Genomic DNA, 121896 nt, shown 5'->3' with positions numbered 1-121896 from the left:
CATGTAGTCCCAAACAAGCGAAGACCGTGGTATCTCACCTGTGTGCGAAATAGCCACTGGCCCGCTAGCCCGTGACTAGTAAAAATCACGTCGGGATAGTAAATCTACACAGTCACTGGTCCGACTGGCTAGTGAATGTTCACGGAGTCATTTTGTAAATATAACACTCTCTTAGACTTGTTAAGCTATAATACTCTTTTTTCTAAATCAATCAAGATTATGACCTGATCATATTAGCAGCTTAGTGATGACGTATTTGAGCATAAACAAAATATTTCAGAAATTCAGACATGTGTTTGTTTTGGGTCTTTTGTTTGTTTTGTTTTTTTTCGATTTGTTTGTTGTTGTTGGTTTTTTGTTTGTTTGGTTGTTGGTTTTGTTTCGGTTTTTTTTGTTTTTTTGGGGGGGGATGTTTATGGTATGCTACTTTTTTGTAATGTTTTGCTTAGTTTCTACATTAAAATTCCAGGCTAGTGAATTATTTTGGGGGATAGTAACTTTCAGGCATAGCAAGCCCGACAGGCTAGCAAAATTTGGAAACTATTTCGCACACAGCAAAGTTACACCCTGTTCTAGTGGATAGAGCGGCTGATGCTTAGTTTACTCCCTACCCGCGGCACGCCAAAAATCATAAAAATGAAAAAAAGGACTAATCTGCTCGGATCCCAAACCGGTACAAACAGCCATATACACACGTTGTACAAGTGCAATACGTTTCAACGTGAAAAAAACCCCTTTTCAACTCGCCTAAATAAATCTGTAGTTCTTTATGATCATTATCACAGGTCAACAGTTCCAGCCGTCTTAGTTTTGTGGTTTGTCGTATTTTGCACAATCCATCAAAACCATACACACCCATTTAGAAGTTCCGACTGTGTCAGTATGATGAGCACTCCTCGTTATGGGGGTACACGTTTCTCGCTAGGCATATCTATGGTATCCAATTTATAAAATTTTGAGTCGTATCTGTGCACACAGCCAGTACAAGTAAACTAGACCTTTCACATAGAATGCAAGACAACACAAGCACAGAAGCTTGGGCCTAAATAAATAATTTGCATTAACATTTCATTAACTAAAGACTGTCAATAATTTTGGCATTTTATGACATTCGATGCATGGCATCTGGAATACCGCCCCGCGTATAAAATAGGTATTGGTATCCCCGGTTAACATCATGTGTCACAAAGTTCGTAGCGTTCGTAGTACTACTTAATTCGTAAACCTATGATAAACGATGTAGTTACGACAGCTCGTAATATTACGAACGTTTTGTGGATCGGGACCTTGTAGGGAACTAACGGGATCGGCGGCGGGGTGGGGGGGGGTGTGTGAGGTCATGTTCTTTGACTTGGTTGATACATGTTATAATATCCCAATTGCAAAGATGGGTTCTCATTATGTTGATCACTGGATTGTCTGGTTCAGAGTCGATTTTATAATGACCACCGACATATACCTGGAATATCGTTGAGCAGGGCTTAAACAACAAACAAGGCAATAGGGCCTACAAAACACAAAGTAGAACTGGTTCGATACCGCATGACCGATCCGCAATAGGATCCGTTAACGCAATTTCCCGTGCATCATGAACGGAACATTCACCGTTATTCGAAGACATAATTGACCGCTCTTGCAGGCTGGATACAATTGTCAATTTTAGTTTGGATATGTTTGGTGAGGAGCTAGTCAAGATTTCGTGTCGCCGGAATAGGGCGTGGTTCACATCACGCGCCATTCGTGACCAACTCGTGTTATTCCCGGACAAGCCGAATAGCGTTTACGGAAAGGGGCGAGTGTTGACGAATGGCGCAGAAGCAGACGATCACTAATCAACACTGAATGACAACTGGACATGTGGCACATAATGTGTATTCCGTCAGTGCTCAGGTGAGTGATACTTTCTTCATATCATATATATTATATGTCCATATTTCCCTTTTACTGATACCCATTTTCTAACTACTCTAAGCGGGTGAACTTCTTGGCGATGGTGCTTTGGGGAAGACCTATGGGTAATTGGATCGGATATACAGACATTATCGATTAGTTCAGTATTTACTGTTCGTCATTAAGTTTAAGATGGAGCGTGTATTTTGCCTATGTATGAAACATATCAGGTATATTTTAAAAGATGCATTCAACTCCACCATTTCGACATGACATATGCCTACGTTAACATGACGTCCATGCCCCTACAGCCACGTCTAACAAGAAATTTTACGGACGCTTCAGTGACTATTGGCGAACTACTGGGTGGTCAACTTCACTGAAGTTTTTGTTCTCAAAATTGTGCTGTATTTCATTTCAGTTGTAACTGTATTTTGTGCAGCACTGTAGTTGAACTACAAAGGGCTGAGTCTCTAATGTACTACTGGCCTCCACTACCGAACAGCTTTGGAAGTTTGTTCAAAGAATAAGCATCAGGTGCTTATTAGAGGAAATATGGTAGTGTCCTTGTATTTTCATGGTGCTTGTAATTGAGACAGTGACCTGTGGCACACTCAAAAGCTTCCCGTTTCCTGACTGTGAAATAACAGCAGAACATTTTTGAAGATTACATTTAATGAAAATCAAACATTTTGAGACAACTTCAAATACATCATATTATACAATTCTGTACAAATAACATTGTTTATAATAACAGGCAAAATATTACCTCAGGTTAAAAATTATGACATGAATTCAAGAATACATTAGACATAACTATTTTTCATAGATATCATATTTTAAAAAGAAAATCTGAATTTTTCTTGAATCTTTCTTCAATTAAAAAGGGTTTTCAAATTGACAGAATGTAAAATTGATCTTTAGGGATAAAATTTACTTTTTTAACATTTATTGATAGACATTTGTTTATTCAATGCAGCAATCATGTAACATATAAATGCTTTACTATGGCCTGAAAACAGAATCCAAGGTAACTATGGTTACATGATTCCGAGACAGAGTACCCATAGTTCCTTTTTAGGATCTGTATATATGTCTATACATGTTACGGGGTGCAAATTATACATGATCATGTATTAGAAAATTTGAAAAGGTTAAAAATTTATGACAAACACGTAATAGATATATTACATATCCACACAAACATGGAAACACTGTATGTTAGAAAATACAATATACTAAACATAACATTGTTTGATATAAAACTGTGTCAGACAAGAACCATTGTGAGTGATAGCATTTGTATTTCTGTTCATCAGTAGCTAATGTAGACGTACATCTTGTCTACAGCATATTATTGTTATAACAATTTAAGTAGATATAAGCTGTTCTGGGGTAGTTCATTGTGAGAAATTCATTAATCATTTTCCTCCTCCTACTCAATTTGACACGTCCCAATGCCATCGTTATCGTAACGTATACACGCATGCACACAAATTCAGGACCCTTCGATTTATCTTTGGACTGTTTGACCACTAGTAAAAAAAATGTAGTATGCAGATAAACAATTTAGCATGTCCACTTTCAAGTGGTGTTTATTATTTTCATTTAAACTAAGGCCAGACTAATTTCATTTCTTTTTTAACGTATCCTACGGATCTGCCGGTCATATTTTTTCAAGAATAAGAAGGATTTTTTTTGCCCCATATAAACTTCATAAATTGCCAAAAATAAAATACTTTAGTATTTAAAAGCAAAATTATTTTGACTAGTGATTTTTTTTTTCCCTCCTGCCTTTAGGTTTTCTGAGGACAAAAATCTGTAAAACAAGAAATAAAATTGGTCTGGCCTAAAGATGAATATTTATCTTTTCTGAATGTGTTTTACAAAAACGTCCAATAAAATGTTAGGTAGGTTGACCTGGAGTTAGTGAGACTCATGTCTTTCAGTAATGTAGGTATTGAGTGTCCGAGTCTAACAGTCATTTCCATACTGTCTGTCACAGCAGACTGTCTCCCAGACCCTTGAGAATATATTTTATTGGATTTGCCAAGTCTAGATGTTCTTGTTCTCCATCATTGATTTCATTTGTATATATATTTTTTTATTTTTTTTAAATAAGATAACTTTATTTCTGGGATTAAATGCCTGTCAGTCTGTCTGTCACTGATTCAACTTGACCGATAGGTACTCAGTTGCCTGTCATTCAGAAATGTTCATTCTGTCTGTCACAGGTTCGACGTCATGAAGGTCGACCTGTAATTTGTGTGATGCCTTGTCAGGCAGAAACATTCATTCTGTCTGTCACAGGTTCGACGTCATGAAGGTCGACCTGTAATTTGTGTGATGCCTTGTCAGGCAGAAACATTCATTCTGTCTGTCACAGGTTCGACGTCATGAAGGTCGACCTGTAATTTGTGTGATGCCTTGTCAGGCAGAAACATTCATTCTGTCTGTCACAGGTTCGACGTCATGAAGGTTGACCTGTAATTTGTGTGATGCCTTGTCAGGCAGAAACATTCATTCTGTCTGTCACAGGTTCGACGTCATGGTCGACCTGTAATTTGTGTGATGCCTTGTCATGCAGAAATGTTCATTCTGTCTGTCACAGGTTCGACGTCATGAAGGTCGACCTGTAATTCATGTGATGCCTTGTCAGGTACAAATGTTCATTCTGTCTATCACAGGTTCGATGTCATGAAGGTCGACCTGACATTTGTGTGATGCCTTGTCAGGTAGAAATATTCATTCTGTCAGTCACTGGTTCAACATCATGGACGTTGACCTGTAGTTAGTGAATCATCTTGTCCTACAAATTGGTGCAGTCCGTCACAGATTCAATATGATATACTCAGTTTTTCGTTTTCACAGTTTGTGCACTCACTCCAGTGTCTTCTAAAGATTTTCTTTAACTGAAGTCAATACTTTTGAAATTTGTGTGATCACCATCACAACTCACTCATTCACCCATCTCAAGTGAGTGCATAGGCCTTGTCATCGATGTTGTTAACAGATATATTCATTTCCAAATTGCATTTCCTCTAAACAGCACATATTTCCTGTTTAACAGTTCTATTACAGTATTCACCATTATAAGCCTTCTGGGTGCTTAGAAAACTGACAAAATGAGCAATTATTAAAATGCACTCAATTTAAATTTTGTTTTTAGTTAAAGGCTGGGTGAATTTTGAGGAACCTTTTGATGACAGCTACTAGACAATTATATACCACTTTTCTGCTGCTGTTTCCTGAAAGAGTATGTAATATAGACAGGTAAAGAATTTTCAGTCTTAGTGAAGGCTCATATGAGGATCACATTGGTCAAAAATTGGTCATGGATGCTTATTGAAGGCAGGGACTTAATACTGCAAATATGGTACTTAGTTTATGTATGTCATCGGGTCACAACATTCTGTATTATGATCCAGAATAGAAGGATCCTGAAAGAAGGATCAACTAATGATCACAAAATATTCCAGTTGTCATGGTAACCGATTGTTTGAACAATGAATGACTGTGCAACATGAACATCACCACATCTATGTGAAAGAGACAATGACAGGACTTCAAAACAGTAACGTTAAAAAAATATTGCACTCCATAAAAGTACCAAATGCATATTACGTGTTTCAACTGCCATGAATATCTCAAGCCCTCCAAACAATTTGTGTATCAGGCAACCTGACCAATCTAGTGTTTTTACCTGCCCGTCAAGAAATTTATGTTTCACATAATAATAAAATGGCATGTTCCCATATGTTATCATTGCTGTAGAGCTATAACTTTAAGAAACATTGGTATAAATTTTCCAAAATATTCATCCATGTTAAGCAGTTTTTAAAATATTCTAATAAGGTACCTACCAACCCATATCTATGTGCCATGTTGCCTGACACACAAGTATTGATATACTCATGGAAACAAATAAGGGAACACATGAAAGCAAAAGTGTTCCTATATTCTTTTCCAAGTTTCTTTGCATGTTTTGTATTGCATTCTGGGAGAAAAGCATAAAGGAACACATATCCTTTCATGTGTTGCTTTATTTGTTTCCTTGAGTATATGTTGGCCATATATGAAAGCATCATCCAGCAAGAGGTTAGTACAACTGTGTCATGGTGTAACATGGTCACATCTCCAAATACATGCTTTACAAGAACAGCACACCTTTTGTTGTCATGTATTGAACCTTGTGACATCACCTTTTTCCTTGGATAAGTTCCAAAGTGATTTTAATGGGGCTTTAAATCATATTGATAATTGATTTTATTACGAAAATGTATATGAAAATTTAAAGCAAAACATTTACAAGAACAGCACACCTTTTGTTGTCATGTATTGAACCTTGTGACGTCACCTTTTTCCTTGGGTAAGTTCCAAAGTGATTTTAATGGGGCTTTAAATCATATTGAAAATTGATTTTATTACGAAAATGTGTATGAAAGTTTAATGCAAAAAATTTCGAAAACATGTTTTCAACAATTGAATTTTTGAAATCTGTATACTGCTTGATTTGTAACATGATATTCATGGTGTTTTAGGTAAGCTCAAATCTCCCTGCAAACTCAAATTCTGTTCTTCCATCCAAACAGGTTAATTCCTTATGCATTTGTAACAACAAAGTTCTCATAATGCTATGAGTAATATGAAAAGTTGATGTGCCGTTCATGCCATTGACGGACACTGACACTAATATGAACAGCTCAAATTATGCCGCAGTTCCAGTAGAACCAACATGGTTGTCATGAGACATACACGTCTCTGCCAGTGCCATTCAATCATGGTACAAATCTCCATTCTAATGTACCTACTACTCTATAATAAAAATATAGAAAAATAGATGAAAATAATGGACTAAAAAAATAACAGCAAATCCAAGGTATTGAAAAGTTAGTTAAATGTTTCTTTCCTTCACTGTGTGGATATTTTTCAAATGTCATATGTATATATGTGTGTGTATCAGAGTTTGAATGAGTGGTTCCATGCAAGTGGTCTTGTGGACACCATGTCCATCTCTGGACTAAGAGTTCTGTGTTTAATTCCAAACTTCAATTTAAGGTGTTTATGTACACATGAGACATGCCTGCTATTTGTTCAATATGTTAGCCATTTTTTTCAATAATTTCACTATAATTAAATTGTTCAGAATTAATTAAGCTAATTCTATGATTGTTTGTCACTTTTCAGGATAGATCAATTCTATGGATTTTTTAAGATTTGTTTGGTCAATATGTCAAGGACAGTACGTAAAATAAGGGAATGAAAAATGTCAGGGTTCTGTTGAATGTATGTTTGTAACATGATTCTATTTTCAATATCAGTGGAGAAGAAATACCAGTGGTCCATTTCAGTGTTTATTGTAGTGTATGCTATACGGTAACTGAAGTTTGAGATTTGAGTAATGTAACATCAGATATAAAAAAACTCCAATTCTTGATGTAAATAATGATAATGTAACTACAACAAGAATGAAGGTAGTCATGGTTACTAAAACTTGAATAACATAACATGATTTGAAAATATTAGAGAAAAAGCAGTGAAAATAAATAACTTTCTCAATAGTGTCAATAATGTCATTTTCATTAACAAAATGACATGCTTACAGATTTGAAAAAGTATAGATATACATCTTTTAATTAATTACGTAAGCTTCTACATTCATGGCAGCTGGAGTTGTTTCTTACACTTAATGTATGATATCTGATATGCCATGTGCATTGAAATACTGTAGATTTGATACCAACATATATGACATATATGCCTTGTATGAAATATTTCATAAGCCAAAATGGAAATTTCATTGTTACTAATTTATACAACTCTACTGAATTTGACATTGTCAACCGTTAATGATATATATCCTTTTTCAAATGTGTCATGTTTTCTCAAAGTGAAAGGTTTATATCAAATTCCTTTGCCACAGAGTCTTAATGAAAGAAAGTCAACCAAAACATGAATGACAAAAATGAATATACAGATATTATGCCGGAGCTGTAGCCATTAACAGGATCCACCCATTACTACTGGTCATCTTGTACTACTGGTATACCAGGCTAGTCTACCACCGCTGTACATATCACAGTCTCTGGGATTCCAACGGGATTTGCCCGTCAAGCATCTGATCATGCCCTGTCTGTCAAATTCAGATCCCAATTCTTCCTTCTTTTGGTGCTGAAGTGCACATAACCATTGCTGAGACTTCTGGCCTCGATTTTCAGCTGTCCAACAGGTCTGGGTACTGAATAACCTCTGGAAATCTTTCTCTGGCAGACGTCAATGTCGGCCATCTTGAATCACCAAACTGCGCACTTGTGAGGGGGATTCATTTTAGAGTTCAAAGGGCAGCCGAAGGCTTCTGTGAAACTGTGTGAATTTTGTAATGTTCCTATCACCCTGTAGAGAATAAACGTTTCATTTAGACACATTTCATGCATGGAATAACTCTCATAAAGTACAGTTACAGAGCCTTCTGTGATCCTGTATGTAAAGTTTGATATATAAAAAGCAAATCTCATAAACTACAAATGGAAAAAGGGAACAATATTTGAGGTCAACATATAATGGATAGTGTTTTTGACATGTGATAAACCAATCTGATTAACTTGGTATCATCATCAGATAAATATGCAAATCAGGTCACCAAGCAGGAATAATCTCAAACTCCATGCATGGGTGTTATGTCTGCAATTGCTCAAATAACTCTTGACTTGTTCCAGAAAGTTTAGAAAGTTGAAAACTAATGTATGTCTGTAATATTATTTCTGTAGACAAACATGGCCTGAGATGGTGTGGGGCGTTATGGGATAAAAGACACTGTTTAATCAAAGTTTGTATTAACATGTGGGGGGATTGAAAGTGAGAAAGCTTCAAAGAGTGAAATTACATCAGAAACACCAATTATGTATGTTAAAAATGGTCATTAACTTCATGAGTTACAGTATTATAAATATCATGTTTTAGCGTTAACATAATGTTTTTCTTGATGATGTTATTAATACCGAAAGCTGATTGTCTCTGACCCTTTTATCAATAAGAGTTATTTCTAACTGAAATCTAAGGTTAATTCATCATTACAAATTTCTAGAATTCCTGCAATACCCATTCTCTTCCCACAGAGGTTACTCCTGTCATATCTTCCTACGTAACCTCTGTTCTAATATGGTGGTGTGAGCGTTCAAGACTCGTGATTGGAGGCAAGCAGATTTAGTTGTGCAATGAGCGACGTTGTTTCAAAAGTGATCATTCGCAAGGCCTCGGTAATTTCCGTATGCTTCGAGAAAACTACACTTCTTCCCCTGCGCGATGCGCAAACGTTTCTTCTAGATAGAACTCAGTCATGTTATGGTGGATCAGTGGCGTCTCCATCGCCCTAGTTGACAACGGACAAGCTAGCCTTTAAACGTCTTGTGTGTAACATCAACACAAGTCCCCGGCAGATGGGGGATATTTGTGGCCCCACATTTGCTTGTGTTAGTCAAGTTGAATCTAAGTCAGTGTAACACGTGTTCTGATTGGATAGAAAGAAGGGAGATAATTCATGTTGCGATCTTTTGCCGCTAGTGGATTTTACAAGAACCGGGAAATATGCCCGTATTAGAACAGAGGTTCTTAGGAAGATATGACAAGTAACCTCTGTGGGAAGAGAATGGCAATACCGAACTTTCTACGATTATGTAGATGTAAATTGAGCTCAGAAAGTCATTCACTGGTTTACAGGCTGTTGTCATGGAGTGTTGTATATTGTTGCGTTACCGGTATATACCAGCACGCTTTACAGGCTATCAAACAACTGCTAACTTCATACACTTGATGGAATCTAATGACAAAGATGTATCATATAAACTTGGACTGTATCTATCTAAAGTATTCACCATAAAATCATCTTCAAAAACTTAAACTTAATGCATGCAATATAATACGTTTGTAATTTATCATGTATTATGGGCCTATGGCCCTTTTACAAAATAAATTTGTCTGTCTGATTGTGGCATTAGGCAATGCCCAAACAAACGAGGACTTAGGTATCTCACCTGAACCTGCCCGGACTGTGCACTCCAGTACGTATCCTGTTGATGGCTGCCTCAGGCCTCATAGAGCCGCACCACACCTGGAACATGAAGTCGGTGTGCAGTCACTGAACAAGAGGAACTATAAGCATCACCTGAGCAGTTTTATTTCTTGAAATTTTAACCAATCACTGCAACCTATGTGAAACTAGACCCACTTCTCATGAAAAATTTCACCTTGGCACCATACTGTTTTATGGTCACTTTATCAACATCCTTCATCTTCTAAGCGACTCACTTGTTATGTTACAATGACGTTATAAGTCATTCCATCCTGTTTACTATACCATCTTCAGTGACATTATGAACCCACATCAACCTCAGACCAACTAACATGTCTACCATGCGCCATTACAGTCTTCTGAGTGACTCATCAGTCAACCATTCTTAATAGAGTGATGTTATCAATCCAGCTTGTCCTCTAAGCAACTCACCTGAGCAAAGTTGAGGAAGAAGAGCTGAAAGTGGTCCAGATGGGCCAACCCTGGCAGCCTCTTCTCCTCTTTCGGCTGGGCCTCTGCCCACTTCCTGTATGCCTGAAGTAAAGGATTGAGGGATAGTTAACATGGATTTTGCTATCATGGTCACCACCCACTTCTGCCTCAATTGAAGCAATGTGAGATAGTCACCACAAACCTACTTTTATGGTAACTGCCCACTTCCTGTATGCCTGAAGTGAAGCATTATGGGATCATCATCATAGACAACCTATTGTACTAACGTGACCGCTCATCTATTTTTGTGTTACGTAAAGCTGTGCTTGGTACTCATTTGATAAAGTACTTGAATGCTTAAAACTTAACACATTGCTTTAAGGTTTGGCTAACTTAATGCCAGCCATGTTTTACAGATGTTCTTGGCTATTAAATAATAACAAACAGTTTACGAAGTTCAAGGGCCCACAAAAATGGATCCAGGTGTAGGTGAAGCTTTACCAACTGTGGACCCTGGAGACATTGAGGAACTGTTAGACTTACTGTGTAGGCTTCCTTCAGTCCTCCATTGTCTGCGATGTTCTCCCCTTGAGTCTGAACACCATTTACCTGTGGAGTAAAGCATGGAGCCAGGTAAAAACTGACTAGATCCAGGTTAGATCTGGTATTCACCAACCTTGCTTGTCTTAGAGGCAACTAAAGTGAGAGGCAGATGTAAGATGGGATGTTTGGTTGTGCTGTTGTTGGGGATTGAATTCTAATAGTTTATTATAATGGCCAATATGTTTCATGTCTTTCAGTGGCATTTAGAAGTTGTACATTGATGTCCAAGATATTTTTATGGATTAAACTTCTTCTTAATTTCTCTCACAACGTTTCGAGACCATTCCAGGTCCCTTCATCAGGTGAAGTGGCAGTTAGGACTATGACGTCGTCAATATGCTTCATGTTAAAACCTGATGAACAAAACTACACTAGAATCTTATATGAAAGTATAATCATGCAAGCTTGCATGTTGAGCTGTGAGGAATAATTCAAACAGGCGATACCTACCTTCATGTTGACTTGTGGTACAGTAAAGTTTCCATACTGTTTGATGATACACTGAGCACGTTCTTTGAACTTCTCGATCACATGATCATCCCACCATTGGATCAGGTTGCCATCCTTGTCAAACTGACGACCTGCATATGGTGAACAGTCAGTAAAACATCAGCGGTGCATTGGTGAAATATCAGTAAAACATAATAAAACATCAGAAACACACCAATAATATGAGTAACTCATCAGTAACATCAATCAAACATAGACATATTAAACATCAGTAACAAGACAGGAATGATACTATATAGATGACAACTTCTTTATTATATTATGATGCAACGCTTCAGTAGAGAATCTTATACCATTGTCAAGCAAGAGAGACTTGGTATAGATTCTTATGCTGTTGTCGGGCAAGAAACTCTTGCTTGACAACCGTATTATAATCTATACTTAAAAGTCATCATTCTAAAAAATCTTAACATTTTTAAAATGTTTTTCTTCTAAAATGCCAATCAAACAAAACATCAGTAACAGATAAGCAGTAATATCCGTGAAAACAGTCATCCATGATTAATACAAGATAATGTTTTGACACTGTCATCATATATTAGCAGTAGTTATTACCAAGCATTTGATAAATATTCAAATTTGTTAAAACCTCTTTAACCCACAGATATTGCTGATTCATATGTATTTTCTTTTGAAAGTGCACAATGTTTCATTACTTTAATCAGAGTTTTCTGTTCATGTTCCTAACTAACAGATTGTGACAAGCTTTTAAGTCATACCATGTGTAACATCTTACCTCTGTCGTCAAAGCCATGCGTGATCTCGTGTCCAATCACCATACCAATGCCACCATAGTTAAGAGACCTGCAAGAGAATGTCACACAATAAATAAAACATATTTAAAAATAAGAATGAGTGTGTAAGTAAGTTTTACACCACTTTTAGCAATACAGCAGCAATGTTATTTAGTAGCGACACCAGATATGGGATCCACACATTGTCCCTCCCAATATGGAAAAATACCTATGTCTATCATATTGTTGCATAATGCAATTAACTCATCCCCGATCTTTTCCATTCATGTATTTACCCTGTCAATATGTCTGACCTAAACTGTTTTCTTTTGAAAATTGCCCGGAGAGCGGAAGGTCGCGGGTTCATTCCTCAGCCGTGTCATACCAAAAGACGTTAAAATGTGGTACTTGTTGGTGGTCGGCTCGGACTGGTCGGCTCAGAGTCAGTATAATGTGTCTGAGTGGGGTATTCATGCTTCACTGCGGCATGGTATCTCAGTGGGCTAGCACTATAAAACCAGCTTCAGTCTGGGCTAGTACAAGCAGCCGCATATACACATACACACGCATGCACGTCGTCATATGAGCGAAATATTCTCAAGCACGACGTTAAACCCAATTTCACCTCACCTCACCTCTTTTGAAAATTGGATTTGATAAGAAGTTACAATTAGTTTGACGATATTGAAGTCCAAAACACAGCTGTGATACATGCATCAAATACATCACCATCGAATAATCATTACTAGCTTGTTTCATTTTTAACCACTATCAAAAACATGTATACTTTCTTTTGCCTGGCAGATAGTTTAATGATCACTGTTAATTGAATTGTCACTGTTTTTGTAATAAAATGCAAGTATAGTGATTGAAAATAGGATATTGTAGAAAATATATAAGTGCAGATAGTTATTGGATGAAAAATTGAAATCTTGCTTGAGATCATTTAGTTACAGATCACAGTTTTAATGAAATATCAGCAGTGACATTGTGATGCATACTAATGCATACAACTTTATGAATAATAACTTCTTGTTTAATTTACAGAGTAACGTTTCGGTGTCGATTCAAGCTTCCTGCTTGAAAACTGTTTAAGAATGTACACCGAAACATCGCACTGTGCAATAAACAAGGAGTTGTGACCCATATAGTTGTAAGCTTTATTATTGTCTTGCCAACGTCTAGAATGCCATTCAAACAATGATTGAGATGCATAGCTATCACAATTACAGATATGAAAGACTCACTTCGGGTATCCTTTGCTGTAGAATGGTGGTTGAAGAATGCCAGCAGGGATCACTGTGAGAAGAAAATGACTCACATTTAACTTATCTCCTTCGTCTTAGTGAAAGTTTTTTGTTTGTTTAATGTAACAGAGCAATATTTCAGCAATGTGAAGGCTACCAACAATAAGCAAGTCTAGACCACGCAAATCTGGTTGACATTTTAAGCAACAATCCACATCACCAGATGACAAGTAATCAGTGTCGTCACAGAGCCTGACTACTTGAATATAATAATAATAATAATAAATGGATATTTCTTATCCGCCATAGTCCATCCAGAGCATGCTCAAAGGGCTACATATAAAAAGAGTCACTAGAGTTCAAGAGGAAGATATGACAATTAGCCAAAAATAACCGTGAGAATATTTCGCAGTTATAGGTTGTAGACTTTTTTGAAGAGGAAGGTTTTGAGTCCCGATTTGAATGCATCTAGGGATGAAGCATTTTTTATGGGAGTAGGAAGACTGTTCCATAGGGTTGGTGCTGCAAATATGAATGACCTATGGCCAAAGTGTTTGAGACGAACTTGGGGAACTGAGAGAAGATGTTGATTCTGAGATCGGAGAGAACGGGCAGGCATATATGTTGACAACATCTCAGAGAGGTATGGAGGAGCTTGAACCTTTGTGATACTTATTCTAACACAAACTATCCAAGGGGAGACAAGCATAAGTTTCTGCATCATCAGTTACCATCAGATGACATTACATCTCCCTTCCCACTGTCGACTTTATTTTCAAAATAAGATTCTGTTTTGACTCTTAAGTAGATAAAACCAACTCACTGATTTGATTTTTCGTTGAACTGTAGAATGCATTCACTACAACTGGAGTTGTGGACCATCTGATGAAGGAACAGAGTCACTCTTTAGTATTAGAGACATTAGAACATCAACAAAATGGAGGAACAGAGTCGCTCTTTAGTATTAGAGACATTAGAACATCAACAAAATGGAGGAACAGAGTCGCTCTTTAGTATTAGAGACATTAGAACATCAACAAAATGGAGGAACAAAGTCACTCTTTAGTATTAGAGACATTAGAACATCAACAAAATGGAGGAACAAAGTCACTCTTTAGTATTAGAGACATTAAAACATCAACAATATGGAGGAACAGAGTCACTCTTTAGTATTAGAGACATTAAAACATCAACAATATGGAGGAACAGAGTCACTCTTTAGTATTAGAGACATTAGAACATCAACAAAATGGAGGAACAAAGTCGCTCTTTAGTTCCAGAGACATTAAAACGTCAACAATACGGAGGAATGCAGTCACTTTTAGTACCATAAAAACATCAAGAAAATAGAGGAAGGCTTATCAAACGCTTTCCTGAAGGAAATGCAAGAAAGTAACACGCAAATGTAGCAACCATCTATTTTCAAGTCCAGTGATACATACACAAGACATTTGGTAGTGGTGTCAGTAAGTTCAAAGTAAATGCTTTAAGGTATTGTCAGAGTATCATGACCACTGCTGCTGGCATACTTGTTTCTGAAACCACAGCCTCAGTATCATGTATATCTCATTCATAGCCCTGGATATTTCTTTGAGGGGTTTATCAGTCATTTTTAACTCCAAGGTTTAACTGATCATTGTAAGATTGTAGTTTAATAAAATGTAGTAAGTCAATGAAAATATTTGGCTGAATTGAAAAGAGTGTGTATGACCACTTGTTTTACAGTCATCAGATCATTTGTTTCCTTAGACAACTAGTTATGGTATCATACCAGAAATGAGACTGCAGACTCCGTACATGGAATTTAGGGGTCTATGTAAAGGTTACCTGAGGCTCGGTAATCAGGATGCAAAATGAAATTTGGTACTCAGATTCAAGATTTAAAACATATAATGGTAAACATAAATATAATATAATATAATATAATATAATATATTTAAAACATTATAAATTTAACATTAAATCACACCATTTTCTCAATAATTTCCAAATTTATTTTGAGTACAGCAAACTATGATTTTAACAAACACACTTATTATGCACTGATCAAAATAATGAACTGTTTTTTGGGTCACTGCCATCAGCTATTTGTTTCAGTCGAAATGTGTAAAACAAACTAAACGTTTTGGGCCCTTTGAGTTTGTTATAATCATATTATTATTAGAGATTTAGGGATGAACTCTCAATGAGTGCAAAACTGGATGGTCTTTATGATTCTGGGGAGTAGGGAGTTGGCACCGTCAGAAATGCATTTATGTCACACAACAGCACCCAGATGTGACATAAATATGTTCTTACTGAGACTTGTCAACCGGTTCTCTGAGTTTTTTAATGTTGGTGAGTGCTCTGCTCTTGATGTTGGCCATCACATTCTCAAAGTAGCGGTCTTTGTAAAACTCCACCTGAAACAGACATAAGATGAAGAAAGGCAAATTAGTTTCAAAGGTCATTTTACAAGCATTAAGGGTTATTTTTCAAGGATAATATGCTACTGTTATTTGTTATAATAAATCCTTGGAATATGGCTAAGTGAGGATACAAGTGGTTAATGTATTTGCTCCACATGCTTAAGGCCTGGGTTGAATTCCTCACAATGTGTGAAATTCATTTCTGGTGTCCACTGCTGTGATAAAGCTGGAATATTTCTACAAGTGACGTAAAACCCTCATTCACATTTTGTATGAAGACAGAATGGACCCACAGTTCCCCATGCTTGTTTCCAGAGCATACTGTGTTTGAACAGGTCTTTGTTTAGTCATTGTACCCTGTGCTATCACTGGTAGGCCATTATGTCCATTCTCAAGTTTTAGGTGAATATAGAATGCAAAATTTGTGTCTGCTAGAACCCTGATTATTGACACTTACATCAGCGTATTCCTTGTCCAATGCTGGGTCCTTCAGGATGAACTCTGGGTAGCCAATCTTCTCAGCAATAGCATCCGCCTGTAATAGCAAGTTGTAACCCTAAACATACACTCCTCACCATGTTTAAGGATCCTCTATCAATCTCTCTCTAATCTCTCACTACTCTGCCCCATCATGTAGAAGGTTCTTGGAATACCCATTTCATTATAGAAACAGTGCAGCATAAAATGGAATAGTTCCTCAACAAGAAAATACATCCCCTATACCTATTCCATTTCAAGCAGTATACATTTCTTGAGCCCACTGTGGAAATCCCCTCTAACAAAGCTCATGTCCATGAGAGGATCCAAGGGCAGATTAGGCCTCAAGTATATTTTGCTTGTCTCCCTGTGGAAATGGTCAGAATCTGTCCCCTCTACCCTGCCCATCCCTCCACAGAGATTCATGGTCACAATCAGTTCCCACGACCCTGTGGTCACAATCAGTCCCCAAGACCCTGTGCCCATCCCAGCATAGAGATTTGTGTTCAGAGTAAGTACCATGTACACCTTGCTTGTCTCCCTTTGTCCCACTTTCTCACCTTTTCGCGAGCAACAACTCTAGTTGTTTCATCCATCCAGTCAGCTTCCTCCAGCACGTGGTAGAAGGAATAACGGATGTTATGGATCATCTCCAGGGCCTTGATAAGAAAATGAAACAATACATTGCAGGTGCTGGATAAACTAGAAATGAATAAATTGCAGGTACTGACTGACTGACTGAGTTTAGTTTTACGCCGCTTTTAGCAATATTCCAGCAATATCACGGCGGTGCAGGTACTGGATTAACTAGGAATTAATTAATTACAGGTGTTTGATAAACTAGGAATGTAGTATATATAGACTGCAGATACTGCATCAGGGCTCCAGATAATTTTTCATGATCAGGAGTACGTACTCCTTATTTATTCAATATAGGAGTACTGGAAAACCTTAAGAGTACATTTAGAGTACTGAATGGAAATTAATGGCGTATCAGTAATCTTGTGTTTCATTTCATATATGCACCACAACATTGCTACTCTTGTGTAAACAGGTCAATAGACAATAAAACAATACTTTTCAGATAAATACGTCAGTAAATGATTCTAAGACCGTACACCATTGCTGTGGTGCGTATCTGCTACGCTTTCTAAACTATTTCCTACCGTATCTTGCATATTTTTTATCCGACATACGCCGATACGACCCTTATCTGGAGCTCTGCTGCATAAACTAGAAATGAATGAATTGCAAATACTGAATATATGTGAATGAATTGCGAGTGCTTCCATAGCATTTGATTAGCTTAGCAAACATTATTTCTGCCTTCACGTTTCCATGTGTACCAAAACAATTAAAGGCCACTAACAAACTACTGTTTAGTTTTTGTGTACATGATTAGATAAGTTGCATCCACTCGGCACTCGAGAAACCTGTGTTTGCCGGTTTGCCCAAATGTTGTCTCAAGGTCTTCTAGAATCATATCTGGGATCATGGTTTTACCAAAATGGCTGACACCTTCGTTACTTCAGGCTTCCAACACCTGTCGTACTGAATACTGTTTCAACTTACTATACTTTTAGCATCTTCATCAAAATGTTTCTCTACAAACAACCTGCCGACAGCATTGCCCATGTTGTCATTGACGTAGGTGGCACAGTCACGCCATCTTGCTCTTTCTGTCTCTGAGCCCAGAATTTTCTGAAACAAGATACCATTTGCTTCAATAATATTTGTTTGTTTATTGTTTAATGCCACACTCAGCAATATTCCACCCATATGAAGGCGGTGTGTAAATAATAGAGTGTCATTGGCAGATCGAGTTGGGGGAGAGAGATTTCAGGGTGCTTCAACCCACCCCAACCCCAACCCCCAAACCACACACACACACACACACCCAATCCCACTTTAAAATTACTAAGGGAGGAAGGAGAAAGGTTCAGGGGGTTCGAAACCAAACACACACACACACACACACACACCCCAACATTTTTCTAATTAATGTTGTTGTTGTTTATAACTAATGCTGTCATGCAATGAAATGCACGCATGCAAGAAAGACACTGGAATTGTAATTAAACAATAAAAGTGGTTAACATTTTACAATGTGCATAGCTTTACGCTGTTGAGCGCATGTTTGTTCGTGAATATTTGTCAAATTTGATGGTTAGTTTACTTCATTTAAGTGTATTATACAAAAACAACAAAATTCCAATTAATCGAAAATATGTTTTTTACAATCTATAATCATTATTAATCCTTCTTTTGATCGATTTTCAATTATTTTCGATCATCGGAACATCACTAGTCTAGCCAATCCCAAACATGGACTACTGAAGACCAGTTCTAACCCGGATCTTCACAGGTACAACTAACAAGTAGACTGACTGACTGTATGGTTTTACGCCGTTTTTAGCAATATTCCAGCAATATCACGGCAGGGGACACCAGAAATGGGCTTCACAAATTATACCCATGTGGGGAATCGAACCCGGGGCCTTCGGCGTGACAAGCGAAAGCTTTAACCACTAGGCAACCCCACCGCCCACTAACAAGTAGAACAGAAACTGAGGATATAGTAGGATATAGCAGTGTCTGCTTCATGATATTGCTCGAATAGTGCTGTTGTACAACCCTTCTAACACATTCACTGAGAAGGTTCTAAAGCGGTGCCTGGACTTCTGCATTTGTCAAGCCTTTATTGGAATCAGTCTCGTATTTCGTATCAGTGAGTGATACCCGGAGACTTACCTTGTAGTAATCTTTGCGGACGTTCCTGTACTTGTCCGGCAGGTTGGTCACCCCGGTTCATCATGATACGCCACACCAGATAGTTGAATATCACTCTAAAACACAGCCATTACAACTCATTGTTCGTAGAATCATCCTGGTTGTGATTATGTAGGAATATACAGAGATGTGATTGATAATTTGAGTCTGTGGTTAAAGCTAAGTATTGGCTAAATGCACTCGTTTTTCTTTATTCCTTGCAAGCAAATGTTTTCATTTCATTATTCTTTAAGAATAATGGAACGAGTGTGTAAAAACCTGAATGGAACTGTCTTGGTAAAAATGTAGCAATGAATTAAAGGGAAAATGTTACATGTCAGTATTTCCATGGTTGCAATGTTTTAGCCAATCACAGTTAATCGTAGCAAAGAAATGTTCAGACCAATCATTGCACTAGAGGAAATATATTGTTTCAAAGGTACTGTTTCAGTCTTGTTATGGCTATAATGAGTTCCTGTTCATCATTGAAAAAGAAGTTGCTCAACACTGTTTATGAGTGTCATTGAACCAGATCAGCTCTTGTAGAAGGCTAAAAACTGTAATAACCCGTCACAGCACTCAGGAAAATATCTTCTCGTATCTTTACCGTTGTAGTCGTTTCTTATTGGAACATTGTTTCTAACACAGTAGATTATCTGCGGCTCACCTCTTGTCCCATCGGTGCAGAATCTTTACCATGTTCTCCAGGTAGTCAGGGGCGTACACTACAACCTCTTCTACGGTGTCGATGGCAATGTTGACGTGACCAAATATCACGGATAAGTATCTCAACCAGTCAAACTGAAATCCGGTAAACATTTATTACGTATGATTAAAGCAATTTAATTATAGGCTTTGAATCAGCTGCAATTTGGTAATATAGAATTGCATTTGCCAATCAAATTTGTGGGTTAAATCTGGGCACCAAAAATTTGGCCTCTAAATGAGGTTATTTCACAAGCAGCTTGTATCAAGATACCGGTAGATGCCGTGTCATCGAAGACAGGTTCCTATGTACAGAAATGTGTTTGTAGCACAAATCCATTCAAGCCACTTGCTATTTCATATATTATGCTCAGATAAAAAACTATGAGTCTTTTCTCAGGGTTTTCACATCATTGGAATTTACCTGAGCACATCCTTAGATTTGTCAGCATATGCACACCCTTTCAGGTTTGAGTGAAAAATATGTTTCATCACTTCAGGCTTTGCTCCCATTTCATGCTGTAATATAGTTGGAAATACTGTTAACAGCAAAATTAAGCCCTCCTCACTCACTCACTCTCTCAGAGGCCTACCCCAGGGACTCTCTGCTGTAGTTCAGCGATTGTCATCCTGTTGTACAACTGTTCGTTGTCTCGGCGCTGGTCCTGGGGGATTGTAATCTGAAAAAAATTGTCATTTCAAAAAGCATATGATACATTTGTCATTATAGATACACATGCACACACACACACACACACACACACATACTATATAGATGCAAGAATCTTGAACATTATGTTAAACCCATTTACCTCACCTCACCTCACCTCACCTCACCTCACCTCACCTCACCCTGCTATTGTATTATTGCTGTTCACAGTACAATCAACCCAAACTCATTCACTCACTAATAGAGTGATTCTTTCAAAAGATGCAAACACGAAATTATTTTCTGAAGTATCAGTTATGGAACTATGAGGGCTTTCACAAAAAAATCAGGGAAATGCTTGATCACTTAATTTGAATCTTGGAAAATAAATCTTGTTGCAATCAGTCTATCAAATATAAACAAATGAAATATATCCTCACTCCCTAATTTATCAGCAATCTGCAATCTAACTGTAAAAGTATACACCCAAAAATGACCAGATTCTTACATTAGCTAGTTCTGTTTCGAAGTCTATGATTTTGGAGATATCACTCTCAGCAACTGTCTCGTTAGCACCAAACATGATGGCCACATCTCGAGCATACTTCTCATATGCCAGAACAGACGGGTCGTCCCGACCTTTCAAGTAGTAGTCCCGAGACGGCATGCCAAGATCTGGTTGGTCCAGCTGAAACAGAATGGTGTATAACATGTATATGTCATATTACATATAGCATATAACACAGAGTGTTATTAGTGGCAGTTGAAATCATGATTTTACCATGACTTATGAATCTGAAATATACGGTTCCAATCCTGCTAGGGAAAACATTTGCACATTTAAGTTGATCTTTGACAATATTTTTCAATTGATTTCAAACACTAACATATCATCTGAATTTGAATGTTGATGTTAATATAGAGTTAGGAAAAAGTAAAACCGGGAAATAGGTCTTACTTACGAAAAGTAAAACCTGGGAGCAAACAAAAACCTCAAATGCGGTAATTCCGGGAAAATAAGCTATGTCTAATATATAGTGAGAAGCAGTCTTCAGGTTTATATTCCATTTGAATTACCTACAAGATTCAGTCTGCCAGGAAGACAGTCCAGTTATTGATCTGAGCTACAAGCTAATCTGATATGGGGTCCGTGAACCATAATACTGCATAAGACATAAACCCACCCACTCACTCATCCCTCTACCCACTCAACTAAACAAAAATGTCAAACCGAAACTTAACCACTCAGCCACCCACAGTGTCAAATTCGACACTCACTCACTCGATGATATCTTACCTGTAGGGGCGGTTGGGTAGCCTAGTGGTTAAAGCGTTCGCTCGTCACGCCGAAAACCCGGGTTCGATTCCCCACATGGGCACAATGTGTTAAGTCCATTTCTGGTGTTCCCTGCCGTGATATTGCTGGAATATTGCTAAAAGCGGCATAAAACTAAACTCACTCACTCACTCACTTACCTGTATGATATTGACTTGGGAGTTCTTGTCATCAGCACTGATCCACTGGTCTATGAGCACCTTGTTGTTGTACAGACGGAGCTTCAGGATCAGGTCCAGCATGTCATGGTCCTCCTCCTTCCACTCCGAGTCCAGCACCACCGGCCACCCTCCCAGCTCATTCAGCAGACTCTTCACCGGGCCCAAACCTTGAATATCTATCTGAGCTGAAACACAAGTAAAGGGGGAGACTACTCTCTTGGCTTCACCCATGAAAAATCATGACTTATCAATTTGAGCTGAAACACAAGGAAAGGGAGACTACTCTCTTGGCTTCACTATGCGAAATCCTGACTATATATCTGAGCTGAAACACAAATAAAGGGAGACTAATAATAAAAAATAATAATAATGAGAAGTCTTATCATGCGCTAATCTCCACGCAGCAAAGCAGGCTCAAAGCGCTAACACCCTGATTATTATTACCCCGGATAACCCAAGCTGCCTGTTAGGCGCTAGAAGGTTATAGTCACTTGACTTTATCCAACCGGGTACCCATTTTCTGCTGGGTGAACAGAGGCAATTTTTGAACAAACTCACTTGCCTAAGGTGAGACCACATGTATTACATGTGCTTTGTTGTGGGGCAGGACAGAAGTCCTAGAAACTGTCAGAAGTTAAGCTGCCAAACATGGTCACCCATCCAAGGATTGTCCGAGCTCGACGTTGCTTAACTTCAACTGATTCGTGACTTGCGCTCTGTGCACAGGATCACACGCCACCACTACTACTCTTTTGGCTTCAAGGGGCCCAAACCCTGAATATCTATCTGAGCTGAAATACAAGTAAAGGGAGACTACTCTCTCTGCTTAACCGGGTCCAAACCCTGAATATCTATCCGAGCTGCAATACAGGGCAAGGGGGACTACTCTGTCTCTGCTTCAAGGGGCCCGAACCCTGAATATCTATCTGAGCTGCAAACAGGGCAAGTTGGACTCAGTAACTCTCTGCTTCACTGGGCCAAAACCCTGAATATCTATTTGAACAGATACACACGTGAAGGGGTACTACTCTCTGCATCACCAGGCCCATAATGGTTGTCACCCCCTTCAATTTTTTTAATTGGAGAGAGGGTGTGTGGGGTTGGGGTGGGGAGGGGGGTGACAACCATTATTGGCATGAGTATATATTAGAGCTGAAACACATTGATATTTTAAGTGTTCATTCCTTTCTGTTGGGATACGATGACGCATCATCAAGTTTTAGTGACCTCTAAATGACATTAATGTGGTGCTAGAGGCAGATCACAGTATTCCCTGTATCAGGGGAAGACCCCAGTTTCAGGGAATGTAAGAGGCCAGCCTTGCATTGTGGCAGCGGATTTATTTCATGTCACTGAGATCTGTGTCATTATACATAATGGAGGCACCTACTTTCATTCACACAGGAGTCGTAGAGATATTTAGCTTTCCTTGTAGCTGCACTGTCCTTGTCTGTCACCGGTTCTTCCAGCAAACCTACAACATGGTCGCCATAGTAACTGAATGTGATCACCAACACAACTGAACATGATCACAATCGTAATTATCACCATTATTATTATTATTATTATTATTATTATAAGATACTTATATAGCGCACATATCCAGGCAACTAGTGCATGCTCAAGGCGCTGGTATTTTTCCCTCGATCATTGGATGTCAATCTCAACGGCACATCGTATTATCAATCTCAACTCCCTGGGGAGTATACAACTCTTGCAGCCACTAGGCGCACCGTAATAGAAAATCATAGCCATAGTTTCAGAACGTTGAGCAATAGTGATCGCCATGGTAACACAAGATGATCACTGTAGAAACAGACAATAACAATTCCTACTTTTATGTCAGTACATGTACATCAATCCATCAGTGACATGTGCCAACCGAATGATGTAAAAGTGTGTAACTCAACTATCTTGGTAGTTCTGGATAGCCTGGATTCTTTTTCGTCAATGACTTGCATGTTTTATTGTAAAATGAATGTGCTGTTAGGTTCAACCTGATTGGTTGAAAAATCATCACATGGGCATGGATCTGTAAACCTTTGTGACAGCTAATGCCATCACTTCCTAATGAAACTTCCAGGCATTGAATACTCGGTACCGAATACTCATTAACACATGCATATCTGAAAACAAATAATGTTTATCTCCTGTTTGTTGTTGTTTTTGTATCATATGATGAAGGGGATTGTCATGAAAGCACTAAACGCGAATAAGACCTGTTTCTTCGTCATGGAGAATACATGTAGAATTGGTAGAAGAGGCAATATAATATATCCATTTGTATATATTTACATCTAGGCATAAACATATCAGTTTTATGTGATGAATGTCTTGAGCTGCGATGAAGAATCAAAAACTAATTATCATGCATATTTCTGATGAATAGTAGAATCTATCTATAGAAGAATGCTATCTTCTCCACAACTATTGATATAACTAACAACACAAAATAACATCACAAATGTATCAAATACCTTTCAGCATTACTTGGATTTCATCTCTGAGTTTTGAAAAGGTATTAAAAGTTGCACGATCATCTGGTATGACATTAATATTGTTCCAGTTGCCGCAAGCGTATTGAAAAAAGTCTTCACAGGGATCAGCAGAAGCATCCATCGCATTAATCAAACGAGAAGCTGAAACAAATCAAGAGAAATATACACTAAAACACTCTGGAAATGTACAATCAGCTTGAACTCGGAATGACTGAAAGAGAAAGATTTTAGCAGTACATCTCAAAACGCACTGATTGACATTGTTGTGTTTGATTATCTATCGCCTTAGCACCTAGAACAACCTATATTCTTTTTTGTGACTTTTGCCAAATAATTATTAAAGTGAGGGTTTGTTTTCAAAATGTGTCAGTATAGTTTTCCAGGTGTGTCAAATTGTTCCATGTTCCTGTGCAACTTGGGTCAGGAAATATCTGGGAGTATTTTTTTCAAATTTTTAGAATTTTAAGCCAGTTCCCAGTAAAATGGGGAAAACCCCCAATTAGTTTGTTCATTGTTGGGTTTTCTTAGTAGTTTCTTTTACATTTTTTATTTCCATAAATTCAAAGATATATTAACATAACATATAGATCGGTTTTCTGTAACACTAATGATTAAATCCTTTTCCTACTGTTGGCCTTGTTATCAGAGAAATGACCAAATCAATAAAGATCACGTCACATAGCATAATTATAACTGAAATGGTTTTATTTGCAATTTTGGAGTTGTTGTTGATATGTATGTCTCCCTCCTGGTGTAGATAAAACCCCTTTGGTCACACCACATTTGCACCAACAATCCAATGTTTGTTTTTAGGGCATAGCAAGACCATGTCCATTATTGTACAGGTGTCCTTTGAGTGAGACTTAACCTTGTAATAACAATTTTGGAAGACATCTGGAACAGGCTTGGCCAGTTGTAAGGTTTCACCCGATTCAAAATACTGCTTCCTACAAGCATATATATTTTTAATGGATAAAATTTGATAGGCCACACTTATCCAGCCAGCCACACCCACCTAAAACACAACCACAGATCAACTCACTCACTCACTCACTCACTCACTCACTCACTCACTCACTCACTCACTCACTCACTCACTCACTCACTCACTCACTCACTCACTCTCACTCACTCACTCACCACTCACTCACTCACTCACTCACTCACTCACTCCACTCACTCCACTCAATTCAACTCAACTCAACTCAACTCAACTCAATATCTAAGAACAAAACTTACATGCTTTTACACAATCAGTTGATAGGCAAAGATCATTCATAGTCAGGTCAGGTGGTATCATTGGCTCTTCGACTTGGTTCCCTTTCTGGGCTGAATCCGACGGACGACCATCGGCACCCACTCCTTTCGTCTGCGGAGTATACCGCCATTTCTTGTGTTTCGCTGACTGTGGAGACAAGTCACCAGAGCTGCGAGAGCTGGCTGAATCATATCCTGAAGTAGACAAGCATGAACATTAACATTATAAACGATTGTCTTTTCGAACTCATAAATCAGTCATCAACGTGATTTCTCATAACAATTAACTGTAAGCTTGAACTGATAAATCAGGTGTGAGTATATGCAACAAAACACTTTCCACGCCCATAGGAAATCTCTAAAAGCAGAGTTGATTGTATAATTTTGACTATCACTATCAGTTATTGACGATATCAGGGGTTTGTGAAAAGCTGAGACTATCCTGCCCCATTGGTTGCACCCATTGTAAACAAATGCAAAGGTTTGTCAATTGCTCACCTAAAAAAATTCATGAACATATTCTACATGCCAAAAAAGGGAATTACACTGAACATCATTTTTGTCACAGATTCGTCAATTTCATGCACAAGCATCATTCAGTTATTGCTAAACTTTTTCAATATTTTAACTTACATTAAAAATATATTTTGCAGTAGTTTTTTAACTTTTGCCATACAGTTGCTGCCATCTGTATGTAACAATACTACCTGCCAGAGTGTCTGCTCTGAAGAGCCATAGAAGCATATCGCTACAATATCCACAAAACTGATTCTACCAAACCATCAACAGGAATGTCCACCAAAATGAATCTACAACACCATCAACAGGAATGTCCACCAAACGTATTCTACCAAACCATCAACTAAAATGTCCACCAAAATGAATCTACAACACCATCAACAGGAATGTCCACCAAACGTATTCTACCAAACCATCAACTAGAATGTCCACCTATATGAATTTACAACACCATCAACTGGAATGTCCACCAAACGTATTCTACCAAACCATCAACTAGAATGTCCACCAATATGAATTTACAACACCATCAACTGGAATGTCCACCAAACGTATTCTACCAAACCATCAACTAGAATGTCCACCAATATGAATTTACAACACCATCAACTGGAATGTCCACCAAAATGAATCTACAACACCATCAACTGAAATGTCCACCAAAATGATTCTACCAAACCATCAACTGGAATGTCCACCAAAATGAATCTACAACACCATCAACAGGAATGTCCACCAAACGTATTCTACCAAACCATCAACTAGAATGTCCACCAATATGAATTTACAACACCATCAACTGGAATGTCCACCAAACGTATTCTACCAAACCATCAACTAGAATGTCCACCAATATGAATTTACAACACCATCAACTGGAATGTCCACCAAACGTATTCTACCAAACCATCAACTAGAATGTCCACCAATATGAATTTACAACACCATCAACTGGAATGTCCACCAAACGTATTCTACCAAACCATCAACTAGAATGTCCACCAATATGAATTTACAACACCATCAACTGGAATGTCCACCAAAATGAATCTACAACACCATCAACTGAAATGTCCACCAAAATGATTCTACCAAACCATCAACTGGAATGTCCACCAAAATGATTCTACAACACCATCAACTGGAATGTCCACCAAAATGAATCTACAACACCATCAACTGAAATGTCCACCAAAATGATTCTAGCAAACCATCAACTGGAATGTCCACCAAAATGATTCTACAACACCATCAACTGAAATGTCCACCAAAATGAATCTACAACACCATCAACTGAAATGTCCACCAAAATGATTCTACCAAACCATCAACTGGAATGTCCACCAATATGAATCTACCAAACCATCAACTAGAATGTCCACAAAATGAATCTACAACACCATCAACTTTTATGTCCTCCAAAATGATTCTACAACACCATCAACTGGAATGTCCACCAATAATAATCTACCAAACCATCAACTAGAATGTCCACAAAATGAATCTACAACACCATCAACTTTTATGTCCTCCGAAATGATTCTACAACACCATCAACTGGAATGTCCACCAATAATAATCTACCAAACCATCAACTAGAATGTCCACCAATATGAATTTACAACATCATCAACTCTAATGTCCACCAAAATGATTCTACCAAACCATCAACTGGAATGTCCACCAATAATAGTCTACCAAACCATCAACTAGAATGTCCACAAAATGAATCTACAACACCATCAACTTTTATGTCCACCAAACTGATTCTACCAAAGCATCAACTTTTATGTCCACCAAACTGATTCAACCAAACCATCAACTAGAATGTCCACCAATATGAATTTACAACATCATCAACGCTAATGTCCACCAAAATGATTCTACATCACCATCAACTGGAATGTCCACCAATATGAATTTACAACATCATCAACTCTAATGACCATCTAACTGATTCTACCAAACCATCAACTAGAATGTCCACCAATATGAATTTACAACATCATCAACTCTAATGTCCATCTAACTGATTCTACCAAACCATCAACTAGAATGTCCACCTAACTGATTCTACAAAACCATCAATTGACTGTCTACCAAAATGATTCTACCAAACCATCAACTAGAATGTCCACCTAACTGATTCTACAAAACCATCAATTGACTGTCTACCAAAATGATTCCACCAAACCATCAACTAGAATGTCCACCTAACTGATTCTACAAAACCATCAATTGAATGTCTACCAAAATGATTCTACCAAACCATCAACTAGAATGTCCATCTCACTGATTCTACAAAACCATCAATTGACTGTCTACCAAAATGATTCTACCAAACCATCAACTAGAATGTCCACCTAACTGATTCTATCTAACCATCAATTGACTGTCTACCAAAATGAATCTACCAAACCATCAACTAGAATGTCCACCAAAATGATTCTACCAAACCATCAACTAGAATGTCCACCAAAATAATTCTACCAAACCATCAACTAGAATGTCCACCAAAATGATTCTACCAAATCATCAACTAGAATGTCCACCAAAATAATTCTACCAAACCATCAACTTTTATGTCCACCGAAATGATTCTACCAAACCATCAACTGGGAAATCTGCCAATATGAATCTACCAAACCATCAACTAGAATGTCCACCAAACTGATTCTACCAAACCATCAACAGGAATGTCCACCAAAATGATTCTACCCAACCATCAACTTTTATGTCCACCAAACTGATTCAACCCAACCATCAACTAGAATGTCCACCAAAATGAATCTACAACACCATCAATTTGAATGTCCACCAAACTGATTCTACCAAACCATCAACTTTTATGTCCACCAAAATGATTCTACCAAACCATCAACTGGATTGTCCACCAAACTGATTCAACCCAACCATCAACTTTTATGTCCACCAAACTGATTCAACCCAACCATCAACTTTTATGTCCACCAAAATGATTCTACCCAACCATCAACTTTTATGTCCACCAAACTGATTCAACCCAACCATCAACTAGAATGTCCACCAAAATGAATCTACAACACCATCAATTTGAATGTCCACCAAACTGATTCTACCAAACCATCAACTTTTATGTCTACCAAACTGATTCTACCAAACCATCAACAGGAATGTCCACCAAAATGATTCTACCAAACCATCAACTGGAATTAATGTCCACCAAAATGATTCTACCAAACCATCAACTGGAATTAATGTCCACCAAAATAAATCTACAACCAATCTGCTCCCAAACATGTTTGAAAACATATACCATCCTGTTAGAAATATATTTGTCAACTTGGTATAGTTGATGTTAATAAATAATGTAAAATGATTCACTGTAGGTACAAAAATTTATTGCATCTTTTAAAGTACTAACTTAAAATGTTGTGTTAAGTTAATATCCCAGCCTCCACGGAATATATTCCACTGAAATCAAATTAAGGACCACTAATTACACTAGTTAGGCTTCAATGAACCTCTCTTGCTCCCAAACTGTGCCAAACAAGGTCCACATACGAGTAAGGTGTCCGTAACATAAATCCATCCTTGTCCACAAACTGGGGTAATTACTTCCCAGAAAATCAGGTTTCACTGAACAAATGATAAAATGTAAACAATTCCCTGAACACAATGCAAGCTTAATCTGAAACCATGAAGCATACATTCTGTAGAGGTCAAGAGTTGATTTACTCAGAAACTTTTAAAAGGTCAGAGATTGCTTTATCAATAGACAGGAGTGATAATGACACTGATCCATATAAACCACGAGGACAAAAACTTCCTCAGCATACAGAGCACACAACTGTCTCTCATGGATCCCCGAAAAAAAAACACGCTCCAAGTTTGAGCTCCACAACGGCTGACATTTTGAAAGAAACCAATATCGGGGAAATCACATGTGGTTCTAATAAAAACAACTGAAGATGATCAATTTGTTATCATGTAGAAAAATGAAACAAGGAAATAAAGGTCATGTTTTCTTAGAAGATGAGTTGTTTGCTAGACAATGTAAGTTCTCTTCTCAAAACTCTTACTGTCAAGTGCAGTATCATGAGCCAAGAATCAGTAGTTAATATAATATTTTCTGTGCATTTGTAAATTTGTATAGAGTAAAAATTTGCTACCTAACATGTTAAGTCTGAAAACAATGTATAATGTTTAGACATTTGAGAAAATAAATATTTTATTTTTAACAATAAATTTTAAGACTTACTGCGGTAATTAATGTTAAATATTAAGAATTATGTCTTGTACTGACAATTAATACACATCATCTGATAGATTTACAGGTACTATGCAGTTGTTGAAGATGAAAGAAAAATCTTTTCAAGATCAGTGTTTACCATATGCAAGAGTGAACATACATATGTGGATAAATTCATACATTCTTACCTTGTAAAAGAAATCGGAGACAGTTCGTACCAAATTCTACAACTATGAAGCACAGAAACCAAATTTACCCAACTCCTTGTTAAACTACTGGTACCAATGACTAAAGGAAGTGCCGGCTGTCAGCTGGTTGTATCGGCCATGAAACACGATCATCGTACGTCATGCACACCTTAACACTATCAACACCAAAGGGTGTGTCGGTCCGAATACAAGCAGTCTATATTTTGTTTATGAATATCTCAATTTTTATTTCAGATATTTTTCAGATATTTCATTATGAAATATATGACTATCATACTTTCAGTGCAAATTACGTAACAAGGAACAAGATCTTGTAGAATTGTACTCCGACTTATTCATCTACTGCTGGTTAATGGGTTAAACCTTATGAAACAGTCCTACCGGTACTCAAGTAATGAGAACCAACCTGTTGTACCATACATACACCAATAAACTACCTGCACCCATTATATATTACACATTACCTGTGCAGAAACTAACATTACCAGAAAGATTTTAAAGATGGAGTGTAATAACTTCAATGTTTTTTAAACACATGCAGTTTTTCTGTTCTCAGAGCTGATTAGTTTGAGAGTTAAGACATCACAATACGTCATTATTAAGAACAATTCAATATGACATCATGCATTGTTCATGATGTCATAGATTGATAAGGATATACTTTATATCATTATGACTTCAGATGGTTAGCTCTGTAGGGGTAACAAGTCCATGTGAAACCGATCTGCCTCCTCCGAGTAGTGGATAGAGCATGTGGATGGAGAACAGAGCCTAGATTTTCGAAGCTCTCTTTGCGCTAAGATAGTCGTAAGTTAATGTTAATGTCTTGCACTTACGACTATCTTATCGCTAAGAGAGCTTCGAAAATCTAGGCCCAGGGACCCTGGCCATAGATACCAAAAGATGATGAAGATGGTATTTGCTACACTGCCTCGGCATGGCGTTACAGGGATGAAACCAGGACTGGTCGGGTTTATGTCATTATGTGTGTAATGTGTCCAAATTGGGTATCCATGTTTAACTGCGTGGTGGTATCTCCATGAACTAGCACTTTTAAGTCCACATAAGTTACATTGATATAAGCAGCCACACACACATGCTTGTCAATATAGGATTGACAAATGATGAACACAACATCACCCATCACCTCATCTCACCCTACCTCGGGTCACCTACCCCACCTTGTAAAGCTGTATTGGATCTGACAAATACAGCTTTGACATGCTTGAAAATAACTTGATTAGGGTGTGTGGTTGGCAAGCTGGCTAACACCAGGCTAGTGATCCAGCAGGCATGAGGTGCCGGGATCGAGCCCACCTGTGACCAGGTGTAAAAACCTTGGAGTCAACTTTGTGTGCAGACTCTTTCATTGTTGTCACAACCCCTAGTGTACAGTACACAACCCTGTGCACTAAAAAGAACCTACTAATCCATTTGTATATGGCCAGATGGTGGCCACATGAACACCTTGTTGCGGGTACAGCAACGTGCAGTAAACTTGGACAAATTATTGTGACTATGTGTCCCAGTCCACCCAGCTGTGAATGGGAACCTTGTAAGGATGTGAAAGCCGCAATAACTTGGTGCACCTTGTGGCAGCAAGAGTTGTATTCTCCCCAGGGAGTTGAGATTGATAATAAGATGTGCCGTTGAGATTGACATTCAATGATCAAGGGAAAAACAACAACTAGCGCCTTGAGTATGCACTAGTGCATGGATATGTGCGCTATATAAATATCCAATAATAAAATAAATAATAAAATTAGCCTGGTGGTTCTTAGACTGAAAATGCAGCTTGCATGATGCATCGATGTGTCTGTGGGTGCATTTATTGCAAGGACTACAGTAGATGATCTCACCTTATCCCCATATGTGCGTGGTATTGTCTAGCAAGAAAACAACATTAGCTTCAAACAGGTGATAGTGTGTGCGCTGGCTGGCTGCCAGCCTACCTGCCATTGAGCAATGGATTCAAGATTAATTGGCTGAAGGGATATCGGTAAAACATGATGCTGGTGATTCAGTGAGGGGTCACTGTTTGTCTAGTACTCTGTTGCATAGGATTCCAAAGTTGGTCATTTAAACTAAAATGATTTTGTATTGCATATGTAATCTTGATTTTTTTTATAATTGTGTTAGTTTTTGTGATTGTAATGAATCAAGTCGAACATATCAATTTGGACCACATTGTTGTTTTTTTTAATCCAGTAGTAGTCCTATTGTAGTTACACTTTCCATACTCCCCAGGGAGGTGAGATTGGAGTTTAAAGTTATACTGTTCCTTTGATGAAGGTTATAACTTTGAAGCACAAAGGGTTTCTGTGGCAGCCTGTTAAGCCTTTCATTTTTCACAAGTTCCTGTTTTATTCCCCAGCTGGGTCATTGTGTTAAGCTATTTCTGGTGTTCACTGCTGTGATATTGCTGGATTATTACAATAAGGGCCATCAAATCAAAACAGCTCACTTCCTCACTCACATACTCACTCATATTTGGACATCACTCATTCACTCACTCACTCACTCACTCACTCACTCACTCACTCACTCACTCACTCACTCACTCACTCACTCACTCACTCATTGACAAAGAAATTGCCAAAGAGGGATCCTTTACTGGAGGTCTGTATGTACAAAATTAAACCATTAAGTTGATATTTTTCTTGTGTCACTGTGAGTGAATATTGTTTTATGCCCGGTCAGCAATTTTGAAACTATATAATGTAAAATTTGGAGTTGCAAGGCAGATGGTTCAGTGTTTTAATTGTTTTAATAAATTATACTTTGCAATGCAGGTTAATATCAACAGAAATCAGAAGTTCCATATTATATTGTGCACAAGTGAAAGATTAATTTACATTCATTTAAAGAGAGCATGACACAGCCAGGGTTTGACTGAATGAGCAACCATGCATGTAGCTTGAGCATGATGACACACATCAGGTAGTGTCCATCAGATCCTCATTATTCAGCCCTTCCAGCAGGGTGTACTTACACCAACGGTACCAAGACGACAGACACTACAGACATGAGCAACCATTCATGTAGCTTGAGCATGATGACTCACATCAGGTAGTGTCCATCAGATCCTCATTATTCAGCCCTTCCAGGCAGGGTGTACTTACACCAACGGTACCAAGACGACACACTACAGACATGAGCAACCATTCATGTAGCTTGAGCATGATGACACACATCATGTAGTGTCCATCAGATCCTCATTATTCAGCCCTTCCAGGCAGGGTGTACTTACACCAACGGTACCAAGACGACAGATACTACAGACATGAGCAACCATTAATGTAGCTTGAGCATGATGACACACATCAGGTAGTGTCCAGGCAGAGTGTACTTACACCAATGGTACCAAGACAACTGACACTGCAGACATGAGCAAATATCTGTGACACACATCAGGCAGGACATTTTGCCCATCCAATCCCCTTTGGTCAGACCTTAAGTGCAGTATGTACTGTGGACCTGGTAGTATGTTAAATAGTGAGTGAATGACTTTAGTTTTATGCCACACTCAGCAACATTACAGCTACATAGTGGCGGTCTGTAAATAATTGAGTCTAGACCACACAATCAAGTGATCAACGTCATGAGCATCGATTTATGCAATTGGGATATGATGACATGTGTCAACCAAGTCAGCAAGCATGGATTGCTGAAGATCAATTCTAACCCGGATCTTCACGGGTCTAATAAATAGCTTAGTGGTGTATATTCCAGCTGAGTGCTGGCTGTGAGAAGCGCATGATGCTGACATTTCGTCAAGGCATTGATAGCCTGCTACATGTACGACCATGTGCCAGATTAATATATACATGTCTATTTTGGTTGTTATCCAGGTATTCATGATACCAGACACATAGTCTCAGATGTTTCTCTGGATAAAACAGAAATAGATATAGACAATGGGTGAAGATGACCGGGAAACTTGGATTTATTGCTATGGTGATGGATATTTGTATTTTTGTGCACATATCACTTTCAGAAATTTGTAAAGGTGGTATATAAGATTTAAATTTTGCCATTTTTTAATCCTTTTCATATTGACCAATCTATGTGGCATTTAAAAACCTATTTTTAATCTTTTTCCTATTGACCAAATCTATATAAGGTTTAAAAACCCAATTTTTAATCCTTTTCATTATGATAAAATTTTAAAATCTGACATTTGTTACCCATTCCTATGAATCGGTGGTAAACAAAAGTGCCCTTCCTCCTCAGCACTGATATGAATAATGGAATATAGAAGAAATGTCTGTGAATAACCTTTACCAACATGAACAACCAAGATGATATGCAAAAAAAACCAAGACCAATCAGATCTAATGACCATCAAATGGACCTGAAACGCACACCAAAGGCTAAAAGGTCAAAGAATGGCAGATTGCACAGCAATTTGTATGGCATTCTATTTTTATGTTAGTACAGACATGCTTTAGATCAGATCAGAGGAAGGCTGTTACTTGTGTTACAACTCTTGAAACATGTACAGTCTTTGTAGGTTGCATAGTCTAATTTGGAATTTCCAGCATGGAGAAGGGAAGTTTGGGAAAAAATAAAAGGTGATTTTGATTAATCACCTGTGAGGCTATGCCATATTAGGTAATTTTAAATCTACAGTCTTTGTGTTGTGATTTCTGTTTAGATATTATATTATTTATAAGGTGGGCATGGTTGAATTACTTTCATGATGTATTCTAGACCAGGGATGAGACCTTGGTTCAATTTCATGATTTATATTAATATTGGAAGTTATATGGAAGTGAATAGAACTGCATATACGGTAGGTGATTCTATATAATATATATACTATCCCAAAAAAGAAAAGCATAGGCCAGAAATCTGTTGCGAAAATATTGTATTTTCAAACATGTATAACTCGTCCACAAATAGACTTTAGAACATTAATTTTTACATCAGTTTAGAAGAAGGGCATGTCTATACAACCAAGTGGATAATTTTAGATAACGGAGACGATGAGCGTGATGGTGATAACGTAGCACGGTCCTGATGTCGGGTCTCCTGGTTCTCAGTCCAATCTCTCTCAACCTGTTTCGTACAGTTTGACCGGATATCCTCCGAAGTCCAGGCACCCTGGCTGCTGTGCTATCCCCCGTGGCAGTACGATCACGCAAATGTAGTACCCAGATGTACTGATGTTGGTCTACATTGGTGACTCAAGGTCTGCCTGTACGGGGACGGTCATTTATCATACCTGATTGGTTGTAACAAGCTGCAAGCCGTGATATCTTGCTCAGACTAACATTCAGACGTCTAGCAACAAACGATTGGTAATCTCAAGCATGTATTCTCATGCCATTGCCTTGTCTCCAGTACAGCAGAAGGGATACATCAATACAGGCAATGTATTTTGTTATTTTTGTTAAGGAATAATGGTTTAGAGTTTTTACAGGCGAACAATAGTAACCCTGACTTCCTTTGAGTAGTGTATTTCATTACACGCTGTGTACAGTGGAGTATCACTAGGGGAGCACATGCACAGTACTTACCATTTGTGGCGACGATGACAACAATGAGGACAACGATGATGACAGCGAGGATGAGACTTAGGATGAGGAAGAGCACCTCCATGCGAGTCCACCCTCCCAACCATGTTGGCTTCCACTTGCCAGACGCCTGGGGGGTGCTGTAACAGACGGACACATGCAGCAGACGTCATCTTTAGTAGGTAAACCAACTGCTTTAATATTTCAGGTAGCCTCACTGCAGCTTAAAAAACTCCGAACCGAAATGCTATTAGATGCAAGAGGTCTAAACTGCTTGGACGTGAGAATTTCAAACATGTAGGTTTTTATCCATTCCATACCAAAATGCTTTGAAACTGTGCATTTGATTTATTTTAAGATATTGCAAAATGTTTACAATAATTAGATTGTTTTTTGATATCAATACATGAGATAATCAACGGCAACAATGTCATCAAATTCAGTAAGCCCATTTGATTTAACGTTCTATTTTATTAGCTCATGTCAGTTAGCATTTTTAATTGTTTTAGCCCATGTCAGTAAATGTTTTATGGGACATTTTATGCTTTTTAGTTCATGTGAAATAATATTTTTTTAATATCAATGGACTGGGAAAAAATAATATATTTCTAAAGCTTTCATTTGAGTTTCAAGATGTTTGACATGAGAGACTGGTTGATGAAAGTATGACATGATATTCTCCATGCAAAAATTAGTTTCAACTGAGCTGTAAACCTAATTTGAGTGAACATTTGTAGGTCAAACTTAGACACATTCATCATTAATTTAAGATGACCTTTCATTTCTATGACAAACAGTTATACATCATCTAGGTTTTACTGCATGAGGCCCGAGCTGTATTGATGATACAGAGCTGGTAGAGAGCATGTCAACTTACCATAATTACTCAAATTATACATTTTCCTTTTCAATAAGACACAATTTATTTATTTTTTTCCTTCATTTTTTTAAAGTTGTCTCCCTTAGGTGTTCCAGTAACCAAAGATCATAATTGTTATCTGGTTCACTTTGAGTTTGTTTCTGCATTTGTCAGCTCTAAACCTGCACTCATCAGCTCATGGAGGTAGTGGGGTAGCCTAGTGGTTAAAGCGTTTGCTTGTCACGCCAAATACCCGGGTTAGAATCCCCACATGGGTACAATGTGTGAAGCCCATTTCTGGTGTCCCTTGCTGTGATATTGCTTGTATGTTGCTAAAAGTGGTGTTAAACTCAACTCACTTACTCACTCACTCATCAGCTCACAGGTTACAACAAAATGGTGAACTGCTTAATGGAAGCGCCATGTATGCCTTCCTCCCACATAAAATTTCATGCTCTGATAGAAATAAAATACTGTAGTAAGCAGCACTCACAAACATTTGGGGAAATATTGACATGTTTTAGTTTCAAATATTTTACTTTTAAAGCTTATTCATAAGACAAGTGTTATGCTCTCTAAATATGTTGTTTAACCAAGAATTTTATCATTTGTCAGTCTGTGGGTAGAACTTCTTTGAGTGGCATTTTAGAAGTTGGGAAGTACAATACAGAACAAACTTTATGGATAACTTCTTTTTATTCGTGAGTGTGATGTTTCGATGCAGATTCTTGTGCAATTGTCCTGCTTGAGTGAGTGAGTATGGTTTTACGCCGCCGCTTTTAGCAATATTCCAGCAATATCACAGCGGGGGACACCAGAAATGGGCTTCACACATTGTACCTTTGTGGGGAATCCAACCCGGGTCTTCAGCATGTCGAGCAGACGCTTTAACATTAGTGTACCCCATCGCCCCTCCTGCTTGACAACGGTACAAGAATCTGTATCGAAATGTCGCACTCACGAATAAAAAGAAGTTGTTATCCATAAAGTTTGTTCTATATCTGTGGGTAGAGCTGGGATTAATTTTAGTGAGTGAGTGAGTGAGTTAGGCAGCGGTCTGTATTAATCGAGTCTGAACCAGACAATTCAGTGATCAACAGCATGAGCATCGATCTATGCAAGTGTGATACAATGACATGTGTCAACCAAGACAGTGAGCCTGACTACCCAATCCCGTTTGTCACCTCTTACGACAAGCATGGGTTACTGAAGACCAATTCTAATCAGGATCTTCACAATTTGGGATTAATTTAATAATATTATATGGCCTCAATAAGAAAGTTATTTTGTCCTCAAAATCACTCACAAAAAGAGGTTCACTGGACAAACTCAGTGTTCTTAAAAATGTGTTGTAAAAAAGGTATTGTGGGTCCTTCTTTGAAAGAAAACATTACTCATTTGAAAAATGGAAAAAATTCTGTCTAAAACAAACCCACCAGGCATCATGGAGTACAGAGTTCCTGGTCTCTGATGAACTTCAAGCTCTTACAATGCTGTCTGAGATTGGGAGACAGGAGCCAGGGTCAAGTTGGAGAGGTCAATATTGATAGTGTCAATCCCCCTACTTGACATTTGGAAGATACTTACAAGTAACTGATTACCTGACATTGAGGAATAATCACCACACCACGTCAGAAAACGGAAGATTGATTGGATAGAGGTGTTCTTTATTCCACACTGTGATTAGCCTAATGTTTCTCATTAAAAGGGGGTTGGGTTTGGTTTTTTTAGAATGTGAAGAAATCATTCCATAGAGATTCTGTGCAGTCAGAGTATTAGTCATCAGCTAAATTTTTACATTTTTATTATCTACATTTTTATGAGCTTTATTTTCATTATCTACAGCAACGCGAAAACCTAAAATATGCAAATAATTTACAACACTTTCATATTACGTAGCACATCAGATTTTAAAACATTTGGAATCAGTTGACATTCATAGGGTATGGGAGGCCCAGTGGTTATCATTCAGCAGTAAAATATACTAAGCAGAGTTACCTCCCTTAGCCATGACAGGATCTGCTGATAATTTATTTGAAAGCCAGATTTGCTTAAATAGTAGTAGTCAACAGGAAAGCCAGGAGTGCTACATGTCTTTTGTTTGCCAACATTGTGAAGCCCTCAAAAAACAGGTATGATGCATAAACACAATACAGCTGAATCTGGATTCAAACACATGGTCATTGGTACCTGGCACACATGTAAGGGTAGGAACAGTTCGGACTGGGCCATCCACACACCCTCATGCATTCCAGTCTCCACCATTTTTTGTGTTGCCTTATGTAAAGGAGTGAGAGAGTATGGTTTAATGCCGCCTTCAGCACTATTCCAGCAATATCATAGCGCTTCACATTTGGGCTTCACATATTTTACCCATGTGGGAATCAAACCTTGGTCTTCGACATGATGAGTGAATGTTTTAACCATTAGGCTACCCGACCACCCACTTATGTAAAGCAGGAACAACTTCAAGCTCATAAAGTAGGTCATATTTGTTACCTTGTTGAACATGGAGACTAGAAGCAGGTACTTTGTTTTAAGCATCAATAATGTATGGAAGTAAAGCATGGGCTCTCATCGATCCTTGATCATGGTGTTACGGGCTCATTCAGTCATGCCATATTGCATACTAGTAGGCTTCATCCCTGCTTGAGTATGTACAAACTGCCGTCATATAGCTGAAATACTGCTGAGCGCCATGGTAAACAACAACCAACCAAACAAACAAACAAACAAATCACCCCTGCTCTTTGATTTGGGTGTACAAGCCATGGAGGTCTTTAGTGTGAGATTTAATACTTTTGATTAATGGGTTGTTTTGTTGGGTATATTGCGTATAAAGTTTAGTCTATGTTTTTTAAGTGGCAGTTTTATGTTGGTTGTTTGTTTTTTGAGCAATGGAACTGTATTCTGTAGTACATTAAGAGGGAGATGGTCCTAATAAACACTGTGGGTCCTTTTCACAACTGCATTAGAAACCAAATATTGTCACAAAAATAAATGAAGCAGTTACTCTGTCTGCCAATGGGCTGTGGAGTAGCCTAGTGGTTAAAGTGTTCGCTCATCATGCTGAAGACCCGGGTTTGATTCCCCACATGGGTACAATGTGTGAAGAAGTTTTCTGGTGTCCTGGATGTGATATTCCTGGAACATTGCTAAAAGCAGCGTAAAACTGAACTCACTCACTCACTGTCAGCCTAGACCTAGTGACCTAGTGACCTATTGACCTGTGACCTGGTGACCTACCCAGCATATGCCACCTGGGTCCTTCCTTCCTCTGCTGTAACGTAATTGGCCTGGCCATTCATCTGGGTGGGGGGAAACTGGGGGGACCCGTTGACACTGGCAGCCATGGAGTCCTGGCCTGTTGTTGGCAACAACTCAATACGTTCTGTAACAGAAATAGTACAATACAGTTATCATGGTGAGATTATTTGAAAATGTTCTGTAACACATGGTATACAGTGTAGGTGTCTTGGTGCCATTTCATATGTACTGTAATACACATGATATAATAAAGTTGCCCTGCCAAGATAGCATCAGTACTTTCCGTAACAAAATATACAATGCAGCTGCCATGGTGGCATCTACTTAATAAGTTCTGAAACATAAAGTAGAAAAAGAAGTTGCCGTGGTGACATCTACTTAATATGTTCTGCAAAACAAAGTAGAAAAAGAAGTTGCCATGGTGACATCTACTTAATATGTTCTGCAAAACAAAGTAGAAAAAGAAGTTGCCATGGTGACATCTACTTAATATGTTATGCAAAACAAAGTAGAAAAAGAAGTTGCCATGGTGACATCAGCTATTATGCTCCAAAACAAATTTTTCAAAATTGTTCTGTGAAAACTGAGCCCACCTCTATACTATAAACTAGTAAGACCTCAGTGTTATGCCCTGAGGAATCTTCTTTGCGTATAAATGGAACTGGTTATGGCATCTTGCGACTATTAAATAGAATAATGTTTTGTTCCACCATTTAGGAACAGCTTGGAGTCCTGTACACCTTTTGTTTGGGGTAAAGTAAAGAAAACAAATTCTGTGTAGTAAAGACCATCTAGTAATTTCAAAGTGCCACAAATTACTTGGCAGAGTTGTGGCCCTTTGCTGAAAAGGATCCTCATAGATAGTTTAAAACGTAGATTTTCGCCATGTATATTTCAATACACAAATGCACACTTACAATAGGCAATGTGATCTAAGAGTGATATAAATCTTAACAGTTATTAGTGATGCGTACCTTTACAAAATGTCCTAAATCGACAAGTGGTCTCCATAGTGCCTCAACTAAAATTGACCTGAAGCCGGACAGTGTTGTACACTGACCCAGCTTTCGAAGTAGACGGACTTGCCGATGCAATACATCAGGGAAGATGAATGGAGAATGTCACTCTCCACTAACTTGTCCACATAACTAGCCTTTCCTCGTTATCTGTCATCAGTTAGTAGGTGAGATGGGTGTTATTTCACTTGATATATAACAGTATGAATTTGTGTAACACACCTAATTTATTACTGCTCAAATGTGTTTAGACAATGATAGGATATTATTATCCTGGTCACTGGAGCAGTGTGTGCTTGGTATTTATTCTCATCTCCCTGGGGAACATACAACTTAAGCAGCCTCTGAGGCACAAGAACATTCACATCACAATATCCTCCTCCTACCGGGCACCCATTCACTGCTAGGTGAACAGAGGCATATTGGTTGGTTTGTGTTTAATACCACACTCAGCAATATTCCATATATATGGCGTCAGTCTGTAAATAATAAGTCTGAACCAGACAATCCAGTGATCAACAGCATGAGCATCGATCTACGCAATTGTCAACTAATGTGTCAACTAAGCCAGCAAGCCTGACCACTCGATCCCGTTAGTTGCCTCCTACAGCAAGCATGGTTGCTGAAGACCCGGAATTAATACCCAGATCTTCACGGGTTCACTAGCTGTAGAAGACTCCGCTAGCTCTACATGTCATGGGCGGATCCAGGAATTTTGAAAGGGAGGGTTCAGGGGGTTAAAAACACCTGAACCCCCCTTGGCTCTGCCAACGCAAAAAAAAATAATTTCAATGTGGTCTTAAGTCATTTTCAAAACGGGGAGTGGGGGTCGAACCCCCCTGAACCCATAATACTGTGAGAACATGTCACCCCATCTGACTATTCCCCATGACGAACTTCATTGCAGACAAACTTTATGGATAACAACTTCCTTTATTTTGTGAGTGCGTCAAACAAGAATGTCATAACCAAATAACAATATCGAAACATCACACTCACGAGATAAAGTTGTTATACATAAAGTTTGTCTATATTGTACTTCCTAACTTCTAAAATGCTACTTAAAGAAGTTTGCTATCTTCACCTGATTTGTGATCTAAGTGCTGTACTGTAACAATATCTTGGGACTCCAGGAATGACTTCACACAGTGTATTTATGGAGGGAGTCAAATCGCTGGTATTGGTTTCTATTACAAGGGGTAAGCGCAGTATTTGGAACAGTGTGGTACGTGATGAGTGTTAACTTCAACCAATCCAACATGTTCTCTGTGTTTCATTTAATGTGCATAACCCCTTGTAATAGAAACCAATAATAGCGATTTGAAACTATGATCGATTGTGAAACAACGTTTATCCTAAGTTGAATAAAATTCTGAGATTTAAATGTTCAGTTGGTAAGGTAAAATTATGAGGATTTGCAATCGTAATTTCACTATATTTGATTTACTTTTTGCTTAAAGTGAAATTCATTTGTACATTTTCACTGCAAACAGACGTTAGTGAACTGGGCTTTTAACCCTACTGCCCTAAGATACACAGTCCTGAAGCAGATAAGGACAAAACTTTATGGATATACAAATTCTTTATTTGGATGATGCGACGTTTCGATACAGATGCTTGTATCGTTGTCAAGCAAGTTGTCAAGGATACTTCTTTGACAATGATACAAGAATCTGTATCGAAACGTCGCATCATCCAAATAAAGAATTTGTACATCCATAAAATTTTGTCCTTATCTGATTCTCCAACTTCTAAACATGCCACTCAAAGAAGATGTCCTGAAGCAGTAGTGAAACTAGCTTATTTGGCAAGACTGTGAGTGAGTGTAGTTTTACACCGCTTTTAGCAATATAATGGCAGGAGACACCGGAATGGGTTTCACACAGTGTACCTATGTCACATGGTAACAAATGCTTTAACCACGATGCTACCCCAACATTACAAGACAATGAGGCTTAATAACCCATGGTCACATTGGGATTAGCTTCTGCCAGTAACTGCAAGTGTAATGAAGTAAAGTGTAGACATTAAGATGGCACAACTAGAATGTAGTTTAACCTTTTGGAATATATATAACATTGAACATGGTGGTTGTCCTGAATTGGATGAAAGGGCTAGACAAAGGCTATTTGACACAAAACCCACTTTTTCTGCTAAATCAGTCTTACTTGAAACTTTAAAGAAATCATAAAGACTGCCATTTGCTTGAAAAGCATTTCATTTTTAATACATGTGCGTATTTACCTTATCAATTATGTTTGGTTGTTTTAGGTACTAGTGTAGCTTGGAATAAGTAGCATTTTGGCAAACAAATACTGGCCCTCAAACTTTTACTGCTTTACTGCTTGTTTTAGTCAAGGAAATGATATATTATTTGTTATTCATAAAAGTAATTACCAGGCAATCATATAAAACTGACGTACAAAAGAAAGTATACACCCAGTATTTTGGGACTATGGTCTAAGAAACAACACAAACATAACTATTTTTAAAAGTGCACTATTTTAACTTCCATGATACAAACATTGTTGTGTATGTTTTTTGACAAAACACCCCAGATATCCCTTAGAGTATAGGACATGGGATATCATGTCGTTTGGAAAATAATCCCAAAGCACAAGGTGTATACTTTCTTTTGTACGTCAGTTTAGCATAGCTTTAAACCACAATTATCTATTTTCTGTGTCATTTCTGAGTTGGTGGATCTATATTTATTAATAAAAAATCTAATTGGTATTCATGACATTTATGAGTAAATAAAAACACTAACTATAACATCTACTTTATTGGACTGACGATGTTTCGATGTACATTCTTAAATCTACATTTAAATGTCACTAATGCAATAATCCAGAAGTTGCAGACCATAAAATTGTGCTTTTCCTTACTCACTCTGAAACTTCTGACTTGAAGGTGGTGTTATATTCCAAAACTTTTTTTTTCACTGTCACATTTGGACATGTACCCACTCACTGTTTCATGATGGCTTGTAATACAAATCATGGTTTTTTGGTACCTACTACTGGTATAGAAAACATAGACTATCAGTAATACTTACAGATCACAAACTAAATATTTCATCAATGGACTTAAATTTTAATTCAAAGAAAAATGCATTGCTATTACAGCATAGTTTCTTAAAGGACAGATGTTAGAGTTGTTAAGTTGTCTAGAATACCAATGAAAGAAGACTTTTATTGAATGTATTTTAATTATTTTTACCAATTTAACCCAAAAGATATTTAGGAAAAGACAAATGTTTATTTCAATGACTTATTATGGTTTAGTGGGGTAGACCAGTGGTTAGAGTGGTCACTCATCATGCTGAAGACCTGGGTTCAATTCCCCACATAAGTGTGAACCTATTTCTGGTGTCCCCGCTGTTATATTGCTAAAAGCGGCGCGTAAACTATGCTCCAACGCTCACTCACTCACTCACTCTTGTAATTGGTACAATGTCTGAAGCCCATTTCTAGTGCCCACATGGTGGCATTAAAGGCATATTGCTAAATGCAGACAAAACAACTCTACTACCACTACTTCCTAATTTGTAACTGTCTATTGAAGCATTCATATAATGCCTGACTACCATGGCATCAGTGTGCATAGTGGACAGTAAGACCCGCCGCTCCTCCCAGCCATCAGGGACATTTACTCGGCTAATGTAGAAGGAAGGGTCAATAAGCTAGTCTCTCTGTGTAAACATACAGAGAGTTGTTAGCCTGGCCCCAGGGGAGTACAGACCTTTTATAGTAGGCCCACATACGCCTTGTAATATTTATTGGGGATAAATATAGAAGAGAGTAGTGTTTCAATGTGAAATATGATTATTCTTGCAGAAGCTTTGCTGCATTTGTGTCTAAGTGCTTTTCATCTCCACGGAAACACCAGATTCCTTAGATTAAATTGCATCATCTGCAGAAGAAATTTGATGAATTCTGTGCTTCATTGTCGAGCTTGAAGATCTTTAGAATTAACATTCCTGAAACTTGAAATTGAACTGTATGATCTGGATCATTTTGTACATTTTCCACTGAAAATGTTTTTGCTACTTGGCAGTTTGTAGATGTGTTGGAATGGGATTATATCTTACGTGTGAATTGTTGCACATAGTGTACGGTTTCCTGCATATTGGTGTGCTTGTACCAGTCCAGATAGCCTTGCTCCAATTCTGTACTGAATGCTAGACCCATGGATGTAAAGTACATCTATCCTTGAAGAGGCAAGTCTAGATAAGTGGACCACTAGCCTTGCTCCAAGGCTGTACTGAATGCTAGACCCATGGATGTATAGTAATTTTATCCTTAAAGAGGCAAGTCTAGATAAGTGGACCACTATCCTTGCTCAAAGGCTGTAAGGAATGCTAAGCCCATGGATGTATAGTAATTCTATCTTTAAAGTGGCAAGTCTAGATAAGTGGACCACTAGCCTTGCTCCAAGGCTGTACTGAATGCTGAGCCCATGGATGTATAGTAATTCTATCCTTAAAGAGGCAAGTCTAGGTAAGTGGACCACTGGCCTTGCTCCAAGGCTGTACTGAATGCTAGGCCCATGGATGTATAGTAATTCTATCCTTTAAAGAGGCAAGTCTAGATAAGTGGACCACAAGTCTTGCTCAAAGGCTGTACTGAATGCTAACCCCTTGGATGTATAGTAATTCTATCCTTTAAAGAGGCAAGTTTAGATAAGTGGACCACTAGCCTTGCTGCAAGGCTGTACAGAATGCTAGGCCCATGGATGTATAGTAATTCTATCCTTAAAGAAGCAAGTCTAGATAAGTGGACCACAAGTCTTGCTCAAAGGCTGTACGGAATGCTAAGCCCATGGATGTATAGTAATTCTATCCTTTAAAGAGGCAAGTCTAGATAAGTGGACCACTAGCCTTGCTCCAAGGCTGTACAGAATGCTAGGCCCATGGATGTATAGTAATTCTATCCTTAAAGAGGCAAGTCTAGATAAATGGACCACTAGCCTTGCTCCAAGGCTGTACGGAATGCTTGGCCCATGGATGTATAGTAATTCTATCCTTAAAGAGGCAAGTCTAGATAAGTGGACCACTAGCCTTGCTCAAAGGCTGTAAGGAGTGCTAAGCCCATGGATGTATAGTAATTCTATCCTTAAAGTGGCAAGTCTAGATAAGTGGACCACTAGCCTTGCTCCAAGGCTGTACTGAATGCTAGGCCCATGGATGTATAGTAATTCTATCCTTAAAGAGGCAAGTCTAGATAAGTGGACCACTAGCCTTGCTCCAAGGCTGTACTGAATGCTAGGCCCATGGATGTATAGTAATTCTATCCTTAAAGAGGCAAGTCTAGATAAGTGGACCACTAGCCTTGCTCCAAGGCTGTACAGAATGCTAGACCAATGGATGTATAGTAATTCTATCCTTAAAGAGGCAAGTCTAGATAAGTGGACCACTAGCCTTGCTCCAAGGCTGTACTGAATGCTGAGCCCATGGATGTATAGTAATTCTATCCTTAAAGAGGCAAGTCTAGATAAGTGGACCACTAGCCTTGCTCCAAGGCTGTATGAAATGCTAGGCCCATGGATGTATAGTAATTCTATCCTTTAAAGAGGCAAGTTTAGATAAGTGGACCATTAGCCTTGCTCCAAGGCTGTATGGAATGCTAGGCCCATGGATGTATAGTAATTCTATCCTTAAAGAGGCAAGTCTAGATAAGTGGACCACTAGCCTTGCTCCAAGGCTGTACTGAATGCTGAGCCCATGGATGTAGTAATTCTATCCTTTAAAGAGGCAAGTCTAGATAAGTGGACCACTAGCCTTTCTCCAAGGCTGTACTAAATGCTGAGCCCATGGATGTATAGTAATTCTATCCTTTAAAGAGGCAAGTCTAGATAAGTGGACCACTAGCCTTGCTCCAAGGCTGTACTGAATGCTAGGCCCATGGATGTATAGTAATTCTATCCTTTAAAGAGGCAAGTCTAGATAAGTGGACCACTAGCCTTGCTCCAAGGCTGTACTGAATGCTAGGCCCATGGATGTATAGTAATTCTATCCTTTAAAGAGGCAAGTCTAGATAAGTGGACCACTAGCCTTGCTCCAAGGCTGTACTGAATGCTGAGCCCATGGATGTATAGTAATTCTATCCTTTAAAGAGGCAAGTCTAGATAAGTGGACCACTAGCCTTGCTCCAAGGCTGTACTGAATGCTAGGCCCATGGATGTATAGTAATTCTATCCTTTAAAGAGGCAAGTCTAGATAAGTGGACCACTAGCCTTGCTCCAAGGCTGTACTGAATGCTAAGCCCATGGATGTATAGTAATTCTATCCTTTAAAGAGGCAAGTCTAGATAAGTGGACCACTAGCCTTGCTCCAAGGCTGTACTGAATGCTAGGCCCATGGATGTATAGTAATTCTATCCTTTAAAGAGGCAAGTCTAGATAAGTGGACCACTAGCCTTGCTCCAAGGCTGTACTGAATGCTAGGCCCATGGATGTATAGTAATTCTATCCTTTAAAGAGGCAAGTCTAGATAAGTGGACCACTAGCCTTGCTCCAAGGCTGTACTGAATGCTGAGCCCATGGATGTATAGTAATTCTATCCTTTAAAGAGGCAAGTCTAGATAAGTGGACCACTAGCCTTGCTCCAAGGCTGTACTGAATGCTAGGCCCATGGATGTATAGTAATTCTATCCTTTAAAGAGGCAAGTTTAGATAAGTGGACCACTAGCCTTGCTCCAAGGCTGTACTGAATGCTGAGCCCATGGATGTATAGTAATTCTATCCTTAAAGAGGCAAGTCTAGGTAAGTGGACAGTACAGGACTTAGTGCAAGGACATCAGTCTGTTAAGAGGGATGTTTATATTTTCTAGAAATATCATTTAAACTATTAATTATTACCTTTGAGATTTGTACAAGTCTATAGTTCAGACTAGTATCAGTTTACTAGTTTTAGCGTTATATCATATCTGAAAGCCACCGATGTGTGAAGCACAGCTATCAAGTCTTGCAAAGTCAACACTGCAAGGGACTATTACATCACAATATTCATTGTAGTGAGTGAGTGAGTGAGTTGAGTTTTATGCCACTTTTAGCAATATTCCAGCAATAATATGGCAAGGGCACACCAGAAATGGGCTTCACACATTGTACCCATGTGGGGAATTGAACTTGGTTTTTTGGGGTGACAAGCCAATGCTTTAATCACAAGGCTACCTCATCATTGTAATGAAAAAGATTTAATGTGAGTTGGACATAGAAAGGTAGCAAATTTCAGACGCTCTGCTGTCTTTGTCACCAAAACATGTACATATCGTAATTAGAGAGTGTCTACTGATAATGATTGAAATAGTAGTGCCTGTGATGATTCATGCTTCGATCAAAACTGGGTGTACTGATTTGAAACCTGATTTTAATTCATGGAAGAATTGAATGTGAAAATGTTCTGCGGACTGTTATTTATTTCAGCTGGGAAGATTTAAAAATCACATTCTGGTGGCCATGTGGAGTGTATCATGGGTCAGCTATCTGAATCCATGTGCCCCATGTTCACTCATACACTCACCCTTTCACCCGCTCACTCATTATCTCTCATTCACTATGTAAGGAAATGTTTGTTTCCAAGATCCAGGGGAGATTTTTATTAACAAAATAGATTGCCAGATCTTACAGCAATTAATGCCATCTGAATTAGACTGAGAAAAGAAATCTTGAAACACTGAACTGTTTATTGGGTAAAATCAAGGTATAAGAAGGCCAGAAGATGGGACCGCACTTGTGTTCCCCTTGTTGCTGACCTAATTCCTTATGTTCATATGGGGCGGTGCGGAAGCCTATTGGTTAAAGTGTCCACTCGTCATGCCGAGGACCCAGGTTCGATTCCCCACATGGGTACAATGTGTGAAACCGATTTCTGGTGTCCCCTGCCGTGATATTGCTGGAATATTGCTAATATCGGCGTAAACTCACTCATTCACCTTATGTTCATGACAATTTGAAAAATCAACTTCTTTCAGAGACATTTAGAGTGAGTTTGGTTTTATACTGCTTAAGCATTATTACAGCATGAAATGACAGAAATGGGCTTCACACATTGTACCCATGTGGGGAATTGAACTTTGGTCTTCTGCATGACAAGCAAACACCTGAACTTCTTTTTTACATTTAGAAGAGAATTTGGTGTAACTTCAAACACACTGGTTCTGTGCATTACTTGCCTGAGAATGGTGTTCGAACCTGCACCAAGACATAGCACCTAATAGTCTGTCACACAGACCCTGAAACAAATATATCCAAGAAAGCCCACACGTCTAGAATGTGGCAAGTCTGGATTGCCACTAATTGAAGAGAGTTTGTGGGCTCCTTTTCATTATATTTTATGATTATGCCAGACCAATTTTATTTCTTGTTTTATGGATTTTTTTTATATAGGGCAAAATAACAATCAAAAAAAGTTTTTTTGGTAGGTTTACATTTTTGGCTAATAAGAACATGAGGGTTTTATTTTTGAGCTGGGAAAGTTAATTTTAATTCTTTTCTGATTCTTAAAAAAATACGACCGGCGGATCCGTAAAACAAGAAATAAAATTGGTCTGGCCTTAAATTTCATGAACATTCTTTTTTGTAAAATATGTTCATTTCAGAGACAAGATGTAAGTCTATGCTCCTAATTGTAATGAAGAAGTTGTTCATCCATTTATCTTATCCTTTCCTGGTAAAACAAGGGGAATTTTCAATCTCTCAGTGTTATATATATTGCCACATGGCTGCTCTTGGATCAAGCCGGGAATGGGATGAGCACTTGCAGGTGGCTTATGGGAATTAAGCATAAAACCGATTCACTCAAGTGTCATTACTATCGTGGCTTTGAGGATAGCTGATAACGCACTGCCATGATACATGCATTGCATTGTGGTAAATCAGGCTCATCATGTAGAGTGTCTTGCTACTTGTTATTATCATCAACAATACTTGCAGAAGGGGAGACAGATATAGATGTGTCCGTTTCTGCTAAATAGAATCAAATTGGATTATTCTTATCCAATAACACTGTATTTGTTTGCTCGTCTGATTGTCTGCATTTCACGTCTGCTGCTAGTATCATGATAGCAGTTGTTGTTTACATTGTAAGCCCAACAGAGCAGGTTCTACAGCAGCTTGTACCCTGCTGATGAGACAGAGGCATCCTTCACTCGTCAAGCTACAAACCACTTGTCTGGGTTGAAAACATTCAGATGGCTTTTTACCAAATGTGGTTGCATGCTCACCGGATCGTGATCAGAATATGTCCCCAGCGCCTTATACTCATCACACTGTCAGGACTCTTGACCAGAGTAGGTCCCTAGTACCCCGTGATGTCTCCCTTGGGGGAATCTTGACCAGAGTAGGTCCCTAGTACCCTGTGATGTCTCCCTTTGGGGACTCTTGACCAGAGTAGGTCCCTAGTACCCTGTGATGTCTCCCTTGGGGGAATCTTGACCAGAGTAGGTCCCTAGTACCCAGTGATATCTCCCTTGGGGGAATCTTGACCAGAGTAGGTCTAGTACCCTGTGATGTCTCCCTTTGGGGACTCTTGACCAGAGTAGGTCCCTAGTACCCTGTGATGTCTCCCTTGAAGGACTCTTGACCAGAGTAGGTCTAGTACCCCGTGATGTCTCCCTTTGGGGACTCTTGACCAGAGTAGGTCTAGTACCCTGTGATGTCTCCCTTGAAGGACTCTTGACCAGAGTAGGTCCCTAGTACCCTGTGATGTCTCCCTTGGGGGAATCTTGACCAGAGTAGGTCCCTAGTACCCAGTGATATCTCCCTTTGGGGAATCTTGACCAGAGTAGGTCTAGTACCCTGTGATGTCTCCCTTTGGGGACTCTTGACCAGAGTAGGTCCCTAGTACCCTGTGATGTCTCCCTTTGGGGACTCTTGACCAGAGTAGGTCTAGTACCCTGTGATGTCTCCCTTTGGGGACTCTTGACCAGAGTAGGTCTAGTACCCTGTGATATCTCCCTTGAAGGACTCTTGACCAGAGTAGGTCCCTAGTACCCTGTGATGTCTCCCTTTGGGGAATCTTGACCAGAGTAGGTCCCTAGTACCCTGTGATGTCTCCCTTGGGGGACTCTTGACCAGAGTAGGTCCCTAGTACCCTGTGATGTCTCCCTTGGGGGACTCTTGACCAGAGTAGGTCCCTAGTACCCTGTGATGTCTCCCTTGGGGGACTATTGACCAGAGTAGGTCTAGTACCCCATGATGTCTCCCTTTGGGGACTCTTGACCAGAGTAGGTCTAGTACCCTGTGATGTCTCCTTTGAAGGACTCTTGACCAGAGTAGGTCCCTAGTACCCCATGATGTCTCCCTTGGGGGACTCTTGACCAGAGTAGGTCCCTAGTACCCCGTGATGTCTCCCTTGGGGGAATCTTGACCAGTGTAGGTCCCTAGTACCCCGTGATGTCTCCCTTCGGGGAATCTTGACCAGAGTAGGTCCCTAGTACCCCGTGATGTCTCCCTTTGGGGACTCTTGACCAGAGTAGGTCCATAGTACCCTGTGATGTCTCCCTTGAAGGACTCTTGACCAGAGTAGGTCCCTAGTACCCTGTGCTATCTCCCTTGGGGGAATCTTGACCAGAGTAGGTCCCTAGTACCCTGTGATGTCTCCCTTGGGGGACTCTTGACCAGAGTAGGTCCCTAGTACCCCGTGATGTCTCCCTTGGGGGAATCTTGACCAGAGTAGGTCCCTAGTACCCTGTGATGTCTCCCTTGGGGGACTCTTGACCAGAGTAGGTCCCTAGTACCCCATGATGTCTCCCTTGGGGGAATCTTGACCAGAGTAGGTCCCTAGTACCCCATGATGTCTCCCTTGGGGGACTCTTGACCAGAGTAGGTCCCTAGTACCCCTAGTATCCTTAGTACCCTGTACTTGACATTGTACCCAATGATCATGGGCCATTGCTGATGCTATTAAACACTGGCTTGTTTGGTCAAGACTTCATGATACACTACCTGTCACGATAACATTATACTGACTGTAGCATGAGACAACTTTGTTTCTCACTCACTCAAACCTATTGGTGACAGATTTACTGAAGACAAAGGATTGGCCCAGTGGTGTAAGAATTGATTCGTTATGCAGAATACCTGGGTTCAATTCCTCACAGGGGAAGGACAGTGGAGAACCTAATGGTTAAAGCGTTGTTTGGCACAGCAGTTGCCTGTTCGATTCCTCACAGAGTGTAAAACCCAACTTATGTCCATGGGAATGAAAGTAGGGATCCCAAGTTGAAGTGTTGCTTGTCACGTCATGCCCAGCTTCCTTTCCCCACATGGGTAGAATGTGTGAAATACAGCTGGTGTCTCTTGCTGTGATATTGTTGGAATATTGCTAAAAACATCCTTAAAAACAGACTTGTTCATTCAGGCAGGCCATGTCCATGACTAAACCTGATCTGTAAGATGTTTACAGATAATATCACGGAGTAAGATTGACGGGGTGATGTAAGAACATAGCAAGCCAGTGACAGCCTGATCATGTGAGAAGGTCAAAGGATGACGCAAAAATACTACAGTAAAACCAACAGCTCAGTTTTATTGATAATTATCACCTTTAAGAGCATAAGAAGTTGAATATTTTACGTGAATGATGGTCTTTTAAAGATTTCCAGAATTTCTCTTTGCACATAGCTGGAACTGATGGATTGATAAGGTATTTGTTTTAGATTTTTAAATAGAATTTACTTTTGTGACATATATATCATATTTATGGTTAAGTATTTATCCAGTTGGGATGTTTGTTTATTTGACACTGTAGACATAAACAATGATGATGAAATTATTTTACTTCTTTGTTTGTTGAAAACTATGATGAAAGACATTTATTACAAATGGGGCTGTGGGTATGTGTGTGAGTTTCAAAATGTTATCTTAAAAGGTCACTCAGTCAGCTTGCCTTCTTCATTATGTGTGAGTGAGTGAGTGAGTATGGTTTAAGCTGCTTTTATCAATATTCCAGCAATACCACAGGAATTGGCTTCACACATTGTACCTATGTGGGGAATTGAACCCAGGTCTTCGGCGTGACGAGCTAATGCTTTAACCACTAGGCTACCCCACCACCCCTCTTCATTATGAAGTTAAACGTATTATGTGCACAGTGTTTGTGTGATGTACACTTTTCCTGTATTTTTCATATTTGAAGCGCAGAGGAATCATTTTCTTTTTTAAAAATCACTAATACATTTACACCTGTTCTTAGTAAGAAAACCGACTGAAAATGTTATCAAGGCTATAAAACGGTAAGATCCCGATCTAGTAATTAATTTGTTATAATTAATTTTTCATTTGTGTTCATTGTAATTGACTGTGTATTTCTTTATTTGATTGAGCTATGACTCGAAAACTGATGTGCAAACATTTGTAAGAACCCACTGTGTTATTGTTATTAAGGCTATAAAAACGGCAATATCCCAGTCTAGTAATTAATTTGTAATGGCCTATTATTGTTTGATATAACTGCCAATAAATTGGTAGCTCTTCTGGAACAGACCAACATCAAACGTATATCAACAAACATATATTACTCACATGAATATGTAGCATTCATTTTGATAGGTCAAGCAAAATAGATTCAGCAATTATCCTCTTAAATGCGTGTTCAAGAATGTGGAAATAAGTACTCAAGTTAAGTATACCTGTACACAGATATTGATTTGCTTTGTTATTGATTGTCCTTGCAACAGATGAACATAGTGCTTCGACCCTATACAACACAATAAATTAGCATTTGTCATTTAAGACTGAGATGACAGCTGATAAGCAGAGCATGAAATGTAAGACAGAGAACAGTGGTGAGATGCAAATTCATGGCAGAAGGGACATATTGCCGATAAATGGCTGAAAGAGTTCGTTATGGAGAAGTTCAGAAATGTAAAAACAAACCAAAAGTCATGATTTCTTACCTTCGTGTCAATAACACTGACAAAAATCAAGGAGAGTAATTATTTTTTGGTATGTTCATTTTTTTCCCTGACCTACTCTATAATGAAGCTCTTCAGCCAATATGGCAATATGTCCCTTTTGCTATGACTCTGCATCTGACCAATGATATCTTACCTTTAAATGTCAATAACATTGCGAAAAATCAAGGAGAGTAATTGTTGTTTTGGTATACCGGTATTTATTTTTACATTCCCGAACTACTCTGTAATGAATGCTATGATATCTTACCTTTGTATATATCAATAGCATTGACAAAAATCAACAAAAGTATTTGGTATGTAAAAAACATTTCAATTATTAATCAAGATGTCCTCATACTGCAGCAGCCTAAAACTCTATGAAATAGTCAGTACCTTTGTGATGAACTTCAACAGCCTCTGTTCTCTTGAACAAACACTACCCTAATCCTTCAGATTCAACAATGACAAACACAGTTTCTCATGTACCGGCGAGCAGCTTTATGAATATGCAAATACTGCAACTCTGACATTAACAAGCAACAGGATGTTTTGTGTTGGTCTGGAGCCGGATGTGCTTGTAATCGCGGAACAACACAAAGACATTATTTACACATTCTGGTATAAGTAGCGTCTTTATTCCTTCTGATGCAACAAAAGCGATGGGACGTCATTTTTTAGGTCTGTACAAACAGCTGGACAATACTGGCTATTGATAGGATGGCTTTGAAGAATATTTCTGTTCTTTTACAGGCTGAATGGGGGATCGTGGTAGTAGATATTTATTGCTTGGTGAAACTCACAAGGATATGGTGCTAACAAACCAGGAAGCATGATCATGGTGATCGGGGATTCAAACCTGTTATAGGTTTCTTACAAATACAGCTAACAGATACACCTAACAAACCAGGAAGCATGATCATGGTGATCGGGGATTCAAACCCGTCATAGGTTTCTAACAAACACACCTAACAAAAACACCTAATAGACACACCATTGCTCAGAAATTTGCATTGACTTAGACGACTTTATACATCATTTTGAAGGGGCGATGGGATAGCCTAATGGTAAAGCGTTCTCTCGTCACGCCGAAGACCCAGGTTCCATTCCCAACATGGGTACAATCTGTGAGGCCCATTTCTGGTGTCCCCCGCCGTGATATTGCTGGAATATTGCTAAATGTGCATAAAACCATACTCACTCACTCACTCACCATAGGCGGATCAAGGAATTTTCAAAGGGGGAGGTTCGAACCCCTTGAACCCTCCCTTTGGATCTGCCAATGCTCACTCACATCATTTTGAAGAAACTATCCATGAAGATCCGGGTTAGAATCGGTCTTCAGTGATCCATGTTTATCTTAAGAGACAATTAACGGGATCGTTGGACACAAGTCATTGTATCCCAGCTGTGTAGATCATGATGTTGATCACTGGATTGTCAGGTCCCGACTAAATTATTCATAGACCACCACCATATACCTGGAATATTGCTGAGTGCGGCATTAAACAACAAACAAAACATGGAAGAAACACATGATCTGCTTCAGTTTCTCAGTGCAGAGGCCATTGAATGATCTTCATGTACTAGCTGTGTTATAACTTGGCTGGCATATTCCAGCTATATGATGACAGTCTGTAAATAATTGGGACCAGAAAATCCGGTGATCAACAGCATGAGCATCAATCTACACAGTTAGGATCTTCTAAGTCAGTGAGCCTGACCACCTGATCCCGCTAGTCACCTCTTACAACAAGCATTGGTTGCTGAAGACTAGTTCTAACCCGGATATCCCTGGGTACTGTGTAATAAAGAGACAGAGATGAAGGGGTTGGGAGACAAGAAGCTATGCCTTACCTCCTGAAGAAAGGTGTCTAAACATGGGAGACACACTACCATGGTCCTCGATTCAGATGGGCAGGATTGTTACACTCTTTGCATATGTTTTTGCACTTTGCACCGACTAAACTACCAAAACAAAGTGATCTGTTTTGCTGTTTACCAACCTTCTATTTGGTTCAATTATTAGGGACTGATAATCTAATATTCTGGGAAGGAGTAGGACAGGGAATATTTTGTTACAAGGATGGACAGTTGTTTGTTCAACCTTTGTTTGTTTTGTTACAGCTTATTTATTCTGTACACCCAGAATGCCAGATTAACACTGATGCTGTTAATCAAAAATAAGGTAATGCATTTTACATTTATTTAATTGGGTGGTGGTGGGGTAGCCTATTGGTTAAAGCACTCACTCATCACGCCAAATACTCGGGTTCAATTCCCCACATGGGCACAATATGTGAAGCCCATTTCTGGTGTCCCCCGCCGTGATGTTGTTGGAATATTGCTAAAAGCGGTGTAAAACCCAACCCACTCACTCACTGACTTATTTAATTGGAACAAATTTAATTTTGTAGTTTTTTAAATATTAGTGAAATACATTAAGCTGTCTTTTCATAAACCGATTGCTAAAAAATATCTAGCAAACTGTAAAGTGAAAAAACCCACATGTGAATACTTGTTATTATGAATATAAAAAGATTCTACTTGTGTAAACAGATTCATTTTCACTTAAAAGGCTAAAAGCAACCACACTTTTGTAAATCAAATATATATATATATATATATATATATATATATATATATATATATATATATATATATATATATATCATATATTTCTATCTTTATTTACACATGAGGAAACAGATTCTATAAACCCTGAAAAATATAATCATAAAGATGTCGGAACCTGAATGCAGTCTTGTCACATTTTATGTGTGTGTTCCTCCATTGTATCTGACCTTGACAACTACCAATTTAAGATGTCATAACAAGACATCTTGTGTTTTTTGTGAAGTTAAATTCAAGAAAAAGTCTGTGCCTTGAGGATGACAGTTTAGAATTAATTTTATGAATTTGACATGTAATTTTGTATTGTCAAGCCCAGTGTATTCAGTACTCATTGTCTTGCATGAAACTGGTTATTATTTGAAGCATTGATAAGATGTATGTGATATGATGTGATAACATATGCCAGACTGAATGACAATAGGGTGTGGTCAGTGTATAAAACCATGTATATCATGTCCTGAGGATCGTGGCCTCAGGCTATGTATTGTTACTCTCTGTCATTGGCATTTGTGCAGCATGTCTGCAACAACCACAGACGCAACAACAAACTATACAGGGTTTTGACAAATGTGCTGGTCCACAGGACAAAGACAAGTAAAAGTTAATCAGGTCCAGTGATTTTAAAGTTGAGGTGGTGTAAAAGAATTCTTTTTATTCATGCTGATCAGTTCATAACTAATACTAGTAATACATTTATTTATTTCAATAATTGCCAGGGGCCCGTTCCACATAGCATTGTAGCGCTATGACTGTCGTAAGTCCATGTTGGAGTATGGGAGTTACGATCATCTTAGCACTATGATCGCTTTGTGGAATGGTACCCAAGTCCATTGTTTTGTTTACAAAAGTTCTAATTATATAGTGTTATATCAGTGTACAGTTTCATTTAGGTCAGAGCATTTATTCTAACACCTCTCTGCTTGAAGATCTGAGAGACCTGGACGTAGATTTTCGAAGCTCTCTTAGTGCTAAGATAGTCATAAGTTAATGTATGGCACTTACGACAATCTTAGCGCGCTAAGAGAGCTTTGAAAATCTAGGCCCTGCATAGCAGGTTGTTGAGGGGAACCCTTAGCAACTGTTACTGTTTATTCTGAATTAAGTCTGCATATGTCCTTTGGTCAATCAGAAGATTTTCAATATGACTTTTTACTTTCCCACCTAAATTTGCAATTTTTAGTCTTTGCGATAACAGAGGAAGCACAAAACACAAATACATCCATGATAGTTGATTTATGTGAGTGTATATAAGATAAGGCTCAGTAACAAAATGATGCTCACAACCATATAAGATTGTTTATTTATTTTTAAAGAAGTGTGGTGTGATATAGTGCCTTTAAATTCAGAAATCCCTGTTGTATCAATTTCGAGATATTTTTAAGGAATCAGATATGCTTTTCTAAATTATTGCTGAATTGTGGCAAGAATTAAGGAGCCTTCACTTGGAATGGCTTGTAAGAAGATTCATATGACATGACCTCATATCTTCAGACCATCACGTGGAGAAGTGTCATATTGTAAAAGATCTGATTTTAATGAGACTGCATAACTTGAAGATGGTATAATGTTGCAATTATACTTCACAGGAGGTTTTATATACGTTATTCATCCAAGAGAAGACTGAACTGTTATCTGCAATAGGGAAAGCCATGTTTGACTTACTTACAAACAATTTTGTTGTTTTGTTTAATGCTCCATTTAATATTCCATTAAAATTTTCCAGCTATATGACTGCAGTGTGAAAGCACAATCCAGTGATTGACAGGGTGGAAGTGCTGTAGGTCTTTGCAACAGCTTTGCGACATTGATAAAACTACAAGCACAGAAGAGTTACACTGACAACATGTAATGGAAGCAAGGAGAATCTGGGATTTGAACCCATGATCTGGCACTACTAAGGGAGGCAACTCTGTGAACAGACAACTGTTTAGATTCATGTATAAACACATCCTGCACACACCAAGGTTGTATGAAGCTTGATTGTCATTTGCATTCATTGAAGTGACACAACATAGTTTTCTGCCTGTGCATGGGGTGGTGGGGTAGCCTAGTGGTTAAAGCGTTCGCTCATCACACCAAAGACCTGGGTTTGATTCCCCACATGGGTATTATGTGTGAAGCCCATTTCTGGTGTCCCCCACCATGATATTGCTGGAATATTGCTAAAAACGGCATCAAACTAAACTCACTCACTCACTCACTCTGCCTGTGGATAATCCTCAAAATATATTTTTTCCAAAATACCGATTCCCCTAGAGGGGGTTCCAAATGTACTTGGGTGCGCCACATACTCACATACTCAAGTAATCATCTATATTTAAGTCACATGCAATGCATGGAAAGTGAGAAAGAAATGTTAACATTATTGACTGGTAGTGTAACCATGGAGTTATTTTTTAAACATTTATTAAACAATACATCACGTTACTAATTACAGGCACAGGTAGTCCAGTGATACTCGAGTCTGACCATAACAAACCCAGTCCTCCTACTCATTACGGGGTGGTGGGGTAGCCTAGTGGTTTAAGTGTTGGCTCGTCACGCCGAAGACCCGGGTTCGAATCCCCACATGGGTACATTGTGTGAAGCCCATTTCTGGTGCCCCCCGCCGTGATGTTGCTGGAATATTGCTAAAAGCGGCGTAAAACCAAACTCACTCACTCACTCACTCCTACCCATTACATTCAGACTTATACATGTTAACAAAGCAAGGAACTTGCTCTGAAGAACTGTAATTTTATTGTCAGACTTTTTTTTCTTTCTATATTTAACCAACAATCATGGATATAAACTAATACTGTTTCTCCAAACACCATAACTCCAGGCGTGGATGATCGGATCTAAAATTACCAAAACCTTTTCCAGCACCCAATTATACAACTGTGTGGGAGTGCTGCTTTCTTTACGTCCCGAATCCTGCTTCAAAACAAAAATATCCCAGTGGTTAGAAACCAGTTTTGCACAAGAAATCCATTAAGTGAATGAAGTGTAATAGACATTTTTCACTCCTTTCCCTGACTTCTTCTGAATAACTCATCAAAGCATATAAAAAGACATGAACTCTTTCTCCAAGCAGAAGATTATTTGGGATCTCTTCTCTTTGCTGGATATCCGCAGAACACAGGATTTTTTTTAATTGTCTAAATGTGCACGGAACTTTAACACAAATAATTTGCTGCTTCAATGGCATCAATAGACTTGATTCATCAAGGAATGAAAGATGACAGGTTTGTCCTGGTCTCATATAGAGGGATTGAGGGAATGAGCTGGCCGAACCGTCCAGGACAAGGTCGCAGTTGTATGCATTGATTCGATGTCTTCTGATGTCCTCCCACAAAATTTCAGTGACCTTTTCATAAGCGGAAATCTGTTGAGGATCACTATTTTGAGCTGTAATTGGGCAATTATGGAGTAGCATCTAAGAAGAATGATTGCATCAACAGCCGTGTTTGGTTTGGCATCCTCTGTTTTATAAAGCAGTGGAAGAAGTAGAGGAACACCTTGCTTAGAGGTCGTCCTTCTTGGAAGATAATGACATGATTCTTTGACCTAATGTGCAGAAAACAACCCATGGCCATGTTCCAAGAAGTGGTCTTAGCTCTAAGTTGAACATAACACAGGCTTATGAGTTGGTGCACAAAGTTCATGTTGATTTAAAGGCTGCCTATCAACATCAGTACACTTGGGTCACTTTGATTGTAACACAGGTTTTTGAGTATTTGTGTACCAAAATCACTTTGATTTTAATGCAGACTTGTGAGCATCTCACTCTGCCTTGCTTATTCTCTCTCCTCTCTATCTGTCTCATTCTGTCTCCTCTTTCCTTCCCTTTTTCTCTTTCCCTCCCTCCTCTCCCCTCACTCTCCCTCTTTCCTCTTTCTCTCCCTCTCTTTCTCTCTCCTCTCTCCCTCTTTCGCTCTCCCTCGTTCGCTCTCTTTCGCTCTCCTCTCTCTTTCTCTCCCCTCTTTCTCCGTCTCTCTCTTTTTCGCTTTTCTCTATCTCTCATCCCTCTCTCTTTCTCCCTCTCTCTCTCTTTCGAAGCTCTCCAATCTCTCTCTCCCTTCCCCCTCTCTCTCTCTCCCTTCCTCTCACACACACTAGTATGAATCCTTTGAATTGCCTCAGGATTCATGTTAATCTTTGCATCATGATGTAGCACAACTGGCTCTACCTTACTTCTGCACAGACCCTCTGTAGTTAAGATTCATGTTAATCTTTGCATCATGATGTAGCACAACTGGCTCTACCTTACTTCTGCACAGACCCTCGGTAGTTAAGATTCATGTTAATCTTTACATCATGATGTAGCACAACTGGCTCTACCTTACTTCTGAACAGACCCTCAGTAGTTAAGATTCAAGTTAATCTTTGCATCATGATGTAGCACAACTGGCTCTACCTTACTTCTGCACAGACCCTCTGTAGTTAAGATTCATGTTAATCTTTGCATCATGATGTAGCACAACTGGCTCTACCTTACTTCTGCACAGACCCTCTGTAGTTAAGAATTCATGGTTTGAATCCCCCGTTTAAGTATCCCTGATCTACCTCAGAACAAGATTAAGGTTAAGAGTGACACAACTAGGTCAACGTTACTTTGAGGAAAGCAACACGTGATCTGGTCTAAATCCAGTAATCACATGGTGTGAAACAGAGATCTTGTAGTACTGGTATATTACCTGATTGATAGACATCATATAATTTGAAACAGGACCTGAATTACTCAATTCAAACAGGTTACTGCCAACAGACTCTTGTCTCCCTATAAGGCTGCCAATGTGAAAAAAATCATTGTTATTGGAACCCTGAATACAATACTATAATTCCATTCTCCAGGGCCTCATTGATTGGTTCTCTCCGAACCAACATTTAAATTTATTTTCAGATATGCTGAACAAACGCCAGTGCATGAGAAACCTGTCAGGAATTTTTTAATATGTTCGTTCCGAGAATTGATGCTGTCTTTCAAAATCTAAATTTAATCTAATAATCAACATCACAATCGTCCCCTGAGGGTTCCAGGGTTTCTTTGGGGCTCTATGAATAGCGGGCTCCACTGACATGGCCAATTCACTGCAAGTGCAGGCTTCCATTGATAGGCACATTGGGATTACCACTGCGATTCTAATGCTCCGTCTAGACCATGGACTTATCTCATCAAAGCATCGATTATTCAATTACTGCAAGATTATTTCCTAACCATGATATTAGCTATGTTCCCCTCAGACGGAGTATTTGTAGTTTTAGCAGGTAATGACGATGATCTGATCAGAAGATGGAATTGCACAGTAGTTTAGTAGCTCAATGTTTGGCGGCTAGGACTCCTCACACATGCTGTAGGTGATTAAAAAAGCCCATTCTGGTGTTCTTATGTTCTTTATTCAGTGGGGCGGTGGGGTAGCCCAGTGGTTAAAGCGTTGGCTCGTCACGCCGAAGACCCGGTTTCGAATCCCCACATGGGTACAATGTGTGAAGCCCATTTCTGGTGTTCCCCGCCGTGATGTTGCTGGAATATTGCTAAAAGCGGCGTAAAACTAAACTCAGTCAGTCAGTCTTTATTCAGTATCTGTCTGATGTGGAAAAAGAAAAGTTCTTATCTTTATCTAGTATGTCAAGCATGAGGACATCAGCATTAACAAACACTGAAAGAGTGAGTCAGGTTTTACGCCACGTTGAGCAATGTTCAAGCAATATCGCGGCAGGGGACACCAGAAATGGGCTTCACACGTTGTTCCCATGTGGGGAATCAAACTCGAGGTTTTGGTGTGAATTATTTAGTAATTTTCAAGCAATAAAATAGCTTGGAGACCTCTATAACGTGGCCTCTACTCAATTTCCCTCTGTGGCCTATGAAATCAGTGATGTGTGACAGAGACAAGTGCCACAGAGGGAAGGCAACCTCTAGAAACAGTATCTACACTATATACCATTGTTAAGAACCTAACCCAATCTTCTGGACACTTTTAATGACTACGTTAGCTACCAAACGATTAACATTATGAGTGCTTTCTGATTCACTGTGTCTGACTACTCAGCAAATTAAGTTGCATTGTATGACAAGCTTGCGTTGTCTCAGTCCCTGGACATTAGTTTCCCTTCTATCCAGCTGTTTCTACGATGCCAAAGCCCTAAATGAAGTCTAAATTCTTGGGGGCGCGGTGGGCGAGCTGGCTAAGGTGCCAGGCTAGTGATCCAGCGAGCATGAGGTGATCGAGCCCACCTGCGACCGGGTGTAAAAACCTTGGAGTCATCTTTGTGTGCAGACACTTTCAGTGTTGTCACAACCCTTAGTGTACAGTACACAACCCTGTGCACTTAAAAGAACCCACGAATCCGTTGGTATATGACGAGATGGTGGCCACATGAATACGTGCAAACACCTAGTTGCGGGTACAGCAACGTGCAGTCCAGTCAGTCCCAGTCCACCCAGCTGTGAATGGGTACCTCGTACGGATGGGAAAGCCGCAATAACTCGGTGCGCCTAGTGGCTGCAAGAGTTGTATACTCCCAAGGGAGTTGAGATTGATATTACGATGAGGGAAAAACTACCAGCGCCTTGAGCATGCACTAGTGCGTGGATATGTGCGCTATATAAGTATCCAATAATAAAAATAAATAGGTTTTCCTCAGGCTCAGGAATCTCCCAACACACTGGAGCTCCTTGGGGTTACTTGGTTCTGTAAAAAAATATTTGTCAAAACTATATGTTTGTCAAGGATTGCTGATCGACCGAATATGTTGTATTGTATGACAAGCATTGGTTCCTGTGGACCAGCTGAAACCCAGGAATCCCATTTGACAAATATGTTAGAGGAGGCAGTTGTACGTAGCAGTGGTTGTGGTTTCAGCTTTGAAGTTCACATTGGTGAGTATGAACTGGTCTTCAGCAACCCACGCTTGTCGTAAGAGGTGACTAACAGGATTGGGTGGTCAGACGCGCTTTCACATGTCATTGTATCCCATCTGTGTAGATCAATACTCATGCTGTTGATCACTAGATTGTCTGGACTCGATTATCGAATGTTGTATTTATAAGAAAGTGATTTATAAGAGATTCGCTACAATAGCTTCATTTCAATAAGTGTTTTGATTTAAAGGTGACCTTGATATTCAAAGGTAGTGGTGAAGTTTTAAATTTCTATAATGGCAGTGGTATTTGTTTTACCTGGTAAAGAACGAATAAATTTCTGTTTTTTTTTGTACTCTTTTGACCATTGCATATGAAAGACTTGTGGTTAGTCTAAAGTGGAATACCAAATTCATGCTTATAAAACTTGTAGTTAATTAATACCTAGTGATTAAAAGTTGCCAAAAAGTTGTCTGCTTCACTCTCGCCTGCCAATGAAACCCCAGATAGGTTACGTAACTCTGTTGCCAGAGGCACTGCAGCAAACTGGACATGACGTTATGTGAGGAAGGATTTTCAGTTAGTTGTATATAAAATGTGTAACAAGCTTACATTTTGCTGATTTCTCAATGTATTCATTGAGTTACAAAATCAAAACAACTTACTAGTTGTAGTAAAATATGTATATGATTGATAACCAAAAGGATTTTGCATGAAACAACTTGTAACATAACGATTTCATCCTCGGAAGCGAGGTTGTGGTCGAAGTGACAATAATACTGTAAGTACTATTATTTGGACACCCACCTCACTTCCAAGAGAAAAATTGTTATGTTATAAACTATGTCATGCAAAATCCTATTGGTCATCAATCAAATACATATTTTACTACCAGTAGAAAGTAGTTTTGATTTTGTAACTCCCTGAAAACAAACTTAAATAGCATTTATTCGCAGACTGGCAGATGTTCGTAACGAGGCGCTGCCATTTTTAAGAATCATGATGTCACGGGCTAAAGACTGTTCGAGAATCAATGAGATTATGGTTTGTTTTCATCAATTTAAAGATCAAAACTACTTTCTACTCGTAGTTAAATATGTATTTGAATCATGACCAAAAGTACTTGCATGACACAACTTGTAACATAACAATTTCTTCCACGGAAGCAAGGTGGGGGTCGAAGTGACAATATTGCATGATAAATTTCTTGCAACATTCACGTGGTTAACGTCCACTCACTACTATGTAGATACTAAAGTACTGTCGGAAATGCTAGAAAAAGGCTTTTTGACATATATTTAAAATTCAGAGGTATTACAGTTATTTAAATAACAAATATCACTTCAAGAAACATCTACCTAATGTAGACCGAGGGAATAAATTTTGAGACATGCTCTGAAATGTGTTTTTACTGATGAAAATACCAAAAACTTAGAAAAATAAGGGGTAGTGGGACGTTATTTGATGCAAACATTAAGTGCCTGTGTTACGTCATCAGCATCCACTGTATCGACAGGTGAAATTGACACCTGAGCACGTACACGCTCGTGGGAGGGGTCATATCAATAGATGTTTTCTGCAAAATGTTGAATATGTGTACGCTTATGTGATCGGTTATATAAAGGATCATTTGTGTATGTGTGTTTGTTTTGAAATAAACATACGAATTACTGTACATTGGAAAGAATCCTATCACTTGTGTTATCTTATCGATTGATTGTAGAAATGTGCAACGTTTTAATAAATGTTTTGCATGTCAACAGTATATTTCATTGAAAAAATATGGATGTAATTCGGTCAGTTTAATCTAGTTGTGAACATTGGCCAAAGATTTAACGAAGTCACTGGTGTAGCTTCTTTAGAATATATATATTTTTCTTCTCATAAAGTTTGTAGACCGCCCGTCTAAGCACTCCCTTGTCAAAGTTGTCAAGGATGGTTTCACGTCCCAGTTTTGCATTTGAGACGGTCCCTGTCTTGTCTGATTTGTTTACAATATTGCAAACTTGTTGGTAAGACATGCCAACAGCTCTATAAGATCTGTAATAAACCCTTTCCAAACTAATGAAAGGTTTACCTCTGTCTTTTTTTAAGCAGAAAAAACTATAAACCTTTGCAACAATTGACTGCAAATCGTTGGCCATAGTGGACGCTGTGATAAAGATGTGCATTCATGACGGGAAACTTATTTATCAAGACTTAACATTTATATTAATATTTCTTCAATAAAGAAACGATAATTAAGTAGAGTAACACAAACATTCAACAGTTATTTGTTTAGGAAAAACGTTAATTCATATTTTTACACCACCTGTATGATTAGCATAAATGTAAAGACTATTTCAGATTTCTGTTGTTGAACTCTGAAAAAATCTTAAGTTGATGTTTTGGTACCAAATTCTCTCCTGTAAACTGCCCTTTAAATGCATGGGAAGGTTAAATCGATTGAAATAAAAATTAGGTAGACAATAGGCGAGTTGATATATTGACAACATAGGACATTTATCACCTTTATAAAGATATTAAGGCTAAAAAGCATTTTTCTAGCATTTCCGACAGTACTTTAGTCAATCTTCTTCCTGTAACCGTGATGAGCGAGGTTTGTCATCTTTTCCACTATTAGGTAAGAGTTCCGCCCATAACCCCCGCTTGAAATGTATTCTATTTATTAAGATTATTTTGAGGTTTTAGGGTTAGATTTATGGTTTTAGGGTTAGGGTTTGGGGTTTGGTTTAGGGTAAGGGTTAGTGTTAATTTTGTTTATAAAAAACATTTGTTCTTAGGCATAGAATGAAAAAACAACAGGGGTTACGGGTAGAAATCTTTCCCACTATCACTAGCGTCTGGCTCGAACAAATAAGGCTTAGCGATGGTTTCTTCATTGAAGATTGAATGGAAAGATTGTCGCTGTCTGAATTACTTCCGGACATGTCAGAGTCTGCTTTGTACTGAAATGCCAACCCACTGGATTAACCATATTTAAATCACTTAACATAAATGGTTTAACACCTGAGTAAATCGGGGAACAAATGCCAGACCTATCCAACAGGTAACCGTTATGACAACAAGCAATTTTGACAGAATCGTCTATGAAAACAAGTTGTAACTCGGAAGCTTGGCAAAGCAGGTGACAAGATTAAATGACAGTAGATTGTGAAAACATAAAACTTTCATTTTTCGCAACAATTGTCACGATTTCAGGTTTAGACAAACCTCTAAACAAGATAATTTACCCCCAAAAATGTACATGAATTCTTTTGCGCCCCTCACATGCATACCTCACATTATGTCATGGAGACTCACCCCACTGATTGGTTGAAATTTGGTTGAATTGTGCACTGTTGTCAAAAATGTCGTATCCCCTAGAGTATAAGTGATCTTTAATGGCAATGTTTATTTTTTGTTTATTGCATAGAGCAACATTTTGGTGTAGATCCTTACAACATTACCAATCACTTTAGCTTATGTATGGTTCGTTATTGACTCACCAACTTCTAGCATGCCAATAAAACAATTAGTATTCCATCACTATTGGTGATGTTTTAAAAGTCTTTTGTTGTAGCAGTGAAATTGCCGGTGATTCATTGCCCCAATATTGCCACTAACTGAACAGAAATACCATTGTCACAACAGACATTTGTATTTCTGTTCAGTTAGTGGCAATATTTTATATGTCAGGAGTGAGAACCATATTTCTGTTATTACTGCTGGCTTTGGTACTTATGGAACTAGTGGTGATGTTTCAGTAGTTATATCCTGTTACCCTTATTAGCGGCTATGGTATATATGGATGTTTCAGTAGTTATATTCCTGTTACCCTTATTGGCGGCTATGGTATATATGGATGTTTCAGTAGTTATATTCCTGTTACCCTTATTGGCTGCTATGGTATATATGGATGTTTCAGTAGGTATATTCTTGTTACCGTTATTGGTGGCTATGGTATATATGGAAATAGTGGTGATGTTTCAGTAGTTATATTCTTGTTACCGTTATTGGTGGCTATGGTATATATGGAACTAGTGGTGATGTTTCAGTAGTTATATTCCTGTTACCCTTATTGGCGGCTATGGTATATATGGATGTTTCAGTAGTTATATTCCTGTTACCCTTATTGGCGGCTATGGTATATATGGATGTTTCAGTAGGTATATTCTTGTTACCGTTATTGGTGGCTATGGTATATATGGAACTAGTGGTGATGTTTCAGTAGTTATATTCTTGTTACCGTTATTGGTGGCTATGGTATATATGGAACTAGTGGTGATGTTTCAGTAGTTATATTCTTGTTACCGTTATTGGCGGCTATGGTATATATGGAACTAGTGGTGATGTTTAAGTAGTTATATTCCTGTTACCATTATTGGCGGCTATGGTATATATGGATGTTTCAGTAGGTATATTCTTGTTACCGTTATTGGTGGCTATGGTATATATGGAACTAGTGGTGATGTTTCAGTAGTTATATTCTTGTTACCGTTATTGGTGGCTATGGTATATATGGAACTAGTGGTGATGTTTCAGTAGTTATATTCTTGTTACCGTTATTGGCGGCTATGGTATATATGGAACTATTGGTGATGTTTCAGTAGTTATATTCCTGTTACCCTTATTGGCGGCTATGGTATTACCATATGGATGTTTCAGTAGGTATATTCTTGTTACCGTTATTGGTGGCTATGGTATATATGGAACTAGTGGTGATGTTTCAGTAGTTATATTCTTGTTACCGTTATTGGTGGCTATGGTATATATGGAACTAGTGGTGATGTTTAAGTAGTTATATTCCTGTTACCATTATTGGCAGCTATGGTATATATGGATGTTTCAGTAGTTATATTCTTGTTACCGTTATTGGCGGCAATGGTAAATATTTGAACTAGTGGTGATGTTTCAGTAGTTACCATAGTTATTCCTGTTACCGTTATTATTAAATGTCTGTGACATGAACACACACAGTGTTTCAGGTTAATGTCTGTTTGTTGTGGATCACTGACATTTTCCAACAATCCCTCAAAGGCAATCCAGATTAGAATAAGTAACATAAATACAATTAATCATGCTGATTGACTGTCAGATATGTAGCCAGCAACTTTTAACACTGGCACATTAGTCAACATACATTCACAGACTTCCATCATCAAGGCAGGGACTCCGCTGGGAAATATAGAACCATTAGTGCTAATGTGATTGGCAGTCCAGCTGTTGCAGAACTGGAAAGGTAGCATATTGTTGGCCGTTGAATCAGATGTATGTCACATGTAATCATCCCCAGCACACATTCATGATACAAATCTCTACAGTAAACTTGATAATGTATGACAGTGTTTAATGTCCAGACATTAACCATACATATTAAATGTCCTGTACATTAGGTGGACATGAAAGAGCCTTATGTGTAGGTTAGTCCTTGAGGACAGGTTTCTAATCACTGACATCGCTGGTTAAGACTAATTAATGTTTTAATGAACCATTTCGGCTATTAGACACCAGGGGAGAATTGAACAATTGCTAATGTCCGAGGCATATAAAAGGTTTTAACATTATTTTGCTGAACACGTATTAAAAGATATTAAAGAATTTGGTGCTTTTATGCTGTATGTTTTACACTTTTGTATGTGAAATGTCCTGTAGGTTGTGAAAAGATAAAAAAAGACTTCAAAGAGTTATATGTAGCACACATATATAGCCATGCGTGCTGTGTTCAACAAACTTGTGCCATCCGGTTAAATTTGTAACATATCATCTACTTAATAATAGTGCTGGTATTGGCATACAACCTGCGATATAATATATCACGATACTAAAATCTTAGTCACGACAATATATTGCCAAAGTATTGTCCACTGAAGCTGCGATACGATACGAATCCCAATATAAGGGTGGCGATACAATACGTATCAGGGTACTAAGATCTTTAATTCTAACACCAACTATACAACACCTTAAGATCAAAACAAAACCAATTTTGTAGTATTTCGTCAAATTCAGCCCACGTTGTTCAATGTTCATTTGGAAACGAGATAATAAATTTATACACAGACTTTGTAAATGTTGACAACATGCGAGCGCTATGTCTGACACAGTTCTTGATGCAAGAATTTCCGAGAAAACGTCTACTTATGAAGGAAACATAAGTAAGCATATATTTTAATCCTCTAACAAAAGTAAGTCTTTTTTCTTGACAGATATCGCAATATTCAAAGTTAAACATCGATGTATCGTGGCACATTTGATGTATCATATCGGGATATACAACAATGTAAGACTTTGTACTGATTCACTGTATCGGCGGTCCATGGATCTATGCATCGATGCATATTGATGAATCGTCACACCACTACTTAATAATAATAATAAGTGCATTTATAATGCGCTAAACTCCATTCATTAGTGAATGCTCGTAGTGCTAACAATCAAAGCACAGCACAATCTGATTATTATTACCCTGGATGACCCAAGCTGACAGTGAGGCGCTAGAATTAATTGTCACATACTTGTTTGATCTGATTTAACTTAATGTATCCTTGTTTGACCCATTGTAACATTCCTGCAGTTTAAACCTTTTGTATTATATTACCATAATATGGTTTGACCTATTGTAATGACATTTAGCATTATTTGCTAAATGGGTTTATAGGCAGCATTTACGATTCAATTGCGCAGTTCTGACACTTCCCTGGCGAGTGTAATACACTCGTGTATGTAATTACAATTCTAATTATGTCATTTCTAATCAACTTCGTTTGGCACTGCAGCTAACATGGTATGCAGTGTATTTCATTAAGCATCTGTCTCAACCTCGGGTAAGAAGGCAGCATATTTCACTAATGTGGTTGTGGGCAGCATTTACAATTACTTATACACTTAGCCTACAGTAAGTGTAGCAACGCACGTGGCAGTGTATTATTTCCGCATTCCAGAATAGCAGCTACGTCACTTCGAGTGATGTTACATCCGCAGTCATACGTCCACGTCCGTTTCCTTTCTATTCTGCATGCTCTCCTGGCAGGTTATCCATTTTGCTTCATCGCAAAATAATTTCTTGGTTCTCGCGTAATTTTCGGTATCTTGAAAAATGCTGAATTAACTTAACATTTAATTTGCATCTGCTTTCGCTTTCCATCATTTCTTTCTGTATTCACTTAAATTACTGGGAGTATCGAGGTTTCAAAAATAACATATTCATGATCACTGATAGCAGTTTGGCATTGAGTCGCTGGTGACAATTCTGAAACGTTGCCGATGAATCTAGAATCGGTTGGGATGTTTTCGAGAACACACTTACACGAAGCGCCGTGAGAGCTATCCGCCATGTTGGATGGTGTTTGCAAGGACACGCGTTTAGCGTAGGCCGGTATTGAGGCGCCTATTACTTCACGTGTGTTTCATATTCAGCTTCGAAAAATGCATCACTGAATTCCCTATGCAATTGAGTATCAAATTGCAACCGGTCTTTGTCACCAATACCAACTGTCTAGAAAAAATGAAACGAAACATTTTGGAGCGAAAACGAGCGCAGTGCTCGAAAAGACTGAGCGTTTGAAATGTAAACAAAGATAATTTCCGATTCACACCGCGTAGCATTTTCTGAATTCTTCCAACATTCATCTATTCATTGCTTGCAATGGCTCAATGCCTTTGGAATAGGTATGGAAAGAGTATTGTAGAAAGAAATGGGAAATTAGGAATAGATACAATGCAATGATTCGTTAATTCATAAGAAATTGTCAAAGTTGGTGCAGCGTGAAGCTATGACTTGCGCATAATCACCCAGAACGACAACTGTAATTATCAGCATTTTTGGCGTCTTCTCTTACTTACAGTGAAAATGATAAAAACATAACAACATACCGATAGTCAGAGTCATTCTGATTACTTACATGTCATATTTATATACAAACAATCCCTGAATCAGTGAAAGGGTCCTCGCAGAATCCTCCGTATCCTTGTCAGCAAGGCCACCGTATTGTAAGAGATAGGTCATCTGTAGTGATGTCATATGTCCACATTGTTGTACATATTGGGAAATTTCTTTGAAGGTCGGTTGAACAAGAGTAAACACAATCACCTTAACCGACTTCCGATTACACCGTCAGCATAGTATATTTTGCGGAAAGCTCAGATATTTTTTCATGAAACTGACTTCAGTATCTACATTTGGCCTTGCTCGGTGTCATGCGTGCATGTAGGGTTTACTGTTTTATTCCTTGAAAGTTTGGATTGTTTGGGTGATGTTTACATAGGAGGTTGGCACATTTAGTGCAGTACACCATTTTCTAAATCTTTACACAAGTGTTCGAAGATGAAACGTAGCCATAGCTGCAATTACTTTAGTCCCTATGATGTACAATGTGTAATATTGGACTAATATTGCAGTTTCATATGGACAGGTTAATGAACGGCGATTTAATTCAACCTTATAAGTAAACTGATACTAATTAATGAAAATGACTTACATATGTTATGAAATGTATATGGACATATATTTAAAGGAATTTTCTTGTTCATTGCATATTTTTGTGTCGTTTTATATACAAAACAATGGCATATGTTGATTGGCCAGGTGCACGTTTGTCGGTAACATTTTTATTCACTATCATTGTTTTTATAATATATTCAGTTCATATTGGCATGACAGGATATCACTCTCTAACGACTTTTATAGGAAGATTGTTTGGAGATATATAAACCAAGTCATGTGTTGATTTGGACAAATCTTACATCCATATTCTAATATATAGTTCCATATATAAAGGCTATCTTTTTGCATCTTTCATTGCATACTTACTAAGAGAAATAGCTACATAATCATAAAGAAAGAAAATTCTTATCCTAACAAACTATTGGGGCGTTGCGAAATATTAATTTTTCATTCACGCAAATTAATGCCAAACAGGTGTGCGTGTTGCTCATAATAAGATACACAGTCAAACTGTCTAATTGTTGATATAGTCAGGACACTATTTAAAGGGAAAAATCAGTCACTTTATGTTTTATCTAAAGAGTGTTTAATTATGACATAGAAGCCGAGACCTTTATACAATTAATGGAAATTGGGTGAGATGTATGCTGATCAGCGTGCCAAGGTCGCCTTTTTCCGACATCGCAGGGCAGGTGCGTGAAGCAAGCAATTATGTCAACTAAAATGTGGTATTATTTTCAGCAATTTCATTACATTTGAAGATATGGCTAGTACTCTGGTAATAACGTTGAAAAATTAGTCAAAATACATCTATACACACAGGAGAATATGGGAATCTAGGAACTAACTTATATACTCGGATAGGGCCATCCGGTGCGCTGTTACGATACTTTCGCATGTGGTGCGTTGTCATCTTTTCTGGTAAATTGTGAAACTGCTAAAGCGTATCCGATCACATTGGGGAAATTGTAATTGAATAGTTTGGTTCGCCATGGGCAAAGGATAAAGAAAACATAGCGCGCCATATCCACAGCAGGTTCTCTACATGTGATCTGAGTTACATTGACCTAGTGTGAAGCATAACAGAGTTATGCCCCTTATCATTATACATGTATGACCTCTCTGTCGTTGTTTGACGCCATAGAAGAGAATCCAGTTTTGCCATTTATTGCGAAGTTGTTTTGGTTGGGCGTGTTATGTTGTGCGTAAGCACATATAAACCCAGTTGGTATGCACTTGTATATTGGGCTGTACTTTCTTAGCTCACACTTTCAGTAAAGATGCCAAATAAAAATTCAGAGCACAGTATTTTTTATCGGGCCATAAAAGCGGTATAATTTGCTGTTTTTAATGCATAACAAAATGGTGGACAACATTTGGCAAGGTCTGTTCCTCAACCAAAACGCTGAGGTGGTTGCACTTATATTTATACCAACGGATAGGAAATTTAATATTCTATATTTCTGTGTAATTTTTAAAACAAAATAAACAACAAACAAAACCACAACGCAGGCGAGAGGTCCCGGTACAGATCCTGGATGAGCCCTCATATCTGGCAGTAAGCCATTGCAGGTATGGCCAGGATAGCAAGGCAGCCAGACACGCATCAGCCCATTACAGTTGATCTGCTAACGCTACAGTGCAACTCCTTTCCACGGTATGCAGGTCTTCATATGAAACTTCTCTGTTTTCAGCAGCGCACCTACTAACATTCTTTCTTCAGGGTAAGCGAGGTCGTGGCCCGTTCAATCAGCAACTAACATTCTTTGTTTTTTGTTGTTTTGTTTTTCAGGGTAAGGGAGGTAGTCGCCCGCTCAATAAGCGACTTCGTCTGGCGGGCTGTTTTGCTGAAGGACATGTCTTTTGCTAGCTGACCAATCCTACGTGGAGGTGGTCCTACAGGCCTCCAAACTAGACCAGCAGGGCCGCTGCACACGCGTTGCCATTACGGCAGTCCCTCAGTCCATACTATGCCCTGTCAAAGCGATTTTGGCTGTGCGACCATGTACAGATGGGTATCTCTTTACTCATACTAACTCGCTCCTCTAACAAGATTTCAGTTTCAGGCAGTGCTCAGGAAGACGCTGACGGCAGCAAAACAACCCATCAATAGTAACTTTTATTCTTCTCATTCATTTCGGTTAGGGGCAGCAAACTCAGCAGTGTTACAAGGAATCCGGCAGCTCAGATTCAGGAATTTGGTCACTGGAGATCTAATGCCTACAGGGCGATATTCGTAGTATGCCTTTGTTAGGCACACAAATCTAATGTGAAATTATGGCTTACAGGGCCGTCGTGGGTGATGGGCTCCAGTTATAACACCTCGGGCTGCAGCGACGTAGCCCTCGGCCTTGCCCAGTACCTCGTCCGGGTGCACTTATCCAAGCTGGGCATGGCGCCCAACATCGGGCCATTCTGGCAGCACTGCATAGCAATTAAGTATTAGTGAAACCTCTTTTGCGCCCTCTCGCCTACTCCCCTTTAACAATTTAACTCGTTGTGGATGGCAGCCCGCCGCTGCCCAGCAGTGGGCAGCATGCGGGCCTGTTGGCATGGTGCCGACGGGACTTAACACCAAATCAGCTTAAAATATGGATACTTGGTTCCTACTTTTACAGTGGCAGCCCAAACCTTCCTGCCTGCTGGCTCCGGCGGGAGGGAGTACAAAAGTTTCAATGCGCTTAGCAGCCTGCTTTTCCTGCCTGCTGTCTCCGCGGGAGGAAGTACAAAGCTTACAATGCCTTACCAGCTTGCTTTTCCTGCCTGCTGTCTCCACGGGAGGAAGTACAAAGTTTGCAATGCCTTACCTGCCTGCTGTCTCCGCGGGAGGAAGTACAAACTTGCCTATGCTTTGCCCGTCTGCTTTTCCACGGCGGAGGGCCGCAAAAAGCTGAACTATGTGTCCCGTCCCGTCGGCGCCATCCACACCGCGCTCATTGTCATCCACACATCTGCGTTGTGTAGTCTTTCATCTGGTATGCGTACCATGCTAAGGCTAGCCTCATCAGCTTCATCTTATCTCTATTACAAGCTAAAGGTCTGCATATAATATATTGTCTTGCAGTTTAAACTATTGTAACATATTATCTTATAGTTTATCCTATTGTGATATATTGTCTTGCAATTTAAACATTTGTAACATATTATCTTATGGTTTAACCTATTATAATATATTGTCTTGCAGATTAACCTATGTTTTAGCAGTCTAAGTTGCCTTGTATGTTTACCATAATCTCAATATTATTTTGCTGGTTACCCTACTGTAACATTATGTTATGCAGTTTAGCCTATTGTAACTCTTTCAGTTTAGCCTATTGTAACTCTTTCAGTTTAGCCTATCATAACTCTTTCCGTTTAGCCTATTGTAACTCTTTCAGTTTAGCCTATTGTAACTCTTTCAGTTTAGCCCATCATAACTCTTTCAGTTTAGCCTATTGTAACGGAGTGTCTTGCAGAATATCAACTGTAACATATTGCCTAGCGGGTCAACCAGTTAGAACACATTGTGTTATAGTTGTACCTTGTGTAACTCACTGTCCTACAGTGTAACCTCTTGTTACTCGAAGTCATAGACTTGGGCAAATCTCTAATGGTAATAATTAATAGTTTAAATGATCATTTCTAAAACTTATATATAACAGACTGGTGTCCTTGTACTGTTTGCCTTGTAGCAAGGCTAGACTTGCCCCTTTAAAGGATAGAATTACTATACACCCATGGGCTTAGCCATCAGTACAGCCTTGGAGAAACGCTAGTGGTCCACTTATCTAGACTTGCCCCTTTAAAGGATAGAAATACTATACATCCATGGGCTCAGCATTCAGTACAGCCTTGGAGCAAGGCTAGTGGTCCACTTATCTAGACTTACCTCTTTAAAGGATAGAATTACTATACATCCATGGGCTTAGCCTTCAGTACAGCCTTGGAGCAAGGCTAGTGGTCCACTTATCTAGACTTGCCTCTTTAAAGGATAGAATTACTATACATCCATGGGCTTAGCCTTCAGTACAGCACGGCTACTCATTGTCATTGCAGTTTGAAACAATTGTTTCACAATTGGTACAAAGCCTTGAATATAAGAGTTGTGGAAACAATAACAATTTGACTGCCTCCTGGTCTGTTTTGAATAATGACTAAAAAGTTTTTAAAAAATACATCTTCTCCAGAAACAATTCTGGGGCCCTCCCAATATTGGAAGGTGAGTCTCTCACTGAGTTCACTCATCACCCAGGTACCAAAATGGGTATAATTTGTTTAGCTAATTTCTGTGTCACATCCTCAATGTTTTGGAATAAAGTTAAAAGTAGTATAGCATATTAAAATCCACACTGAACATATTTCATTGAAGAAAATTATTTGGTCAGCAAATTTTCAGAAGTCATTACGTTCCAGCAGGTTAAGTTAAGTAAATCCCATCGCCAGATAGTTTCAGAAGAGTGCTCATTGACTTGTAAACGCATCAGAGTGGTTAGTTATCCACAAGCAACCAATAAAATAGCCTTTGATCCACTTGGAAAAGATAATCTTGTGGCAAATTGGAATAACTGGGCCATGAAGACTGGCACTGCTGGAGAGCTGCATGGCAGAGCAAAATATGAAATCTCAATGATGAAGGTGATTCATCTACTCCTTGAGCTCAAAGATGATGTGGTTCATCTACACCTTGAGGCCAATGATCAAGGTAATTCATACACACCTTGAACTCAATAATGAAGGTGATTCATCTACACCTTGAACTCAATGATGAAGGTGATTCATTTACACCTTGAGCTCAAAGATGAAGGTGGTTCATCTACACCTTGAGCCCAATGATCAAGGTGATTCATCTGAAGGTGATTCATTTACACCTTTAGCTCAAAGATGAAGGTGATTCATTTACACCTTGAGCCCAATGATCAAGGTGATTCATCTACACCTTTAGCTCAATGATCAAGGTGATTCATCTACACCTTTTGCTCAATGATGAAGGTGGTTCATCTACACCTTTAGCTCAATGATCAAGGTGATTCATCTACACCTTTAGCTCAATGATGAAGGTGGTTCATCTACACCTTTAGCTCAATGATGAAAGTGGTTCATCTACACCTTTAGCTCAATGATGGTGATTCATTTACACCTTGAGCCCAATGATCAAGGTGATTCATCTACACCTTTAGCTCAATGATGAAGGTGGTTCATCTACACCTTTAGCTCAATGATCAAGGTGATTCATCTACACCTTGAGCCCAATGATGAAGGTGATACATTTACACCTTGAACTCAATGATGAAGGTGATTCATTTACACCTTGAGCTCAAAGATGAAGGTGATTCATTTACACCTTGAGCTCAAAGATGAAGGTGATTCATCTACACCTTGAGCTCAAAGATGAAGGTGGTTCATCTACACCTTTAGCTCAATGATGAAAGTGGTTCATCTACACCTTTAGCTCAATGATGAAGGTGATTCATTTACACCTTGAGCCCAATGATCAAGGTGATTCATCTACACCTTGAGCCCAATGATGAAGGTGGTTCATCTACACCTTTAGCTCAATGATCAAGGTGATTCATCTACACCTTGAGCTCAAAGATGAAGGTGATTCATCTACACCTTGAGCCCAATGATCAAGGTGATTCATCTACACCTTGAGCCCAATGATCAAGGTGATTCATCTACACCTTGAGCCCAATGATGAAGGTGATACATTTACACCTTGAACTCAATGATGAAGGTGATTCATCTACACATTGAGCTCAAAGATGAAGGTGGTTCATCTACACCTTGAGCCAATGATGGTGATTCATCTACACCTTGAGCCCAATGATGAAGGTGATTCATCTACACCTTGAACTCAATGATGAAAGTGGTTCATCTACACCTTGAGCCAATGATGGTGATTCATCTACACCTTGAGCCCAATGATGAAGGTGATTCATCTACACCTTGAGCTCAATGATGAAAGTGCCTCACATACACATTGAGCACAATGATGCTCTACATAACAGGACACAATGATGCTCTACATAGCAGGACACAATGATGCTCTACATAGCAGGAGACAATGATGCTCTACATAACAGGACACAATGATGCTCTACATAGCAGGACACAATGATGCTCTACATAGCAGGACACAATGATGCTCTACATAGCAGGACACAATGATGCTCTACATAACAGGGCACAATGATGCTCTACATAACAGGGCACAATGATTCTCTACATAGCAGGACACAATGATGCTCTACATAGCAGGACACAATGATGCTCTACATAGCAGGACACAATGATGCTCTACATAACAGGACACAATGATGCTCTACATAGCAGGACACAATGATACTCTACATAACAGGACACAATGATGCTCTACATAACAGGAGGACACAATAATGCTCTACAAAACAGGGCACAATGATGCTCTACATAACAGGGCACAATGATGCTCTACATAGGACACAACGATGTTCTACATAACAGGGCACAATGATGCTCTACATAACAGGGCACAATGATTCTCTACATAGGACACAATGATGCTCTTCATAACAGGGCACAATGATTCTCTACATAGGACACAATGATGCTCTTCATAACAGGACACAATGATTCTCTACATAGGACACAATGATGCTCTACATAGGACACAATGATGCTCTTCATAACAGGGCACAATGATTCTCTACATAGGAAACAATGATGCTCTACATAGGACACAATGATTCTCTACAAAGGACAGGAGGACACAATAATGCTCTACATAACAGGACACAATAATGCTCTACATAACAGGGCACAATGATGCTCTACATAACAGGACACAATGATGCTCTACATAGCAGGACACAATGATGCTCTACATAACAGGAGGACACAATGATGCTCTACATAGCAGGACACAATGATGCTCTACATAACAGGGCACAATGATGCTCTACATAGGACACAACGATGTTCTACATAACAGGGCACAATGATGCTCTACATAACAGGGCACAATGATTCTCTACATAGGACACAATGATGCTCTTCATAACAGGGCACAATGATTCTCTACATAGGACACAATGATGCTCTACATAGGACACAATGATGCTCTACATAGGACACAATGATGCTCTACATAGGACACAATGATGTTCGACATAAGTCACAATGGCATCACAGTTATGCTCTACATAGGACATATTGATGCTCTACATAGAAGGGCACAATGATGCTCTACATAGAAGGACACAATGATGCTCTACATGGGAGGACACAGTGACAGCAAAATGCTCTTCTTCATAGAAGGATACAGAGAGGAAGCACATAAAAGATGCATTAAGATCATCGATTTGTGCCACTGATGAGCCTATTCACCCTACATCAAATTCTCGAGTTACATTGCTAAATATACAAGAATTTAACCAAGATCTATGTACAGATTAAACACCATGGCAAATTGATATTACTTTCAATTTCCTTGCATGAATGAGAGAGCATGCTCTGGTATTCAAGCTATGTTCCATGAGGACATCATGCACATTAAGTTTACTCTCTTGGGAACATCGTGTACGTTGCAATGACTCTTGCTGCTATTTGAGACCACTATGTCAGAATAATATGGCTTAAATGAAGAGAAATCATCCAATAAAATGCAATCAGGCTGCAAAGTAGATGTATTTTTATTTAAATTATGCATTATTGATGTGTCTTTGTACAATAGAAGCTACAATTATGTTCAAACACAATTTCAGGTCTAAAAAATCGAGACACATTAAATATGACATAGCTCATGATTATGATGAAAAGCAGTTAGTCATGAAACCATATTTAGGGGCCCATCACGGCATACAATCGTAATCATGATCATATTGTACTTGTACTTACTCATTCAATCACTTTCTGACTTACTGCGATTCAGTTTCAAACTGACATTTGAAGAATCTTCCATTACATAACCTTTAAAATAGTTTCAAACTTTCCACAAGTCAAATGAGGTAATCTGATCCGAAACCCAAATCTTTATATTTCACTGATACATTTATGTCTACAGTCATTGACAAGTTGACCACTTCTCTGCTGTTGCCAGGAATACTTCACGTTATATCAGCTTTCCTTCACAATGTAAAAACCAAAACATTTCTTTGTCCATTTGTGTAGAAGGAAACAATCTGAAGAAGTTTTCTTACCAATTTAATGAGATTTTTTTTATTTTTGTGAAACACGAACTCCTGTAACTCAGAAGTTTCCTCAAAAGATTCTCTTATTTCAACAGGAGAAAAGACTGCATGCCAGACCATATATTTAATTAAGACCAGTGCAGCCAAATGATTATACCCCTATCAGGAAGTGAGCCTTCAATACAGATCTCAACTGTGGCATGTACCAATCTGATTGGTTGAAAAATGTCCTTAAATGGGATCTGATACAGGAAGTTTTTTGCACTTGTCACTGCATAAGGCTCTGTTTAGAGATATTTTTCACAGAGTTTACTGTAATGTGAAAGACATGAACGTCACCTAAATGATGCATGCTACAATAATGATGACAACGAATTCCAGGGTTGTGTAATGTCAGGCTCACAACCGTTAGCTTGATAATGGTTTAAGAATCTACATCGAAACATTGCTCTATTCAGTAAACAAGAATTTGTCATCCATAAACTGTATGCTTCATTTTCACAAGCATTACAAGTCACACGGAGAAATATTACTGACACTGCTTTGTATGTAATAAGGACAGTAAATAACACCTTCAATTTAAAATTTTGGGACATGAAATAAATCATAACATACTGTAAGTTGTATGTTTCTCTCGAGGGTAATAAGGTCTGATGTTTGCCTCTTTGTAGCAGTGTCACCCGAGCCGGTAGGCTACAAAAAGGCGTACATCAGACCGTATTACCCGAGGGAGAAGCATACAACGTATTTATCTTACCGCCATGTTAAATGTACAAAACATCAGTTTATTTTATGTAAAAGATCCCGACCAACTATATGACATGTAAACAAAATGGCGTCTGCCTCTCGGCTGGATTTTTGAATTTAGTGAAACATATTCTGACAAGCTTCAAACTGCTATAAAAATGGTTAATTATGTTTAAGCTGAGTGTGCAAACCACTCAATGTATAAAATAGCGTAAATAAAGCAGTGAAAGTCGGAAAAATAAATCTGTACAAAGTGAACACAAAAACAGCTGATCGAACTTTCTTCAAACTACGGGCACGGCATGCATCATATTATGACGTCATATGATTATTAGCGCTTCAGCTTTTTGGTGGAGAGCTTGGCGGTTAGCGTGGCAGCGGGTAATATTTTTCCAGTTGTCGCCCTCCTGGGAGGGGTGACATGGAAACTCAGGGGCATAGCTTCCATTATAAAAAAAAGCCTGGGCTTACACATGATTGTTGCCAAAAAGGTTAGGCAAGCCCTCAATACTATCTAAACATAACGCTTTGCAACCTATCGGGCTTACACGAAAAAATTGGCTTGCTACGCGCCTGAGGAAACTTGTTAAAGCGTCATTGACCAATGAAATTAAAGTATTTTACATGAAGGTAAGATAATACCATATATAACCGTAGATGAGCCGATTTCATAGATAAGGCAAGGTCCTAACTTGACCCTTTAAATCAGAATCAAAATGGTATGTTCTGTACATAAGTCGAACCCCCAACCTTCATTCATCTTCTCATCTTGATTATCAGTCTTCAGAAATATAGTGTCAACAAATCCATATTCAATAACGCAAGTTAATCTTGTTGTTACACTATCTAGTAATAAAACATGTTTTTTGCACATCTGGATGTTCGTAATCAAGATTAGTAATTGTACTCAAAATGTCATTCAATAATGTTCATGTTAATCTGTGTCCCTCCATAACATACTACTTCCGTTTACCTAATTCAAAGCAACCACTATCATATTGCACCATATACTAGCATACCATACTGAACACAAATAATACTCGTCTCCTGTTATCAGGGGAGCAGTGGGGTAGCCTTGTGGTTAAGGCGTTTGCTCATCGCACTGAAGACCCAAGTTTGATTCCCCACATGGATACAATGAGTGAGGCCCATTTCTGGTGTCCCCAGCCATGATGTTGTTGGAATATTGCTAAAAGCGGCGTAAAACCCAACCCACTCACTCACTGACTCACCTTACCGGTACATAGATGAGACCCTTGATCACTGCAGTACTGAGGGGGCACTAGTGTAATAATTATGGACAATGTCTTCAGTTCTATATGTTCATGCCCTGTTCTAAACTAACATTTCGTCCCAGATATATCATTTTTTAAAATACACACCCCAAAAAAATGCATAAAATCCAATATAAACAGGCACAATGCAACTACCAAAACATGACGTAATCTAGACTTGCTAAATCAGTCTAAACTTCATTTGGTTTCTTTGTTTTTAATATATTGTCTAGGGCCAGGGATGATTGGTTGGTTGGTTTGTTGTTTAACCCTGCACTCAGCAATATTCCAGCTATATGTCAGCGGTCTGTAAAAAATCGAGTCTGGACAAGACAATCCAGTGATCAACAGCATGAGCATCGACTTACGCAATTGGGATATGATGACATGGGTTAACCAAGTTAGCGAGCCTGACCACCTGATCCTGTTGGTCGCCTCTTACGACAAGCATGGGTTGCTGAAGACCAATTCTAAACTGGATGTACATAGGTGCCTTCATATCAGAGCAGTTTCAATCAAAAGTGTTTTGACTGACCAATCAGTTTTTCCAACTTCATGCTTGTATGTGGATTTATCAACGTTTGATATTCAGTTACCATGACTTATACTTCCTTGAGACACAGAAACTACAAGATTTATTACCCTATGGTTTCATTGCATCATCTCAAACTAGTTAGTTCCTAGAGCATTTTTGTTATAGTGAGTGAGTGAGTGAGTTGGGTTCTATGCGGCTTTTAGCAATATTCCAACAATATCACAGTGGGGGACACCAGAAATGGGCTTCACACATTGTACCCTTGTGGGGAATCAAACCCAGGGTTTCAGTGTGATGAGCGAACACTTTAACCACAGGGCTACCCCACAACACCTGTTTTGTTATACGTAATAGCAATGTGGAAATATGACTAAAGGTTGAACAGACTGATGTAGTGTGACCAGCAAACAATGCACCTTACGGTCGCTTTAAGAAGCCGAAGAGATTCTTCTCCAATTTCTACATGACAGCAATGTCAACAAATCTGATAATGAAAATGATGATATACATGGTTCTTAGAAAGAAACAATATTTGCTATGAAAAAATCAAATTACATTTGCTATGAAAACTACAAACAATGTTGCAATAAAAAACAAAATATACATTCGAAAACAAAAGCCATTTTGTTTGAAAAACACAACATAGATTTGCTATGCAAAACGTAGGAGACATTTGCTATGAAAAAACGAATCTCACCAGCTACATTATTGAGTAGAAGAATGGTTGTTGACTTGGTAGGCATGTTGTTGATTCAAGTTGGTTGTACTGATTGGGCCTAAGCGTTGTTTGTTTATTCTATAACAGTTTCCTTTGCCATTTGTGACGTCAATGTGGACTATGTTCACATGACAACATAGATGTGTTAATTTATATTTTGACTCCCATGTTGAAACTAAACAGTTAGCCTGGAAACAGTCTGTAATATCGCCGATATTAACAATTGTATTCTAAAATGAACTAAGTTCACAAATTTGTATAATGGTTTCAGTACAAAACTGTTTGGCTGTACAGTACAATTATGACTATTGAAACTTCCATACTTTAACACAGCCTTGAGAGTGTTGTACTGCTATGGCTGTTGATACACATACTTTAACACAGCCTTAAGAGTGTTGTACTGCTATGGCTGTTGATACACATACTTTAACACAGCCTTGAGAGTGTTGTACTGATATGGCTGTTGATAAACATACTTTAACACAGCCTTAAGAGTGTTGTACTGCTATGGCTGTTGATACACATACTTTGACACAGCTTTAAGAGTGTTGTACTGATATGGTTGTTGATACACATACTTTAACACAGCTTTAAGAGTGTTGTACTGATATGGTTGTTGATACACATACTTTAACACAGCCTTAAGAGTGTTGTACTGATATGGTTGTTGATACACATACTTTAACACAGCCTTAAGAGTGTTGTACTGATATGGCTGTTGATACACATACTTTAACACAGCCTTAAGAGTGTTGTACTGCTATGGCTGTTGATACACATACTTTAACACAGCCTTGAGAGTGTTGTACTGATATGGCTGTTGATACACATACTTTTTAACACAGCCTTGAGTGTTGTACTGCTATATGGCTGTTGATACACATACTTTAACACAGCCTTAAGAGTGTTGTACTTATGGCTGTTGATAACACATACTACTTTAACACAGCCTTAAGAGTGTTGTACTGATATGGCTGTTGATACACATACTTTAACACAGCCTTGAGAGTGTTGTACTGATATGGCTGTGGCTGATACACATACTTTAACACAGCCTTAAGAGTGTTGTACTGCTATGGCTGTTGATACACATACTTTAACACAGCCTTAAGAGTGTTGTACTGCTATGGCTGTTGATACACATACTTTAACACAGCCTTAAGAGTGTTGTACTGCTATGGCTGTTGATACACATACTTTAACACAGCCTTAAGAGTGTTGTACTGATATGGTTGTTGATACACATACTTTAACACAGCCTTAAGAGTGTTGTACTGCTATGGTTGTTGATACACATACTTTAACACAGCCTTAAGAGTGTTGTACTGATATGGCTGTTGATACACATACTTTAACACAGGCTTGGGAGTGTTGTACTGCTATGGCAGTTGATACACATACTTTAACACAGCCTTGAGAGTGTTGTACTGATATGGCTGTTGATACACATACTTTAACACAGCCTTAAGAGTGTTGTACTGCTATGGCTGTTGATACACATACTTTAACACATCCTTAAGAGTGTTGTACTGCTATGGCTGTTGATACACATACTTTAACACAGCCTTAAGAGTGTTGTACTGCTATGGCTGTTAATACACATACTTTAACACAGCCTTAAGAGTGTTGTACTGATATGGCTGTTGATACACATACTTTAACACAGCCTTAAGAGTGTTGTACTGCTATGGCTGTTGATACACATACTTTAACACAGCCTTAAGAGTGTTGTACTGCTATGGCTGTTGATACACTTACTTTAACACAGCCTTAAGAGTGTTGTACTGCTATGGCTGTTGATACACATACTTTAACACAGCCTTAAGAGTGTTGTACTGCTATGGCTGTTGATACACATACTTTAACACAGCCTTAAGAGTGTTGTACTGATATGGCTGTTGATACACATACTTTAACACAGCCTTAAGAGTGTTGTACTGATATGGCTGTTGATACACATACTTTAACACAGCCTTGAGAGTGTTGTTGTACTGCTATGGCTGTTGATACACATACTTTAACACAGCCTTAAGAGTGTTGTACTGATATGGCTGTTGATACACATACTTTAACACAGCCTTGAGAGTGTTGTACTGATATGGCTGTTGATACACATACTTTAACACAGCCTTGAGAGTGTTGTACTGGTATGGCTGTTGATACACATACTTTAACACAGCCTTAAGAGTGTTGTACTGCTATGGTTGTTGATACAAATACTTTAACACAGCCTTGAGAGTGTTGTACTGATATGGCTGTTGATACACATACTTTAACACAGCCTTAAGAGTGTTGTACTGCTATGGCTGTTGATACACATACTTTAACACAGCCTTGAGAGCGTTGTACTGATATGGCTGTTGATACACATACTTTAACACAGCCTTAAGAGTGTTGTACTGATATGGCTGTTGATACACATACTTTAACACAGCCTTGAGAGTGTTGTACTGATATGGCTGTTGATACACATACTTTAACACAGCCTTGAGAGTGTTGTACTGATATGGCTGTTGATACACATACTTTAACACAGCCTTGAGAGTGTTGTACTGCTATGGCTGTTGATACACATACTTTAACACAGCCTTGAGAGTGTTGTACTGCTATGGCTGTTGATACACATACTTTAACACAGCCTTAAGAGTGTTGTACTGCTATGGCTGTTGATACACATACTTTAACACAGCCTTAAGAGTGTTGTACTGATATGGCTGTTGATACACATACTTTAACACAGCCTTAAGAGTGTTGTACTGCTATGGCTGTTGATACACATACTTTAACACAGCTTTAAGAGTGTTGTACTGATATGGTTGTTGATACACATACTTTAACACAGCTTTAAGAGTGTTGTACTGATATGGTTGTTGATACACATACTTTAACACAGCCTTAAGAGTGTTGTACTGATATGGTTGTTGATACACATACTTTAACACAGCCTTAAGAGTGTTGTACTGATATGGCTGTTGATACTCATACTTTAACATAGCCTTAAGAGTGTTGTACTGATATGGCTGTTGATACACATACTTTAACACAGCCTTGAGAGTGTTGTACTGCTATGGCTGTTGATACACATACTTTAACACAGCCTTAAGAGTGTTGTACTGATATGGCTGTTGAAACTTGCACACTTTAATACTTTCTTAAGGGTGTTGAAGTTGTGACGAAAATAAAATGATCAGTGGGGCTGAAATGTAATTCTAGAGCTGATCAATGGGCTGAAAATGGGATTCTGGAGCTGATCATTGAGGATGAAAATGGGATTCTCGAGCTGATCAGAGGGACTGAAAATGGGGTTCTGGAACTAATCAATGGGGCTGAAAATGGGATTCTAGAGCTGATCAGTGAGGATGAAGCTGGGATTCTGGAGCTGATCAGTGGGGCTGAAACTGGGATTCTAGAGCTGTTGAATGGGGCTGAAAATGGGGTTCTAGAGCTGATCAGAAGGGCTGAAAATGGGATTCTAGAGCTGATCAGTGGAGCTAAAATGGGATTCTGGAATTGAGAAGGGGTGAGAATGGGATGCTGATTTGTGGGAATGTAAATGGGATTCTGGAGCTGATGAATGGGGTTGAAAATGGGATTCTGGGGCTGATGAATGGGGCTGAAAATGAGATTCTAGAGCTAATCAGTGGGGCTGAAAATGGGATTCTGGAATTGAGAAGGGGTGAGAATGGGATGCTGATTTGTGGGGATGTAAATTGGGTTCTGGAACTAATCAATGGGGCTGAAAATGAGATTCTAGAGCTAATCAGTGGGGCTGAAAATGAGATTCTAGAGCTAATCAGTGGGGCTGAAAATGAGATTCTGGAGCTGATGAATGGGGTTGAAAATGAGATTCTAGAGCTAATCAGTGGGGCTGAAAATGGGATTCTGGAGCTGATCAGTGGGGCTGAAAATGGGATTTTAGAGCTGATCAGTGAGGATGAAGCTGGGATTCTGGAGCTGATCAGTGGGGCTGAAACTGGGATTCTAGAGCTGTTGAATGGGGCTGAAAATGGGGTTCTAGAGCTGATCAGAAGGGCTGAAAATGGGATTCTAGAGCTGATCAGTGGAGCTAAAATGGGATTCTGGAATTGAGAAGGGGTGAGAATGGGATGCTGATTTGTGGGAATGTAAATGGGATTCTGGAGCTGATGAATGGGGTTGAAAATGGGATTCTGGGGCTGATGAATGGGGCTGAAAATGAGATTCTAGAGCTAATCAGTGGGGCTGAAAATGGGATTCTGGAATTGAGAAGGGGTGAGAATGGGATGCTGATTTGTGGGGATGTAAATTGGGTTCTGGAACTAATCAATGGGGCTGAAAATGAGATTCTAGAGCTAATCAGTGGGGCTGAAAATGAGATTCTAGAGCTAATCAGTGGGGCTGAAAATGAGATTCTGGAGCTGATGAATGGGGTTGAAAATGAGATTCTAGAGCTAATCAGTGGGGCTGAAAATGGGATTCTGGAGCTGATCAGTGGGGCTGAAAATGGGATTTTAGAGCTGATGAATGGGGCTGAAAATGGGATTCTGGAGCTGATCCGTGGGGCTGAAAATGGGATTCTGGAATTGAGAAGGGGCTAGTATGGAACTCTAAAATTGATCAGTAAGGATGAAAATGGGATGCAAGAGAAGGCCAGTTGTTTGAATGCTATAGGGCTGGGAGCCCAGTAACACGAACCCATCTTGAGTCTCATCATTAATGGTAATGAGGTACCTAATCAATCAGTAATGTGAGTATTTGTCCCATTACAGCGAAGGTTAAACTGATAAAGCCATTGATGCTGTGACTGACTGATCTCGGTCTCACTAACACAAGCAGACCACAGTCACCATTGGCCAGTTGTTATTGGCTGAAGATCATTTGGTACATGATGTGATACACAATGATACAAAAATTGTAAGTGAGTGAGTGAGAGTTTACACTGCATTTAGCAATATTCCAGCAATATCGTGGCAATGGGCACCAGAAATGGGCCTCACACACTGTACCCATGTGGGGAATAGAACTTGGATCTTTGGCTTGATGAGTGAACGCTTTAACCACTAGGCTACCCCACTAGAAGTTTGTCATGAAGTTGTGTATGATACAAAATGAATACTGGTTGAAGCATTTGTATTCTCTCGCCTTTCTTCCGGTACATTATTTGTATGGTGATTAAATTATGTAAATATTATGGAGAGCGTATGACATTACTTACTTTACACAATACCAATAAGTATCATGAATAAGTTATGTTTAATCCATAAAAACTATATTGAAACAACACCAACTTATGAAAAATGTAGGGCAAGCTCATCGATCATATGGAAAAACGTGTCTTGAAGACAAACGACTTGATGAAGCATTGAACAATGGCATGCAGCATTGAACAAATCATGCTGAGTGGCCAGTAGAAATGTATGACCCTAGTTGCAGCAGTGGGTCAGTGGGCAGTGAGGGTGCAGTATTTCACTGTTCAATACAGGGTCTTGCATTGGTTACATTGCCATCAATCCATCTTGTACATGTTAGATTACACCAGGTCAACAAGTCATGGCTGTAGAGGATAGCTGCAGTATCAGTATGTCACGGTTGTCATAGTTACAAGTATCATTGCATTGCAGGACTAAGTATCTGTACATTGTTACATTGTGGTACTTGTGTCCTAGGTTCAAACATTTCATACGTCAAAACATTGCTGCACTGTTGTCATAGAAACAGGCATGAGCATATTGCAGCACTGTTGTCACAGAAACAAGTATCATTACATTTCAGTACTGTTGTCACAGAAACAAGTATCATTACTTTTCAGTACTGTTGTCATAGAACCAAGTATCTGTACATTTCAGTACTGTTGTCATAGAAACAAGTATCATTACATTTCAGAACTGTTGTCATATAAACAAGTATCATTACATTTCAGAACTGTTGTCATAGAAACAAGTAACATTACATTTCAGTACTGTTGTCATAGAAACAAGTAACATTACATTTCAGTACTGTTGTCATAGAACCAAGTATCATTACTTTTCAGTACTGATGTCATAGAAACAAGTATCATTACTTTTCAGTACTGTTGTCATAGAAACAAGTATCATTACATTTCAGCAGTTGTCATAGAAACATTTTTTCAGTACTGTTGTTGTCATAGAAACAAGTATCATTACATTTCAGTACTGTTGTCATAGAACCAAGTATCATTACATTTCAGTACTGTTGTCATAGAAACAAGTATCATTACTTTTCAGTACTGTTGTCATAGAACCAAGTATCTGTACATTTCAGTACTGTTGTCATAGAACCAAGTATCATTACATTTCAGAACTGTTGTCATAGAAACAAGTAACATTACATTTCAGTACTGTTGTCATAGAAACAAGTAACATTACATTTCAGTACTGTTGTCATAGAAACAAGTATCATTACATTTCAGTACTGTTGTCATAGAAACAAGTATCATTACATTTCAGAACTGTTGTCATAGATATGAGTATCCTACATCGAAGCACTGTTGTTTTCCATATGATTATCAATGTATTGTAGTACTGTTGTCATAGATACAAGTATCAGTACCTCAAAGTACTTTTGTCCTATTCAGGTAGCAATGTTTGCCATTAGAAATGTTTTAATTGAAAGTTTTCTTTAGTGTGTAAGAAAAAAAAAGGATTACATATCAGTACTGTTTACGCTAGGATTACCTCCTGACTAAGGGACCATTCATAATTTATGGCTAGGGGGCTAATGATGATTTTTAAGGGGGGGGTCACCCATTTTGTTCTGGGAAGGGTATGGGGGTCATCAATTATGTACACATGTACTAGTGGGGAGGGGTGTCAGCAATTTTGTACATAATGATATTTGAAAATGATGCTTAAAAATTAGGGGGTGGGGTGTCATAAATGTAAATAAATTTTAGGAGGGGTCATTCACATTGTCCATGCTTCTCCATAAAAATCATCATACCCCCCAACTGCCTTCACCCCACCCCCATCCTCCACCCCCCTAACTGTCTTCCCTTGTTGAGTGTCCGCCTTTGTTATCACTGCTGTTGTCACATATACTGAGCTATCAGTTTTCCATTCACCTCATAAAGGAGTAATAATATACTCTAAAACATTGTGTTCCTAACATTTCAGAAGCTGACATCCAGAAATGTTCAACTTTTATGTGTATCGCTTCTAAATATTATTCGAAGACTTTACAAGAATGAACAGAACAAATATTTTTATACCTGTACGAATAATATGGATTTACTCCTTTGGAATTATTTAATTTTCTATCATTTCATTTAAAATGAAGCTCCAGTGACATGGGGAATTCAGAACCTGAACATGAGCCATATGTAGACCTGATTCGTGTAGAGCTATAACATACAGGTCTGGACAGAACAGAGATTTAATTTGTTTCATGCAGTGAGAGACTACATGAGATGATATATTCTTGGCAATGAAATGTGAAACCCGTTAACAGTTCAACGTACTCTGTTTTCTAATTAGAGATTTCCCACTTAGATCTGGTACTAGTAAATGTCATTTGGTAAAGTACATCAATATTTGAAACCTGTAATTTGAAAACGATTTTGGTTCATCTCCATTTTACAATGAGAAAATAGCAAAATGAATGTGAACATCTTTTGATGTGTGTGTTCGTGATGGGAGAACAGGGGCTGAGTGGAATATGTGCAGTGATCATTGATCATGAAGTCGGGGATTATACATTGATGATTTGATTATAACAGTGTTTGTTTATGCATTACGTAAGGACCATTGAATATTGCTTCATCCAATTTTTATTATATATGAGTCTGGTCATAAACTTGTGTCTTTTGTTCTTAATGCATGTTTCTAATTTTTAATTAACTTTTCTGATTTCCATGACAACAAATTGGACTTTAGTTTGCAGAGCATAACTCACATATTTTTCTATATTTATTCATTGAATTATTTCCGGAGATACCAGTCTCGCCTTGCACTGATTCGTTTGCTTTTAAATTTAAAAAAAAAAAATCTTATGTTTATATCTGTCCAGTTTTCAGGACAACAAACGCCAAAATATGAATTTTTGATGAGCCATTTACCAGTGAAGGTCCGGGTTAGAATTGGTCTTCAGCAACCCATGCTTGTCGTAAGAGGCAACTAACGGGATCGGGTGGTCAGGTTCACTGACTTAGCTGTCACATGTCATCGTATCCCAATTGCGTAGATTGAAGCTCATGATGTTGATCACTGGATTGTCTGGTCCAGACTCGATTATTTACAGACCGCAGCCATATAGCTGGAATATTGCTGAGTGCGGCGTAAAACTAAACTCACTCATTCATGTGTATGTTAATGGTTTGGGAATTTATTTCTTGCATCTAATTCATTGTCATTGAGGCTGTAGAGCATTAGTTCCAGGCAACCTTTGTGTCCTGGGGTTGGAGACTTACACTGAACATTCCCCTGGAGGGAGGGAGAGTATTCATGCTTGTCTTGTGTGTTTCAAACCATCTCTATCCCAACATTAGAGGGAGATGGCAAGTTAAAGAAAGCTAGAAGTGAAAAACAACATTCAAAATAGGTTGTCAATTTTTTAGGTTCACTCCCATTTGTCAGACGGCCCAATCATCAGACAGTCCAGTCAAGTGTGACCAGTGTAACTGCCTGGACTTACCCACTAACTAATGAGCTGCTCCAAACTGTGAACAGAGTAGGCTACTCCCCGCTCTCAAGTTTGTTAAGTGATACAGATTAACCAGAATATGATTGTGTTTGTAAGTTGCTTTTGATCAGTGTGACGGGGTGGCATGTGTTGTAGTAACGACATTTGGAGTTGTTTGTTCAACTATATGGAATACAGGAAGTACGAGAGGCTCAGTACAGATAAATCAATAGGTTTTAACTGAATTTGTTTTGCATTTTTTTATTACTTAAGTGGATTGAACTTCTCCAAAACATAAGTATAATCTTACATGTACTATACATGTATAACATGAACTCTAAAGTCAGTAAGATATTGCTGCAATGGCTGGTATACGCAGAGTTGAATTCATTGAGTCTCAGAGAGGAACCCCACAAATACTTCTTGATGGCTGACAATATTGGACTCTACTCTAATATAATCAGTTCTGGCTGGTTTCATACTGATTTGCTTACTTGTACTGGATGTGATCATTATTCTTATTATCATTATTAGTAAAAAGTCTTCCCTGATTTCTTACATTTCTGATTACTGTTAGTCACCAGTTTTATGGGCCATTCCTATTTCATTAAGAGGTAACAGGCAGGGGATCTGTATTGTTATTATCATTATTATTAAATAGTCTTCCCTGAATTCTTACATTTCTGATTTCTGTTATTTGTTTTGGGCCATTCCTATTTCACTAAGAGGTAACAGACAGGGGATTAGCTGTGCACTCAACCAGATAGTTTGTTGTTTTAACCTGTCTGACAAATGGCATGTCTGACAAATGGGAGGAAACCTTTTTTAACATTACCATTAGTGCACTAACTCTGTCTACATGGTTGTTGTGCTATATAATCAGTATGGTGGCTACATGTGGTTGTTTAGAGCATACTTATTGTTTTATAATTTGGTGCTAGGACATTTTCTGTTTGGAAATAATAATGTCATGAATATAAATGTTTTTTGTTTTTTTATATAATTTCTTTTTGACTTTGTGATCAAAATGTGTTTGAATACAGACTTTATCTTGTCACTATATATGGCTGGAATAATGCTGATGTGACGCAAAACCCAACTCAACTGTTGAGAGCTTACAACATGGAGAGTGAGTGAGTTATTATTTAACGTCACATCGGCAATATTTCAGCCATATTGACAACATGGAGAGACAAGATGCTACACTGAAACTTTTTGTAATGCATATTGGAAATTTTGCACTCTTGCCTGGTAAAGTTCCTTTTGGCTTACAGGGATGGCAATTTTCCAAGGATTTCCGCGGATTTTATTTCAAATTGTTCGATTGTGAATCGTCTAAATCCATTGAGAAACCCCCATTCAATGACACAATATTAAGTTTTCCGCTGAAAATAGATTTTCATGTTGCCATCCCTGGGCTTAGTAAGTTTTGCTGAAAAATTTCCATACATTAACGCTAAGATTGATGGAAAATGGTGTCAAGTGACAGGCTCGGGCTTGTAGAGTCAATATGATTTGACACAGGTAAGTAAAGTCAATGTCCTTCAGAGAGCCATAAAAATACCGCAAGGATATTTTATGAAACTCATTCAATGTGATTCCTAAATGAGACCATAAAAATTGAGTCGTATCAATGGGTGGACATAAAAATCTTATTTTATGTTTTTAAGTTAGTTAGTACTTTAGGGTCTGTGGGAGATACAAGCAAGATACACGAATGGATGCATAACAGTAAATTTGTGAAATAATCTTCAGGTGCTTGGTTCTTTTTGTAACTTCTTCTAACAACAGTGTAATAACAGGTTTGCCTGGAGTGAGTGAGTGAGTATTTTGGCAGAATGGTGGATGAAGGAGTAGAATGGCAGGAACACCAAAACCAAGCTTCAAACACAGTACCTATGGGGGGAGAAAACAAACAGCAAACCTACTACACCACCCTGACCCATTGTAAGGAAGGCTGAGGTTTGTATAAACATCATAGGATCTTAACACAGGCATAATAAATACGCATTTACTCTGACATCACGAAACATCTTTCACTTGAGTGTATGAGTACTTATGTGAGAATTGTTTTTCACAGTTTTATCAATATTCAAACAAAATCATTGCAGGGGCCAAACAGAAATAGGCTTGAACCTGAGTATTCGGCATGACAAGCAAACGCTTGAACCAGGGGGGCTACCTGAACATTCCCAATTGATAGGAATGCAGCTTTGAAATATAATGGGATGGTGGAGTAGCCCAGTGGTTCAAGTATTTGCTAGTCATATGTGAGTTTGACTCCAAATAGGGTCACATTGTGTAAAGACCATGTCTGGTGTCCACTAACATGTCATTAACTGAATATTTTTAAAAGTGGCACAAAGCCTGAATCATATGGTAACTGTACATTTAAGAAAGGTTCACATTAAGATGCTGGATATTATTGAAGTAATGCTAGGCATGCCACTCACTCACTCACCCACTCACTCTGCATCAAGTGCTTGATATGCCTGATCCAGTACTAAACATAATATTTTATATTAATATATTAATATTATTATATTAATACACTAATATCGACTGACACCATGTGTTCTTGAAGTAGATGAAGTATGCATGTGGGTCAATATAACTTTAAACATTTTCGTCAATATTCCAGTAATATCACTGCTGGTAATACCAAAAATTGGCTTCACATTTTGTACCCGTAGGAAAACAACCCTCCATCTTCGACACGATGAGCAAACAGCAACTAGACCATGACTTTTCCTACAGAGCCATTGTGAAATTCAGTCAATACATGAATGAGGCTATTGGCAACATTTTCTAATTTTTCAGTTTACATATCAACAGTCGAGATCCTAAAACCACACATTAAATGACATAAAATAGTGAGAAATTAACTCAGTATAGTTCTATTCTGCAATTCTTCCTGTAATATCAGGACAGGGAACGACAGAAAATGGGTTTCACATGTTGTATCCATGAATGGAATCAAACTCGGACTGTAACCATGAGTAACCTCTACCTGTTTCCCCACCACTCAGACATAATGAAGAAACATTTACAATGATCTAACAAATCTGATAATTTTAGATCCGGTTATGTAATCATTGGTTACACATGAACATCTTCTCACTAAACTTACCAACCATTTCACAAGGAAAGATAGAAATCTGAAGTAACATTAAAAGTTTATCACCTATTTCACCAAGCTGATTTATCTCAGTCTGTGAACCATAAAAGGTGTAAATTTGTAGTGTTAATAAGAACCATTACCTTCAGCAGGGGCTTCCTCTTTGGGTTTATCGTACATCATGATGATCTGTCGCTCAACCTTGGATATATCACACGATTTGGGCACAGTTATTATAGTATTTCAATATCCACACCACTCTGAAATATCCCAGTGTCTGATAAACTCTGCAGTGGATGTCCTAGCCAACAGTCACTAAAATATCAAAGTTGGATCCTATTAAAATCAGAACCAATATGTCCCTACGGCAACACCTGTTAGGCTGTCATGGAATAAGTTCCAGCAGTTCTCAGACCATAGCGCCCAGTCTTGATTGGCACATCCTGAAATCACATCCCTATAACCTCCAACTAGCAGTGGTCACAATCATAGGAAACAAGCACCTTGCCCCAAGCACAACAAGCTTATGACAGCAGGCTCACTGTTGTATCCATAGATTTGTTTTAAAGAATATTATAAAATCCACTTTGAAAAGTAATATCCCACTGGTCAGTCCCTTTGAAATGTCCTGTTCACACTGGGCACCAAATCAATTCCGGCTTTTCATATTTAATTTCAATAGCCATCCAATAAATATTCAGTAAGAGACATTGCACATAAATATTTCCTAGTGAATTGTCCAGCAAGAAGCGGAACAATATCCTAGAACAATCTCCTCTATTTTGTGATAACGGTTATCACAGGAATTGGTCTATTACCACTGCCACTGTCCTGCAAGGCGAGAGTGAGACAGCGTGGAAGGCTGCTATAGCGCCAGGCAAGGCAGACCTGTACAAAATCCATTGATGCTTCCAATCAATAGACAGACCCAGCACTCCAGCCTTGGAGTATCACTAAATATCACTTCTGTACACCTAGGCATATGAAATTATTGATTGCATTAAGTACAGTAAGATTTCGAATAGATAATGGTTTGGAGGAACTGATGACAACACATTGTTTTGTTTTTGGTCCAGAGACCTGAAGATGGGAGGCAATTGATTAAACACAGGAAGAAATACTGGCCTTACATTGTGTTGTAGGAAGGAAGCTCGCTCACTCCATGCAGTTTGTCTTGCTACTTTACGTGTCTTGAGGAGCTTATTGAATATTTTAGCTATTAGCGTGTCACTGCTTCAGGTACTGGATTCTACTGCAATGATAACGTCCAAATTCAGCCGAAATATATCATCTGATGCTATAAGTTTCAGTCTGAAGGTACATAGTCAGATATTCTGTCATAGTCTGAATTTTCATACCTGTATGGTATGGCTCAATGTGTGTATTGTTTTAATACAGACATGTATGTGCCTTTGTATATTCATCTACCCTTTCAGAACCTTACAAAAACTAAACTGGAAGGTATGCAACCTACAACAAATGCTTTGTGTGAAACTTTTCCTCTGTAATCAGAATAAATTTTCAGAACTATTTGATATATGCTATAAACTTTGTGCTGGAATGTGAAGAGCGGGATGATTGTACAACTGCATTGAAATTATCTGGATTGATCAATGATTGGATTAGTGCTACCATTAACGTGCATTAGATTTATTCTATCTCACAATTTTCATTTTTCAGTGCAGTGTGGATTTACATATGTGTGTTTTATATCTGTGTATAGTCCGAACTGTGGCACAGATCTTGTTAGTATCCCACAAGGTGTATACTACTAAGCTTTATCTAGGCGCGATTTATTGTAATCTCAGCCCAGGCTATATAACCAGGTGGTTGACTCAATATAGTTTATTGAATTTCAGAAATGAATTATTTCATGGGGATTTTGTTTGATCTTTGCGACATAATGTTGTAAGAGTTGGTACAAATCTTGTGTGTATTCACACAACTAATTCTATAATCGATTCTGTTGACAACAGTAGGTCATATGTACCAACACATCAATATTTCATAAGGAATGCTTTGTACATAAACACAATACTGCCAAGTGTGCGATTTATTGATCTGTACAGGCAAATTGTGTCAGAGCAAATATTTTGAACGTGTTTGTTAAGTTTTCAGCATAGCTCACCTGGGCTGGAAATATTTGGATGAGATGAGAATTTCCAACTTCACGTTCCGGGCAGCGTTAGAATAGATCTTGATTAACAGAGCTACTGTCAAGAACGAAATTGAATAATATAAACCTTCGTTGAGATGGCCTCTTGTCTTTCCTGATTAGAAGTTTTAACAAACAGATAGGAAATTGAAAGTATGTATTTTTTCAAACACATCATCGATTTGTTAATTTTACAGTAAATATTGAAAATTAAGACAAGAAAAGATAGACTGATTATCTGTGGAGCATTCTCTTCCCACAGAGGTTACTTGTCATATCTTCCTACGAACCTCTGTTCTAATACGGCCATATTTCCCGGTTCTCGTAAAATCCCCTATCGGCCAAAAATCGCAACACGAATTATCTCCTTTCCTTCTATCCAATCAGAACACGTGTTACATCGACTTAGCTCCAACCTGACTAATACAAGCAAATGTGCAGCCTGGTTCCCTGGGTCCGTTGCGCCTGTGTCTGAGCCGTAGCACAGGCACAACGGACCCAGGGAACCAGGCTGGCAAATGTGGGACCACAAATATAAAAAATGGAGACGCCATCGATCCGCCATTACATGACTGAGTTCTGTCTAGAAGAAACGTTTGCGTATCGCGCAGGTGAAGAGGTTCTAGTTTTCCCGAAGCATACGGAAATTACTGAGGCCTTGCGAATGATCACTTTTGAAACAACGTCGCTGATTGCACAACTAAATCTGATTGCAACCAATCACGAGTCCTGAACACTCGCACCATGAAAGGGCCGTATTAGAACAAAGGTTCGTAGGAAGATATGACAAGTAACCTCTGTGGGAAGAGAATTTCTGTGGAGATGAAAAGTGAAATGTTGGTCTCGTATCCTGTGGTATTCTTGGATATGGAGCAGTTTATGACCAATTTCAAACTAGGTGTGTGTGTGTGTGCTTGCGTGTGTGGTTAAAGCATGCGCTTGTCATGACGAAGACCGAGGTTCGATTTCCCACATGGGTACAATGTGTGAAGCCCATTTATGGTGTCCCCGGCTGTGATATGGCTGGAATATTGCTAAAAGTGGCATAAAACTAAACTCACTTACTCACTCAAACTGAGGCAAAGTACAAATTCAAAACATATTAGACCTTATTCATCTGTTTACAAAACAGTACATCAATCAAACCCAACTATCCAATATTGGTTTATAGATGACAGATAGTGAAACTAAATACTCATTTGTCTAAACTAAAGAAACTATGGAATTTGTAGCTTTTGAATAAAACTGAAAACCAATATCAGTCATTAAAGAATCCATTATGAAGTTGCAACAGGCCAACCACAGTTGAGTTGGTTCTGAAATGACAGAAAGGTTTTTATTGAAGTCTGTTCGACAGAATGTGTCTAATCATTTGTCATGAAATTGAATTTCAGTGTGTTTTGCCAGTGTACTTCATGTGAATCAATAACAGTTTCCCTGAAAGGAATTCATTGAATTTTCTTGCAGACTTCAAACAATGGTGGATCTACACTCCTTGTAGTAGCAAATGCTACAAATATCCTGATGATTCCTGCCGAAATGTACCCAGCCATCTTTATTGATTCAGAATATAACAGTCGTTACATGCTGATGAAGTAAAATCTTGCAACATAGATGCTATTTTTTCAGTGTTGATGTTATTTTAAATAACACCTGAGTTATGAATACACCTAATCACCCCACAGTTAGTGAGTGCTGGCAATTAGCTGCCTGACTCAGAGGGTGTGGGTTCAAAAGTACTAGAATCTGTACTTTACTAAGGAAGTGTAATCCCAACACACACGTAACACATGAGTTTTCACTGACATTTTGCTCTCCAATGCTGAAACCCCTGTACCACCGATGTTATCCAATAACAATGTTGAACCAAAGGGCACCTGTTCAAGGCAGAACAGCCACTGGAGGTCCTCACAATATGTTTATTTTAACACTGTTTCAATGCTATCCAAGAATGAAGAATTGAACTGAGACACTGCAGGACAGAGATACAATTTCACTTGCTCACTTCTACTGAGATGACCTGTGAATATATATGGATAGAAAAAGGAAAACCAATTTCTGGAGCTACCAGCTGTGACATACACACAAGGCTACCCAATGACCCTGTCAAATGTACAAATCAGATTTCTCATGCATGAGTGAGTGTGACTACACCAACACCCAGTCACAAATCAGCTTTCTTATGCATGAGTGAATGAGTGAGTGAGTAAGTGCATGCATGAGTGAGTGAGTGAGTAAGGCTACACCCCCACCCTGTTAAAGTTAAAAATCAGCTTTCTTATGCATCAGTGTGTGAGTGAGTGAGAGGGGGGAAATGCTACCTGAGTAAGTAGCTTATCACCACCCTTTCGAACAGCATTGTAAACCAAAAGTCACTGTGTTCTTTAATGTGATTAGTTGAAAAACATGATCAAATGGTATTTGATTCCCGGAAATTCGCTGCGTATTAATACATTCAAACATCGCTCACACCATTGTATTGTTACGTCGTCAGCTGTGATGACGTCATTCAAATCAGATTGTGACGTAAAGTCGGAATGACGTCACAAATGAGCAGTTCCAGATAGTACCATGAGAGACAGCCGAAATGGCCGTCTGATGACATTTCACTGCTGTACTTGTTCTCAATGTCAATGAGTGCAGACACAAAAACGTGTGTGGACCTTTTGGTTTACTTTTGTGTTTACAATGTCGATAAACATCATGTGTTGGCCAATTTCCGGGTGTTATTGAGTATTTGAATCACGGGAATATTTCATTTGAAACATCCGGCTGACGCCATCGGTTCCAAATGAATTCCCCGTGCTTCAAATACTCAATAACACCCGAAAATTGGCCAACACATGATGTTTATCTCCTAAGTATAAAGATCTGGGAGGAAAGCCCTTAGGTCTCCAAAATAAAACAAGACAGGAAATTTAGGACCCATGGCCATGACCATTAAAGTAAAACTTTTAATTGGAGCCACATTATTACATCTTGCATATTTCTGAAATGTCTTCATCATCTAATGTCATTTATAAAGTAATAAATAGTTTTGAGTAGTTCAAAACAAAAAACGTGTAACTATAGGCACAGCATACAAATACAATGTTTCATTATACCTTGTTATTAAAATAGTGCCAAATATTTCTTGAGCCATGTTTGTCCATAGAATCCGATACACATCGGGAAGCAGCTATGTAAAGTTATTGGAATGTTAGTCAATAGTTTATTGAGCAAGCAGCCATTTCATCGATGTAAAGAGCATAAAAGTAGTTCCTTCAGTGTGAAACACTGTCCAATATATGATATACAGAAAATGATTTTGATGCATGTTGACAATTCTTTGGAAAGTCTAGATATCTGTTTCAGGCTGTGTGGGCTAAGAAGAGAAAACCATCATATTTCCACCTAGTGCAAGCAGCCATGCACCCACTTGCATGCACCTTGATGGTACAGATGCACGCACTGACTTACATGCACATTGATGGTACAGATGCACGCACTGACTTACATGCACATTGCTGGTGTAGATGCACGCACTGACTTACATGCACATTGATGGTGTAGATGCACACACTGACTTACATGCACATTGCTGGTGTAGATGCACGCACTGACTTACATGCACATTGCTGGTGTAGATGCACACACTGACATTACATGCACACTGACTTACATGCACATTGCTGGTGTAGATGCACGCACTGACTTACATGCACATTGATGGTACAGATGCACGCACTGACTTACATGCACATTGCTGGTGTAGATGCACGCACTGACTTACATGCACATTGATGGTACAGATGCACGCACTGACTTACATGCACATTGCTGGTGTAGATGCACACACTGACTTACATGCACATTGCTGGTGTAGATGCACGCACTGACTTACATGCACATTGCTGGTACAGATGCACACACTGATTTACATGCACATTGCTGGTGTAGATGCACGCACTGACTTACATGCACATTGCTGGTACAGATGCACACACTGACTTACATGCACATTGCTGGTGTAGATGCACACACTGACTTACATGCACATTGCTGGTGTAGATGCACGCACTGACTTACATGCACATTGCTGGTACAGATGCACACACTGATTTACATGCACATTGCTGGTGTAGATGCACACACTGATTTACATGCACATTGCTGGTGTAGATGCACGCACTGACTTACATGCACATTGATGGTACAGATGCACACACTGATTTACATGCACATTGCTGGTGTAGATGCACGCACTGACTTACATGCACATTGATGGTACAGATGCACGCACTGACTTACATGCACATTGCTGGTGTAGATGCACGCACTGACTTACATGCACATTGCTGGTACAGATGCACGCACTGACTTACATGCACATTGCTGGTGAAGATGCAAGAATGTTGGACTTTAAACCCATTTCACTACACCTCACTGTACAAGTTATGTCATATACATCTCTTTCTGTTGTAAAGGCTGGATATTTTGTCCTAGTCTTTTGCACAAGTAACCCAATATCCTGCCCTTTACCAGTTATCTGATAGGGTTCTGGGGCTCAAGGCACTGGTGCCATGGTTTCCATAGCAACAGTTTTTTTAGCCAATCCCCAGGGGCTATGTTGTCACATGACAGGGGCAAGAGGGAGCGTGGGACCCCCAAGCCTGAAATCTTCCTCTTTCTGCCTGCACTGTCGAGGTGACAACAAGCCAACTTGTTTTTTAGGTAAGAACCCCAGTTTGCTTCCATATGGCAACTGGGTCTTCTGTATTAAATTCCTATGCATAGTTATGTTGTTAGCAGAATAAGTAATTATCTGCGGCTTTTAAATTAATGTATTATTTAATTTGATAAATTACTATTAAAACAAGTGTTGGGTCACTGTCATCAATTATTCTTGCTGTGCCAAACTGGCGAAAGGTCACTCATCTGTGACTGTCCAAACGTGCACTCGATGGCAAGAATAAATGACATGTACTCATTGTAATATATTTTCATCTAGAAATTCATTTTAGTAAAGTACTTTGTGTGTTTAGCATTAATTTGCTTATTTGACCTGCCAGTCAAAATTGTCTCTAGCTCATTGCTAAATTCAAAATTCCATTTATTTACAACTTGTTGCTGCTAACAACAGAACTCTTTTGCCATTTTAATCTAAATTAAAAGTCTCTGTATCACTGTCCCGGTTTCCAAACCATGTGCTCAGTTGGAGTATCACGGTGTCAGCTGGAACCAATTAGTGGTGGTCATGCTCACTGACCAGTGCTGACCTCTCCACTGAGCAGCACACAGCCTGGGCTGTCTTCGGCTCTCCTCGGCATTCTCCGCTCTCGTCCGGCTCCATTACAAAATGGCTGCACCGGATGTAAACAAAACTAGGGTCCGTCTGTCCTGCTTCATGGTTATCTTAACATAGCATTGACTACCGTACCATGCCACTATATCAATCATTATTTTAGTATGTTCCCCCACTTGATGTGAAAGTGAAGTCACAGTTTATTCAATAATAATATAATGTATTATATTATATGGCCAATAATATACCTACATATCGTAGTAGTAATATAATTTATGTAATATCCGCTTATTACATACTGTCAATTTACTTACTACAATTAGGTGTTTATCCTGGGTAGCCCCAAGTGGTGTACCTACTGGGTGTATCGACATTCTGTTGGAGCTAGCCTCATATTGACTAGTATGATCATCCAACAGGCAGTCATATCCCATTTCCCTTAGCCATGTGTCATTACAGGCCAGGTGTCCTGTCGTTGGCTATTGTGTATATCAATCAACCGGTTTTCTGTATCATATATTCCAAATGTGTTGGGTATAGATATTGCCCCACTTTGTGTATATATATGTATTTTATATTTCCCATTGGCCCTTAATATTAATGTGACCTTCACCTCACCCTCAGGTGGGGCCCTATGTAAATCCTCTGATAGGAGGGGGTGTGACGATTCTTTGGGTTATGTAATTAAAGGTATTTTGTAAATACTCTTTGGGATTGTGTGCTCATATATGCACATATACTTTTGTACCAATATTGTATTTATTTGTCCTTTAATAATATTGTTGCCCTATTAAGTATTGTCGTCACATCCTACATATCAGTCGGATTATTATGTATTTTCATTATTGTATCTGTGCAATGGCTCTTTCTGCCTGCACTGTCGAGGTGACAACAAGCCAACTTGTTTTTAGGTTTCACCTGGACTGTGCAGTCGGAACTTGCAACTCTGTTACCAAGACCTTTTATTTTAATACACATTATTACTGTCTTTTTGTGTTGTGTCATCTTTGACTGGAGCACTCCAGCGTACAGACACACTCCTGCCCATCCCTTTTACCGTGAGACGTAATTGTTACGCTAACCACCGCAATTACCCAAGTCTTACATTGGCTTAACGTGGGGCAAAGTGTCGCAAGCTGTTCATAGTACTCCTCAACGGTCAAAGATATACACTCGTTGGCACATAAGGCATAATTTTGTATCTATACTCCTACCCTTAGTTGCCTTAGTCAACTAAGAATTCTCAGTATCCCAACCTCATCTCCGATTTTTTTGTCAACATGTTCTCGCTCACAAACTCTGAGCTCTTGGACACTATGTTGTCAATGAAAATTGACCCCAAGCGATCAATTGGAATAACTGGGCTCCCAGAGGAAACAAAAACGGAGTCGGTTGAGGAGGAGTTGTCCCCTTGCTATGGGAAGGTGCGGGTTCTCCAGGTGCTTGATTCTATTCATCAGCTGCACCTCGTGGAGTTCCCGAGCCCTCAAGTCCCTCTGAAGCTTGGGGACACTGTACTCATCAGAGAGGAGGAGTATCAAGTTATGAAAGTGAACTTGGTTTGGGAAGGATCCTCTCTAGAAGATGTTGTGGCCAGGGCAGTAGATCAGGCCCTGGACAGGAAGATGGCCCTGATGATGGAGGCGATGAAGTCAAAGCAGATGCTGGAACAGTTCCAACTGCTATTACGACAGCTTCCATCAGCTACGACCAGCACACGGATCCATAAAACCAAAGCCAACAACTCCCACACCTGTTCTGGCGGCTAACGATGTTGCTGCTGCCCACTTAAAATCCCCAGCCGCTTAGCGACTCAAATGTTGCAAGCTTTCGAGTGCTGGGGTTGTGGGTAGCGGTAGCACTGTACCCTTAGACCCACAACAGGTGCTGGTGAATTGGGATCGTCCCTCATCCAGCTACTTCAGACTGAAGACCTTCTCTGGTACAAGACCCATCAAAACCGGAGAGGTAGCCTTTGAAGAATGGGCCAAACAAGCGAAGATTGTAATGGAAGATCAGGCCCCTCTCAGACACCGGAAGTCGGGAGTCTCCATTGTCCTAACGTCACCAGGGTAAATTGCCTGTCTATGTTTTTCGACCAGAAAATGGAGAAGGGCCCCTCAAAGACTTACCATCGCAACCTCTTACTTCCTGTTGGTTCATTGCCCCTAGATATGGATGAACCAGAAAGAAACCAATGTCAGAGGCGGCCTGTTACCAGATCCAGAACCCAAATCAACAACCGGAGGACATCTTAGAATCCTCTGAAGATCTAACTACACACTATCAATGTATGGGTACCCACAGCCTGAACCTATTAGAGCTGTACCCACTAGCAGCTTGAACCCTGAGGCTCAACCCTTTGAACCACAAGAGCAGGTGCTGCCATACTCACAACTCTACTGTAGAGGAAGTCCCCGCCAATCCAAGTGGTTCCCGGTATGCAGAATGAGGCAACCACTGCAGGACCCTCACCTGGGAAACGGTTGCAGTGGAAGCTGAAGCTGCTCCATCAGAACCCATGGAGAGTGGAGACTCAGGAGAACTACATCAAAAAGAAGATAGGCTGCCTGAAGATCCGGACAATGAGGATACATCGCCATCGCCTTTGTGATCTGGTAGAATCATCTGGTGGTGAGCCAGACCTATCTGAGAACTCTGTGGACTCTGCTATAAGTGATCCAGTTGCTGCGGAGGAACCACTTCAGTCTCTCCCCTGTGAGGAGATTGTTATCATGACCTTGCCGGAAATCTCCTCGTAGATCCCAGCCAGCCATTTAAGCACTAGGTTCTTTCCCTGGGATCCATTTACGAAGAAGTATTGTCAGGTCATACATGTGTGACACAAGAGGGTTACTTAATGATTGTTCACCCGGCATTGTTTAATCATGTATTTGTATTTACCAATTTCAATCCGGGTTACAAAATTTCCTTAAAGGGGGGGAGAGTGTAAAGGCTGGATATTTTGTCCTAGTCTTTTGCACAAGTAACCCAATATCCTGCCCTTTACCAGTTATCTGATAGGGTTCTGGGGCTCAAGGCACTGGTGCCATGGTTTCCATAGCAACAGTTTTTTTAGCCAATCCCCAGGGGCTATGTTGTCACATGACAGGGGCAAGAGGGAGCGTGGGACCCCCAAGCCTGAAATCTTCCTCTTTCTGCCTGCACTGTCGAGGTGACAACAAGCCAACTTGTTTTTTAGGTAAGAACCCCAGTTTGCTTCCATATGGCAACTGGGTCTTCTGTATTAAATTCCTATGCATAGTTATGTTGTTAGCAGAATAAGTAATTATCTGCGGCTTTTAAATTAATGTATTATTTAATTTGATAAATTACTATTAAAACAAGTGTTGGGTCACTGTCATCAATTATTCTTGCTGTGCCAAACTGGCTTAAAGGTCACTCATCTGTGACTGTCCAAACGCACTCGATGGCAAGAATAAAATGACATGTACTCATTGTAATATATTTTCATCTAGAAATTCATTTTAGTAAAGTACTTTGTGTGTTTAGCATTAATTTGCTTATTTGACCTGCCAGTCAAAATTGTCTCTAGCTCATTGCTAAATTCAAAATTCCATTTATTTACAACTTGTTGCTGCTAACAACAGAACTCTTTTTGCCATTTTAATCTAAATTAAAAGTCTCTGTATCACTGTCCCGGTTTCCAAACCATGTGCTCAGTTGGAGTATCACGGTGTCAGCTGGAACCAATTAGTGGTGGTCATGCTCACTGACCAGTGCTGACCTCTCCACTGAGCAGCACACAGCCTGGGCTGTCTTCGCTCTCCTCGCATTCTCCTCGCTCCCCGTCCGCTCCATTACAAAATGGCTTGCACCGGATGTAAACAAAACTAGGGTCCGGCTGCCTGCTTCATGGTTATCTTAACATAGCATTGACTACCGGTACCATGCCACTATATCAATCGTGATTTTAGTATGTTCCCCACTTGATGTGAAAGTGAAGTCACAGTTTATTCAATAATAATATAATGTATTATATTATATGGCCAATAATATACCTACATATCGTTAGTAATATAATTTATGTAATATCCGCTTATTACATACCGTCAATTTACTTACTACAATTAGGTGTTTATCCTGGGTAGCCCCAAGTGGTGTACCTACTGGGTGTATCGACATTCTGTTGGAGCTAGCCTCATATTGACTAGTATGATCATCCAACAGGCAGTCATATCCCATTTCCCTTAGCCACATGTGTCGTACAGGCCAGGTGTCCTGTCGTGGCTATTGTGTATATCAATCAACCGGTTTTCTGTATCATATATTCCAAATGTGTTGGGTATAGATATTGCCCCACTTTGTGTATATATATGTATTTTTATATTTCCCATTGGCCCTTAATATTAATGTGACCTTCACCTCACCTCAGGTGGGGCCCTATGTAAATCCTCTGATAGGAGGGGTGTGACGATTCTTTTGGGTTATGTAATTAAAGGTATTTTTGTAAATACTCTTTGGGATTGTGTGCTCATATATGCACATATACTTTTGTACCAATATTGTATTTATTTGTCCTTTAATAATATTGTTGCCCCTATTAAGTATTGTCGTCACATCCTACATATCAGTCGGATTATTATGTATTTTCATTATTGTATCTGTACAATGGCTCTTTCTGCCTGCACTGTCGAGGTGACAACAAGCCAACTTGTTTTTTAGGTTTCACCTGGACTGTGCAGTCGGAACTTGCAACTCTGTTACCAAGACCTTTTATTTTAATACACATTATTACTGTCTTTTTGTGTTGTGTCATCTTTGACTGGAGCACTCCGCGCAACAGACACACTTGCCCATCCCTTTTACCGTGAGACGTAATTGTTACGCAACCACCGCAATTACCCAAGTCTTACACTGTGAATAATATGCAAAAAACACTACGGTTTATCTCCCCTGAATGAGTAAATGGGGTAGACTTCAATGCTTCTCCCAGAACAACCCATGACATAGAATCAGCAGCTTCTACTCTCCTTAAGGAGCAAGTTAACCCTTCAATACAACAAGTGATGCTGCATAAATAGTGCTTCTATGGCTGCCATGATACTGAGTTGACACTGTGGTCAGGGAAATTTTTAGGCACCAATAAAAAAAAAACGGAATACATGTTGCATACCAATAGAAGAGGTTAAACTTTGAACAATTTGTCCAAGTTTTAGGACTTGATCTTGTTCATGATTTGGAAAATATTCCTGTAGCCTACTCCATTTTTACATATACTTAAAATGTCAAAAGTGTAAATCACAGGTTCGGTGTACAAAACCCACTTGAGTTTCTTTGCACTTCACAGTCTGGTTTGTCCAAGTTTTAGGACTTGATGTATAAAATAATCTTCTGTATGTTCATAACCAATCATATTCCCAAAACCTACTCCGTTTTAACACGCGTTTTGTATGTCAGAAAGAAATAACATAGTTTCGGTGTACAAAACCCACTGGAATTTCTTTGCTCCTGCACCTGACAGTCTGTGTGATTGCATCACTCCCTGTCAGCATCTGTAATCCTCCGGCAGGACCCTTTAAGAGGCTGCTACAGGGAGTGAGATCCAGAAGCGAATATCTCAAGGACAGTTAACGACTTTCCAAGGTCTAATTGATGAATGACGACCAGGAAGTGCAATAAGCGCAGAGAATCTACAAAGAAAATACTTTTTGAACACAAACTTAAGGGCCTGTCTCAAAATCTATATTTGCTATTTGAGCTATTTAGAAAAATCCATGGCTAGATTACCAAGATTCACTGAATTGAATTTGACCAGAATGCAGAAGTTTGTGTGATTCTAGGCAGCTTTGGGTCCTTGGTACATCATCAGTTTATCTGCTAAGATGGAAATTAGACAGGGACGGGAGGTCAGTCTCTGCATGTTATCCTGACCTAATGGTATGTTTGTTGTTAAATGCAGTACTCAGCAATATTCCAGCTATATGGCAGCAGTCTGTAAATAATGGAGTATCGATCAGACAATCCAGTGATCAACAGCATGAACATCTGCTGAGTGATAGAGTTAAGTTTTACGCCGCACTGAGCAATATTCCAGCTATATGGCAGCAGTCTGTAAATAATGGAGTATCGATCAGACAATCCAGTGATCAACAGCATGAACATCTGCTGAGTGATAGAGTTAAGTTTTACGCCACACTGAGCAATATTCCAGCTATATGGCAGCGGTCTGTAAATAATCGAGTCTGGACCCGAAAATCCAGTGATCAACAGCATGAACATCTGCTGAGTGATAGAGTTAAGTTTTATGCTGCACTGAGCAATATTCCAGCTATATGGCAGCGGTCTGTAAATAATCGAGTCTGGACCAGACAATCCAGTGATCAACAGCATGAACATCTGATGAGTGATAGAGTTAAGTTTTACGCCGCACTGAGCAATATTCCAGCTATATGGCAGCGGTCTGTAAATAATCGAGTCTGGACCAGACAATCCAGTGATCAACAGCATGCGCATCAATCTGCGCAATTGGGAACCGATAACGTGTCAACCAAGTCAACGAGCATGACCACCTGATCCTTATTAATGATAAGCATGGGTTGCTGAAGACCAATTCTGACGCCTATCTTCACGGATACATGACGGTATGAATATTCGTGTATTGTCAGCCATGTGATATAGATGAATTTCTACATGACTGAAGTGACTTAATGGATGTGATGGTGTATGTCAGTGACGTGGTTGATGGTATGTCAGCCTCCTCACAGTCGATATATCCATGACGTCAGCTTGTCGTGACACTTTTACTCACAGGTCACTATCATAAACCGTCCAAGCTGGAAATATTGCTTTTCAAACTAACCAAAAGTTTAAAACTAGTACAAACATACTCATTCAACTTATATAAAACAAACTTATATTTTCCTCCCAACTTAAAAAGTTCTAGAACCCTGTTCCTGTTGACACAAACCCTCCGCCAACAACATACGACATTAAGCTCTGTGATAAGCCTGTGCAATATGAATACTTGATATTATGTGACATTAAACAAATAGGTCAGGAAAAAACTTAATCAATTTCTTTCAAATGCACTGAAGGGATATGTATTTTGTTTTCTCAAAGCTGTAATCAAAATTCTGAACAGAAATTCACTTGACATTTTTGTTTGCCAGAAACATATCAGTTAAATCCACCTGATTACCAGGTGAGCTGTTAGGTAGCAAAGCTGTAGAAAAGCACCTGTTTTTGATAGGCACAATGTTCAGTTTCACATGAAAGTATTTAACCTTTACAAATAATTAGAATTACTATCTCTTTTTTTAATGGGCTGCAGTTTTCTGTGCAGAGTTACCTCCACTAGGAGTACCAGTATCCAGTGATCTCCATGATTTATTTATGATTCTAGGTTTGTCAGCACCATATCTGTGTTCATGAATTTCACCGAGAACTTCAAGGTCTAAGATCTGCATCATATGGGATTTCTTCCTACTTCAGTCTGTGTTGTTACTGAAATACAGTTTGAAACAGTGGTGTCATAAAGCCATGACATCACATCACAGGGGGCCTGACATATTGCCACGTACATTACTGTCACTTAAAGGGGCCTGACATATTGCCACGTACACTACTGCCACTCAAGGGGCCTGACATATTGCCACGTACACTACTGGCACTCAAGGGGGCCTGACATATTGCCACGTACATTACTGGCACTCAAGGGGGCCTGACATATTGCCACATACAATACTGGCACTCAAGGGGGCCTGACATATTGCCACGTACATTACTGGCACTCAAGGGGGCCTGACATATTGCCACATACATTACTGACACTCAAGGGGGCCTGACATATTGCCACATACATTACTGGCACTCAAGGGGGCCTGACATATTGCCACGTACATTACTGGCACTTAGGGGGCCTGACATATTGCCACGTATATTACTGGCACTTAGGGGGCCTGACATATTGCCACGTTACTGGCACTCAAGGGGGCCTGACAAATTGCCATGTAACTGGCACTCAAGGGGGCCTGACTATTGCCACGTACATTACTGGCACTCAAGTGGACCTGATATATTACCATGACAACTGCCACATCACCGGCACTCAAGAGTGCCTGATATATTACCATGACAACACCACTGGTAGTCAAGATGGCATATTGCCATAGCAGCTATGTCAGTGGTACTAGTGGGTAAATTAACAGTTAATAAAATAGAAAATAGAAACAAAATATGGCACTCAAGGTAACCTTGCAATGTTATTCAACATCAAATTGCACGATGTCACCCAGAGGCATAATTCCACAACTCTGCATAGCATTAAACTGGGCCTTGGCGTATGCAACTCTCTATAGTGTGAGATGGGGCTAGGCCAGTGCATCTCTATATAGTGTTAGAGGGGGCCAGGCCATTTTAGACAGCCATGGTCAACAGCAATTGAGTTCAAACCTTGCATAACAACAAAAACTGATTTCTAGGACTGCATTTGTTGAAACTCCAAAAATTGACTGGTAGAATCTGGCACTAAGTCAAAGACAACAGCGTGGGATTGTTTCAGCTGAGGAGGTGGCATGTACGTGTACGATACGAGTCTCGTATCTCTGTATCTACAGCAGGGTCACTGTACTGGATGTTTAGATTTACTCTTATCCTAAATCAGTGTAGTCAGTGGGTAGTCTACAGGACACGCATTTATCCTTCAAGACAGGGTTTGATTCCTCACATGGGTACATTTTTGGGCTGTCTCCAAGAGATTATTGCTTATGAGTGTAAAAAACAAATAAGTGAGTAGACCAACTCCTGGGAAATGAGTTTTTGAACTGCAAGGGCTTGGTTGAGGCACTGTTTAAATGCTGCATATTCAGAGATGGTCATGGCAATTAAATAAGTGCAATAGATAATCTTCCTGAACATTTAGTTCATAATCTATTAAATTTGTAACCTAAGGACATTATTTTTAGCTGTTTCTGATATTTTTTGTAAGAATGTGCTACATTCATGACCAGACAACACAGTGTATGTCTCATCATTGTGTGAGGGGGCGGTGGGGTAGCCTAATGGTTAAAGCGTTGGCTCGTCACGCCGAAGACCCGGGTTCAAATCCCCACATGGGTACAATGTTTGAAGCCCATTTCTGGTGTCCCCCGCCATAATGTTGCTGGAATATTGCTAAAAGCGGCGTAAAACCAAACTCAGTCAGTCAGTCAGTCAGTCAGTCATCGTGTGAGCTCGTCTTCTGCAGCATCCCTGCTCGTTAACTGAAAACATTAAAAAACATTCACTCACTCATTCACTAACAATGTATGTACCATATTGTGATTGATCCTCTCCATATTTTGACCCTCTCAAATTGGGGAGTCAAATCGTGGCATGAATTCATGTTTGCAATCTGTGGCAATCAAGACACAAGGTATAAACCAGGCTCCGTGATCATACTGGATTGATTTTTTTAACCCATAAATCACCAGTACTGAACTAGAAGAGACGGCAACGCCAATACCTCCTTGATTATGAAAGATGAAAAAGTGATTGCCCAGTGAGAACTCAATTTCAACTGGAACTTTAAAAGCAATTTATCATGGATATGTGGTCTGTATTCTGTCAAGAAAACCTGCCTCGCGTTCTGTGCTACAACCATATAGAGTTGTAATGGACTTAAACCGTACACCCAGATAGCTATCAAACACTAGCTTGAACATATTTCATTCAAAGTAGAAGGCCCCCCTGGGTGTATCGCACTACAAAACAGCTCTCAGATATCTCCTGCTTTGAAAAGGCAAACAGACATTCCAATTTTGATTTGCTCAAGGATTGACCAAATTTAAAGCAGCCTGTTTTCTCCCCTTTTGATATTTAACTAACGGATTGCTTCCCCTTATTACAAAAATGATGATTCAATGTTTCTTAATTGGTTAATGATATTGATCTGCAGAAAAAGTGTGAAATATATATAATCAGACAAATACTATCAATGTTTGTTGTTTAATTTGGGTATGTAATCTTATGTGTTCCCCCAACCAGACTGTGTTCCCCCAAACCCAAATTTGGTTCTGTAGATTCTGAAAAAAATGTTTTGGAAATTAGTTTGAATCTGCTGAAATTAATGTCTTATGTTAATGTCTGTTGATATTTACACAAAGATTAAGCTTGGTAAAACCCTTGTGATTGTTTCTAAGAAATGTGTGAACAATTGGTAAAAACAAGTGTTATAATATTTTTATCAAATATTTGGTAATAAAGTTTTGGTAAAGAAATGATATGCCAGCTTCCTCCACCAGTTCCTGGTGTCTAAATATATACAGAAAAAAAAGTGAATGTAAAAGCATACAGATCATATCAATGTTCAAATCTAACACGTAGTAAACAAAACTACTCATAAGACAAATTTCATTACATTTTGAAATGAAAGGTGAGGTAATTTTTCAATATGGCTGGTGTGTTGGCCATATTGAAAAGCCGAATTCAAACCTCTTGGATACTGGTAGACTAACAACTAGTCTCTGAAATGAACATATTTTACTGAAAAAAGTTCATAGTAAAAAAAAAAAATATAATGAAAAGGAGCCCTGAGACTTTCTTCATTTTCAGAAGCTGAGGAAATCTAGACTTGCCACATTCTCTAGACTTGTGTGGGCTTTCTTGGATATATTTGCTTCAGGGTCTGTACGTGAGGCTAGGATACTGGTTGACAGCCTCAGTGTAATCAGAGAAGAATTTACTGGCACGGAGAGGAAAAGCGCATTACACCACTCACAATGTTTGCTTGAATGGCTGCATTATTATAAGGCTTGTCAATGGATCATTGTGAACTTATTTTTCATTTTCAACTCCTGGGGATCATACAACCCAGGCGGCCAGTGTGGCACTAGAACTAGGAACAATACACCTGTTGTTGTTAGAACATTCATAAGGCCAGACCAATTTTATTTCTTGTTTTATGGATCCGCTGATCGTATTTTTTCAAGAATAAGAAAAAAATTAAAATTAATTTTCTCCGCTCAAAAAATATAATCCTCATGTTTTTGTTGGCCAAAAATGTAAACTGTTTACCCCAAAAAATTGTTTTGATTGTTTTTTGCCCCATATACACTTCATAAATTGCCAAAAATAAAACACTTCTCGTATTTAAAAGGAATATTACTTTGACTGGTGATTTTTATTTTTTATTTTTTTCCCTCCTGCCTTTAGGTTTTCTGAGGACAAAAATCCGTAAAACAAGAAATAAAATTGGTCTTGCCTAAGAGACCTGTTCCCATAAGCAACCTTAACGCTACAAGGAACAGAAACTTATGTTACCATATGTCAGCTGCCATGATTGTAATGACATCACTGTAAAAAAGACCCTGTGTAATTAGAACCAGGACCCGGTTGTATCAAACTTTAATGAAGCATTAACGTGCCATTAAACGTTCATTAACTAATGTATCGTTAAATTCTGTTGTACTAATGTTTTAATGACATCGTGTTGTCATTAGCGCGTCATTAACTTAATGAAGGTTCTGGGGTATCATTAGAGCGTCATTTAACTAACTGGAAAAGTGTACGTTGCGCCAGAATTTCGTTTGTGCAGCATTGGATCTACCTACAGCTATAAAATTACACAGAAATGTAGACTATTAAATTGCCTATACCATAGTGTAAACTCAAGTGCAAATACTTAGGCTGTTTGAAAAATAGACACTGCTATATGTTATCCCGAATTTTGCTATGCGTTAAAAACAGTAAATTTTATCCGCTGTTTATCGTGCACTGATAAAAAGTACTGTGCTACTATATTTTTAATTTGGCATCTTTACGGAAAGTCTGAATGAACAAAATACTGTCTGATATCTGAATGATATAAGTAGGTATTAAATTGGTTTGTGTGCTTATGTATAACGTTATACACTCAATCTTAAAAATGACTCGCAATATGTTTTGAAAATGGACTTTCCTCTATGACGTCAAATGACTACAAAAGTTCATACGCTTATAAAGATAAGGGGGAATCACTCCGCTATGCTCAACAAGTAGTCATTGTAACTCATATCACTTTGAGAGAATTTGCTTTGGATAAGGACACTATATTTCCGTGATGTTTTGTTCACGGTATTATCGAAAACAATGATAGTTAAAACAGATGAGGCAACACATTGTTTTGTTTAAACAGATGAGGCAACACAAACAACACAAACAACATTCATTGAACAAGACCATTCCATTAAGAATGTATGCATATACATTTCATGAAATAAGTAAATCATTGTTATCTGTTTTGTCAGTTTTACTTAGGTTTAAAATACTAAATGTTGATAATGAAATTAGTTTCATGAAACATATCTGAACAATACACAAATTATACATTAATACTAAAAGTGTAATCCGCAGGACAGTGTGATTGTGTTTACTCTTATTCAACCGACCTTCACCTCAAAGAAATTGTCAAATATGTACGTAAAACAATGTTGATGTATGACATCACTACCGATGACCGATTTCTCATTATCTCATGAAATGGCGGCTTCGTGGATAGACCTATCGGTGCCCACGATTTTAATCAGTAATCAGAAACATTCTGACTATCTGCGTATGATTATTTGTTTTTATTGCTTTCATTGAAAAAGCCAGAAATGCTGATAATAGCCTATGTCGTTCTCCGTGATTTTGCATCTGGCATAGTGTCTCGCTGCACAGAACTTTCGTATGAATATATCAAATTGTATCCGTTTTTAATTTTCTAGTTTTTGCTACGATATTCTTACCATGTATATTCTAAAACTATTGAGCTCATGCATGCTACGAGTAGACAAACTGATGTCTACAAAATTCAGAAAATGCTGCACAGTATAAAATCTGATTTTTGCTTTGTTTACCTTTCTAGCAAGCACTGTGTTATGAGCACAACGTTCCGTTTTCACAACCAATATACTAGTATTTCATTTTTGTCTAGACACTTGGTTTTAGTGACACAGACCATTTGTAACTTAATTCCACCATGTATGAGGAATTCACAGATGCATTTGTCACAACTGAATATGAAATATACGTGTCCTATGACCGGCCTTGGCGAAACTTGATTTTGTAAACACTATCAAATATGGGGGAAAGCTCACTTCGGCGATCGTGTTTGTGTATTTTCCAAACCATCTCAACCGATTCTAGGTTCATCGGCGACGTTTCAGAATTATTGTGATGTGTTTCTTCACTGCAGTTGAAACGATTGTTTTTGTTCCGAGGTTTAGCCGTAAAGATGCCATTTTGACAGACGACTGAAAGTAACGCTTACGTGTTTACGTCGCGGAATTGTGGGAAATATTTAGGGGTTTAATGAAAATATTTACATTAGGACGTCATTAGATAATGATACGCTAATAAGTGTTTGATACAACCGTGTTGAATGATGCCATTAACTAATGATGCATTAAGGATTTAATGTATCATTAGGGTTTAATGTTGACATTAGTTAATGAAGCAATGATACAACTGGATCCAGAACTACAAAAATTGGATGTTGAATCTTGAATTGATATGCTTCCAACATATTATGAATAATATACAATGCAATAAATAATGTAAAGTCTGTATGATACATACACTCATAAAAGAGTCTCTGATTCCTAGTGTTCATTAAATATATAGGCCTCTAGCATAAACAAGGAATCATTGAAGAATATTTTTTCTGGTTTTCAATATTGAAATGATGATGATTAAATCTCTCTTTCCAACTTATGGAGCAAATGAAAACCAATACAAGTATGTAAAAGCAGTCATAAGTAATTCAGGCATAATTTTTTCCGTTTGATCGAAATTGATTCCCTTAAAGGATTTCGGGATAGAATTGGTCCCCAGAAATCTATATTGGTGAAATGCATGACCAGATGGATCGGGTGCCTGGGGTTCAGAGAAGTGGTTGATGTTGTATTTTTGTACCCTGCGATGATGTGGGTCATTGTTCACTGTATCAATTGGGCAGTGGGGTAGCCTAGTTGTTAAAGCATTCGCTTATCACACCGAAGGCCCGGTTTCAATTCCCCACATGGGCATAATGTGTGAAGCCCATTTCTGGTGTCCCCCACCATGATATTGATGGAATAAAGCTGAAAGCTGCATTAAACCAAAACCCACTCACTCACTCACTCACTCACTCACTCACTCACTGTATCAAGTAATGGACTGTCTTGTGCAGATTTGATTATTACTTAGCTGTTGTATATAGCTTGAATATTGCTGAGTGCACCTTGAAACAGCAAAAACATGCACAGAAGTCAGTGACTCGGCTCTCTATCACAATAACCCAGTTTACATCTAGGCTGCCTCATTCAAAATTAACCTTGTGAAAGCAATAAACGCGAAGGTTGTGTTTTTACATATGTAGAATCGATCAGTATCATATTAATGGTGGTCTCGGGAGTGATTGCAAAATCAAATTAATAGATATAGATGAGGACTAGCCCCAGACAATTAATAATTCATTTTCTCATCGGTGGTTCTTCAGCTTCAGATGACTGCTGACACTTCCGACAATTATGTCCGCTGTGAGGAGAATGCCTTCCGACTGCTAATTTATTCATGAGTGTGGAAGAAACAGCTTTTAGCTTGAAAACGTATGACAATGTTGTCAGCCGAAATACATTCAATGTACTATGTGCTACTACAAGGTTAAAAGGGGCAGGCTATTGATTTTTGTGTTTGTCGGACTTTTTGTCAGTTTGACAATAATCATGAAGCAAAACGGAAATTTCATGAAATAAATTGTTTAACAAAATTACAAAGAAAAAGATGTTAAGAGAAAACAATTCAATCACAAAATTTCTTTCTCTGTTTTTAGCTTACCTGACTCAAAGTCAATTGAGTGAGTGAGTGAGTGAGTTTAGTTTTACACCACTTTTAGCAATATTCCAGCGTTATTACGACAGGGGACAAAGAAATGGGCTTAACACATTGTACCCATGTGGGGAATTGAACCTGGGTCTTCAGTGTGACGAGTGAAAGCTTTAACCACTAGGCTACCCTACCGCCCCTAAATTTAAGTCAGGTGTGCTTATGTGATTACCGGCTTGTCTGGCTTTAGGAGACATTTATAAACATCTTCTCCTCAGAAACCACTTGACCAATGACGCTGAAACTTCACAAGCTTGTTCTCACCACTAATGCAGCCTGAACGAGTTCAAGAGGTTTCATTCCAATTTCCTGTAAAAAGTCTATTTTTGTTCATTGACAAGTACATTTTGTTCAAATCTTGTTATTGTTTTGTCTCATCAAATTTATCTATTTTGTGATCTTTTAAATTTAACCTATATTTGGCAGCCATATGTAAAATCTATTGAAAACCAGTGCTAACCCATTTGTAATCAAAATGTTATGTCTGGCTCTTAAATGCTCTCAAAATGCATTATTGGGCCCATATACAACTTGTCTTCAGGAATTGCCAGGCTGAACTTTGGCATGAATCTCCATGTGATAATACCATTAGGAATAGGATAGTTTCCTTATGAGTGAGTGAGTTCAGTTTTACACCGCTTTTAGCAATATTCCAGCAATATTCCAGCAATATCACGGCAGGGGACACCAGAAATGGTCTTCACACAATCCACCCATTTGGGGAATCGAACCCGGCTCTTCGGTGTGACGAGCAAATGCTAGGCTACTCCACTACCCCTTTCCTTATGAAGCAAGAAGGGAAAACATCATGACACTAGAAGAGTTATTTTCCATAGATATGTTAAATGGTATTGTAACTTTGTGTAAAGGAAATTTTGCTGTACCATAATGTTGTTTATCTTTTTTGACATTTTCAACTGTGGGCATGATATTCGGGTGAGCTGCTGTAGCACAGAACTGTTTTCTAGATTTGTTTGTCTGTATGACAAGAAGCAAAAACAATTTACAATGCTAATAAATCGCAAACAAATGATGTTAATATAAATATTATCAACAAACATATATATGTATATATTTATTTATTTTGGTGAAATGGGATGTTTTGTTTTGAAGACAGAACTGACCTGTGGACTTCAGCTACATTCGCCATAGCAAAATTGATCAATCACCCATGTACAAACATTGCATTGTATAGATAAAGAAGTTGAAGTCTTAAGGCCATCTCTCTTCTCTGAAGCTGCAGCATCAAAAATGACACTTTTATGGAATGCTTGTCAACAAAAAAGATAACATATTCCTCTGTCCCTGATACATGTGTCCACAAATCCCTTTATTCAGAGAAACACTGAAAGTTTTGTGCTGCATATCTCACACGATGTACGTCAAATGGAATTACTTTTCCTCACAAAGGAATTGTAATGAATGTCCTTGTACAACTGGCTTTTTTATGAAGATTATTCATATCTCTGGAATATATATAATATTCTAATTTCCTTTTCTGCATATTTGAACAATGGTTATTTCACCTTGTTTATTTTTATTCTGTAACATGTTTAACAATTTTATGTTTCAGTTCATTATTGTGAGAATATAAATGGAAATACATGAAATGCTATGAATATGTTCGACTTCTTGTCATATTAAGTCATCAAAATATGTTCCTCATTAGAAATTAATGTTCCAACTGACGAGGTGGTCAGACATACTCGATTGAGTTTGTGTAGAGTTGGCTTCCCTTCGTCCATCCATTCTTTCTGTCATTTGACTGTTATAGTTTCAAATATTCAAGGCCTACTTGTGAAGTTGAAAGTTTGCGTTAATAAGTAGTTGCTAGGAAACTAGCATTAACAACCACAATAGCATGAATTACACCTCTGTTAGTGACAAAGTCTGTTGTCCTCTGAAATAGGTTCAATGTACTATTGTGTACGATAAGGCTGTTAGGGCTGGACCTTAGATTTTCATGATCTTCAGATGTTTCTAAGGACAAAAATCATGAAACAAAACCAAATGTTTGTTCAAATAAAGTTTTGAAGCAACTTACAAACAAAAAGATGATAAGGAAAGATATTTCGGTTGAACAATTTCTTTCTTTTCATTATTAGTTCACCTGACTGAAAATCAGTTGAACTAATGCCCTGATGCGCTGTCCATCTGATTGTCCATCTTTAACTATTGCATTTTCAAACAACTCCTCCTACAAGGTGTTACCCATGAAGATCCGGGTTAGAATTGATCTTCAGTAACCAATCCTTGTCGTAAGAGGCGACTAACGGGATCGGGTGGTCAGCCTCGATGACTGGGTTGGCACATGTCATCGGTTCCCAATTGTGTAGACTGATGCTCATGCTGTTGATGCCTGGATTGTCTGGTCCAGACTCGATTATTTACGCCATATAGCTGGTATGTTGCTGAGTGTGGCATAAAACTCAACTCACTCACTCACTCCCACAAGGTCTATGGAGATGAAAACATGCATGAATTATTGCAGCTATGTCTTATCTGAAACATCACAGAATTCTGATCCAATTGTATATGTTAGAAACCCCTTAATGGCTATTAAATGGCCTTTTTAACAAAATTGCATAGGTGTAATTTGTAGTGAGGGTAAATATGGATGTAACAGGTTTTGCAACATTAGGGACCATTTATAAGTTATGGCTAGGGGGGTGATGATGATTTTTAGGGAGAAGCATGTACAATGTGAATGACCCCCTCTAAAATTTATGTACAAAGTAAGTGACCCCTCCTGCATGTCATGTACAAAATCAATGACCACCCTCCCCTTCCCATAATTTTTAAGCATAATTTTTAATAATATCTATGTACAAAATTGCTGACCCCCCTTGTACACGTGTAAACAATTGCTGCCCCCCCTACCCCTCCAGAACAAAATGGGTGCCCCCCCTTAAAATCATCACTCACTCACACACACTCACTCACTCACACTCACACACTCTCTCTCTCTCTCTCTCTCTCTCTCACACACACACACACACACACACACACACACACACACACACACACACACACACACACACACACACACATTATGAACGGTCCCTTATGTCTTCTGACCTTGATATGCTGCATATATACATAGAATACAGGTGTCTCCACAGTGAAGATACTGTCTTTTGGACACTAGCTCCATACCACATTTTATATATGGTTGCCATGGACACTAAACTTTACTTCAAAATGAAACAGTTTGGACAACTCCAGGAGAGGCTGTCTGTAGGATGGTTGGAGTTCACCTCTCTGCACTTTTTGATGTAGGATAAAATAGCATAACATGTTCAGCTAGCCAACACTGGGCAGGTGGATGACATTATTGCTAGGTTTACTGCATCTGCTTTCTGTATCTCCATGGTTACGTCCAAACCAGTCATTGTCAAGGCAAAGGCTGGGGACCTACTGCACTTCAAAGAAGAGTGTCTTGTGATTGGGGTTTTTTGGGGTTTTTTTTGTTTTTTTAGCCTAGAGGTGAAAGAGTTTGCTTGTCACGCCAAAGACCAGGATTCGATTCCCCACATGGGTACAATGTGTGAAGCGCATTTCTAGTCTCCCCCACTGTGATATTGCTGGAATATTGTTAAAAGCGGCTTAAAACTATACTCACTCACTCACTCTTGTGACAGACTGCTTGAAGCCTACAGGACTCTCAGACTCCCTGTCACCATGAGGCTGATGTTGAAATATCCTTTCCTTAGTTACAGAGCTATGTAGCTCTTTTTGTTGGTGTTGTCCAGGTTAATTGTGGAAAGTTGTAATAATTGATGAGATAGCTGATTAAAATCGTTTTGGATAGTGGCATTAACCATGGCTTTACATATGGATTTCAGTTGTGCTGGTGATATCTCCTGGAGTGTAGGTCAGTGTATGTTTAAAATTTCACACATATTCCATCCACACCACAGCAACCTGTAAATGACAGTGAACAGAGAAAGAAATGCATTTTGAGGATATTCAGGAACATAATGAAAACAAAAGTCAAATTTTTAAATATTACATGAAAGAAGAACATATGTATTGAGCCCTACTGTATATAATATAAACCTACACATAAACCCAATGTTCATATAACCATATATCCATTTTTAAATATGGCCGACACAGCAGCCATATTGAAAATCAAATTTAAGCCAGGAACAAATTCAGGTGTCAGCATTTGTTAAAACATGAATGGTCCAGTAGTCTATGAGGAGATGATGTGCACAACAGCAAGAAAGTGTTTGAAAAGAGCACTAACACAAAGTAGCATTTACCTCAACATGCCTGCACTCATGTTGATCAGCTTCAGCATG

The 121896-nt window shown here is 38.8% G+C and overlaps 1 protein-coding gene and 1 long non-coding RNA gene across 2 annotated transcripts; one reads left to right on the top strand and one right to left on the bottom strand.

The window, feature by feature from the left end:
• Positions 1–2545: 2545 nt before the first annotated feature.
• On the bottom strand, positions 2546–96253 carry LOC124271894 (membrane metallo-endopeptidase-like 1). Its single transcript, XM_046707061.1, is given in 25 exon segments — positions 2546–4374; positions 4448–8283; positions 9921–9997; positions 10391–10492; positions 10934–10999; positions 11444–11574; positions 12240–12307; positions 13485–13536; positions 14308–14366; positions 15783–15886; positions 16350–16427; positions 16930–17028; positions 17942–18070; positions 19121–19171; positions 19173–19215; positions 19806–19939; positions 20437–20523; positions 21001–21180; positions 21969–22174; positions 23380–23463; positions 24467–24628; positions 25727–25939; positions 36226–36362; positions 40328–40472; positions 95468–96253. Coding segments are annotated over 24 exon segments (2547 nt in total). The 5' UTR covers positions 95508–96253; the 3' UTR covers positions 2546–4374; positions 4448–8183.
• On the top strand, positions 92719–92974 carry LOC124271895. The gene is made up of 2 exons (XR_006897175.1): positions 92719–92820; positions 92935–92974. It is a non-coding gene; the product is annotated as an uncharacterized LOC124271895 (long non-coding RNA).
• Positions 96254–121896: the final 25643 nt, after the last annotated feature.

Source organism: Haliotis rubra, unplaced genomic scaffold (assembly GCF_003918875.1).
Source record: "Haliotis rubra isolate DU_JTF1 unplaced genomic scaffold, ASM391887v1 Scf164, whole genome shotgun sequence".
In the NCBI taxonomy this organism is placed as follows: Eukaryota; Metazoa; Mollusca; class Gastropoda; order Lepetellida; family Haliotidae; genus Haliotis; species Haliotis rubra.
This window is presented reverse-complemented; position numbering and strand designations above follow the sequence as displayed.